Here is a 144,179-nt window from a genome sequence, read left to right on the forward strand (position 1 = left end):
ACCCATTTCCAAAAATTATCATGGTATTCAGGGGCAATTTAATGAATGTTTTGTTTTTTTAGATTTAACAGCATGGCAGAACTTAAATTTGGCATTATGATGTTCCCTCTAAACTATTTATGGAATAATGGGGGTTTTATGCTGGATTAAATTACTGATGATGCACTATAGCACCTTTTGGTTGAAGTTTTGGCAGTTTGTATTCAATAATTGTGCTGAATCTATTATCAGTAAATGAGTCAAGTTGGATTAACATTGAACTCCAATAACGAATGACAACCATTAAGCCTTACTTGGCAAGTATTGAACTATCAATTGTACTGTAACATTGTTATGTTTTTTATTAATTTAATAAATAAAGTATTGGATAGTAAAAACAATACTTTAAAATAAGTGGTTGTCTTCAGATTTTTATGAAATAATTTTCTTTTCTGACTGGTCAAAGTGCCTGGAACCACCTCCAAGGTTTCAACATTTACAGTTAAGAAACAGATAATAACAAAGTCTCAGCTCTCCTTACCACCCCATCCAATTGACATACGTACACTACCCTCCAGGGTGCCTTTAACCTCCCAGACATCACACACTTGAAAAGACAAGAGACACCCTCCTTAACCTCATCAATACGTTCACTGTGATACAGTAAGTCAACCAAACACATTTCAAAGGTCACATTGTTGACCTTCTGTTCTCAACATTACCAGCAATTTGATGCTCATACCCATCTTTCTTGAGTGGACAGATTATCACAGTAAACCTATGTCCCTGCTCAGTGTGTAACCAATAACAGAGGTATACACAAACAAGAACACCTAACCTTCCGATACTTCAAAGACTTCTACATAGACAACCTAAAGCTTTGACAGTTTTCTGGAAAACTATGAGAGCATCCATGCTCTAACTAAAACAGAAGGGCAAGCCTAAACCTTTAGGGCCCTGGTGCTTCAATTACCTCACTGTTTCATTCAGAGAGAGGAAGTGGAGTTCTGGACTTTTTGGTTCCGTCTAGAGGTGTCAGGGAACAACACCCAAAGACCCCGGAGTTCCACCTGCCGTGGTGCGCAAATGAACAGAAACACGGGCTTCTCGATGGTGGCGTCAAAGACCAAAGGTTTATTACTGCAGGGACACAGAAGTCACAGAAACTACGCATGGGCAGTATCTAGGACCCTGTTCAAATTGTACAAAGAGGGTTGCTCCTTATATACTAAATTTTGGCCTTCAGGCGAATTCTTCACATGTTGGTACATTCCAAAAACCCTTGTGTCCTAAACAATAAATATTTGGCGTTACACAGGAACCGTCGATAAAATCTGATACCAAACATCTACGAAGAGGGGTTCCCACTAGTTCATCACAATCCCTTGTCAATATTGCATTCAGGAGCCGGACCGCCTCATCGTAAATTTCGTTACCTCCCCCTAATAAAGATTCAGAAAGAAAGGAACGGAGCCAGGTGTGGAAGATAGGAAAGCGGGATAAGAGATGTTTGTGGGTTGTAAATGGGCAAGGCTACCGGCTTCGGCCGCCTAATCATGATCGGGACAATGGACACGAGAACCAGTTCAGTTGGGCTGGCCTCGGGCAGAGGAGGCAGCCTTTGTCGAGTCATGTAGCTACAGCGTGATCTGGTTTAAGGTGCACGTGTCATGAAAGAGGTGAATCCCCGGCTAAGGCTACGTGTCCTTAATCGAAATGAAGTGATCAGAGGTTATTGCGTATGTGAGGGCAAGAAAAACAAAATGGCTGCCATGATCTAAGATGGATGCCGTGGGTAGATCAGAAATGTGTTCATAACAGGAGTACTCTTGCTCGTATCGTAGCGAGAACACCAGGATATGCTAAATGGATCATTTGCGGTTCGCTGATACCAATATTATGTATTTCCGACAACATTAAAAACACGGGTTCAAATCGTCACGGAACCTCAGAAGGCTAATGGAAGATAAACAGAATACCCAACTACCTCATACTACAGAAGACCATCTGTGCCACATGCTACTCATCACATGAATCAAAGCAAATGTATATACTTACACATTCAATGAATCTACCAAAATAAGCAGAAATCTCTTCAAGAAATTCATGCACTGCATAAACCCCCTACCTGACCTTCCTATGCCACACTCCACAGACACGTGCAATGCTATCAACCTGTCTTCAGAGCAAAAATACAAACAATCTAAAAGCACATTCACAACATCAGGCATTTTTCTCCCCTTAGATGCACTGGTTCTCGTAGCAAGCCACAATAGTCATCCTTCAAAAGCCCCATCTGTCGCAGAGCTCAACAACATACTCTACTCTTTCAAAGCCACCTATTATGAAGAGGATGTCTTACCCTTGTAATTCCGCAAAGCTTTCTCAGCAGAAGCTCTCTCACACCTACTTAAGATTGCCAATGCCTCTCCCACTCAAGCAATATTCCCTGAATCCCTCAAGACAGGTCAGATCCTCCGATTCCTAAAGAAACATACACTTGACAATGATGACCTTGTGAGCTATGGGCCCATCACTCACCTATCCATCGTTTACAATAAAATAGAAAAAACAGTATATGCTCAACTCCAATATCACATCAATTGCAACCATCTCTTGCACAGCTACCAATCTGGCTTCAGCTAATACTGCAATACAGAAATAGTTAACTAATATATCTTAGACAACACCTTTATTTTATGTTATGTTATATTGATTTGAATAGCGTGTTAATCACCCAAGAGGGTATACAGGTGCTTGGGCAGGTCCCAAAGGTGCTTATCCAAAGAGCCAGGTTTTCAGCTTCTTATGAAACTCAAGAAGTGAGGAGGCTCTGAAGTGTTGGGAGAGGTTGTTCCATGTCTTGGGTGCAATGTAGGAGAATGAACAACCTTCCGCTTTGCTTTTACAGATGCAAGAAATGTGTATGAGTGAAAATGAAAGTGAGGCAGAGCATAGGTGGCAGGTGGGTTTGTGAAAGTGTATGTGGCTATTTAGATATTCTGGTCCTGTGTTGTGCAGGGCTATTTGTGTGTGCATGAATAGTTTGAATTATCTGTGTTTGTGAATGGTGAGCCAGTGAAGCTTCTTTAGGTATGGTGTGATGTGGGTGTGGAGTGGGAGATTTGAGTATGAGTCTTGCACCAGTGTTCTGGATGGTGTAGAGCTGTATATGAGATTCTGGCATAGAGATTTGTCCCAGCGTCCAGCCAGATGGATGTGATGGTCATTTTGATATTCTGAGGCAACCGCTTGAAAATCTTTCATAGCATGTTGTGGATGTAGCAGCAGGAGGTGCACACTGCATTGACTTGAGATTGTCATCTAGGAGGGTCATTAGGTTTCTTGCATGATCAGTGGTTGTGGATCTTGGTCCTAGGTCCCATGGCTACCAAATGGAGGCCCATTGGAGGTATTTTTGTCAGACTCCAGTAGTTCTCTCTAGTCAGAGTTGAACTGCAGGCAGATGGTTCATATCCAAACTGCTATCATGGTCATGCAGTTGGTGAAGTTGGTCCTGGTGGTGGTTGTATTGTCCATTCTGGAGATGATGAGTTCGCTTTCATTAGTGTAGTAAATGACGGTTATGTCTTGTGATTGAATGATGGGGCAAGCAGCGTCATGTATATGTTGAAAAGGGTGGGGCAAAGGGACGATCCTTCAGGGACTCCTAATATCAATCTCTTGGTCTGATGTGAAGGGTGATAGGCCGACTCTATGGGTTCTTTCCATGATGAAGTAACAGATACATTTGAGAGCAGATTCATTTATGGCAATCTTGTGGAATCCCCTGTTGAGGGTGTTAGAGAAGACAGTGTTGAAGGCCACGGAGAGGTTGAGCAGGATGAGGTTGCCATTTTGCCTCAGTCAAGGACAAAACAAATGTCATCAGTGGCTACGATGAGTTGGCCCCTGCCTCCTGATACTGCTGGACCCATATCCTTAAGTCTTGAATGGGATTGCCTGGCAACATCCTCTAGTGGTTCTGTTCAGTCCATTTGTGATACCAGTTCATGCACAGGGACACATCCAGTTCCGGAAGATCCATATCACTTACATATCAGGTTATCTTCAGTGACTTAACGGAGCTCATTGGACTGCTACTCACTGATACCAGCATCAAATTGCCCAGTACACCAACAACACCTCAAACAGTTACTGCACCTCATCCACTTGGATGGCCAGCAAATACTTGAAGTTCAAAACTCTAAGACAGCATGTTTGGATAAGAGAGAGTTGGCCAATAGGTGGGTAGAGGAAATTTCGCACTTGCAGGGCACTCGTCATCATGATAGATTGCGGAAGCATTTGCTAGACATTTTAAAACTATTTATGTACCCTCGCCCACATTAACCCAAGACGTGGCAGCAGAATTACTTTCCACACGACCTTTGCCACAACTGGACGCCAAAGATGTGACAGATCTTGACCCTGATCTGACTCCTGAGGTGTCAAGGGCGATAGGCGCGTTACAATCCTGGAAAGTTATGGGCCCGAGTGGCCTCCCAATCTACGGCCTCAATTATGTCACCATTTGTAGTGCCCATGTATGACAAGAGTGTGACCCGGGGTACTCTGCCTGAAACGCAGAGATTAGCCAATATTGTTGTCATACAGAAAAAGGGCAAACCCCTGCATTCTTGTTCCTTGTACAGACCTATCTCCCTCTTAGACCCAGAGGTCAAGATATTAGCTAAACTATTGGCCCTTCGACTCTCACCCGGTCTCCATAAATTGATTCACCCAGATCAATCCGGCTTCATGCGAGCTAGAAACACTGCGCTTAATCTTTGACACCTGTTTGGAGTGCTGGGCCAGGCTGGACCTCCTCTATTCAGGAGAACTCAGTGATCATGTCTTTAGATGCAAAGATCGCCTTTGATATGATTGAGTGGCCTTTCTTGTTTGCTGCTTTGGAGAGATATGGTTTTGGCAAATGGTACTTATCTTGGGTACATCTACTCTACTCATAACCCCTATCCCGGATCATGGTAAATGACATTAGATCAGCAATATTTGAGTCGGTTAAAGGCACAAGGCAGGGTTGCCCCTTGTCACCTCTTCTTTTTACCCTAGCCCTTGAGCCTCTGGCCATATGGATTAGAAAAGACCCCTCGATCCATGGACTCAACTGGTCTTTGGACCGGACGGATAAAATCTCCCTCTATGCCGATGACATTTTACTTTATCAGGCCTGACCTTGGTTTTCGATTCACAGATTACTTCATATTTTTGCTCTTTTTCAGAAATATTCTGGTTACATTATCAACTGGGACAAATCACTGGTCTACATCCTGAGTGGAGAGCACCCGATCCTTCCCTTAGATTGTATAGCCCACATAGTCACAGATGGCTTTCGATACCTTGGCCTATATGTTACCACCATTTCCGTACTGATGTCCAGCATTAGAAATCATTATCTCTTACACTCCTGGGAAGAGTTGCCCTTTATAAAATGATGATGATGGCACTTCCCCGTTTTCTCTATGTCCTGCAAAACTCACCTTTTTTGGTCCCATCTTAGTATTTTCTCTCTATTGATTCCCAGATACACTCCCTCCTGTGGAACAATGGTACACCCCGAATCGCCCTGGCCATACTCACCAAAAGTTGGTATGACAGTGGAATTGCTTTGCCAGTTATTAGAACCTATTACTGGGCTTCACAGCTGGCGGTTCTCAATCACTGGATGCATCGACCCATCACTGACCCAGCATATAGAAAGGATAGGTACATTATGTGTTCTGGTAACTACCTCAGGGCACTGTATGGGGGATAAATATACACCTAAACACACCCTGATTCCAATACGGTTTCTATTTGGCACACAGCAACTGCTGCGTTCTTCTGAAAGGAGAAGATTACACAAGCCGCACTACTGCTTGAGGCTAGTCAGCTAGGTATGCTCCCACAACAGCCAGGGTTTGATAAATGGGATCTAGTTGGCCTTTCAAAAATGGGAGACCTATGGATGTGTGGGGGTTGTTCTGTTTGGAGACCTGCAAACTCAATATCAACTTCAGGTGGGGGAAACTTTCCGATATCTTCAGGCACGAAATGCACTACATAAGGCAATACCCATAGGTTGTGATTTGCCAGCCTCCTCCCCTTTAGAAGATAGACTACTAGATCACTATCACCCAGAAAAAGCGATTTTATTAATGTATTGGAAAATTCTTACCAACTTACCGAGGCCCATGATAAAATACGAATAAAATGGGCTGAGGAGGTTGAAGATCTTGGCATCACCTCAGGAGGTGGCTATCCGCTCCCGCTTCAAGCATATACAACTCAAAATACTCCACAGAGCTTATTACACCAGCACCACACTCGTTAAGATGGGTCTTCTAGTGTCCCCTGCCTGCCTTCGTGGCTGTGGGTACTTTTTTACATCAATGGTGGGAATGCCTCAGCCTTCAGAAATATTGGGAGAGGGTGGTTTCAGCCATGTTTCAGATATATCACCAAACATTTGAAGGCTCCCCTCGCCTGTGCCTCTTAAACATCTGGGACGCCATGGATTTGACAAGATCTGGGAAGCTTTGGGTCACGCTGGGTTGCATGGTGGCAAAACACAACATTGCCAATACGTGGAAGGGAGGGGTCGAACTGCAACATACTGTTTGGGAATCCAACATGGATTGGTGTATGCAAGTGGAGAGAGCGGTGTATGAAAGCAGGGGATGCCCCAGCAAATGGACTAAAATATGGGGCCCCTGGAACTAGAGAAGAGATTTTATTTGTACTCTATTTGAGGATGCTTCCTCTGCTATGGTGGAGAATTAGAGACATTGTAAACTTTTCTTTGTTGCATGAGATGATGATACAACTGACTTGCTTTTGACCCAAGGTATTGATTTACTTTGAATGTACTTTTTATTTTTCAGTAATTATTCTACGGTTTGAGACTGCGCCTGTTTTGTTTGAGATTGATTTATGTTTATTTTTTCTTTTGGTTAATAAATGATGTAATAAAAAAAATTCTAAGAAAAAATTCATGTTACTTCCTGTGAAAAAGTGGCTTGTTGATTGGGATGGGATCAGCCTCTGGTAGCTATGGTGCAGCGCAGGCAGACTTAACCTAAGAAAATGTGTAAAGCATTTAGAAGTATCAATACAGTTAAGGTCAAAAACACCAACAACAAAACACCCCATCTAGTTTATTTAACCCCTTCACTGCGGCGGCTATTCCGCCGCAGTGCTAAGGGGGCGGGGCGGCCGCGCGGCGGCCGCATGCTGGTGACGGAACCGCTCCGTCACCAGCGTCGGTTGACCTGTGCTTGTGACGGAGCAGTTCCGTCAGGGCCCGCCCCGCTCAATAGAACGTCAGCGCAGGTGCAAAATTCGCGCCGCACAGGCACGCCGAGCGGGCCATGACGGAACCGCTCCGTCATCAGCACAGGTCACCCGTAGCTGATGATGGAGCGGTTCCGTCATCAGCATTCAACGGGTTAATGAACAAACAGAATGATACTAAAATGACCAAAATACAATAAGAGGAACAAGAGAAATTATTTTTTAAAGCACCAACCATGGGAAACTGGTCATGCTACACTGGGACAAAGACAGACCACGATGGAGCACTAGTCAGATACAAGAACCATGTTGGTCCTAGTCAAAGAGTTACCTTTGGTGTGAGAAACCTTTCTGTAGAGATGGTGGTCATTGACAAATCATCGGCAGGACATTCTGCCAGCTGGATCCATGCCAGAGTTTAATGGCGATGGGTTGCTGAAGAGCGGGCACCAGCGACAAAGGCGGGAAAGCTTCAAGTAGGCAAAGACTGGTGTCCAAGCCCAGGAATGTATCAGCAGTATTTTGGGTTAAGGACTCACTGCAGCAGAAGCTACCAGCAGGGTACAGGGCAGGTCAAGTTGTAAATAACTAGCTGGGCTATTCAGGAAATGGAGCTTCTTGCCTCTTTTGTCTTCAAATAGCTTAACAGGAGGTAAGCCAACCGATCCTTAGACCTCCTTGGTCCTGGGTACAAGTGAAAGCTGGTGCAGCCCTTAGGGTTCTGTCACAGCAGCAGGTGCAGTGCTTATTTTGTCTCCCACAGGTTCAGTATAGTTCAGAGAGGCATTCTAAGAGTCCCACATTTATGCCCACTGTCAGCCTATGGGTAGAGGAAAACAATGGCTACTTCCTAAATAATGCGGTAGAAGTTCCCTAGGGGGACACTACCAACTTTTGCAGTCCTTCCTGTGTGTTTTAATAATAATAAAATAATAATATTAATAAGGCATTTATTAACTGTGCAGCAACCCCAACGGGGTGTCCCGGCGCTGTCCCAGACAAAGAGGGCAACTGACCACACATAGACTAGTCCTGGCGACTAAATAGGCAAGTTTTAAAGGATTTACAAAACAAGGGTTCCAACTGGATAAGTCGCAGGTTCAGGGGAAGCTTGTTCCAACATTGAGTGGCACCCACCTCAAATGATTTCCCTCCAGATCTAGCTTTTTGAAATCTGGGGGTAACCAGCCGGCATTGAGTGTTGGACTGTAGAGTTCTGGTATGAGTATTTGGGCAAAGTCTCCTTCTGAGATAGACCGGCCCCAGCCCTTTGCGAGCACGAAAGGCTAGAGTCAATGCCTTGAATTCGATTCGCTTAGCAATAGGGATCCAGGGAAGTTGTCGCAAAAAGGGAGAAATATGTTGTTTGAGTGGAACGCCACAGACAAGGTGGGCCACTGCGTTTTGTACTATCTGCAGTCTGCGGATCAGACCAAGAGAGAGACCCAGATATAGCCCATTTGCATAGTCTAAATGAGAGGTTATTAGTGCATGGACTACCGTTTTACGTGTAGGGTTCAGCAGGTAAATAATACATCTTCTAATGATTTTGATTTTTCCAAAACAGGCGACTGCGACTGTTTGCACCTGGGCTCCAAGTGATAGCTATTTGTCCCATCTAATACCCAGATTCCTGACTGAATCTTTAAGAAGTGGAGCAGTACCCAGTTCCACGGGCCACCACAGATTGTGAGAAAGAGGGGAGGGTTGATTAAAAATAAGATCTCGGTCTTATCTGCGTTCAGTTTCAGGAAGTTGCGGTCCATCCAGGCCGCAATGTTCTTAAGACACTCCTTGAGGGGATCAAAGGTGGTGACAGATACTGCCTTAAAAGTGAATAAAAGCTGAAAGAGAGAAAAGAGGTATACGTAAGTGCCACACTCACGTACTGAAAATTTCAAAACACAAAACACCTTGACTGCTGAGCAACATGTAGCCCCCATCCTGCACAAGAACCACCCCTACCATACATCTTTATGTCAAAGAACCGGGGGTGCCTGTGAAACATGTACTTCTAACTAGCAGGGCAAGTGCATGCCGACCACCACACATGTGTCGCCATGAGAACACAGACCTCAAGGGCTTGTCCTGTGACCATGCACTACAATGCAACTAGTGTGTCCACCTGGCTGACATGGGTGCCAACGCACACTCTGACAATGGCACCAACATGCTATTGCAGCATGACATACACACCACGGATGTCACTACTGCATCTGGCATCAATACATGCATGCACTCACAAGTCACAGACACATTCAGTGTGCTTACCGCTAGTTTGCTGCTGATCCCCGCTCAAACGGGCGGACAGGTCAGAATGCGTCACTGCAATTATACGGAGCATCAGAGGGGTCATGGTGCGTCGTGTAAGCCGGGATTTACGTGGAATCTGCCCCAGTGTCATCTCCGCCACATTCTTGCTGAGCCTGGAGATGTCGTCCCAGTGCTTGTGCGAGTGTGTATGTCGCCTATTGCACACCCCCACTGCCCGTACATCACGTGCTATGGTCCTTCACACGGCCTTGCTAAGGTGCAGCTTGACCTACCATGATGGGAGACAAAATGGGAAAGTCAGTGGACATATGGACAGCCACACAGATAGGAGCAACACATATCCTGCAGTAGCCATGCACAGCTCACCACAGGCACATTCCAGAGACAGGACACATCCTACAGGCAAGGCACCTCCGAGGGACAAGGGTTCTCCAATGGACACGAGCACCATCAAGGACAGGCATACATCACCCCTGGATGCCCTGAGGCTGATGTTGGAGAAGGAACGTAGAAACACATGTGTCAGCGGTGGAGTCCCCCCATTCTTCTACTCCCATCCACACCCCGCAGAAGCAGAGGAAGGACCACATCAAACAACGACCGTGGCGGACGGATAACATGAAAGACTGCCACAGGCGGATGGTACTACATAAATTCCCACCACCGCGGACCCAAACACAGCGGAAACAGGGCCAACCGCTGCACGACCTGCGGAGGGTCCGGCCGCACGATTAGGATACACCCGCAACCCCAACGGAACTCACCAGCTCCCACGACCGCTGTGGAATGATCGGAAAATGGAGCATGACTGCGGAAGGACCAAACGAACATCATCACAGCCGTCAAACTGATTCTAAAATAGCGGAGGAAGTAAATACAAAACATACAAAACAGGACACCCACCCACCTGAAACACCCACCACCAACAACTATACGCCCCAAGGCCCCCCAACAGAAACAAGAGCACCCAAGTCACCACACCCACAGAACACCTGACTGCCAACAACCATTGGGACACAAGAACTACACAGAATATAAAAGGAATCCCTCCCATACCACAATCCATTGCATCATAGCACACCTGTAAGAAAAAGGCAGAATACCATAAACAGCAGAGACACACACACACACACACATAGAACCTGCAAACCAGCACACCCACCACACAAACCTCCACAACACCATCCCTACATATGGCAGTTCACCACCGCCCGCACCAGGCACAAAGGGCATTTTGTGTCACAGGGGCAGGGGCAGCGGTGCCTGCACCGAAGGCCACTCTGCTCCCATTACTGTGGCGAGCACGAGCAGTACTTGTAGCAGTTGTTGGAAGTGTTGGCCCTGTGTGCTGTGTACCGACTGAAGGTGTAGATTGCCCACTCCCTGTGTCTACCAACAGTGCTGACTCACCAACACCGTCTGAAGATGAGGACGATGGAGTCTCCACATGTGAGTTCGCAGGAACAGTCTTGTCCCCCTCTCCGGGGCTGCTCTCTTCAGTCTCAGTCTGCGTGTGTCTGTTTCCGGATTCTGATGCATTGCCACCACTGAGCTCTGTCGTTTTTTGGTCAGTGCCCTCGGCGATCACCCACCGCCTGCACCCGGCGGTGGGTGTGCGGCCAGGGGCAACCATGCCAGGCTGATATCTGTACGCATGGCAGTTCACCACCACCCGCACCCGGCGGTCAGCCACCGCCTGCACCCGGCGGTCACCCACTGCTTGCACCCAAGGCCAGGGACACTCCCAAGGACAAGTACACTACAATGGACCGGGACACTACTAAGGATAAGCCAACTCCCAGGGACAGGGCACCTCCTACGGTTTAGGCACATTCCAGAGACAGGGCACATCCTACAGGCAAGGCACCTCCCAGGGACAATGGTTCTCCCATGGACACGAGCACCATCAAGGACAGGCATACTCACCCCTGGATGCCCTGAGGCTAATGTTGGAGAAGGAACGTAGAAACACATGTGTCAGCGGTGGAGTCCCCCCATAACTCTACTCCCATCCACACCCCGCAGAAGCAGAGGAAGGAGTACACTGTTGTTGCATCCCCCATTACACATGATGCAGAGGGCAGAAGGCAAGGCCAGAGCAAACGTCAAGCAGGGTCCAGCACATCCCCAGAGAGCAGACCCACACCAGCACATGATCCACCTTTGTTGGGTGATGTTCATGATGTGGCCACACCACTTACCAGTTCAGTCATGTCCAGGGTGCCCTTCCATATCCCAAAGAAACGGAGACACACACCTGTGGGACCTGCCCACCCCAATGTCGCTCAAGTACAGCTGTCCCCAGCTGCCAGAGCCACCTTGCCTCCTGGCCCATACAGCCCTGTGGCTCATAATTTCCGTGGTCCTAGTGGGTCAGCTGCAGTTCTCTCTTATGTGTCAGATAGTGGCACTGTGTCTGTTGTTCGCTGTCATGCCTCATGTAGTAGCACTGTGTCAGTTGTGCCCTCTCCTGTTTCAGGTACTACCAATGTGTGTGTCCGCCACTCTCATGTCTCAGATGCTGGCATGGTATTTGTTGGTCACTGTGCACGGTCATGTCCTGGCAGTGTGTATGGGTCTATGGCTCATGTGTCAGTCACTAGAGCTGTGGCTGTGTCTCACACTCCTGTTTCTGGGCTGGCAGTGTGTCTGGGTCTATGGCTCCTGTGTCGGTCACTAGAGCTGTGGCTGTGACTCACACTCCTGTTTCTGGGGCTGGCAGTGTGTCTGGGTCTATGACTCATGTTTCAGTCACTAGAACTGTGGCTGTGCCCCACACTCCTGTTTCTGGGGCTGGCAGTGTGTCTGGGTCTATGGCTCATGTGTCAGTCACTATAGCTGTGGCTGTGTCCCACACTCCTGTTTCTGGGGCTGGCAGTGTGTCTGGATCTATGGCTCATGTGTCAGTCACTACATCTATGGCTGTGTATCACACTCCTGTTTGTGGTGCTGCCAGTGTGTCTGGGCCTATGGCTCATGTGTCAGTCACTAGTGCTATGGCTTTGTCTCACAATCTGGTATCAGACCCTGCCACTGTGTCCGAGGCTACTAGGTCGAGCACTCCACCAGATTCAGTGCTTTGAGGTGTAGTTCACATCACTTGCATGGCATTTTACTGGGTGCGTAGATAGTCCATTGTAAACACCCTTGCATTATTTATGTCCATGGAACTGGCCGCTTGGCACACGTCCTTGTGCTGCCTCAGATGTACCTGTTATTTTCCATGGACTGTTGATGCTCTGTGTCCCTCTCATGTGCTGCCTCTGATGTACCTGCTCTGTTATGAACAGTGCCCTGTTGCTGTTAGGATGCTGCATTGTGGCCTCTCATGCGCTGCCTCTGATGTACCTGCTCTGTTACGAATAGTGCCCTGCTCTGTGCCTTGCCATGGACTGTTGATGCACTTCACCCCTCTCATGTGCTGCCACTGATGCCCCTGCTCTGTGCCATGGACTGTTGATGCTCTGTGCCCCTCTCATGTGCTGCCTCTGATGTACCTGCTCTGTGCCTTGCCATGGACTGTCGATGCACTTCACCCCTCTCATGTGCTGCCACTGATGTCCCTGTACTGTGCCATTGGCTGTTGATGCACTTGGCCCCTCTCATGTGCTGCCTCTGATGTCCCTGTTCTGTGCCATTGGCTTTTGATGCACTTGGCCCCTCTCATGTGCTGCCTCAGATGTACCTGCTCGGTTATGAACACTGCCCTGTTGCTGTTAGGATGCTGCATTGTGCCCTCTCATGTGCTGCCTCTGATGTACCTGCTCTGTTACGAACAGTGCCCTGTTGCTGTTAGGATGCTGCATTGTGCCCTCTCATGTGCTGGCTCTGATGTACCTGCTCTGTGCCATGGACTGTTGTTGCACTTGGCCCCTCTCATGTGCTGCCTCTGATGTCCCTGTTCTGTGCCATTGGCTGTTGATGCACTTGGCCCCTCTCATGTGCTGCCTCAGATGTACCTGCTCTGTTATGAACACTGCCCTGTTGCTGTTAGGATGCTGCATTGTGCCCTCTCATGTGCTGCCTCTGATGTACCTGCTCTGTTACGAACAGTGCCCTGTTGCTGTTAGGATGCTGCATTGTGCCCTCTCATGTGCTGGCTCTGATGTACCTGCTCTGTGCCTTGCCATGGAATGGTGATGCACTTCACCCCTCTCATGTGCTGCCACTGATGTTCCTGCTCTGTGCCATGGACTTTTGATGCTCTGTGCCCCTCTCATGTGCTGCCTCTGATGTACCTGCTCTGTTGTTGCACTTGGCCCCTCTCATGTGCTGCCTCTGTTGTCCCTGCTCTGTGCCATGGACAGTTGATGCACTTGGCCCCTCTCATGTGCTGCCTCAGATGTACCTGCTCTGTTACGAACACTGCCCTGTTGCTGTTAGGATGCTGCATTGTGCCCTCTCATGTGCTGCCACTGATGTCCCTGCTCTGTGCCATGGACTGTTGATGCTCTGTGCCCCTCTCATGTGCTGCCTCTGATGTACCGGCTCTGTGCCATGGACAGTTGTTGCACTTGGCCCCTCTCATGTGCTGCCTCTGATGTCCCAGCTCTGAGCCATGGACTGTTGATGCACTTGGCCCCTCTCATGTGCTGCCTCAGATGTACCTGCTCTGTTACGAACACTGCCCTGTTACTGTTAGGATGATGCATTGTGCCCTCTCATGTGCTGCCTCTGATGTACCTGCTCTGTGCCTTGCCATGGACTGTTGATGCACTTCACCCCTCTCATGTGCTGCCTCTGATGTCCCTGCTCAGTGCCATAGACTGTTGATGCAATTGGCCCCTCTCATTAGCTGCCTCAGATGTACCTGCTCTGTTACGAACACTGCCCTGTTGCTGTTAGGATGCTGCATTGCGCCCTCTCATGTGCTGCCACTGATGTCCCTGCTCTGTGCCATGGACTGTTGATGCTCTGTGCCCCTCTCATGTGCTGCCTCTGATGTACCGGCTCTTTGCCATGGACAATTGTTGCACTTGGCCCCTCTCATGTGCTGCCTCAGATGTACCTGCTCTGTTACGAACAGTGCCCTGTTGCTGTTAGGATGCTGCATTGTGCCCTCTCATGTGCTGCCTCAGATGTACCTGCTGTGGTATGAACACTGCCCTGTTGCTGTAATGATACTGCATTGTGCCCTCTCATGTGCGACCTCAGATGTACCTTTTCTGTTGTATCCAGTGCCCATGCTCCTGCCTACTTCAGGAAGTATTTCGTAATATGTGCAATAAACAATGTAATTGTGTGTAGTGGTTTCTGTGTTTCATTCCTGGTTGCCTACTTGCATTGTTGATATATTGGTGGTATCGTAAATGCTGTTTACCCAACATGCACCTCCCCCCTCCCCACGTGACGGCCCTGGCAGGTACTCCCCTTCTAGCATTGTTTGTTGTGTTTGCGTACCTGCGGCGGCGACGGCGACAGTCCAGGACTTGTTGGTGGAGGAGCACGAAGAGGATCGGAAATGCGTTCAGAGCTGGGTCCATGACGAAGATCTGCCTGTGGTGGGTATCTCTGCAATGTCTTGGCTCTCCGCTGTGGTGAATCCGCCATGTTCAGGCTGGTGGTTATTCCGCTGCAATTTTCTGTGTCTTATCCGCTATCGTAATTACGTGGACGTCGGAGATGCATTCCATACAGCGGTTTCTCTGGTTGGTTACGTCTGCCGCAGGGTCGGGTGTATTTCCGCTGCGGTGCTTGTTCTTCCGCGGCGTACGTACTTTTGACAGTGATTCCCATCCTAATGTGGCGGACGGACAGACCGCGGCTGGCGGACTGAAAAAAGGTATTTTCTGCCTACTTCATGCCGGCGGACGTCCTTCCGTCCGCCATCCTAATGACCCCCTATGTGAGTGAGCTAAAGAATGGTGATGGATTAAACCCGGATCAGTTGACTGGGGGTGAGTGTTTGGTTTGCTCAAACGCTCCGACCATCATCCCCTTTTGTATCGCTTTGTTCGCTCTAAGTTGGCAGGGTATGCTCGGACATGAGTCCCTTGCTCACTTGGCCACTGGATTCAAGATAGCCTGGCTGATGAGGATTATGAATCCAACACCGGTCCCAAGATGCTTGTTTTCGGTCCAGGGAAGACATGGCTTGGCAGTTTGGGCTGGACTGTTGCCATGAGGCACAGGGTCAGACAGATTTGCATATGGACATGTCTGAACTGGGGTGGCTGAGTGAGTCAAAGAATGGTGATGGATTAAACCCAGATCAGTTGACTGGGGTGAGTGTTTGATTTGCTCAAACGCTTCGTCCATCATCCCCTTTTGTATCACTTTGTCAGCCCTAAGTTGGCAGGGTATGCTGAGACGTGAGTCCCTTGCTCACTTGGCCACTGGATTCAAGATAGCCTGGCTGATGAGGATTATGAATCCGAAACCGGTCCCAGGATGCTTGTTTCCGGTCCAGGGAAGACATGGCTTGGCAGTTCGGGCTGGACTGTTCCCATGAGGCACAGGGTCAGACTGATTTGCATATGACTGAGGGAGCTAAAGAATGGTGATGGATTAAACACAGATCAGTTGACTGGGGTTGAGTGTTTGATTTGCTCAAATGCTCCGTCCATCATCCCTTTTTGTATCGCAGGATACATCAACAGACACTTGATCTTCCACCAACTGACCCGACACCAATGATTGCCACCTTCTTCCTCACAGACAAAGCTTGAATCAGCAGAGCCAACAGCGTTGGGTGCTCTTTCTCACATCTGGCGGCCAAAGCTTGGAACAACATTCTGCTGCATCTCAGGACTGCCTCACCACTCGAGCAATTCAGGAAAGGACTCAAACACGGCTGGTCCAATGAACAGCTCACCATGCAGCAGCTAGCAACTCCAGTGCCTTGAGACCCTCACAGGTGATTTGTCGCGCTTTATAAATGACTGATTTACTCACAGATTGATACGGAAAGATTTGAATAGCTCTACTACCTATGATCGGGTAAGGTGGGGATATCCTCATTACTGACGACTGAATTGGTACAAAAGACAGACAAATGGAAAGCAGAAGCAGAAAGAAATATAGAAAAGCATCGTGTTCATAATCTAAGCGCAGATTTGAGGGGGCAGAAGTGTTGCACGTTCCATCGCGTATGCATTTTTTCATGGAAAACCATACTGTATGCATTCTATTTTATGGATGTGCAATATCTCGTCGATATGAGTGTTCATCAAGTTTGCACTTTTCAAAATGACCAAATGTTTGTATGCAATGGATGCGACTTCAGGAAAGGTATTCTGCCTTCGCGTCAAGCATCGGAGCACGCACTGTGCGTTACAGCAACTGCCACTGCTGTACTAAAATCGAAGGTCTTTTTATTTCAGAATGACGTCACAGAGAGCACTAGTAACTTCTCACTTACAAAAATACATACAATGGAAGCATGCAGAAGAGTATTAGCGTTATTGATACATTACACAGCTCTATTTATTGAGGTAACGAATAATACCGCTGTACGGTTCTGAGAACTCTTTCCACCATGTTTTTACAATACAATACAATTAAGAAGACACTGGGCAGCATCTCCTGAAACATCAAAGAGCATACTTTATTGTTTAAGCAGTTCTCGCTCAATGAAAGGATTCTGTGTATACCCAAGGCTCTCTAGCTCCCTCCAGACTAAAACCCCGGCATGAAGTACGCCACCAAGTTCATAAGAAATGTTGCCTTAGAAACCACCTCACCTGGTTTGCCGGACATAAACAATTAAACAGTTTGAACATGTTAAACTTTTTTCTCCATCTTACCTGGACTGCGTAACTTACCGCTCTTTGGAGACTGATTTCAGCAGACCTTGACTTTGTACTTGGTGAAAGACAATTTAGATTTATGTTACACTACACAAGGCTTTTGTTAATAACTACTTCAAAATACATAATCTTTCAAATACAAAAAAATGAAGCACCTTGTCTCCTACAATAAATGAAGAATGTTCTGTGTGGATAATTCTTTGCGCTCTCAGAATTTACCAAAATGTTTCCTAAGAGGTTCCGATTGTTTTGTTATTCAGGCCACTGTGATTTACGAGAACAGTTGTAACAATAGTGCAATGAAGTCTTAGGCTATTCATTGAAAAGCAAAGAAGATTTTCGGAAAACAATTGTAGAAATCCGAAGTGTAGCAGGAGGATGCTTTACACTGCCATAGCTATGGACAATGATAATTATCGCACACAAGCATTTTTCTTGCTGAGGCCATTAACACTGTAGCACACCAAGATTGTATACAAGTTGTATGTCAAAATACATTGTTGCTGAAGTTTCCCTGAGAGCCAAGACACAGGCAGTGAATCTGCGGGTAAATGACATGGACATTTACAAAGAGAATCATGTTAGGACCAGCGTATAGGTATTACCTGCCAACCTAGAATATCCGCCTAGTTTTTACATAACTAACAACTACTAACATTAACATTCAAACATTAAGGGCCATATGTATCATGCACAAATGCGTTCGCAAACGTCGAAATTCTCAGAATTTCGGTGTTTGCAAACGCATTTTCGCAAAATGGTATATATCACCTAAATCTGCATGCAAAATAAGGAATCGCACAATTTGCGATTCTTTATTTTGCGATTGCATTTAAGGAATCGCAAATTTGCCGATTCCTTAAATGCAATGTATGTAGCCAAAAAAATTAGCAAAATTCCCTTAAGGAATCGCAAATTACTACCAAGTTCTAGTTGGTGGTAAGTTGTGAATTCCTTGAAAAATGCAAATTTTTGAATTTTTTCAACGTGCCGTGTGACGCACATACATGCCCTTAGAGCATGTATGTGCGCCACATGTGCACCCATGCATATTTCAGGGGTGCAACAGGGTGTCCTTCGGGCACCCCTGCACCCTTGAAATTATTCTCAATTTGCGATTAGCAAATTGCGAATCGCAAATTAAGAATAACTTTCCATTCATTCCTATGGGCCTCCTGGCCCATAGAAATGAATGGGAAAGTATTCCTTAATTGCGAATTCACAATTTGCGAATTCGCAATGAAGGAATATCAAGAAATCGATAAAAAAAAATTGAATTTCTTGATACATACCAATTTGCGATTCGGAAATAGCGATTTCTTAAAAATCACTATTAAAGAATCGCAAATTGGTACCTTGATACATATGGCCCTTACTACCCTAAACCTGAGTTATGCGGAAGGTCTGAAAAACCAAAAAGCCACTATTACACATCCCCAAACAAAACACATTCACAAGGTGATTGTTTGCAGCCCTGGGCTGACATTAGCCTGCATCATGCGTTCCCCCGGTGGGCTGGCAGGGTTGGACTGGCCTTTAGGCAATCAGGTAGTGCCCGATGGGTTGGTCAGGCAGATCAGCATAAGGGGTCGTTTTTAGGTCTCAGCTAGACAGCACATGTGCTGTCTCGATTAGACGTGTTGTGTTCTATCTGTAGGCTTACAGGCTGTCCATCTCCCACCACTGGTAAACTTCAGAATAACTCTAATTTTCTATAATGCCATTTGTCATGGCATGCAGGCGTCATGTCCTCTTCTTCTGATTGGCCCTCCAATAGCACAAGGACCAAGTACATGTCTCCTTACACTACTCCCAGTTTGTGGAGCTATTTTTTTCTTTGTTTTCAAGAACTCCATAGGAGTACTTGTGCATTCAGGCCATCTCCCTTGTACATATACACATATACCACTAAAATACATGCACATGAATATAAATTAATGCATTTCTTAATTAAAACACAAACAGCACATGTCTAATTTTTTTACCACAATCTAATGGTATTGGAGCAGTCACTTCATTGTCCATCTTTCCATAGCGCAAACACAAGCCAATGGTATTGGAACACCTTAAGTGATCACCAGTTACATTACACAATGACACCTTCATTTTTGTCTCTGATCCTGCTTCAATAAGCTTTTTTTCCCGCTGTTGTTTGCCCATACCCCCATCCCCTCCTGCTTCCCTGCTTCACCCTTCCCCCCTCTACCTTCCTCGTGGGTGCTGTTTTTTTTTTTTTTTGCATGATCTGATGGTATCACTTGTTCCATCCTTCATCTTACCATAGTGCTAACACCAACCAATGGTATTGGAGCACTTTCAGTTCTCACAAGTTACAAAACACCTAGACACATTCATTGTCCTAGGCAGGGGAAGCGTAACTGATTTGCCCAGAATCACAAATTGTTCAGCCGAACTCAAGATTTGAATATGGTTCCCCAGTTCCCTTGTTAGCAACTCTGGCCAATATGCCACACCCTTACTTCACTTAAATCAATCAATCAATCAAGGACATTTATAGAGCGCACTACTTACCCGGAGGGTCTCAAGGCGCTTGCGGGAGGGGGGGTGCTGCTACTGCTCGAACAGCCAGGTTTTGAGCTTCTTCCTGAAGGAGAGGTGGTCTTGGGTCAGGCGCAGGTCGGTCGGGAGGGAGTTCCAGGTCTTGGCGGCCAGGTAGGAGAAGGACCTTCCTCCTGTTGTCGTTCTTCGGATGCGGGGGACGGCGGCGAGGGCGTCACTGGCTGATCGGAGATGGCGTTTGGGAGCGTAGAAGTTGATGCGGTTGTTGAGGTAGCTCAGGCCTTGATCGTGTAGGGCTTTGTGTGCGTGGGTGAGGAGCCGGAAGGTGATTCTTTTGTTGACGGGGAGCCAATGCAGGTCTCTCAGATGTCCGGAGATGTGGCTGTGTCGTGGGATGTCGAGGATGAGTCTGGCTGAGGTGTTCTGGATCCGCTGGAGTCTCTTCTGGAGCTTGGCGGTGGTTCCGGCGTAGAGGGCGTTGCCGTAGTCCAGTCGGCTGGTGATGAGGGCCTGGGTGACCGTCTTCCTGGTCTCGGTGGGGATCCACCGGAAGATCTTCCGTAGCATGCGCAGGATGTTGAAGCACGACGAGGAGACGGCGTTGACTTGTCTCGTCATGGAGAGGGAGGAGTCCAGGATGAAGCCCAGGTTGCGTGCGTGGTCTGTCGGTTTGGGTGCGGTGCCCAGGGCGGGGGGCCACCAGGAGTCATCCCAGGCGGAGGGCGAGGAACCCAGGATGAGGACTTCCGTCTTGTCTGAGTTCAGTTTCAGGCGGCTGGTCGTCATCCACTCGGCTACATCTTTCATCCCTTCGTGAAGGTTGGCTCTGGCGGCGGCAGGGTTGTTGGTCAGGGAGAGGATCAGCTGGGTGTCGTCAGCATAGGAGATGATGTTGAGGTTGTGTTGGCGTGCGATGGCCGCGAGGGGGCTCATGTAGACGTTGAAGAGGGTGGGGCTCAGCGAGGATCCTTGAGGGACGCCGCAGATGACTTCGGTGGCCTCTGACTTGTACGGTGGTAGACGGACTCTCTGTGTTCTTCCATTGAGGAAGGAGATGATCCATTCCAGTGCCTTCTCCTGGATTCCAACGTTGCTGAGGCGCTGCACTAGGGTGCGGTGGCAGACAGTGTCGAATGCCGCGGAGAGGTCTAGGAGGATGAGGGCCGCTGTTTCTCCATTGTCCATCAGGGCTCGGATGTCATCGGTGGCAACGATGAGGGCGGTCTCGGTGCTGTGGTTGGCTCGGAAGCCAGACTGTGAGGGGTCGAGGGATCCATTCGTCTCGAGGAAGGCGGCCAGCTGTTTGTTGACGGTCTTCTCGATGACTTTGGCTGGAAACGGGAGGAGCGAGATGGGGCGGTAATTCTTGAGTTCGGTGGGGCCCGCTGTTGGTTTCTTTAGTAGAGCGCTGAGTTCGGCGTGCTTCCAGCTCTCCGGGAAGGTGGCGGTGTCGAAGGAGGTGTTGATAATGTCCCGCAGGTGGGGTGCGATGACAGCGTCGGCCTTGTTGAAGACGTGGTGAGGGCAGGGGTCGGTCGGAGATCCGGAGTGGATGGAGTTCATCATGCGGACGGTGTCTTAGGTGCTGATCGGAGTCCAGGCGCGGAGGGTGGTGGTGGGGGGCGGTGGTTCGGTCGTGGCGTGCGTCGGTTGAGTGCTGAAGCTGTTGTGTATGTCCGCGATCTTGTTGTGGAAGTAGGAGGTGAGGGAGTTGCAGAGGTCTTGCGATGGGGTGATGTCGTTGTTTCCGGCGTTGGGGTTGGAGAGCTCTTTCACGATGTTGAAGAGTTCCTTGCAGTTGTGTGCGTTGTTGTCCAGCCGGTCCTTGAAAGATCTTCAACTGTTTCTCACTACCACATTTGTTCAGCAAGACCCCAGTCAACCCCGAACAATCATTGGCAAAGCTTATAGATCTCGGCATTGTCTGAGCTATTGTCCTTGTCAATGTCTTTTAGCCATGTTGTCTAGCAGAATATCTGCTGTTCAGCATGGCTAAAAGTTAATGAAATCTATGATGTGGCCAGCGCAGGCCATGTCATTGTGCTTTATGTGTTATGGGGGCAGAACAACAAACACAGCATGGGGGAAGAGACTTGGGGGCCCTTTAGGATGTAGCGCAGAACGCCACAGCCTACATGGCGGTGGCGATCCGCCCTACATCCTAGCCCACCTGCCACCCATTTCCCCCCGCCACATTACTATGGCGGGTGGACCGCGGTGGACAGGAAGACCGTCCGCCGCTTTCCCGCCCGCTCAATGAGTTGACCGGGCATAAAAGGGTTTCATATGGTGGCGGTGTCTGCTAGACGTGGTGAGGGCACAAGTGCACAACATGCCTTCCTGGCATTGTGGCGGGCGGTGCTAAGTGCACCGCCTGCCACAATGCCAGGAATGCAGGATGCGCCTGCCACTGTGGCGGGTGCATCCTAATTGCCCACACGGGACCCCCGCCCTTATGGCGGGCGGTCCCAATCCCCGAAAGGATGGCGAATGCACAGGAAAAACAGAATACAAGCAGCTGTTGTTTGGGGTGCTTTCGGTAAATGAATTCCTGTGCCAAAAACTGTCACGAGGACATATTTTACACTAATATTTAGTGCTGAATGACAGACGTGCACTTTGTGTGATTACATGCATTTGTGATTAATTTTGTATAATTTTCCTAGGTTTTGTGTAATTATGCTAAAGCAAACTACACAAATTTCACACAGCCCTACTCTAGAGGGCTGGCCTCATTCCTTTGTTTCCACTGGGTTGAACTTTTCAGACCTGCAGTGCAAAAGTAGATTCTTGTCCCACCATTTCCTTTACCAGGAAGAGACCTAATCACTATCAAATGGCCCTATACTACGGGAAATGCTTAGTTCTTGCAGCTGGCCAGCACAGTAATTAACTTGTCCCAGCAGGGTGATTGAATGAAAGACAGATTCTCATTAGGAGTGATTCTGAAAATGATGATTAATCTTGAAGTGCCAGAAGGAGTTCAGATGTGAGGAATCTAGGGGCAGATGTATGATGGCCCATTTGCAACCGCAAAACAGGTAAGCCCTTTGTACAAACCATATTTTGTGAATTGCTAACCTATTCTCATGCACTTTATGTGGCTTTCAAGCCACTTATTCCCATATTATAGTTGGGCGCCCCAGTGAAAATCCTGATTCTCCTACAGGTTGGAAAAGTTTTCTACTAAATGTAAGGTCCCTCCCTAAACATCATGTACAACTCTGGGATACCATACACAGCATTAAACCAGAGATTTGTTTCATTACTGAAACCTGGCTTAAACCCCACACTATCCCTACCATCACCTTAGGAATACCTATGGGATACAAAATTCTTCGCCAGGATCGGCTCGAGAAAGTAGGAGGCGGGATCGCCATTATATACAAAGACACTCTGCATATTAGGGTCTAGAACAAATTATGCTACCTACTATGGAAGTAATAATCTTCCATTTAAAAGCCAGCACTAAGGTACACTGGAAAGGGGCACTAGTATACCGCCCACCCGGACCTAATGCTGGGTTCTCCCTAGCCCTGACTGAACTTTTAGCTCCTTACATTAAAACTAATGAAAATTTTATTTTACTTGGAGACTTCAATTTTCACATTGACACTGCAGACCACCCTGATACAATAGCACTTCTGACAGATCTCGCTCTACTGGGCCTTCATCTTCGTAACAACGGTCCCACCCACACAGGTGGCCACACCTTGGACTTAATTTTTACTTCCCTTCCTAAAGTTTACTGTCATCCCCCTAAGTACATCTACTGGTCTGATCATAAAATGCTAGATTTTTCTTTCCTGCATCTTCCTGAACCCATTAATCACCCTACTACACAGCCCATTAAACGCAGACCATGGCATAAAGTCACTCCTACCAGATTTGCACAAGTCTGGAAGCAGCCAGCACTTTTAAACTCAGATGACGTTGAGACATCCCTCTCCAAACTTAACTCCACTTTGGTGACAGCCATTAACACACTGGCTCCTCAGAAAACTGTTAAACAGCCAATTATGGCTAAGAGGGAAATATGGTACACTGAGGCCCTCAAAGTAGAAAAACAGGGATATAGGAAATTAGAGAAGCGTTGGAGACGGACACGTAAGGGGGAAGACAAGGAACGATACCTGGTAGCTATGACTACTTACTACAAAAATATCAAAAAGGCGAGGAAATTCAGTCTTACCTTCCAAATAACAGAGGCAGGCAATTCTACTCGAGAGCTATTTAAGGTTATACAGGCCTTCACCAACCCAGTAATATGTGAGAGCCCGGATATTTTTACCCAAGATCTCTTTGATAAAATCTCCCAGTTTTTCGAAAATAAAATTGAGGGGATATATAAGAAAATCATTAAAGTCTCAGGTCCTTTAGAGACTGTGGCCTCTCGAGTCTCCCCAACGGTGACCCTTGGGAATACCCTCCATGTAATCCCTGAAATTACCCTACAACAACTTACCACACTTATTAACAAAATAAAGACTGGTTCCCCCAATGACCTGATTCCTGCTAAAATGATTTCCTCCCTGTCGGAATCTCTAGGCCCCACTATTCTAAAACTAATGAATCTCTCCTTTGCCGAAGGACAACTTCCACAACCCTGGAAAGAAGCGGTTGTGAACCCCATACGTGAAAATGCAACCCTACCTTGGTCAGAGCTCTCCAACCTCCGCCCCATTTCCCTCCTCCCTTTTATTAGCAAATTGGCTGAGAAACACGTTAATACCATCATCTCCAACTTTATCGAGGTGACAGGGGGCCTGGACCAATCACAATCTGGGTTCAGGCCCAACCACAGCACTGAATCGGCCCTCCTCTTGGTGACTGACAAGATCAAAATGTCACAGGACAGAGGGGGCTCCATGATTCTAGTGCTGTTGGACCTGTCAGCGGCCTTTGATACCGTGTCCCATAACATCCTTCTCAGCCGATTGCAGGGAGTGGGAATCGGAGGCTCAGCATTGTCCTGGCTGGAGAGCTTCCTTTCCGGGAGGTCGCAATCTATTAGCCTGGGCCCCTACCGTTCCACCTCGAGGGCGCTCACGAAGGGGGTGCCACAGGGCTCATGCCTTAGCCCTACATTGTTTAATGTATATGTGGCCCCCCCTTGCTGAGATTGTGCGGAAGTACGGGTTCACACCGGTCTCCTACGCTGATGACACCCAGCTCCTCTACCCTTTCAGCTCCCTTGGCCCCAAAGTCAAGGAAAATTTTGCTGAGGGTATGAGGGCAGTGTCACATTGGATGGCCGCAAACTGCCTCCAATGTAACGTTGCAAAAACAGAGGTTATGCTCTTCGGCAAAGCAAGTCCTCTGTGGTCTCCAGATTGGTGGCCGCTGGATCTGGGTCCAGTTCCAACATCAAAGCCACACGTTAAAAATCTAGGGGTAAAAATTGATCAAAAACTGACCCATAAGGAGCATACCAACCACATTGCAGGACTGTGCTTCCATACCATTGGCCTCCTAAGACGAGTCTTCCCGTATCTTCCGGACATCTACAGGAAGACACTCGTACAGGCCCTGGTCACTAGCCGCCTGGACTACTGCAACGGCCTGCTGACACTAGCAAACGCAGATGCAGTAGGCTGTTTGCAGGTAGTCCAGAATACTGCGGCAAGACTGGTCATGAGTGCACCGGCTAGGACTCCCTCTAAGCCTTTGCTGGAGGAGCTGCACTGGCTCCCTATATGGCAGCGCATCAGCTTTAAGATATGCTGTACGGTCCACAAGTGCTTATATGGGGATAGTCCTAAATACCTCTCTCAGGCACTGAAGCTGTATCAACCTAGCCGGTCACTCCGCTCAAGCAACCAAGCTCTTCTGAAACCCCCTGCAACAAAAAAATCCAGACAGGGAGACCGAGCATTCTCATCAGTCGGCCCTGCTCTATGGAATAAGCTCCCAACAGATTTGAGAATGACCACCAACCATCTGTCCTTTAGAAAGACATTAAAAACTCACCTTTTCCGGGAAGCATTCCAGTTCCACTAAAAACTCTCACTGACCCTATTATTTAATGTCCTGGCTGGCAAAGCGCGGAGATACCCTTACGGGATTGATTCCTGCGCGATATAAGAAATTAAAATAAATAAAATAAATTAGTGACTTGCAAGATATGGTTTGTGACTCGCTATTAGGAAGGGGCGTGCCAAGGGCGTCCCTTCTTAATAGCGAGTCTCACACCAATGTATGATTGTTTTGCAACCAAATTTGCAGTCGAATAACACTCGCAGCTTACCCCCCTTTTCAAAAGGGACCCCTGCCTGCCCCTAAAAAATGAAACTGAAGTTTTTCAATTTTCTTTTTAAAATGCATCCTGTTTTCCTTAAAGGGAATGGCCTGCATTTAAAAAAAAACATATTTATTTCAAGAGCAGTCCCAGGCATTGTGGTCTTCTGGACCCACCAGGCCACCATGCCTGGGAGTCCTAGCCATTCCGAATGGGGTCGCAAACTGCGATAGTAAACTCGGACATACGATGGAACTGAGGAACGTAATAATTACTTTCCTCCGTTCTGTCGTATGTCTGAGTTTACTACCTCTCCACCCTGCCCCCCCCCGACTCACCCCACAGCACGCCCTATGCGAGCCGCCACTGGGTTCAAGGACATACTGAATGCCTACCTGAAGTCCTTCCAGATCAACACTGCCACCTGGGAAACCTTTGCATTGAATCATCCAGCATGGTGCAGCCTAATTCACAAAGGCTGCAAAATCCTCTGAGGCAAGACGTACTGCTAAGGCTCAAAGAAAGAGTGAGTTGTACAAGTCCAGAGCTGCCCACACATCACCACCAATGTCATCACATTTGTACCCGACGTGTGACAGAACATTCTATGCCCAATTTGGACTACTTATTCATCTTTGGAAGCACAGATCCTCGTCAACCAATCAATGAGATGTTGACGTTTTTTTCGACAATCATGGAAAAACATCACAATTCAGTGTAGCACAACAAACTCAAGCAAGCACTCCTGACTTACACTGGTAATGACCACTAATATTAGTAGGCTGTCGGGATTCAGTTTCTGCCAGTTAGGACATCATTACACAGGGGTCCTGACAATTTCCAACATTGACACAAACATACACAGCATTTGAGTCTCTGAAGAGCTGGGATATGGAAACTTGGCGTGGTCTTCATAGCTCAGGCCTGAATGGCTTAGTTCCCGGGTTATGAGAGGCAATGCAGTTAAATGGTCAACATATCCTCAGTTGTGATACTTGTCACACCGACAATGCTCTGTCTTTGGGAGAGGGGTGATTTCCTCAGCTACTGAGAAACTGATAAATCCCTGTACAGATCATCATCAATCCACAAAAGATCACCTCCTTGACAGCCTACCTGTGCACAGATACTGGGTTGAGCAAGCTATTAGTCTCACTTTCTTAGCATACATCTGTGTGTAAATATTTTCATATGCAACCATCCCAGAGCTTTTTATCCAGCTGTGCAACTATGGACTTTGTTGAAAACCCGAAACCGGTCCTAGGATGCTTGTTTCCAGTCCAGGGAGGACCTGGCCTGGCAATTTGGGCTGGACTGTTTCCTTTGGGCGCAGGGTCAAGACTGATTTGCATATGGCAGGGTCCAAACTGGAATGGCATGGTGACCAAAAAAACGATGGATGTAGGCCCAGATGTCTGTACTGGGGTGAATGTATGACATTGCTCTGCATCCTGTTCATCAATTGTTCTTTTTGCATTTGTTCTAAAGGTGGGCACTGGTAGCTAGCAGTCCCAAACCATTTTTACAGAGCATAGAGTAAGTGAGACACAGTGATCAGAGGTCCGGAAAGCAGGAAATCCAAAAAGTAAATACATAATTACATTAAAAAAGGAGTTATTGGGTAAGGACCAATTTCCTCACTCCATGTTATCCATCTGGCTAATTTAAAAGAAGATACCAGAGAGCAGGGTTTATTTGATTTATGTGAGTATGTGACCAGATGACCCTCTATGAGAAGAGGTACACAACTCTTATTCCATACAACGTAGAAGATAAAGATTTGAATGGTGGGTAGTCTGGAAAAGTAGGACACTACTGCTAACATACGGTTTTGTAATCCCTGAGTGAGTAAGTCGCTTAGCTGAGAAAGCCATGGCTTTGAAATCTGACAATGTTCTGATAGAGAATGGGTATAACAACACTGTCATTTTTGTAGATATTACTTTCAATGATAAATCTAAACTACCAGGCCATGAAATTAAGAAATTCATAACTAACTTAACATGCAATAAACAGCTTTATTTAGAAACTGGGTGCTTATTAATCATAATGTCAGATTTAGGTTTCAAATAAGTGGATTTTCCCCAATAAATTCTCAGCAATGCAACAATGGTGTAAAAGTGATGTCTAATCTGTACATATTGTTTGTCATGGTAGACTTCCCTGAATGGGATTTGTGTATGATTTGACACACCAGTGAAACCAAGTTGTCCAAGTGGGTTTGTACACTCTGGCTGTTCTGAGGGCCCAGCCTTTATGGTTAAACTGAAAGACACTGAAGAAAGTCTTGGGGTGGGCGAGAGAGTCTTAGCACCTTCCGTGTCATCAACTGTGGTTTATTCATACTGTGACATTGATCCAACAGGTCCTTTAGAAGCTGAGACATTTTTGGCATATCAACTGGTATGCCTGTTGACATCTGTATTAGGTCCAAGAACCAGATGTGGAGGTTTCCCAAAAGTAATTATTATGGCTGAGGTAATTTATTTCAGATTTTTTGTAGAGAATGTGAAATCATTAGAAACAGGAGAAATGTATAGGGGAGACCCAGGTTCCGGGGTGGGGGCGGCATCTGTTTTAATAACTAATGGATCTGGGGAACTTGGGTGGGTGTTCATTTTAGAGGCAAGTAGATCAATTGAGCATGAATGTATTGAAATATTGGAATGTAAAGTTTCCAATCACTGAAGTCTCTGAGATGCAGAAACGAATCCCTTCTTGTGAATTTCGAGAATAGTTCTAATGACCTCTGAGCTAGCTGGCACTCACTATTAAGTTTAATATATTCGATAGAGACCTAGTCCACCTGAGTCTTACGTCTAGACTATAGGATATACTATTCCAATGCGCAGAGCCTATAGGGAATATCGGAACTACACTACAAGATCAATTGAGGATGAAAGCATTGAAATATTGGAATGTAAAGATTCCAATCACTGAAGTCTGTGAGATGCAGGCATACCAATCTGCTGTAAAATTTAGATGAACAAACTAAATACAATCCAATAGCTAACCAAAAAATACTTTAAATAAATCCATACAGACAAAAAAGTCAGTTTATAAAGTATAGTAACCAATTATTTTTCTTTTACTTATTCAACTTTTTCCATTTTGTACATATATACACATTAATATACATTTGACATATGTCTTCTCACAATATTTACAATATGACAACAAATATAACTGTGAACCAAACAAAAACACTTTCTCATGAACCCTTAATATGGTGCAAATGCCCAACAATCTAAACTAGGAAATCTTGGTATATTTCTTCTATAACCCAAATTCCTTTATCTAGATCACCATATTCAAACATGAAACCTCAGAAGCTAAAATCATTTTACGCTTCATTTTTTCAAGGTCCACATAAAAAACATTTTTTAGAACAGTATTACAACATTTCTTTGGTGTGAGAATGCAAGAAAGTCGACGCGTTTCAGCCTGTCAATAATTTAATACCTCTTCAGGACTATGGGCAAGAGATTACACATATGGTTACTATACTTTATAAACCGACTTTTTTTGTCTGTATGGATTTATTTAAAGTATTTTTTGGTTAGCTATTAGATAAATGAATTTGAAGTAGTACTGATGATTTAATCAATAAGTATTGGAAAATACATAGGATAGATAATTTTTCGGTATCAGTCCTATAACTAGAAAGATTATATAAAGGAATACCATAGGCATCATTGTATTTAGTTTGTTTAATGTCCCAGATGCCTTGTTGGTTTAATGGGTTTCCCCTGAGATAAAGGTGTTAAATTTAGATGACCAGAAGGAATTCCACTGTTACTGAAATGTGGAGCTGAAGGTGCTGCTCCCAATAGGGTTGAATAGCTAGTTTCCTTGATTGGGTGTTTGCATGACAAAGGAGCCTTTAAGAAGCTTTAAATATTGTATATGCAAAGAAGACTCCTTCAGGGATGCACCCTCATCGAGAACGGGCTGCAACGAAAACGCTATCCCACTGAACTCAAGCCCGAATCTTATTGAAAATCTGGTGAAGTATTGAAAATTGGTGTTCCCTTTCAGTTGTGCAGGTGGTCTACCCATATTTTTGCCTCTTCTTTCTTTGAAGGACCCAATAATGGTGGGGACCTGGAAATATAGCTTTGATTCATGAGTCCAAGATACTACTTTTCAAGCTAAATGTCGAAGAAATACATCAGAACTAGGTATGGGCGGAAAATCCGTTCCGCTCGCGGATTTTGCGGATTTTCGGGAAATTCACAATCCGCGAGATTCGCGAATCTCCCGCAAAATCCGCAAATCCGCGAGCAGCGGATTTTGCTCGCACTGCTCGCACTGTTCGCGTGAGTTCGCGCCCCGCGAATAAGTGCAAAATTGCAGAAATACGATCTTAGCAAAACTGAAAGTAACTACTTACCAGGTTCAAAAGTTCAGGCTCATCATTAGTAGCCATTTCCTGTAGTGCTTCCTGAGGGGCCCCTCCAGAGTTCAGTTGCCAGTTGAAACTATTATGTGACCCTGCTCTGAACCTCAGAATAGTTACACATATGCCACAAAGGTCCTGAATTACAGCTAAGGGAGACAAGCAGGAGCCAGGCTGGAAGTTAAAATCCATTAATCAGCCCCTAATTCATTATTGTCAGTTGGGGCAGGGCAGGTGTTGTAACTAATTTTGCAACAATGAAAGCACTTAGCAAGTGCAAAAGATCACTAATCAGGGCGCACTAAGGAAGCAGGTGCCAGCTAAAAAAATATTCTGTGACACATTAATCAGCCCCAAATTAATTCAGGTCACTTGAGGCAGGGAAGGTGTGCTTTGCTTTGCCGAAAATAATGTACACTGGACAACCAGAGGGTGTGGTGATGAAACAGAGGGTGGCATGGGTGGGCCAGAGGGTGGCATGAGTAGTCAGAGAGTGGCAGTGGTGACAGAGAGTGGCAGTGATGAAGAAGAGTGTCCCAAACAGGCTGGACACGTAGAAACAACAAGTTCGCAAAACTTGCGACCCGACAGGTAAGTTCGCAAATTGCGAAATTGTAAAAACCCTCGCGAACTGGCAGAAACACGGGCGAACACAAAAAAAAAAAATCCGCAAATTCGCGGGAATTCGCGGATTTTGCGGATTGCGAGTTCGCAAATCCGCAAAATTCGCGAACGCGAGATCCGCAAAATTCGCCCATGATTAATCAGAACAAGTTATTAATTTAGATCATTCTTTGCTCATAATAGGAATAACTATTTAAGGAATATGGATAATACAAAATGTTGAATTCAGCAGAAATCCCAGATATTCTACAGCCTGAGTGATAAGAAGTAAAAATTGCAGTTGATTTATGACAAAACCCTAACTCTTGTCACAAAGAACTGTAACTGAGCCATAGAATGTGTTTTTACTAGGCCATTATTAAAATGCTGTGCGAGTAGACTACCAGTCATGTTGCTTGTTATGTCAGATGTGCTATTACTAGGTTTAGGAGCTTTGTAAAACAGTAAAGAGCAAATGAAAGATCGAAAGGAAGTTCAGTACACTAGAAGAACTTGTTCTCTCAGTGCAATTAGATGTACTTTTGATGAGTAAAAAGATGGGAACTGATCGACATGCAGCTTTATAGCCAATCAACCCATCCAATTGGAAGGCTGCCTCCGAGATGCAAAATTGTTTACCTCTTACAGTGGCTGTATAATACAAACTAGTTGAATTGATGTATCTTTATGACATGAAAGACATTTTGAAATGAACAGTTCTATCTGTTAACCTCTTTCAAAAATAAAAACAACCCATTTGTCTATGCAAACTAGGTATTAAAGTATCAACCTACAAAAAGTGTTCACATGGAACTCATTTTAAAAACAATTTCATATTATCACCATTTTATTCTGTGTGGATTTAATCAAGAAGAAAAAAGATGATAATGAGACAGAATATATTTGTCAAAGTTATTTCGAGCACAAATTAAGTAGCCAATTATTGCCTTTGTCCAATTCAAATCAGCTGATGTGAGTTATTTTGATTAGGATGAAAAAGAAATTATACACAAATATTATGGGCCAGATGTATTAAGAAATCTTTTAGAGATTCGGTAATTGTGAATCCTTGCGATTCGCAATTTGTAAATTGCAAAACGGAATATATGAAAGTGTGCTGAGCACTTTCTGTGATTCCCAGTGAGTCACAAATGACCGATCTCATGAATATTAGTGAGTTAGGTAACAATTTGCGACCTATTAGGAATCATAAAGATCACACGGATGGTGGCTTGCTGAGGTCAGCAAACCGCCATGTCTGTGATTGCTTTTAAATAAGACAATCTTTTGTTTTATCCTTAAAGGAAATCGGGATGCTTTAAAAATGTTTTTGCATACATTCACAAAAGGGAAGGGGTCCCTTGGGGACACCTTCCCATTTGCGATTGGGTAACCACCAACTTGAAGTTGCTGGTAAAATGCAAATGGTTTCCAACCGCATTCATGGTCACAAAACATTCTTACATACCATTACGATTTGGTATTTGGAAGGGACGCCCTAAGCACGCCCCTTCCAAATGTATTCCAAATGTGTTCAATGTAAAGATAAACATACCATTATCAGTATCACTGTTGATAATAAATAATTTAATTTCAAACATATATGTGTTAGGATATTTCCTTTACAGCATTATACTGCCATTGCAGTCATAGGAGCACTCCAGAGGCAAAAGGCAAAGTTTCCGGAAATGCTTAAAAGTAAGGTAAACCTCTTCTGGAGTCCTAGTTCTAAGGTACTTGGAGACTTAGAGTTATTTTCTCAACACACTTGAAGTGGCTGCTGCACATCATTCAGCCCCCACAATACCTGTACATAATATTGGTGGTGGGCTGGCCCCTCCTTGTGGCACTACAAAATGAGTTAATCAAATGTATAGACACTTGTGAAGGACAATCGGGTACAGCAGGCTGGGAAAATGAATGTGTGGGCATGTGTGTGCGTCACATGCCACCTTAAAAAATGCCAAATTTTGCATTTTTAGAAGAATTCGCAAATTACCATCAACTACAAGTTGGTGGTAATTTGTGATTTCTTAACCAAAATTCGCAAATGAAAAATGCTACATACATAGAATTTAATTTTTGCGATTCCTTATTTTGCGAATTTTTGATGCATGCAAATTTCGTCCTTTGCGATTCGCAAAAGGCTTGAAACATATAGGCCTTGGTCTTGCGACTCAACCGAAAGCAGTTTTTAGGTTAATAAAGACATGGTATAGTGGTGACTCTTTCAATATAGCATATTAGGAGCTGATCAAGTTGAACCATATATCTTTGTCAATGGTGTTCTGCCCTTTTCAAAAGCCTGTTTGTAAATGCATTATGATCTGATCTGTGCCTGTCCTTGTTTCCAGCTATGATAAACGTAATTTGCCAAAGATTTTTTGGGGAAGTCATTATGGGGTTGATTCTTTGCCTCTTACTATGGATAGGTACAAAGAGGATAATCCTTCATGAAGCATGTCCTTCCTCATGGAGCAAGATTGAGCTTAATGCAGATTTTTGAAAAGGAGAAAACTGGACTTGGTTGTTGCATTATGAGCCTGAGTGTGCTTTATCAAGGTGTGTAACTTTCAAAGATTTTTCACTATGAATGACATATAGACCTCATCTTGCCTCATCCTCATTGAGTGTTGCAGGGATTCTGCTCATGCACAGAACTATGCGCAGAAAACAGGGACCTCAGTGTATTGTGGTGTACCAAAAACCCACTTCAGTGCCTGCCCAGAACCCCAATCCGACTAGCATCAGTGTCTCATTTGTTTTCCGTGCTACAGCGAAGCTACAAATGATTAGACAACCCAGAACAAGCAACTTAGTGAACTCTCAGGAATAGTGGGAATCAAGAACACTCTTTCGTCCACAACGTGAGTAATAAGACACACAGCATAGTTTATTTTAACCTCGTGCTCTAGGATACAGAAGTTTGGATAACATTAGCAAACAAATGCATAGAAATAAAACAATCAGCATTGTTACAATTCCATAAAATACAAAGGGAGAAGTCATATTATAATGATAGTGGAACCAGGTTTATAGCTCCTTGTCTACCAACCTCCCCTTGCTAGGAGCTAGCTTTTATAATAATAGATCTCTAGGTTAAAACAGGGAACCCCATACCTCAAGGATCAGGTGAAGTGAATCACATCCTAGGACAATCACAGCTCTCTGTAGATGGGAAGTTTTTCTCCAGGTGCTTCTGTCATGCATGCAATGCAATATTAAAGGCACTCAAGTTTCAGTTATTTGCAGCTGTGTGCGTGTTATGTCTAGAGCGTGGGCCGATCAACCTGAATTAACAGCATACATTGTTATTTGACCGTGAACACTCTGTACAAGGTCACGGTGTAAGTCTAGAGATGTGAAAAACAGACCATTCTCATGTGAAGAAAAGCAAGTAGTTTGACTTACAAGAACAGAGGCATGTAGCTTTGTGTGCAAATGCGTCAAAATGGCGTTTCAGTATCTAATTCACTTATGCTAACATAGCAATGTCTGCAAGCAGACTCGTGTCCTCACTAAATGTGTTCTTGGTGCTTGCGGTCAAGGAACCTGGTCAAGATTATCGATGGAAGCAGGTGTGTGTTGGTAGGCACGTTAGACTGAAGTGAATTCATTGAATCCAGCTCCAGCAAATCATAGTTAGGAAACATCTGATATAAAGTAGTAAAGTGCTGTATCCAGGTCTCAAGAGGTACCTTCGGGTCTAGGTTTATTGGAGGGTCCTCACAGTCCCATCTCACTAGGTCCCAGAATGAGCGTCCTTTCATCTAACTGGGACTTGGGGGGTTTCCCATGCATTGTAGTTGCCGTTTTCTGAACAGCATTACATGGTAATTTTGCATCTTCATTTTCTCTGGCATATCTGTTCTTGATTGCAATGAATAGGGCTCCCTTGAGTGTTGGCATTTGTCATCGAACCATGCAAGATAAAATGATTTAAAATCATTGTAGCAGCCATTGCTCCTATTCCTGCCCAAGATTCGCTGTTGCATGCAAGAGAAGTTCAAGACTGTAAATCACTGTTTCTCCTTTTGCAATTGTTGTCTGTAGGAGGGATGAGAATAGGTAATCCCATTGTTGGCTGACTAAAGTATTCAATGATTTTTAGGGAATAATTGTCTCAAGTGTATTTTTTTCTGTTCTTCCACAAGGTGACATTGAAAAGCTGAAAACTGCTACTGTTTGGTTGACAGATCAGGATATGATAGCAGCAGTTGGAGTGGGTTGTGATCACTTTCCAATCTGTGTTCCAGCTACAAGTCTGTAACTGAATGCCAAACTTCTAGATTCAGTATGATGTAATTGATTAGGCTTTTGCGAATTACCAAGCTAAAAGTCCTTTTTGCAGGTGCGGCTGATAAAGTGTGAACATTTAGAAGAAAGGAGGGCTGTTGAAATCAGTAGAGTACTCAGTTTTCCCCCTTTCTTTAGTTGTCTTGAAACTTGAATGGGGATGCCTCAGGCAAGGTCTTCTTCCAATGCACTGTGCTCAGATAGCATCAGGTGAAATTTGATGTTTAGGTCACCACAGGCTAGGATGATATTTTTACAGGTTTCAACCTCCAGGAGTCTTGGGAATCTCGAAATGTGGCTTCTTGTTTATGTAATATCTTGCAAATAGGCAGCTTGAGAGTGCGGAGGATGAGAGAAATGTTCTTCACAGTACAAGTTCAAAATGTCCAGCACTCATTCGGCCTTTGTTTGCTTAAGATCTTTTGATGTTGGATGGTGTTGCTTGTAGTTGAAAAGGTTATTTCTGTGTTGGTTCATAATCTAGTAAAAAACAATGCAGTAAGGCCTCCTTTCTTTCTTCCGTTTGTTTGTTTGTTTGTTTTAGAACTAGAGTATTGCAAGATATAAACCCACCTAGATCAGTTCTCAATGTTGCCAATCTTTCATGGAGTCAGCAAAGATAACTTTTTTAATGAATAAGTTCCAATGTTTATCCTCTAGCTTCTTCCAAAGACCTGCAATGTTACAGCTTAGAATTCAAACATTTTAATTTTGGCAGGCCTTGGGAATATGGCTGATTCCTATGAGAGTTGACTAACTAGCCCTGTGGGAGAAAGCGTAGTCAGCCGGGGGCTACTGGTTATAGCCAGATCCATCTTTGCTGTCTTTTATTAAGTAAAGCGAAGATAACTGCCTAGCTTCAGGGTTGCTTTCTTGGTGTTATGCTATGTTATATTCCTCGCACTTGGTATAGCAGAGGACTACCCCCAAAGGAGTATCTCAGCGTTTAACTATTCAGGACAAAGTGTACTTTAGAACATCCACATCAGTAAACACCTTGGGGCAGATTTGTAAGCCCATTGCGCCACTTTTGTTTCACTTTAAAAATGGGAAAAGTGACGCAAAAGTGGCGCAAGGGGCTTGTAAATCTGTCCCCTTGACCTTTGTAAAATTAGAACAAGTGCAAGTATTAAAAGGAAGTTTGTTCCAATGTAATGTGGCCTAGTAGGTGAAAGATCTGCCTCCAATTCTAACAGTGTGTATTTGTGGAATAATTTGAAGGGCATTATTTGTGGACCAAAGCAGTCTAATAGTTGCAAAGTATAGAATGTAGATAGGCAGGAAGATACTTGTTTAATGCCTTGTGGGTCAGGCAGCCTGGCTTTGATGGGAAATCAATGCAAGGTTTTTAAAATACGGGAAGAAAAAATAGATGGGGGAAGGTTACAAACTAACAGTGCAGCTGTATTCTACACAACTTGCAGTTTGAACATCAGGGTGTCATTAGCTACCCTCAACAGTGCATTCCCATAGTCTCACCAATTTTTATTAGTGCTTGGACTAAGGTCTGTCTCAAGGTGGATGGAAGGCAAGGAAAAACGTTTCTTAAAAGTTGAGCTGGGAGGTGAACTTTGCTCCGTTTGCGGAGTTTTCTGCACTCCGCACTCTGAGAAGCTAATTGAGTGCAGAAAACTCTGCTCCGCGTTGTTCAGTGGAGATTTCGCCTGCTCCCGAACAGTAAGTTTGCAAGCACTAGCTGCCGCTCAGGTAGAATTTCTACCGGAGTGCAGGAAGACCGGCGTGAATGGCAGTTCGCACTGCACTCCACCACTTGCGGAAATCCAAAGAGTTTTTTAGTCACTTCGCAGAGTTCCGCGTAGCGAAACACCGCGTACTACGCCCATGCCTGCTTAAAAGCTGCATTGTGGCAAAGCAAATGCCACAGGTTGCGTTGAACTAGCATAACCTTTGGTCAATCTTTAAACCAAGATATTTCACCAAGTTGCTTAGGGGAAGGGGCTGGACCAAATTAAAATCCATATTGGGAAAAAAAAGTACAAGTTCATAAGGAACACTGGATTATAGACATATTAGTAATAAAAACCACCGTAGGGAGGAGGGAATGCAAAATCATCATTATGGAAAATTCGAACAATTAAAACATACATTAAGAATATAATTTAAACTAAAATATATAAAAAGAAATTGATTCACATCCAATACTTTTATAAAGCCCAGGATCAAGATGCCAGCCAGTTAGCAGGTATTTCTATCTCTCACGTAGATTTAGCACAAAATACCTGCCCTTACAGGCTAAATTATTACAGAGTAGATAATCGCAACAAGTGACAAGTAGGAGCTGTTATTACTTGTTATTAGGTCAACTTTTTTGTAAGTACCTTCGTTTACACCAAATAGCAAGAAGGAATTTCAAAATTGCAACAACATAAACCGGGTTAGTATCAGATTTTAGGATCCTAAAGAATGCAAGATAGTTCCTAATGCCTAGGTTTCTACAAAGTTGTATGACCCACTTAGACCTAGCCTGTTTGTATGCCGAGCTAAAAAACATTACATGGATTACTGTTTCATCCTCCACTAGGCATCCAGGGCATAGGGGGCGGGTTACACCCGCCCAGTTGTTAGTTGGAGTCAAGCTAGCCGGGCTGATGAGAGGTGTTACCTCGAAACCGGTCCGGTCCTCGGATGCTTGATTCCGGTCTGGGAAAGATATGGCTGTTGTAGTTCGGACTGGACTGTTCCCATGGGGCACAGGGTCAGAGCTGATTTGCATAAAGCCATTATCTGACCCAGGGTGGTGTGGAGTGCAAAAAACGATGGATTTAGGCCCAGATCCTTGTACTGGGGTGAATGTAAGACATTGATCTACATTCTGTCCATCAAATTGTTTTTTGTAATTTTCTCCCTGAGTGTACTGGGGTAGCTCAGACGTGGGTCCCAGAGCCTCCACACCACTGGAGTCAAGCTAGCCGGGCTGATGAGAGGTGTTACCTCGAAACCGGTCCGGTCCTCGGATGCTTGATTCCGGTCAGGGAAAGATATGGCTGTTGTAGTTCGGACTGGACTGTTCCCATGGGGCACAGGGTCAGAGCTGATTTGCATAAAGCCATTATCTGACCCAGGGTGGTGTGGAGTGCAAAAAACGATGGATTTAGGCCCAGATCCTTGTACTGGGGTGAATGTAAGACATTGATCTACATTCTGTCCATCAAATTGTTTTTTGTAATTTTCTCCCTGAGTGTACTGGGGTAGCTCAGACGTGGGTCCCAGAGCCTCCACACCACTGGAGTCAAGCTAGCCGGGCTGATGAGAGGTGTTACCTCGAAACCGGTCCGGTCCTCGGATGCTTGATTCCGGTCAGGGAAAGATATGGCTGTTGTAGTTCGGACTGGACTGTTCCCATGGGGCACAGGGTCAGAGCTGATTTGCATAAAGCCATTATCTGACCCAGGGTGGTGTGGAGTGCAAAAAACGATGGATTTAGGCCCAGATCCTTGTACTGGGGTGAATGTAAGACATTGATCTACATTCTGTGCATCAAATAGTTTTTTGTAATTTTCTCCCTGAGTGTACTGGGGTAGCTCAGACGTGGGTCCCAGAGCCTCCACACCACTGGAGTCAAGCTAGCCGGGCTGATGAGAGGTGTTACCTCGAAACCGGTCCGGTCCTCGGATGCTTGATTCCGGTCTGGGAAAGATATGGCTGTTGTAGTTCGGACTGGACTGTTCCCATGGGGCACAGGGTCAGAGCTGATTTGCATAAAGCCATTATCTGACCCAGGGTGGTGTGGAGTGCAAAAAACGATGGATTTAGGCCCAGATCCTTGTACTGGGGTGAATGTAAGACATTGATCTACATTCTGTCCATCAAATTGTTTTTTGTAATTTTCTCCCAGTTGTTAGTTAAGGCATGAAGCTGGAGCGTCCCATATCTAAATTGCAAATACAACTTCTTGGCTAATGGCGGTTGTATTGAGTCCAACACCAGCTCAAATTTGTATTGGGATTTGAAGTCCAAAAACCCGTAAGTTAAGCTCGAAGGGTTGACTGCCTGTAAAATGCTTATCAATTAATACTCTTTCACTGCACTAGCTAAAGATTTTTTAGAGATAGCTAAGCAAGATTCTTCTGGTTTGGTCCAAAGATCCTCCCTACAATTGCACGAAAAGATTCCCTCACAAAGGACAGCCAGGGTATACTACCAGCCCCCAGAGATGGCATTACTACTTTTAATTCCTCCCTGTAGTGACTTAACTCTGGGGTACTCCACAGCCGTCGCCAATATAGCAATTGACGTGAGGAGATTAGGTTTGCAATTGGGAGGATATCCAGATCCATCCTCAGAGGTACTAGGGGTGTATTTTTCGGCAGGGTCAGAATTTGTCTAATTAAATTATTTTCAGTTATGGTAAGGGCATTGGATGGACTATGCCCCACAGTTCTGTCCCATATAAGGTGGCTGCCCTAGCTTGGACTTTTGTAAATTTCTAGCGGCGGGCTTATAACCTTCAAAACAAAAATCTTATGGACTTTTAAAATCCCCCCAACAGCCTGGGTTAACTTTAGGTTAGCCTTATTGATTTGGGGTCCCAACCCATTTTGTCATTTAAAGTGAGACCCAAGTAATCGAAGATAGGACACCCTCTCCAAGGGTCTGTTATCCATCATTGGGAGACCATATATTTTGTCTTTTTGATGTCTACCACCAGGTTCCTCTTTTTGCAAAACTGGCTAAATTCCTTTAACACACGCTGCATCCCCATTGGTGATTTCAAGAGGAGCAGGGTGTCATCTGCAAACATTAATGCGTGGAATTAGCGGTGTGATGGTGTTTTGGGAGTATATATCCTTAACGGCAAGTAAATCTTCAATTAACCCATTGAGGAAGAGGGAAAAGAGGGTCGGCGCGAGCATACAGTCCTGCCTTACCCCCTTACCAATGGGAAAAGGAGCCGTTAATTGTCCATTCTTTCCAAACCTTACTCTAGCTTTACCAAATAGAATAATCTCAGTTTTCTCACCATTTAGTTGGAAGCAGTTGTTAGTTCATCTAATCAGCGATTTCCCTCATGCAACTTGCAAACTGAGATTTCACTTTTACTGGATCTGGCCCGAAGGAGATGAGAAGATGGGTGTCGCCGGTATATGATACGATCTCAAATCCGTATGATCTCACCATTTTTGCTAGAGGCGTTACATAGATGTTAAATATCACTGCATTCAGGCAGAAACCTTGATGGACTTCTTTGTTGATCAAGATCATTCTAGATTTGAAGGAGTCAAGACAGATGGTTTGGGTTAAATTCTGAAGGAAGTCTATGAGTCAATGTAGCATTCCACCATATTTGCTTGCCTCATGTAGTCTGCAGACTTACATTGAGTGTGAGACCATATTAAAGGCCGCGGATAGCTCCATAAGTGCCAACATGGACAGCGTAACTGCAGCTAATGATAGTCTGATGATATGGGGGACTAGGCTATGCAATGCTCTGAAACCCCATTGCGAGGGGTCTAGGATCTTATGTTCTTCTATGAAGGTTACCAGATGATTGCTGATGTGACTTTCTAGAATTTGTGCAAGCAGAGGAAGCAACAAGATCAGTATGCAGTTGGAAAGGATCTCGGGGTTAACAGAGGGCTTTTTGACAATAGAAGATACTTGGGTGCACTTCCACTCCATCATACGTTTGGCTGAGGCTAGGGAGAGATTGGTGAGCACTATTACTGATGGTGCAATAGAGTTGGCTAGGCAGGAGATTATCCTAGGGGGGCATAGGTCCAGAGGGGAGTCTGATTTAGCTAGGGCCAACATCTTCTGCACCTACTCTAGGGAGCATGGGTCAAATTTATCGAGGACATTGATGGTAATCAGGGTAGGCTGGCTAAGGTCAGGTTCCATCTCTTATAGTTCCTGGTTGATTGGATACATTTTATAAATGATGTTACATTTTTTCTTGAGAAAAGTCAGCCAGGGAATCACATACATTTTGAAAGGCTGGAATAGTAAGAGTACAGCCTCGAAGTTTTACAAAATTGTTCAAGGCTTTGTGAAGTTCCTTTGTAGAAATTTCAGCTTGGTCGATTGTTGAGGTTATGTAAGACTTACGAGCTGCTTAGATCTTATAGTGTTAACTGTTTAGCTGAAAGCTACAGGAGCTTTAGTGGAGCGCCACCTTTGTTTGAGCTGTTTCTCAGAAAAAGAAGCAGGTGAAACTGTTTTCCATGGACGCCTTGGTCTGCTAGCCTCTTTATTACATGGGTATGAAATCTGACCAATAACGGTCTGAATGATAGGAAGTGGGAGTTCACGTGTTACTTCCATTAAATTAGTAAAATAGCATCTAGAGTATGCCCTGCCTTATGTGTAGGTCCTGTCACTATTTGTTTGAGCCCCAATGTCACAATGACTGCTGGGAGTTGGGTCACACCTGAGTCCTCATTGTTCTCTGGTTGGAAATTAAAATCACCCGAGACAGACAGGATGTGTGGAGGGAAATAGTCGGTTGATGCCTGCTAAAAAAAATGTTCCTACCAGTTGGGCAGTAAACCAGCGCCCCTCCAGCAATCTGTGGCAGAGAATGAGATTTTGTAAATGCACATTTCAACACAGTCTGTGAGTAAGGTACCATCTCTACTTTTAGAGAATTATGGAAGGCGAGGGCCACACCCCCTACATGTCTTTCCTCCCTATCAAGTTTAATCGGAGAATAGTGCTTTGGTAAAGCTAGTGGAATGCAAGGGAGATGTCTCTGTGAAAAAGCATATCTTGGGGGAAAGAGTTGTAATCATATCCCGTATTACTATTGAATGTGTGACATTGCAATATAGTCCATTAATTTCCTGGGAAAAGACAGTTATGGGTGGAGGACATTGTGCTAGTACCCTACTTAGGGGGCTCCAAAGGTTTTATCTTAGCTAAATCAGAGGTGATGGGCAGGAAAGCAGATGTCTCCTTTGGTCCTAGTACAGACAAAGTGTCAGAACACGTGAATCTACATTTCTTGAAGGAAGTCAGACCCTCTAAAGTGGGGAAATGCTGACTACAGCACCAAAAAGGGATGTTAGTAGTATGAGGTATGCATGTATTTGAAAAAGAGAACTTCAGTGACGTATAGCTTACCATGGTGCTGGGATCTTTGGTATAAAGGGCTGGGGTCCTGGCGTCTGGGGTTATCTGTGCGTGGACAGGTTCAGGCAGGCTAGCCAATGGAGCGCCGGTGGCACGCCCGCTGCGCCCATCCACTCTGCATTCTCACTGCTTTTGCAGAAGCCTACTGCGACTGGTCCCTGGAACTCCTAATTTCTTTATGCTTGAACAATTGAATCTAGCTTATGTGGAAGATAAAATGAGATTTGCCACTTCGCTTCTATGGTTGGTGGTATGGAGCAATCAACATATTGCTTTTAATCGCAATGTGAACCAGGATTGCTTACACACTGTGTACAGCCATAAGATCCAGTGACTTGTCCACGTAGGATGAATAGCTGATCTATTGGGCAGACCTGAATTGTATTCCTCCCCTCAAGTGATGAGCAAGGGAGAGCACACTAACATTAAGGAGGTATTTTTTTTGCATGCCATTGAAGCAAGAGAGAGTGAGGCCCTGGGAAAAGTTACATTGAGAGGTTACCTAGTTATTTCAACCAGTTGACATTTTTTTGAAACCCTTGGCGGAGGCAACCCCCACCTACTTGAGGGATACAATGCAGGTCATCAACCTTATGGATCAACGACCTTTTGATAAGAACACCCAACTCCTTGTAACAATGGACATCGTGTCACTTTACACGAGTATCCCCCAGTTACCAGCTTTGACTACTATACAAAGAGCATTGTCTACTAGGCCCCAACCAGCGGAGGTACCCACAGAATTCTTGATCGATCTTTTGGAGATCGTGATGACTAAAAATTTCTTTATATTCCAGGACAAATATTTCATGCAATGTAAGGGAGTGGCGATGGGGGCAGCATTCGCCCCGGACCTAGCAATCATATATATGAGTGAATTTGAGCAGAACTACATCCTCTCACCTCATAATCCGTTTGCCAACAAAATCATGGAATACCGCAGATACATAGATGATATCCTGATGATCTGGAGTGGACAGGAGGAGGACCTTGATGAATTCATCCGATGGTTGAATACCCAATCACAAGATATCCAATTTACCAGTAGTAGCAGCAATCACTCAATTGATTTCTTGGACATTAGCATCAAGGAACATGAAGGACTATTGTATACTACACTCTACAGGAAGCAGTCAGAACGTAACACATTACTAAGATACTCTAGCCACCACACCAGGGCCCTAAGGGACAACCTTCCCTTCGGACAGTTCCTCCGTATCCGGAGGAACTGCACCATGAAAGACGACTACTTTGCTGAGTCTGATGAACTTATCTCTCGACTAATTGATAGAGGCTATCCCAAGAGATTGGTCAAAAGAGCCCGCAAGAGAGCTTGGTTCAGTGACAGAGCTACCCTATTGACACCCAAAGAACGTACACCGCCTAAAGATAAGACGATCTGTGTCACTACATACTGTAGTAAGAGTAATGAGATTCCTAAAGCAATTAATAAACATTGGCACATCGTAGCAGAGACAATAGAAACACCTAACCCCCCGATGCATGCATTCGAAAGAGCTAAATGCCTCAGGGACTACGTTGTCCGTTCATTACTTGACACCCCTCCGGCACCAAGTATCCAAACCATGTGGAATCTACCTACCATAGTGGGTAACTACAAATGCACCAAATGCAAAGCCTGTGCAATGTGCATAGAAACTAAGGCGATCACGCACAATAATCTAACTATCAGTCTGAAGACATTGACCAACTGCAACAGTCAGGGAGTGATTTATGCCATTTTCTGCCCGTGTGGGCAGATCTAGATAGGCCAGACTAAACAAAGGGTAAAAAACCGGATACTGCAACACTGCAGCAGGATTAGGTGTCAAACTACAGGAGCACCCTTAGTTGAACATTTCATGACAATGGCTCATACACCTGAATCTCTCAAATGGGTGGTCATTGAGAAGATCACACTGGGTGCCCGGGGTGGAGACCTAGATTCAATCATGAATTTACGTGAATGCAAGTGGATGCAGTCGTTTGACTCTGTCCAAAATGGCCTTAATGAACAGGATGCAACTTTTTCCCAAATGGCACTACTCAACCAATAGGCACAATATATGCAGAGATGTGGACTTTAGCTGGTTGTGGGAACGTTTGGATTTCCTATGTTCAATAGCTTGAGTTACCTCTTAACTTTTTCCTTAGAGATAAGCTGTACAATGTTACCTGTCATTTATTGCTTAAGACTGTTACAACGTTAAATATGTGATAATATCAATTTCACAAGCATTTAATTGTATGCATTCAACTAGGTATTGGTATTATACAAAGTATGTGATACTCCTACTAGCATTAGGCTGTATGCATAAGAACGTGTTAAGCCTTATCTGCCTTTACCTAATACTATTACAACATAACTACTAGAAGATTGTGTTTATTTAGACATATGCATTTTATTTTCCAGTAAATAGCAAACATTCTACGCACTGCGCAGACCCATAACCGACATTCTGTCCAGTGCAATACAATACAATCATTCCTTCATATAGTCCCTAAACTTGTTCAGCCAACAACGGTTCTTCTTACACGCTCCCTAAGGATAATGCACTCGGATTGGCTAGACTCAGTCGAGCCCCTGAGAAGTATCCGGCGGCTGCACCTCGCGGCTCATACACGGCCGGCCAAGCGAGCACAAAGCATCTTGCGGACAGCCACTGCTGTCAAATCCAAACGGTGAGCTATTTTTAGACCTGGGTTAAATAATCAACCCCCGAGGCTGTTTCTATGGCCACCGAGACATGACGTGCGCTGCTCGGTAGCGCTCGCATTTTTTGACTAACCCATTTCCATGTACAACGCTGGATGTTAGCGCCCACTATATCGATCTATTCATTTTCATGACCAGCGCTGAGTGTTAGCGCCCATATTTTAAACATGGGGTCCCGCATTGGTCTTTTACAAACGGGCTCTAACTGTATACTTAACATCATTTTTATAAATATGCATCCCATTTATCTAGGGAATTGCCATTAATACCTGGCTATTTCATTTCATCCCCCTCCAGAACGGTGTGGGGTGCGTGAATGAATACCGCACACACGTCGGTTTAGCTGTGAATTTTTGAAAAAAGAACCAACCGTTTGGATGGAAAGCTTCTCATCCCAGTAAGTACCCCCTCAGGATCTTTTAGATAATTAATGCGTACAAACGCTAAAAACAATTTCTGTAACTAATTAATGCTCCCCTTTTAGATGAATGCGGGATAATCACTTCAAAAGAATATGAACCCTTGATGGTCCCACCACAATGGCCACGTAAGGGCCTCTGCTAAAGTAAGCCATTTTTTACCTCAATATGTTCCTTTAGTGTGCTTTTCAGCCTCCTTTAAACATGATACACCCATTCAGAATTATTATCAATAGGCGCTCCTGTTTTTCCTGTCCTGATAAAGACCCCAGTATGAGGATCAAACCTACCCTTTAACCAGGGGGTCGAAACGTAGACCGATTACAACCAATCTCCAATCATAGGATTAATTAACAGAGTGATACGAATCCTATGTATATGTGTATATTGGAACTACAGATCGAACTACAGACTGTAAAAGGCCTATTTTATTCCACTGTGATTGTTCCTAGTCACAACCACCTTTACCCAGTCCTCACGTGTTCCCCATCACACCTATCCCACTTAACTGTTTCCCCATTTCTGTCACTTTGAGCGCGTCGTAAATGTCAATAATTGGCGTAAAATGTTTGTCTTGTTCCTCTATATGAAGCTCATGAGTGATATATATACATGAGACTAATGCCCACAGGCATATATATGATTCAATGACGTAATTGAATAATGTATTTCCTATGTTCGCATGGAATGATATCTTGTAAATCCAGGTACCCATGGAATTGAACCAGGTACTTGATTGATATTGTGCTGAAGTAATGAATAAATAGCATAAGCACACTTTGGATGTAACATTGGTGTGTTCCATACCTGATCAATTGTTTGTTTAACATTTGTTGTTCTAATGAATCGATAGACTCTGACCATTTTCATTGTAACTACCATTACTGACCCGGGTCAGAGAGTTCTTAGGGTGTACCCCATTGTAACGCACAGCAGAAAGGGGCAGGTATATGCTGGTGGTGCTACTGAGGTACCACCAAGGATATCCCAAGTTGGCTTTCCACCACCGATTTTATGGCGGTGAGCTCACCATGAAAAGGGCGGCAGAGACGCAACTAAGGGGACCCTAACAGGGCACCCTGCCACCTCTAGGCCTGGGGGTGCATGCGGGGGCACATGTTGTGCCCCCCTTGAATTGCACCCACCGTTCCTTCGTAGTGTGTCATGCATACCACACCATGCAGGAACATGGTAAAGGCACCGTCAAAGTGGTGGTTTGCTGTTAAGTCTCTCCTATGAGCCTTGCGCAGCCTGCCGCTGCGAGACCTCTGCAGCATCGCCTGCCACCCTGGTTTACACTCATAATCCAGTGGGCAGGTGGGCGCACAATGAGCTTGGCTGTCCTCTTGTCAGTTCAGCAGTGGCGGGCCAACAGGAGGACCACCAAACTCATAATATGGCCTTTAATGTTTGACACTGGTCCATCACCCTGATATTGTTGTGCAAAGAAAAAGAGTTAGATTGTATCCCTAGTGCTCTATTTTAACTCAGGATTATTTTATATTGTTCTGAAATGTTTATTTTCTTCTTGGGGCATTGTTACATGGCTGCTAGCTTAAAACTCCTAGGTGTTCAAATCCCACATTCATTCTTACTCAAACTATATTGTTTTTACCAATATTTATTGTATTTTTGCCTAATCTAGTTGTGGTAATGTCAATTGTGTATTAGAAAATTCTGGAAACAGTGGCTAATCAATGCTCTTGATGTGAGAAAATATGTCCACACGCCACTCTTGCTCTTTTGTAATTTCACTATTTTGCCCAAACTTAATGATTCTTAAATGACTCATTCCATCAGAGGTGCAAAAAAGTACGGAGCTACATGACTGACAAAGGGGGACTTTCCCAGCATGTGGAAAATAGCCCAACTTGGTCAAATTTCTAAGAACCTGGACAAGAGGATGAATCTTGCCCACAAAGTCACAATCAAAGCAAATAACAGACAGGTGTATCCTCCTCAGAACCTTGGCCACTGGGAAAACGGGTTCAGTGGGATGTTGCTCTAAAAGGTTTCCATCCTTGTGGTGCACCACTTCAGTGCTTCCTTGCTGAAGGTATCTGTGTTTCAAAACCGTGAAGAAGACCAAAGATAAAAGTCTACACAGGGATGAGACTGCAAATCGCTTTGACCCTTAACTTAGCGGGAGCAAACAGCTTAATTGGGAACAGAATAATAATCTATTTAGTTTTGTGGAACCCTTCCTGGCCACAACCTTGAATCTTGCTCTGCTAAACATTCAATTTAAGAGACTAAGGGCCTATTTATAATTTGGCCGATGGCCCCTTGTTCTACCATGGGAATGGAGTAAAGTATGCCATCCCCATGGCAGAGGGACCACCGATATAATTTATAAATAACTTCTTAGCAGGTGATCATTGTTAATGCATTAACAGGAACCTCTATAACAGCGGTTTCTTCAACTGAAGTAGGCTGTTTGGTGCTGGGTTGCATAAGCATAACACAGCCATGAACCAAACAGTTTTCTTTTTGAAAATAAAAATGTAATGCTTCCCTCGCCATGGGAGTCCTTTCCCATGGCTGGCAGAGCATTATTTGTACTTTACTATACTTCACCGCTAGGGTTTGCTTGGTGGTGACGACAGTAAAAAAAATACTAAATGTCCGCCCATCCTAATTAAGGACTGTCAGAGAGGGTTGGTTATGGCGATGACTGAGTAGTGACCGCCATTGCCAAACCTTGGGTCTATCTGCATTTAAATCATCCAGGCAGACCATGATTTTGATGGCAAGAATACTCTGTTGACTTTGCCATTTCGATTGAGTATCCATACTGCCAACATATAATTCTGGCCAATAGTCTGAAGGCAAAAACTTTGACCCGAACAACCCACAGGGTGTAACCGCATTCCAGTCCATTGAGGTCATCCTGAAATTGGGCCTAGGTCCTAGTAAGCCACAAATTGCTGTTTTACCGTGACACATAATGTTTTTCAGGGACTTTGGCTTTGAAAAATTTAACATTCATATCAGTTTTTTCATATCAATTGTTATTTATTTGGGTGTTTTTATGCTCATTAAATTATCTCAAATTTTCTAAATTTGTTTGTAAATGTTACTGAGTTGTGTTCTTTACTTTCAAATTTTTGGTACGGCTTGAACTTAATACATACTTCTCTGATGGTTGCCTTCTTCTTGTGCTATAGCTACCAGGGATAGCTTAGTGATTTTCTAAGAACTATATTTTGGCCTAACTAGGGTGTGTTTTGAGTTGGTTGGGGTTATCCACTCCCAAATATTAACCAATTAATGAAAATCATGTCTTGTCTGGATTCAGGGGTACAGATCTGCAACTCAAGTCCAAAACTAGGTATCCAATTGTCCGGAATAAGCAGAAATTTTAGAATCAACCTCCAGACTGGATCTGCAAATCAGTAGTTAGAATTGTGGATCTGATAAAACAGTTTGTTAAGAGCAAAATCAACAATGACTGTGCTCAAGCGGAGACTGGGATTAAAACTCACAAGCGTGTGCCTAAGGCATTGCACAAGATGGCCACCTAGACTCAATGCTCAGCGGCAGATGTTCTGAAACCTTCCTGACCGCTAATATCAATGTTACACTGACAGAAAGGCATTCCCTTGTAAATGGAATATCTCCTGACTTGGATGATTGTTTTGGTTACCCGTCATAAGCAATTTTGCCAACTTTGGAGTTATGCTTCTTTCATCTCATTTAGCGGCTGCCATTTTTGTTTTTTTCCTTAGAGATTCACAGAAATATAAGTTATGACCTGCTGCTTTCTTTGCTTCCTCATATTTACTACTGTAATTGGGGTACGTTCTTTAATGCCGTATACGTCAATTTTGTTTCGTGCAAAATATAGACACCTCCTCATAATATTTCTGTGACTTCAACACTTTAAGAACATCCTTTGGCAGGAGCATTTATTATGTTTATATGCTGAAGTGCTTCTGCTTGATTTTTCTACATACATTCCTGTTTGTCTTTTGACCAAGCAATATATGGGAAGAATTAAGAAACCACTATCTTCTAGCAAAAGTCATTCTAGCACCATTTTGTTTCTCATGCACCTTCTTCTGTGCCCTTCATGGAAGGTTCTTGTGTGTCTTTGGATATAGCACAATCTGGTGCTTCTCGCTCGACAGCCTCTACATCTTTCTTGTCAAAAATACATTTGCCCTCTTCTGCAAATAAAAGGCTCAAACAGGATCCTCCTTCTCTACCTAAGTAATCATCATCTGTTCCTTTAGACACTGTGTTGGAGTACATATGTGCCTAATGACTGTTTATTGAGGAAACAAATAGTCGCAATCAAACCCTTGATGACAAGTGGTCAAATGTGTAGACTAGAATGTCATTGGTTGAACAGCAGGTCAGTGGCTTACAAATTGCGTCGCAAAAAAATTGCAACTCTTGAGAAGAATGTTCTTCTGTTGAAGAGTCATGCAGAAGATTTAGAAAATTGAAATGGGGACAATAATTTACACTTATTTGGACTTTTGAAAGGAATTGAAGATGACCATCTTTCCCTCTTCACTTTGTTTCTGACTAAACTACTAGACTCACCTTCACCAACTAAATTGAAAATTCATGTTCACATCGACTGGATCCTCGTCTGTCTTCATCTGTTGCTCCAACCAAACCACATGGAGTGATCATATTATTTTTGGAATTTATAGACCTATTGAACATTTTAAATGCAGCTAATTCAAACAAACAAATTCTGTGGTTGTTGCAAAGCTTTTTCTCTTGCAGGAAGTCTCCACAGCTATGTCTAATTGCAGGAAGGAGTTCCTCGAAATTCGTCCTGAACTGCAAGCCTCAGGGGCTCATTATGGTCTGTTCCATCCTTGTACATTTAAAGTTACACTTCAGAATCATACTACTATCTTTATTGATCCAAGGGAGCTGTAGTCTCACATGAGGACCTTGATGAATACTGCTGGTCCAAGTTCACGTTGAAAGACGGCAATTACTTTTTAAAATGGTTTATAGTATTATTAACTATCGTCTCTCTCTAGGCTATTGTTATTGTTATTGTATTGTAATTGGATAGTTTGCCAAGGACTCAGATACATCTTTTTTCTACTTTATTTCCATTTATTTTACAGATAACATTGTTTTATGTGCTTGTATTCTGGCCATTTTCTTTTGTTCTCTGGTGTGGTGCTTTGCCCTTGTTTATTGAGCTATCTTCACATGTGTGTCACCATTCAGATGTTCATTCTAGTTTCTTTATAAGGTACATATTTCAGTCATCATATATTTTTTACATGCACTGTGTTTTATGGTTCTTTTTGCTGTTTCTCCTTTTCTATTTTATGTTCCTGTTCCTATCCTTCTTTCACTTTCAGGTTGTTATTTTGCTTTTCTTTCCCTGTTCTTTTCTCTCCCTCTACTCTATTTCTTCTCTTTTTGTATATTGGTGATCAAATAGTTGAATATATGTTTGTTGGTTGCTCCATTGAGAGTTTTGTCCTAGAATGTGAAAGGTTAATACCATTAAAAGGCAGATCATTTTATTTAATTTAGCTTCCGGTAACCCCGATCATGATCTTCTACAATTGACTTATCTTACGGAATCGGAAGTCTTAAAATTTCAACGTACTTGTGTGGGTTTGTTTTTTGTGTCTCCTACACCTACAAGAAGAATGGAGTTATTATTTTATGTCATGAAAAGTGAAAATATTCTTTAGAAATAGACTCTGAAGGTCATTGGGTAATTGTTAAATTGTTAATTAATATTTCGCTAAAAGTTTATAATGTTTATGTATATGTTTCTACCTTGCCAGATTATCACTGTTGGCCAGCCAATGTTTCCTGAGAAGTTTCTTCAATATAAGGATGATTTTTTTTCCTTTTAGGAGGTGATTATAACTCATTATAGATCTCGTTATAGATCGTCAATCCTAAGTTTGTTTTATTCCCCACAAAACACATAAGCAATGTTAAGCTGTTATCTCTAAAACTCACTTATAAGATTTTGGTGGTTATGTAATCCTTCTGCAGCGGAGTTTCCTTTTTATTCTCCACCACATGACTCCATTACTCACTTAGATCACATTTTCCTTAGTCAATCTCCAGCACAAAATCTTATTGCTTCCACTATTGAACCTATTGTTATCTCCAATCATGCCCAGGTGTTGTGGGATTGGATTTACTCCGGGCACATCCAAAATCGAATAGATGATGGTTTATTAATTCTCTTTAATTGGATCCTATTTTCTCTACCTTATTTACAAATTTCGCAAAGGAATATGTCACTCTCCATGCCGGCCTTGATGCATCTCCCCAAATATTATGGAATCATTTTAAAGCAGCTGCCCCTGGCTTTGTTATTGATTTTGTTGCCAAAATAAAAGAAATCCCTTGCTAATCAGAAGAAATCTTTAGTAACTACTATTAAACATCTATAGCATCAATTCTATACTTCAGCCTCTGATTCTAATTGACAGAAACTGGGTTGACATAAATAAAATTTGAATAAGCTAACTACGGATAATGCTGCTTCCATTTTACTCCAAAGCAGTGCACGTTATTATGGGGACATAGTAAAGTTGGGAAACTTCTTGCTAAATATTTAAAAATTCAGAAACAAAGTTTTTCAATTGAATCTATTCACTCTTCTGATGGGAGCTGTTTATTTAAAGATCAAGATATTCTGGAGGAATCTTTACATGTTTATGCAACGTTCTATACTCCCAACTCCCCTGTTAATTCATCTCTGATTGATGCATACTCAATGTCACCCCCCTTCTCATGAGAAGCTTAATTTTATTTCCCTGGAAAGAGATCTCTCTATTTCAGAGACTCTTAAGGAACTTCCTTCCTTAAGAAGGGTAAAATTGCTGGTCCTGATGGATTTACAGTAGAGTTTTATTTACACTTTTTCAAATCTGATACTTCCTAGACTTTTGCATCCTTTTCAGATTATTCATAATACCAGTACAGCTGGGAGTACTTTTCAAGAAGCGAACATATGTCTCATTCACCAACACACGTGTGATCCCTTCCCATTCTAAAAATTATCACCCGATAACTCTTGTCAATGTAGATGATAACATTTTTGCTAAATTACTTGCTCTCTGTCTTGAACCACTCACCTAAGTTGGTAAAGTACAATCTGGATTTATTAAGGGATGAATGACCTCTCATAATTCTAGGCAATTTTTTAAACATTTTAAACAAATTCTTTTCTCTGCCCTCTTCTCTAGCAGCTATTGCTATTGATGCTGAGAAAGGGTTGACTGGTCCTTTTTGTTTAAATCTGTTACTTGCCATGGTTTTGCTACAAAAATGATATTGCGATTTTTTTAATTCATACAGCCCTGATGGCTTCTGTGCTGGTCAACAGACATATATCCCATTCCTTCCTGTTAAAACAACGTGCTAGTCAAGTTTGCCCTTTATCTCCTCTTTTATTTGTCCTAGCCCTTGTACCCATTTTATCTTGCATTCAAGGATCACCACCCCCTTTTCTGAATCATTTTTCTCCACCATAAGCGTGGAAGGGTATACTCAGATGTGAGTCCCTAGCTCATTGCACCATCAGGATTCAAGCAAGCCGGGCCGAAGACGGCTGAAATGCCAGAAACCGGTCCCCGGTAGCTTGTTTCCTTCCCAGTATAAGAATTGGCTTGGCAGTTTGGTCTGCCCTGTTCCCATGATGCACTGGGGCAGGGTCAGACTAATTTGCATATAGCCAAGTTCTGAGCTGAGATGGTGCAGTGAGCTAAAAAACGGTGATGGATCAAGCCCTGATCTTTGGACTGGGTAAGAGTGGTCTGCTTAATTCAGACACTCTGTTCATCACCACCCCCTTTTCTGAAGCAATCTACAAGTGACATTTAACTTCCAATGACATTGGTGGATTTTCTTACTGATAATCTTACTAATTAGGGTGGATGTCCACCACATGAGATAATACTAGAAACCTGTCAGGATAAAACACAGTTTCAAGAGCTTAAACTGAACTCAGCTCCTAGAAGATATGGCACAGAGCAGACAGGCTTAACTTAAGAAAATGTGTAAAGTATTTAGCGGTAACAAACAGTATTAAGTCAAATCAAAATAAATTAAAAAAATTAGAGCCAACTTCCAAATATAGCTAAAAATGTAATGAGAAAAATGCCACCAAAACTTCAAAAAATGTAACAAGAAAAACTTGGAGATATGGATTTTTTAAATTTAAGGCAAAAAACACCAAGAAAAAGGATATCACCAAAAAGTAGTTTCTGCTCACAGTTGACCAGGACCTAGAAGCCTGGGTCAGTTACACAAAATGGGTTTGTCACTGTCAATTATTATACCTCCTGACTTAGGCCCGATTTAGAAATTGGAGTGCAGTGCGCAGAGTACCCTGCCCACCAAACTAGGTATGGCCATTGGGTACCAGAGGAGTCCTAGCATACGATCTAATGAAGTGTTTAGCCTAGGGTTTTGGTAAGTAGATCATACTGCATGCAGTTTGTTATTTGTATGACAAAAAGGTGGAGGATTTATTTATCCACTGCAACTGCTGACATGAATGCTAATAATATAGCTGTTAGAAGATAGGGTTTGATTTAGATTTCAGCTGATGGGTTACTCCACCTGAACGGTGACGGATATCCCATCGGCCGAAATATAAATCCCGTAATATGCTTGGCGGCCATATTTCAGCGGACGGGATATCCATCCACCAAAATCTAGATCAGGTCTGTGTTTGTCTGGGAATGCTCTCCTATAGGGCGGGACGCAGGTAACAACAAATAATGCTTTTGAGCAAAACGCTTCTAGAAGATTTTCAGATGAATGTTAGTGATCCGGTCACTGATAAAAAGAATGAGGTGGATCACATACGGAAGCCGCTGTAATTCTTGCAAAACGTGTGGTTTCCAGACTTTTAGCAAGGTTTCTTCTTAATTATTGTCTGAATTTCGCATAAAGTCTGCTTCATCAACTGGATAAATATTTGACTGCTGTTCAGTAAATTGCATTAGTTTACTTTAACTGTATGCTCAGCCCTATTCAGGCATCATACATTAGGCAATGTAGTGTGTAATGCATCTCTGCAGGTGACCAGAGCTACTCTCCGTATGAGGTAAATTAAAACTCATATTTTAAAAATTAAACATTCTTGCACTTCATGATTTCAATATTTAATTATAACCTATGTCAGGGCCTAATCTCTGACTGAGTCAGGCATGAAATTAATCAAAAAAGAGGCGAATGACTAGTAATGCTTGTACACTGTAAAAATAATGTGATTTCCTCAACACCCCCACTCTGATTCTCACCTCGCATCCATTTTGAGAATGAAGTCTGTAACGACAAGTATGTTAAAAAACCGGAACCATGGATAAGGTCTTTGCAGCCTCTACAAATCAATTAACTTCTGCTTGTTGCACAGTAAATCCCTTGTGTCTTTTTACTGACTAACTGTCCCTAAGCAATCGAAGCGCTCGAAGGAAGGATTCTTGTACTACAAATTGAAAACATCACTGTTATTGGTTACTTGGCTTTGACACGAAGTGTGCCTTTCAATGTATGACTTGCAAAGCTTCCTTGTCATTTACTAAGATAGTTACAAATAAGCACCTTCAATAGTTTGTCCTTCATATATGACTGCATTTCAAAATTAAATCTAAAATAATTTGTTTGTTAATGTGTCATGTACATTGGTGAACGTTAACAAATAGGTCATTTTTATTTGTTCGCATTTTTGTCTACATAGTTAAAAATGACAGATGTTCATAATAGCCTCATTACAATTCTTTAACACATGATTTACAGAAATCGGCTTTCTGTTACAATTGCGCACATGTATGCTGGCAGAAGTGGAAAACTGACCACATTGCACAACATGACAAACCATTATTGGAACTTATTTTTGCCCATCTACCTATGCATCTCTATTTATAAGCTCCCACATTTGTAGTCCTGACTGAAAGATCATCTGTAGGCAGACCTGAAAAAGAACGTCCAGGAGTACTACATTGAGGAGTTTTAACTCCGCCCATAAATTGGTGGCCCAGAGTAATTTTTTATGGGGAATACATTTGTACGTTCCAAAGAAAAAGTCCTTCCTCTCTACCTAGCTGTGATTATTATGTGAATTTACCCTGCTGACTAAGCCATCAGCAGTATGGCTGCCTAAAGAAGTATCAGTGGCAAGCATAACGTACCAAAACTACAGAGGGATGACGCATGAACTTTCAAGGGTAATCACATGACACTGTAATGCTGTTACATTGTTGTAGATAAGTGATGCTTGTTTTTCTCTGGCAGCAGCACGGTAATCTTTCCTTTATTCATTTTAGACTTCAGAATGCAGTTGTACATTCAAAAGCCGTATGAGATACCCTGGCTACAGTAATCCACATGCATTTTAAAATGTACCTTGACAGCACAGTTGGTTTTCCTGAACAGAGGATTTATTTGGACCGGAGTTGTGTGCTTCCAGTAAAAAGACTCCTTCTTTTGCACTTTTTGTTTTGTGGAAACGCTTATATTCCATACAGCACAAATGAGTGTGCAATGGGCCAATGATGATGGCTATAAGCATGATCTGTTTATTATGAAATGTTATGAAAAATGCTGTAGGATTAATATATTATTTTTGAAATCACGTTAAATTCAAATGCATTTAAGGGTTGATTGTTATTACTGTGTAAGAAAACATACAGAAAGGTATTTGCTTTACATGTAACATCTAGATTGCCATATTAGGCAAGGGTTTTGGGGTTGGTTATACCCTCTGACAAACTCTAGGTATAGAGGACTTGCATTGAGAGATTTCTTGTTAAGCCAATGTAGGAGAGACAGTTCTTTGCTTTGCCAACTTTAATTATGTATACATTTGTAATTTTATGTCTGTATGCCTGATGGTTGCCTGGTAGGAAAGCTTATGCTCAGTAGAGTAGACCTAAGCTGTTTTTGGTTAGAAGCTAATCATAATACCTATTGGCCTGATTAGAGCGCAGGAAAAAGTTAAGCCAGATGCCATAGGTCTGATATTTTTATTATAGAAAGTTATTATAAGGACAGTAGAAAAACTTGTTTGTTGTCCTAAGTATTTGTTAAAACCAATAAACCTCCAGCAATGGATTTCTATCACACAATGTTACCGGCTGTAAAAAGGTTTTTGGTTCCATGCAATATTACAGATTACTGTAGTAGGTAATTGATTTGGGGCCAGATGTACGACCATTTTTTGTGGTCGAAAAGGGGTTTTAGGCCTGTTTGCGACTGCAAAAAATGTGTGGCCCAAGTACAAACCCTATTTTGCGAGTCGCAAACAATTTGCGACTAACAAAATAGGTTTAGTGCCTCGCTATTAGGACAGCCACAGCAAAGTGCGATGCAGTGCACGCTACGAAATTTGTTTTATTAATGTAATTGTTTACTTACCTCCAATTATCCATATTCCGTTTTTTAACAACCCCCACCCTGCCCCTTCCCCGCCCAGCCTTTCTGCCCTACCACAACTCCCTCCACGGGCCGCAGCTGTATTAGGAAGGGGCATTCCAAGTGCTTCCCTTCATAATTGCGATTCTAAAAGCAATGTCTGAATGTTTTGCGACCGCAATTGTGGTCACAAAATGCTCACAGTTTACCACCCTTCTCAGAAGGGTGGTAAAGCACTCGCTAATGGGAAGTTGTCCCCAGGGGACCCCTTACCCTTTGTGAATGCATGTGCAAATATTTATTAAGGGCAGCAGTGATCCCAGGGACCACTGCCTGCCTTTAAAAAATAAAACTGAAAAGTTCCATTTTTATTTTTTAATTGCAAGGAAAACGGGCTGCGTTTGGAAATGCTTTATTGAAGACATGGTGGTCTGCTGACCCCAGGAGACCACCATCCCTGGGAGTGCCAGCCATTCCCAAAGGGGTCATAAATTGCGACAGCCTCATTAATATTCATGAGACATGCAATTTGCGACCTCATTGGGATTCGCAAACAGTGTCTCAGACACTGTTGTACATTGAATTTTGCGACTCGCAAATTGTGACGTGCAATTTGTCACAATTTGCGTGTCACAAAATTCATTTGTCGTACATCTGGCCCTTGGTGTTAGCCAGTCATACTGACAAACCCTGGCAGTAAAATATTTCCCCTGTTAAGATTCTTGTTAGGCCGTTTTGAGAAGGGCTGTATTTTGTTTTACCAACTGCGATTATGTACATATTGGTAATTATATAACTGCATAATGATTGCCAGTTTATGTGCACTTTAGTATGCCTGTATTCGTTATAGTGTCAAGCCAATGATAAAAGATATAAGCCCTATCAGTTCACTCAGAAAAAGATATGCCAGATGCCATGAATCTGTTCTGTTTATACATACATAATGAAATGCTTTGACAAAGTAAGTAGGCCTGAATTACTGTCAAAATCATGTGCTTAAAAGCATTGACTTTTAGGGGTCAATTTTTATTCAACTGAGCTAAACCCCGATGGCAGGTATTTTGTAGGGATGTGTGAAATATGTGTAATTTACTTTCGTGTAACTATTTGAGGTTTTGGTAAAATTAGACAAAATGTATATCTGTAATTTTGTATTAAATATTTGTGTTTCAAAATAAATAAAATAAAACCAAAAACACAAGTGCTGTGAACAAGAGCCAATTGTGTTCTAATTGTTCATGTAGTTCCAGCGCTTCAATGCTACAATTTTATCATACACAGTGGTGTAATTACATGACGTGTTATAATGGCATCATTTTGAGAACATCATATAACAAACATTAAGTAAAATTCCTAAAATTACAGAAACTGTAATGGCATAATTTAGATTTTACACAAGCATTAGGCCAAATTCACAAAACACATGTTGTAGTATGTGAAGGAGTCCTGTAGTAGTACTACTTTCTACTTACATACATACAAAATGTAGTTCAATACACAACACTAAAGATACTTTTGAACATTCTACTTTCAGAAACCTTTCATATGGGGATATAATGACATGTTCCCGGGTGCTTGCCCTAGATTGTCTTGATAATACCATGTATATATGTAGTTTTATGATGGATCAACAGTCTCATTTCGGAATGATCAATGATCCGTTCCTGATGTCAGTCCCATAATGCATGATTCCATTTACTCAATAAATGAGAATGATTACTTAAACCCTGATGCGCAGTATGTTTTCTCTTATGTGTCACGTGGTGATTTTAATTTTGGTTTATTTAATGCTGTAGCACTTACTAGTCACGAGTTAGGTGCCACATCCTAGTACAGTGCCATGCAGTGCCATGAGACTATGTTATTCTACAACAATAACTGTATTTTAAACAATTTTGAAGAATGTCTTTTTTTATGGAACTATATTTATCCATATCTTCCCATGTTATCACCATCCAATATGGATCCGTTCAGTTAATAGATTCTGCTGATGGTTTTCATTAGCATAATGGCATTGTTCACTAGTATGTTTTCAATGTTCATTAATTACGAACATGTCAGAGAAAACATATTTTTGTTCAATAAGTATTTCCTCATCATTATATGGGAATAAGCTGCAGCTTATTCATTATTATCTTGCAATATACATTTTAGATGTGTTAATGTTTTTAACCTGCACAACATGGTTAATTTCAGGTACGTTGTTGTCACATGGAGGTATTAGGCCCAGTTAAGGAACACCATCTTTACATACTCGAGTTGCCTTCTTTCCCTAAACACAATGGCATTTGATACACATAGGGCGAACAAAGCGATGGTAGTTCGGGCTGGACTGTTCCCATGAGGAACAGGGTCAGACTGATTTGCATATGGCCATGTCTGAACTGGGGTGGCGGAGTGAGCTAAAGAATGGTGATGGATTAAACCCAGATCAGTTGACTGGGGGTGAGTGTTTGATTTGCTCAAGCGCTCCGTCCATCATCCCCTTTTGTATCACTTAGTGTAGAGTTGGACAGCATCCTTCGCATAAGTTGACAGGAAGCAGATGAGCAGGAATTCCTGACTGGACCAACTTCTCCTTCCAAGTAAAATGCCCCTCCGAATTTTCAGACGCTTAATGTCATATATATAATAACATCCTCTATGTTGCCATGCTAAAGTCATAGTCAGGCTGCTATTATTTATGCTATTGTGAAAGCTCTGCCACCAAGCTGCCAAAAGCTAATAACAATATATTGTGTGCTGATCGTAGCCCTTGTACAGAATGTTCAATGTATTCTGATAGAGTGTCTACGAAGTGGTTTTATAAGAAAATTGAGTTCGAGGAATGCTATCCTGTGTATGCATGCAAATCAATTTATGTCAAATGTCATTGTGCTTAAAAAGGGAGGGCAACTTAAGAGCGTGACCATGTAAAGATCACATTTCTTAACTGGACCTAATACCTCCATGGGTCACTTTGAACTGAAATTGGGGTAACTGACACAAACCCAACACACAGGATCAACTACACACTCTTCAAGAGGCCTAATTGACGCATTTTGCACACCCAGTGCACACAGTCTATGCAATACAGAGGCTCACTGTATATACTCATACTCATAACACATACTCCAGACACACTCCAGACACACTCCAATACTATCCTCTAGTACATAGGCATGCCCCATGATAAAGACACCCACTCTATATATGGATAACATAAACTACTGATTCCATACACCTTACTCTGCACATGGTGTCCCAACACCTACACTCATGTATTGGTTTGTACATACTCGTGAAATAAACACACTCCTGACTTACCAGACAAACACTCATATTATTACAACCTAAGTATTTACATATTCGCAGAAGCAATGCTCACTACAGATCCCTCAATAAACCTAAATATATAAGCGCTCTATAATCCCAGAGTTTAGTACCAAAAGTCACAGGCAAGACACATGTAAATACACGCCTAATTACAACCATGCATTCCACTGTGCACTTCAGAATACATCACTTTATCATATAGAAACACACATACTCCCAACTATGCACTATAAAATACATAATGGCAACTACACTGCCTCCTCAAACCCAGAATATCTTATCAATCAATTCACACACAATTATTACACACATGTATATCTACATTTATACACTCCTATATGCAATAAGCAGTGTGCATCACTGTGTAATACGTGCACAGTCCAAACTATATAAAATGCAGTCTCCAAAATAAATACTTCTAAATATGCATTCATCACTATGTACGTTTAAGCACTCCCCAATAGCGGACATGCACTCCCAATAGACAATCTGGATTGCTCACACACACATACGCACACACATAACAATCCGCACTAGCAATTACATATTGCCCTAAACAATATTTTGTATATCCACTGTAAATATATACATTCAACTACACTAAACAGACAAGAAAAAATGCATATTACCAATTCCGTACCCTTGAATATGCTTTTCAACATATTAAAGGGATTCTCAGTTCATTACAAACACACTCTAAATCATAGAACATTACACCACTAATACAACAAACCACAATAAATAGTTAGTTCACAAAAAAAACTACTAAGAATAGATTATAGTCTAGTATGAGAAAACATTGTATTTTTTTCGAAAATCAAATGCCATTAATTTCTAATAAATATGACTTTGACCATAATTATTTAAATTCCATGTATGTTTGAGGAAATAAAGACTAATAACACAACACTCCTTGAAAAGAAATCTGTACCATTCTCCAACCAAAAAAGTGAAGTAGCATCAACCCTATCAAAAATTGATAATAGTCTGGATGCCGTGGGCATCGAAAAGACTGAAACTAGTTTGCATTCTGCAGTACGTGCTTGTGCTGGAACATGTGGAAAAGGACCAACTCATGGCTGATGGGACACCAGGAAAACATATAGCATGTAGGCAGGTCCACAGGGTTGCCACAGAGAAATGCCTAAGGAACGGTTGCCATGCTTTCCTCAAGAATGTACTTTTTGCTAAGTTAAGTTTCAGCTTTTAGGTCCACTGTAAATTATGTCTAAAGTGCACCAATGGCATAGAACAATAAATCGTATATGTGGCCTGCAATGGACACTCACAGCACCCATGCATGTGACAAAAATATATCTCTGCCAGTACCACCACAGTGCTAACCTGTGGTTTAAATACAGCAGTGACGCATGGCATGGAAAAATGCCTTTGGCATGGAAGAAAAACCTATTTTTATACAATCATAAGTCACCCTTAAGCAAACCTTGTAACCCCACAGGACAAGGTGCTAAAATACAAGATTATAGCACATAACATAGGGTAGTGTGCTCACAGAGAGAAATGGCAAAAGCTATTTCATTCACTGGCTAGATTTTCTTTCTCTAATTAAGCTTAGATGGGGGTGAATTCTTAATTTCCTTTCTCCACTCAGTGAAAGGCCACAAAAAACTTCAAAGTTATTTCCTGCTTAGATTAAAAAATTTGATTTGATAAGAAGCTGAAAAGTAAGTTGATCTTTTTCTACTTAAAGCTGTCTAAGCTAGTTCTGCCGATCATCACACTTTCAGATCTGGAAATGGGATTAATAGAGGTCAGGAGCAATTGCTTAAAAAAAGGGCAGCTTTAGAACTAAGGTGACCTGACCTGACCTGGTCAGTCAGGTCGCTTCTCCTGCCGCGTGGCCACCCCGAGTGTGCCCGATCTTCTCCCGTTGCCACACCGCTGCTGAGTCAAGACTGCTCCTGTCTTGGTTTGGCCCCTGTCCCTGACTGTCCCTGTGCCTGCTTGTTTTTCTCGTTGTAAGCTGTATTATTTTGCTGACGTTTTCTCGTTTTTCTCGTGTTTGCCCTGTAATTTTTTGTACCATTGTCCATCGTTGTTCTGCCACACCCCGCTCCCTGCCTCTGCTCCCCCAAGGCCCTACCCCGCTCCCTCCAGCATCTCCGCACGCTCCCACCCACTCGCCACCCCGCTCCCGCCTCCCAGCTGCTCCTTCCTCCCACAAAGGTACATAAGGAGAGGCTCACAGGGCAAGGAGCTGTGACCTGACCTGGCCAGGTCAGTCTGGTCGCTCCTCCTGCCGGGTGGCCACCCCGAGTGTGCCCGATCTCTTCCCGCTGCCACCGCCGCTACCGAGTCAAGACTGCCCATGTTTTGGTTTGGCCCCTGTCCCTGACTGTCCCTGTGCCTGCTTGTTTTTCTTGTTGTAAGCTGTATTATTTTGCTGCCGTTTTCTTGTTTTTCTCGTGTTTGCCCTGTAAGTTTTTGTCCAATTGTCCATCGTTGTTCCCTGCCCCACCCCGCTCCCTTCCGCTGTTCCCCCGCGGCCCCACCCCTGCTCCCTCCAGCATCCCAGCACGCTTCCCCACACTTGCCACCCCACTCCCACCTCCCAGCTGATCCTCCCTCCCACAAAGGTACATAAGGAGAGGCTCACGGGGCAAGGAGCTGTGACCTGACCTGACCTGGTCAGTCCGGTCGCTCCTCCTGCCGCGTGGCCACCCCGAGTGTGCCCGATCTCCTCCCGCTGCCGCTGCCGCTGCTGAGTCAAGACTGCCCCTGTCTTGGTTTGGCCCCTGTCCCTGACTGTCCCTGTGCCTGCTTGTTTTTCTCGTTGTAAGCTGTATTATTTTGCTGCAGTTTTCTCGCGTTTGCCCTATAAGTTTTTGTCCCACTGTCCATCGTTGTTCCCTGCCCCAGCCCGCTCCCCCCACTTGCCACCCCGCTTCCGCCTCCCAGCTGCTCCCCCCCACTCTCCATTTATGGCACAGGGCATGCTTACGCGCAGTGTTGACACGCAGCGGGTGCGCCGATTGTGCGCCAAAGGCGCGCCAAAGGTAAGCCCCTCTGCGCCCGTCCACGCCTGGACCGAGCCCAGCGCCAGAACCCCTGGCCCCCGCAGATGCCAGCCCACCCGCCGGACCTACGACGCAGCCACCCTCAATGCACTCAACACCGGCCGGACCCCGGCTGCCACCAAGCCACCCCAGGACACACCCATGGACCCTTCACCTGCCAATCCTGCAAGTTCTCCTGCATCCGACCTGCACCGCACCCGCCAAGCCGAGCAACAGCAGCAACCACCTGAAGTGCATCCTGCTCAACACCCGCTGCATCCACAGACACGCCTTCGAACTCTGGAACCTCCTCGACTCCACATCCCCAGACGTTGCCTTCCTCACGGAAACCTGGATGAACGCCTCCTCAGCACCCGACATCACCATCGCCATCCCGGATGGATACAAGATCACCCGGAGGGACCGCGTCAACCAGACAGGAGGAGGCATCGCCATCGTCCACAAGAACACCATCTGTATCACGACCAGCTCCAACGACATCTTCGCCGCCGCCGAACACCTGCACTTCCAGATACACACCGATCCCAAGACCACCCTCAGAGGCACCCTCATCTACAGACCCCCGGACCAAGCATAAAATTCAGCGAAGACATCGCCGACTTCATCAGCCCGCACGCCCTCCCCTCCGCTGACTACATCCTCCTAGGGGACCTCAACTTCCACCTGGAGAACAACAGCGACCGCAACACCACCACCTTGCTGGACAACCTTGCCAACCTCGGACTCAAGCAACTGGTGACCACCCCCACCCACTACGCCGGCCAGACGCTTGACCCCGTCTTCTCCTCCAGCAAGGACATCTCCTTCAGCCACGCCACCGGACTCCACTGGACAGACCACAGCTGCGTCCACTTCAGCATCAGAAGGACCACGCTCCTCCACCCCCACAACAGGTTCCCCGCAGAAGCTGGAACAAGATCACAGCCGACCAGCTCGCCACATCCCTGAGCCAGAACCCTCCCGCCAGCTCAGCAAACCCCAACCAAGCCGCCAACAACCTCACAAGGTGGATCACCAACTGCACAGACGACCTCGCTCCACTGAAGACCCCCCCCCGTCAGACCCGGCAACAAGAAAGCATCCTGGTTCACCGATGAACTCAAGAGCTCTAAGAAGAACTGCCGAGCCCTCGAGAAGGCCTGGCGCAGAGCCCCGACACCAGACAACATGACCACCCTCAAGCTCGCCACTCGAAAACACCACCAGCTGATCCACACCTCCAAGAAAACCGCATTCAAGGAACGACTAGACAACAACGCCCACAACTGCAAGGAACTCTTCAACATCGTCAAAGAGCTCTCGAACCCTAGCGCCGGAAACAACAACATCACCCCATCGCAAGACCTCTGCAACTCGCTCGCCTCGTTCTTCCACAGCAAGATCGCAGATATACACAACATTTTCAGCACACAGCCGACGCACCCTACGACCAAACCAACGCCCCCCACCACAACTCTCAGCACCTGGACCCCAATCAACACCGAAGACACCATCCGCACAATGAACTCCATCCACGCCGGATCACCAACCGACCCCTGCCCTCACCACTTCTTCAACAAAGCCGACCTCATCGTCGCACCCCATCTCCGGGACATCATCAACGCCTCCTTCGACACCGCCACCTTCCCAGAGAGCTGGAAGCACGCCGAACTCAATGCCCTACTGAAGAAACCATCAGCGGACCCCACCGACCTCAAAAACTACCACCCCATCTTGCTCCTTCTTTTTCCTGCCAAAGTCATCGAGAAGACCGTCAACAGACAGCTGGCTGCCTTCCTCGAGATGAATGGATCCCTCGACCGCTTGCGGTCCAGTTTCAGAGCCAACCACAGCACCGAGACCGCCCTCATTGCAGCCACAGACGACATCCGAGCCCTGCTCAACAACGGGGAAACAGCGGCACTCATCCTCATGGACCTCTCCGCTGCGTTCGACAGGGTCTGCCACCGCACCCTAGTGCAGCGCCTCAGCAACATCGGAATCCAGGAGAAGGCACTGGAGTGGATCATCTCCTTCCTCGCCGGAAGAACCCAGAGAGTCCGCCTCCCCCCGTTCAAATCAGAGGCCCCCGAAGTCATCTGCGGCGTACCACAAGGATCATTGCTCAGTCCCACGCTGTTCAACATCTACATGAGCCCCCTTGCGGCCATCGCACGCCATAACAACCTCAACATCATCTCCTACGCCGCCGACACCCAGCTGATCCTCTCCCTCACCAACGACCCAGCAACCGCCAGAACCAACCTACACGAAGGGATGAAAGACATAGCCGAGTGGATGATGAACAGCCGCCTGAAACTGAGCTCAGATAAGACGGAAGTCCTCATCCTGGGATCATCACCCTCCGCCTGGGACGACTCCTGGTGGCCCCTGCCCGGGGCAGCGCACCCAAACCAATGGACCATGCACGCAACCTGGGCTTCATCCTGGACTCCTCCCTCTCGATGACCAGACAAGTCAACGCCTTCTCCTTGTCTTGCTTCAACATCCTACGCATGCTACAGATGGTCTTCCGGTGGATCAACACCGAAACCAGGAAGACGGTCACCCAGGCGCTCGCCACCAGCCGACTGGACTACGGGAACTCCCTCTACGCCGGAACCACAGCCAAACTTCAGAAAAGACTCCAGCACATTCAGAACGCCTCAGCACGACTCATCCTAGACATCCCCCGACACAGCCACATCTCCAGACACCTGAGAGACCTGCACTGGCTCCCCGTCGGCAAGAGAATCACGTTCCGACTCCTCACCCACGCACACAAATCTCTCCACAACCAAGGCCCCAGATACCTCAACGACCGCCTGACCTTCTACACTCCAACCCGCCAGCTACGATCGACCAGTCACGCCCTCGCCGCGGTTCCCCGCATCCGAAGAGCCACAACGGGAGGAAGATCCTTCTCCTACCTGGCGGCCAAGACGTGGAACTCCCTCCCCATCCACCTCTGCCTGACCCAATGGCTTCTCCTATAAATTCTCAGGAAACTCAAAGACAGCCAAGTTTCAATGACAGTATGAAGGAAAACCAATGTTTCCCTTTCAGGTCGAAAAAGAGTTGATCTAAATATAGGAGTGGCTTAAGAGCTTAAGATAGGCCTACTTAGAGGCAACTAGGTTTTACCATCTTGAAACAGGGATTCTTCAGTAATTTTACAGTAAGGAAAAGAAAAAGTACTGCAAATGGAGGTGGGGGGATTGCAAGACAAAAGTTGTGATTGGGTGGTAGGATTTGTCCACTCACGGCTGGTGCATAGGATAAATCTGGCACCTTCAGCTCCACCATCTTATACCATTCCTGCACCTGGGAAGACTCCACCTTGGAATAAGAAAACTCCTAAATTAAATGTTTGGCCCCCTGCTTTCCTATTTCTGGTACACAAAAGTAGAAGAATCTCTGATTTCAAGTACAAGCGACTGACCATTACGTAGTTGGCCCTGATGGAGACCACAAAGGAGAGAGACCGGTTTCCTAGCTGTCTGCCCTGAGGAGATGGGGGCTAGAAGACAAAGCAGGATGAACATTCCCAGAACTTAGAAAAAGTTGGGGTTTAGTCATTTTGTTTCCACTTCTAAAGGACGAGGACAAGGTACTGAAGTGTTCCCCTGTATTACTCACCTAATAAAGGCAAGAAATCCAGGTTTGTGCTACTTTGTGCTTTTTGCCATACTGAAAACTTGATCAGTGGACCTGGGGAAAAAGGTATAAGGCCTTGTGGTGCTCTGTCTGGCTATGGCTTCCAGCCTTTTATCCACCAGAGGAGTTCGACTTACAAAAAAGTCACTAAGTCCTAAGGTAACACTTTTAACCAGGGCAATGGGGTGCTAATCCATCTCAGGCAGAAAGCAATCTAATTGGCTAAGAAATCCAGGTATTGGCACCAAAACCAATGGCGTAAGCGTGAGATTGACAATGATGTTTTCAACTTTGAGAGAACTTCGCTGGTCACAGACTTGACTTTGCCCCGCTCAAAGATTTTGACTTCCAAAGAAAAGAATAAGGGCCTGATTTAGAGTTCCTCAGATGGGTTCCTCCATCACAGATGTGTTAGAAGTGCATTATATCTAATAACACTTGTAATAGGTGGACATGATATCTGTCACATTTTTGATAGTGTAACCCGGCCACCGTACTCTAAATCAGGCCCTAAATCATAAGGTAAAAACGTTAACGTCTTCCGTGCTGGCTGACGGGAGCACTCCCTCCCGGGTGCTGCGAACGGCCGGCCGTCGCAGCCCCGCCCAATCATTTGAACGCCCGCACCTCAGCGGATTTGCCGCCTCAGTTAAGGCGTTAATCAGGGCAACTCTCTTGGTGTGTCTGACTTCCTCTCCTTCACGGTCAACCTGAAATCCAGTCTAGGCCTTCAACAACCGTAATCAGTGGCCTCTGAATTGCATTTTACTTTTTAATAGCAATTGTTGTATTAAATGTTACAAATCCCCAACTTTAGTTTCCCTTGTTGGATTTTAACCATGTTGATATTTTTTAAAAATTTCTTTTAATTGGTTGATGGATTGTATTTTTACTTTTAGTTGTTTTGGTATTGCTAAACACTTTACATGCTTTCCTTAAGTTAATCCTGTTTGCTCCGTGCCATAACTACCAAAGGTAGAGCCCAGGTTTCTGTTATTTATTTTGTATGTTGGACCTGAAAAGATTTTGGAGTTTTTATTTGGGAAGGACTTCCATCCTCCCCAAATAATATCACATTTTGTTACAACTATGTTCTCTTGTTGGAAGAGATCTGAAACATAATGTAAGTGTGCATGCCATCACAGAGGAAATACACATGGTGAAATGGTGGCCCTCATCCTCGTGGAACTTTTTGCCGAATTTGACATGTTATCCCACCCCATTTTCATCCAATGTCTATGCAAGGATCCTCCATGATCCCAATCCTCTTCAATTCATTAATGATCCGGGTCATCTGCACTCATGACGCCAACACCCTCTCCTACCCAGTGGGCACACAACACATTGTCTTGCTCATGAAAAAGATGCCTATACCCAGGTCAAGTTCAATGCCCGCATAAATGAAATAACCCACTGGAGGAGCACCACCTGTCTGAAGTTGAACAATTACAAGAACAAAATCATGATTTTCGGGATCAGCACTCACCCTGGTTTCTTACCCGATGGCCAACAGAGCTAGGACTGACACCCCCCCCATGAACACAAACAACTTTGGTAGCATCATCAACAGTAAACTTGACATGACTGCCCAAGTCAAGGCCATCACCACCTCATGTAGATATACCCTGATGATTCTCAAGAAGATTTTCAAATTACTTCCAAAAATAAAATGGAAAAGTGTCATGCACACCCTTGTTATCACCAGGCTGGATTACGGGAAACCCTCAAAGTGTGGATCAACAAAAATCTCACCAGAAGGCTGCAAAACATTCAGAACTCTGCGACCAGAATCACTCTCAACTTCCCATACCTCACGCACACCACACCTGAGGGACTACCTCTAGCTCATATTAGCTGAGTGTATATCTGAGAGAAAGCCCTCATGGATGAAGATACCCATCAGTCACCACTAGATACCGCCCTGGTCATCATCTGGGCTTCTTCTCAGAGCTTCCATCGTGAAACATGAATGGTGAGCCACAGGACCTGATGGTTATGTCCCCCACCTAACTATGAGTCACCAGGATAGCACCTGAGTGTCAACTAGTTGTATTTTCGGATGGGTGTGGAAAATTATTATATTGTATTATATCCTGTTTTTAAATATCACTCAAATGCCCAAGACGGCTTGGAAGACAATCTGGAGTACTGACGGACAGAGCAGTGCTTCGTCTACCTGAGCTGCAGCCAGGTGTGTTGGGGTGTAATTCTCCTGCTAAATAGTGGCGAGACAGCCCATATGCAGAGGAATTTACTATACACCTAGGATTTCAGGTGATATGGTTTTTTGTTGTACACTTTGACTCTTTATGTTGAACATTGCAGTAGCAATTTCACTGGGGTCCTGAGGAAGGCAGAGGATAGTAGTGTCCTTTTTACTGCTGAAACATGTCGACCGATTAATCTTGTGGGCAGATATTTGTTGAAAACTGCCTCTTTTTTGCAGTGTTTTTAATCTTGGGCATTTGAGTGATATTAATAAACATAGGTTTTCTCATTTACCCAATTTTAAGTCACTTTCACATACACTTTTGCACTGCAATATAATAATTCACGATGGAAGCCTTGAGAAGAAGCTCAGATGGCGACCAGGGCGGTATCGAGTGGTGACTGGTGGGTATCTTCATCAGTGTGGGCTTTCTCTCACATAATACACTCAGCTAATATGAATAGGTGGTTTTATTTCTGAGGTATTTCTCATCAGACCCATGGGCATTTATGTTGTAGTATAGTCAGTATTCGGGGTGGTGTCCATGCCAGGTCTCTAAATAATCCCTTGGACCCTCTCCTAACGGTGTGTTTGTTTTAGTACCTCTAGCTCCCCATTCACAAATTAACACAATTCAAATTTCTCACCCACACTTTCAAGACGCTGCATAATACCAGCCCAGAATACCTCAACAATAGCATCTGCTTGCATAAACCTTCCAGTCACCTCCGCTCGTCCGTTCTCCTGCTTGCACACATCCAGCTCATATGGAAAGAGCCTCACCTAACTTCTTGAATTCTATAAAAACTTGAAGGCCTGGCTTTTTGAGTAGTCTCACTAGGCTCTAGGTTTGGTCACAGATGGTCAGAGCCAGGATACTATCCCAGGTTATAGCGCTCTCTAAAATTATCATGGCATAACATAACATACAATTGATCAATAGGGGGGATTAGGGATTTGAATGTCTGTTTCATTCCCCAGGGTAAGTAGGTAATTTATCAAAAAGGAGAAACAGACACTTGTAACACATCAGACCAATGGTAAGGAAAGTTTTTAGAGTAACCTCAAAAACCCTATGCCAATGTGGTTTGTGCGGTATATCTGGTTCATCCGCCCCGCATATGGGTTGTTGGCAGTTATCATTGGTTGCTCCAAAATAGTGATGTTGCCAGCCTCAGCTCGAGGCACCTCTGGTCTATAGTGCAGTGTCCAGAGAAGTGAAAAAAGTGTGTCAAAATTAAATTCTCAGAAAAAGGAAAAAAGGTTTAAAAACTGGAAAATCACCCTGAGTGATTTTTATTATTGGTGTGATTTCCAGGTTGGTTAAAATAATTCCGGTACTACTAGATTGATCGAGTTACTGGATCAAAGTAGTTTAAACATTTTACACAAACGTCGACATGTTTCAGCTCTGTCGGCCCTAGGGGTCTATAGAGCTTTCGTCAGGACTAACACATAAACAAACAATGAACTTCTTACTCACACCATTTGTGTTGTTTTTAGTAGTAACCTGTATAAATTCCAGGGATAAAGACTCCTCCAGTTTCTGAAATAGAATAGGGAGAGTACATAGAGAAATACACACTTGTTTGAAACATCCTGATTCAGGTTTGCGCATTCAGTTGAATAAAATTATTATTCAATCGTTCCAGAGACTTTTCTCGATGGAAGGAGGGGTAACGGGGTTGAGTTTATTTACACTAGTGACATAGTTGTAAAGCTGGGGATTCTGTTGATTTGACACACTGGCACATGAAAGCGCTGATTTTCAATTATGTTAGCAAACATTAAGAGCTGTAGAGACAAGTCCCTAACTTTTACGCGCTAGCGTATAGAGGGGCGCAAGGGTAGGTATTAATTTCCCTATTGAGCGAGGGAGAAGGACTGATCGTAAACGCAGCGCGTTGTCCTACCTTGTAACCGGAAGGCACTCGCTTGCATCGGGGGGAAACCCACTGGACACAGAGCTGTATTTGAAATGTGTTGCATTAGTAGATGTTACTCGCGGTCACCTTACTGGGATTCAGTAGTTTTTACAGCCTCGCTCCGCCATTACCCGCGTGTGGTAGCAACCTCGTCTGGTGCTGACTCTGCCCCCGGAAATGGGAAACTCAGGCTGAGTAATCATTTTTAAAGGGGCAGGCGCTCAGAGCAGCGTATTCTGGGTGTATCAAGCGGAGTTTCTTGTTTTTTATGTTTGGAAGCAAACTTTATTAGTGCATGGAGTTGTTGACATGGTTCATTAGTGTCCACTCAATGATATATTCTAGAAGTAGTCCGTAAAGTTTGATTTTGCAGTTTTTTGTGAGTCAGTGTGCTTATAGATATTTCGAAACAGCATCATTTGGCAAACTGGTGCCACGGAATTGAATCATTGAGTCCGTTTTCGTAGGTTTTAAGGCGTTCCACCCACCTCTGTTCCTTCTCATATAATATTCTTTCACATCTCTGAGATTTTTCGTTAAGCATTTCAATTACTGTCCAGTGGATGTCATCACAGGAGTGACCTGCTTGCACGAAATGGGAGCACAATTTGGTGGTATTCTTTTTTAATCTAATATTGCTCCGATGTTCACCAATTCTTGTTTTTATTTTACGACATGTCATTCCGATATAACGCTTGTCACAAGGACAGCTTACCATATAAATGACGTGTGTCGAATTGCAGTTCGTGTGTTGACGCTGCTGCCAGAGGAGTGTGTCAGAAAGTTGTAATGTTTTGGAAGCTGTTGTTGTTTTACATGCTACGCATGACCCACACGGATAGTGTCCAGTTACAGGTGACATGGTTATATCTCTGGTTGGGACCGTTTTTGCTTTTCTTATCGGTCGGGTATGTACTAAGACATCCTTGATGTTTTTCGATCTTCGATTTGCGAACCTTGGTCTTGGCCAATTGAAAGATCCTGTGTGCAGGATGTGCCAGTTCTTATTTATCAGTTTCTTTACTTCATAAGAAGCCTGGCTAAATGTTGTGACGCAGGTAGTCAAATCTGGTGGTGATTCTTTTTGGAATGTTTGTAGAAGACACTCTCTCGGTTGATTACTTGCTCTTTTCTTACAGAGTCTAATTGTTTTCTCTGTGTAATCTCTCTGCCTCAGTCTGTCGCTTAGTTCATTAGCTTGCATTCTGTAGTCTGCGTTGTTACTGCAGTTTCTCTTTAGGCGCAGGAACTGACTGTAGGGAAGATTATCCCTCAATGGTTTTGGATGGAAACTTTTATAAGATAGGATACTGTTTTTGGCCGTTGGTTTTCTGAAGGTCTTTGTATGCAGCACATTGTCTTTTGCAAATATGGTTATATCCAAGAAGTCAAGGTTGTTACTTGTAGCTGTGTGTGTAAACTTTAACCATGGGTCAAGATTGTTGAGCCAGTTCATAAAAGTCTGTAGGTCCAGCTTTTTGTCCCAAATCATTATGATATCATCAATGTATCTCTTCCAGTATAATATACTGGAAGAGAACATGTTGGTATTACTTGTTATGTGTTGTTCCTCAAAGTGGCTAACGTAAAGCCCTGCCACCGAGGGAGCGAAGGCGCTCCCCATGGAGGTTCCATGGATTTGGAGGTACAAGTCCTCACCATAGGCAAAAAAGTTCTCTTTTAGTGCTAGTTTACAGCACTCGAGGATGAAATGTCTCGGTGTTTTAAATTGCCATTCTCTCGTGAATAATACATCCTCCAGGACTTGTATGGTGTCATCTTGGGGGAGACTCGTAAATAGAGCTTCCACATCTAGGCCCACAAGGAGCATCGTGTTTGAGTTAAAGGGCATTTTCTCAATTTGTACTAGAAGGTCACGCGTATCCTTTAAGTATGCTGGTGTTTGTTGGACAAGCGGTTTGAGATATTCATCCGCGAATTTAGAAAGCGGTTCTAGTATTGATCCGATGCCCGAAACTATCGGACGGCCTGGTGGTGGGGTTCTGTTCTTATGCGTTTTAGGCAGAGAGTAGAAATAGGGAGTGATGGGCTTTTTTGTCATCAGGTAGTCTGCCTCCCTAGGTGTAATCCAGCCTTTGGTCTCTGCTTCATTTACCATGATCGAAATGGTATTCCTGAGTCTTTCAGTTGGGTCTGAATCAATCTTTTGATAAAACCTCGTATCAGATAGAAGGGCTAGGCATTGTAAGTTGTATCCATCTTTGCTCAAGATGACTGTTCCTCCCCCCTTATCCGCTGGCTTGATCACTATTTCATCATTAGTTTTTAAAGCCTCAAGGGCTAAGCGTTCTTTCTTACTCAGATTTTGGTAGGCTTTTTTATTTTTCATTTTGTCCACTCCATTTAGAAGTGCCTGCTCAAAGGTCTGTAATTCTGGGTGTACAGTCGAAGTCGGAGGGTTAAAGGTGGATTTCTTCCTCAAAGTGGTATCACCCTGTTCAATCATCCCAATATTGGTATTCTGATTGGAAAAGAAGGCCTTCAGCTTTAGTGTCCTACAGAATTCTGCTAGTTCGCTCTTCAATTTGAATGTGTCAAGTCGGGGGGGTAGGCACAAATCCTAATCCTTTGTTGAGGATTTCCATCTGTTCATTTGGTAATTCAAAACCTGAGAGGTTTTGAATTACCAAAACTACGAGAGATTGGTTTTGCTGGTGGAGGGGTGGGATGCTGCCATACTGCGTGTCTGCACATTCCATCTGTTTCCTCTCCTTGGGCGTTGGTCGCCCAAGGAGAAGAAACAGATGGCAGAGACCATTCTTTCATGGCTATAATATGCCATACTACCAGCCATTCGTCCCCTCATATGGAGGATGGATGGATCCATTCAATCCTGGTATGCAACAAATGCCACCAATGGGAGACCAACAGATGGGGCAGAACATGCACACTACCCAAAAAGAACCTCATTTTTTATCGAGAGGCCAAAACCAACCAAGAGGAAAGAAAAAATCACTCAGATGGCAAGACCAACAGAGGAATGTGCAGACACGCAGTATGGCAGCATCCCACCCCTCCACCAGCAAAACCAATCTCTCGTAGTCAACCTCTCAGGTTTTGAATTACCAAATGAACAGATGGATATCCTCAACAAAGGATTAGGATTTGTGCCTACCCCCCCGACTTGACACATTCAAATTGAAGAGCGAACTAGCAGAATTCTGTAGGACACTAAAGCTGAAGGCCTTCTTTTCCAATCAGAATACCAATATTGGGATGATTGAACAGGGTGATACCACTTTGAGGAAGAAATCCACCTTTAACCCTCCGACTTCGACTGTACACCCAGAATTACAGACCTTTGAGCAGGCACTTCTAAATGGAGTGGACAAAATGAAAAATAAAAAAGCCTACCAAAATCTGAGTAAGAAAGAACGCTTAGCCCTTGAGGCTTTAAAAACTAATGATGAAATAGTGATCAAGCCAGCGGATAAGGGGGGAGGAACAGTCATCTTGAGCAAAGATGGATACAACTTACAATGCCTAGCCCTTCTATCTGATACGAGGTTTTATCAAAAGATTGATTCAGACCCAACTGAAAGACTCAGGAATACCATTTCGATCATGGTAAATGAAGCAGAGACCAAAGGCTGGATTACACCTAGGGAGGCAGACTACCTGATGACAAAAGAGCCCGTCACTCCCTATTTCTACTCTCTGCCTAAAACGCATAAGAACAGAACCCCACCACCAGGCCGTCCGATAGTTTCGGGCATCGGATCAATACTAGAACCGCTTTCTAAATTCGCGGATGAATATCTCAAACCGCTTGTCCAACAAACACCAGCATACTTAAAGGATACGCGTGACCTTCTAGTACAAATTGAGAAAATGCCCTTTAACTCAAACACGATGCTCCTTGTGGGCCTAGATGTGGAAGCTCTATTTACGAGTCTCCCCCAAGATGACACCATACAAGTCCTGGAGGATGTATTATTCACGAGAGAATGGCAATTTAAAACACCGAGACATTTCATCCTCGAGTGCTGTAAACTAGCACTAAAAGAGAACTTTTTTGCCTATGGTGAGGACTTGTACCTCCAAATCCATGGAACCTCCATGGGGAGCGCCTTCGCTCCCTCGGTGGCAGGGCTTTACGTTAGCCACTTTGAGGAACAACACATAACAAGTAATACCAACATGTTCTCTTCCAGTATATTATACTGGAAGAGATACATTGATGATATCATAATGATTTGGGACAAAAAGCTGGACCTACAGACTTTTATGAACTGGCTCAACAATCTTGACCCATGGTTAAAGTTTACACACACAGCTACAAGTAACAACCTTGACTTCTTGGATATAACCATATTTGCAAAAGACAATGTGCTGCATACAAAGACCTTCAGAAAACCAACGGCCAAAAACAGTATCCTATCTTATAAAAGTTTCCATCCAAAACCATTGAGGGATAATCTTCCCTACAGTCAGTTCCTGCGCCTAAAGAGAAACTGCAGTAACAACGCAGACTACAGAATGCAAGCTAATGAACTAAGCGACAGACTGAGGCAGAGAGATTACACAGAGAAAACAATTAGACTCTGTAAGAAAAGAGCAAGTAATCAACCGAGAGAGTGTCTTCTACAAACATTCCAAAAAGAATCACCACCAGATTTGACTACCTGCGTCACAACATTTAGCCAGGCTTCTTATGAAGTAAAGAAACTGATAAATAAGAACTGGCACATCCTGCACACAGGATCTTTCAATTGGCCAAGACCAAGGTTCGCAAATCGAAGATCGAAAAACATCAAGGATGTCTTAGTACATACCCGACCGATAAGAAAAGCAAAAACGGTCCCAACCAGAGATATAACCATGTCACCTGTAACTGGACACTATCCGTGTGGGTCATGCGTAGCATGTAAAACAACAACAGCTTCCAAAACATTACAACTTTCTGACACACTCCTCTGGCAGCAGCGTCAACACACGAACTGCAATTCGACACACGTCATTTATATGGTAAGCTGTCCTTGTGACAAGCGTTATATCGGAATGACATGTCGTAAAATAAAAACAAGAATTGGTGAACATCGGAGCAATATTAGATTAAAAAAGAATACCACCAAATTGTGCTCCTATTTCGTGCAAGCAGGTCACTCCTGTGATGACATCCACTGGACAGTAATCGAAATGCTTAACGAAAAATCTCAGAGATGTGAAAGAATATTATATGAGAAGGAACAGAGGTGGGTGGAACGCCTTAAAACCTACGAAAACGGACTCAATGATTCAATTCCGTGGCACCAGTTTGCCAAATGATGCTGTTTCGAAATATCTATAAGCACACTGACTCACAAAAAACTGCAAAATCAAACTTTACGGACTACTTCTAGAATATATCATTGAGTGGACACTAATGAACCATGTCAACAACTCCATGCACTAATAAAGTTTGCTTCCAAACATAAAAAACAAGAAACTCCGCTTGATACACCCAGAATACGCTGCTCTGAGCGCCTGCCCCTTTAAAAATGATTACTCAGCCTGAGTTTCCCATTTCCGGGGGCAGAGTCCGCACCAGACGAGGTTGCTACCACACGCGGGTAATGGCGGAGCGAGGCTGTAAAAACTACTGAATCCCGGTAAGGTGACCGCGAGTAACATCTACTAATGCAACACATTTCAAATACAGCTCTGTGTCCAGTGGGTTTCCCCCCGATGCAAGCGAGTGCCTTCCGGTTACAAGGTAGGACAACGCGCTGCGTTTACGATCAGTCCTTCTCCCTCGCTCAATAGGGAAATTAATACCTACCCTTGCGCCCCTCTATACGCTAGCGCGTAAAAGTTAGGGACTTGTCTCTACAGCTCTTAATGTTTGCTAACATAATTGAAAATCAGCGCTTTCATGTGCCAGTGTGTCAAATCAACAGAATCCCCAGCTTTACAACTATGTCACTAGTGTAAATAAACTCAACCCCGTTACCCCTCCTTCCATCGAGAAAAGTCTCTGGAACGATTGAATAATAATTTTATTCAACTGAATGCGCAAACCTGAATCAGGATGTTTCAAACAAGTGTGTATTTCTCTATGTACTCTCCCTATTCTATTTCAGAAACTGGAGGAGTCTTTATCCCTGGAATTTATACAGGTTACTACTAAAAACAACACAAATGGTGTGAGTAAGAAGTTCATTGTTTGTTTATGTGTTAGTCCTGACGAAAGCTCTATAGACCCCTAGGGCCGACAGAGCTGAAACATGTCGACATTTGTGTAAAATGTTTAAACTACTTTGATCCAGTAACTCGATCAATCTAGTAGTACCGGAATTATTTTAACCAACCTGGAAATCACACCAATAATAAAAATCACTCAGGGTGATTTTCCAGTTTTTAAACCTTTTTTCCTTTTTCTGAGAATTTAATTTTGACACACTTTTTTCACTTCACTGGACACTGCACTACAGACCAGAGGTGCCTCGGGCTGAGGCTGGCAACATCACTATTTTGGAGCAACCAATGATAACTGCCAACAACCCAAATGCGGGGCGGATGAACCAGATATACCGCACAAACCACATTGGCATAGGGTTTTTGAGGTTACTCTAAAAACTTTCCTTACCATTGGTCTGATGTGTTACAAGTGTCTGTTTCTCCTTTTTGATAAATTACCCATAACATAACATACTACAAAACATGTTGGGACGTCTCCTTAGCAAGATTGATATGTGCATACCTTGCCCTAAGTGCAAGACTGGAATTGAAATTGGTAATATGATTTTTATTTTGCCCTGTTGCCATGTAAAATAGCTGGACGTAGAGTGCTAGGGCTGTTCCTTACCGCATGAGGCCCAGGACCTATAGGAATGTGCATGTATTGTGAATGTGTATCACACGTGGGGTAGGTGATCTCTGTGCATTTTGTGAATGTAGTTACAGAAGCCATTGGGATCCATTGCATGCAGCGGGTTTATCATCATGCAAGATGAAGGAGGGGTACTGCTTCCCAAAGGTAGCAGAAGGGTATTGCTTGTTTTCCTGAGCTAGATGGTGGAGACTCAGATACTGAAGTGATGAATGTAGAAAATTGGCTACCTTTAGAAATTTCATGAGGTCCTTCTTCGCAAAGAAGTATTGTGAGGTAGGTTCTAGGCTTTTGTCTGTCTCTAATTATTGCTGGAGGAAGGTTGATGACAACCAGGTGTGGAGAACTCACCTTTAGTTTGTCAATTTTTCGGGTAGTCCTGCTTGGATCCAGTCCCACTTTTATAAGGAAGATTGTTCCTTGGCCTGCAGAAAGAGAGAATGTCAGGGAGGAGTAGCCCAGCATGTTCCCTGTATAAGGCAAGAGGATGTGGTATAAAGGTCACAGCTGCTGCCTTCAGAACTGGGAAACCAGCATCAACTCAACAGCCTGTGATTCTGGGGAAATCATTTAATATCCCTGTACCACCAAAACATAAATATGTTCTTGTGTAATGTAACTGGTGCTCATGCAAAACACGTCAATACCTCTAGTTTGAGCAATATAAAGCTGCAAAAATAAAGAATTAGCAACAGTAGCATAGAGCTGGCTACCCAAGTGAGCTAGCTAGGATGAGAAGGTCAACCCAGTCCTTCTGAGCAGTTCATGAGTGTGCTGTAGAAAGATTGCCTTGAGAGACTGGTGCTGCTACTGCCAATGAGGAGAGGAAAGCTGCATTGCTGACTAAGTTGAGAGCCCTGAACAGCACAGCGGTCACAACTGCTTCAGTGATATTAAAGCAAGGCATCTGGCCTGTAGACAGCAGCTACTGCTGCAGAGAACTGTTCTGTTGCCAATGGTACCGAGGACTAGTACTGATACATAATTCTACTTCACAGAGCTCTATCCAGCATATAGTGCTCCAATTAAGGCTGCCCATGTGGTCCATGCAAAATACAAGTCACCCTTTGAGTCTGGGAGAGCAATCCAAATCCACTGGACTACCTGGACCCAATGAACATCTAGCATTTAAAGCATGGGGCTTAACCTGTGCCTACAAAGAGGAGTCTGAGGCATGCAGGTGAGTGTGCCATGCCCACTTGGGAGTATTTGCTAAAAATAATGACATCCATACTGAATGGAGTGAAATAATTTGAGCCATCTCTACCTATGCCTAATTGCTACCTAAACCCATTGTGTATTGGGGACAGTAATAGTGGGATCTCAACCATAATGGAAAGGAAAACAGTTAGCAGGAGGGAGGGGTGTAGCACCTCAGTGTTTAAATGCAAGTAATGACAACCCACTATAACCTACCTATCAGACTGAGTGGAATATAGTTCTGATGCAAGGATAGGATAAGATAGTATTTATAAAGTGCACTAAAACCAAAAGGTGTCAAGGTGCTAGGCAAGTGGAAGAGAGACTAGCAACAGCCAGCTAAAAGGCAAAGAGCTAGGTCTTCAGATGTTTCCTGAAGACCGGAAGTGAGTCAGTTGTGGTAATAGAAGAGGGCAGATAGTTTCAAAGTTTAGCGGCTACCACAGAGATTGAGCAGCCACCCTATTTGACCTGCGAGACAAGTTTTTTGTGATTGGAGGACATCAAGTCTCTCCCTGAAGTGTACCATTGAAACATGGTTTTAAGGTGTGGTGAGCCTTTGCTATGCATAGCTTTGAAAACCAAGTTCAGAGCCTTGAAGGAGATGCTCTTCCTGATGGGAATCCAGTGCAAGGCACAGATTCCTTCCCTGGCAGACTGGTGTTTCGGGATGTTAAGGATCATCCTTGCCGGAGCGTTTTGCACCACCTGGAGCTTGTTCAGGGAACATGTGCTGATATTAAGGTACAACGCATTGCAGTAGGCTAACTGGGAGGTGACTAGTGCAATAGTGGTGTGTCCGAAGGGCGATACAGCAAAACTTTCTTCAAAGTTTTAAGGATGTAACAGCAAGTCTTGAGTGTTCTGCTCACCTGGGCGTCAAAAGACAGACAGACCCTCTTCAAAGAGGACCTCCAGAATTTAGCCATTTTGACCGGAACAGGAAGCGGACCATAGTCTGTGGGCCACCAGGTAGCAAACCAAAAAGGGGTCTAAGGGCCAAAGACCTGAACCTCGGTTTTGTCCGTATTAATTTTAAGTGAGTTGTCCTTCATCCAGCATATAATGCTAAACATACATTGATTGGACTTTGGGGTAATCAATTGCAAATCATTAGAGACAAACATTATGATTTGTGTATTATCCGCGTTTGAGGGCCCCTGAAAACTGAATGGTCTTACTAATGTAGTCAGGGGGGTCACATAAAGATTAAAAAGAGTGGGGCTGAGCGAATAGTCCTGGAGGACCCCCACTGAAGGTCAAAGGCCTTGACTTTGAAATCGCCACTACTGATGACATAGGTTCTGCCATTCATAAATGAGTGAAGAAGCTGCAGTGCCCTCCCGTTCACTCCTGCTACCTGCAGTCACTGAAGCATGCTAGCTGTGGAGATGGTATTTAACGTCTCCGAGAGGTCAAGCAGAATCAACACCGCAGATCCGCCTTGGTCAACCTGCATGCGGATACAATGAGAGGCTGCTAGCAAGGCCGATTCTGTGCTATGACTTGCCCGAAAACAGTTCTGGGAGCTGTCCAGTACGTTGTGAGATTCAATATGTTTCAATAGCTGGACATTAATACATTTTTTCAGAATCTTGGCAGGTAGAATGGAGATAGGCCAAAAGTTCTTCAGCTCTAAGGGATCAGCGTTGGGCTTCGTTAGGAGCGGTGAGACAATGGCTTCCTTCCAGGTGATCAGATATTGCCCGAACAAAAGAATGTTATTAAAAACCTTGCACAGGAAGTTAGCTATTGGGTCAGGAGCAAGTCTGAGCATGGACAGCATGCAGGGATCAGTGGGAGCTTCAGACTTAAGGCCAAGTAAAAGTTCCTTGATACAAGGAACTGTGATAGGAGGAAAGAACAACAGAGCAAGCCTCCCAGAGGCCTGGCTGGGCTTTCCCTTAGGTAGGGCTCCATTTTCCCCTTCAGCTGCCTCTCTGACAAGGACAACTTCCTCAGTCGAGGAGAACTCGTGGAAGATTTTAAGAACATTCTCCTGGAAGAAGAGAGCTAGTTTGTCACAGAAGACTTGAGAGGGTCTCAGGAGCTGCGATCCTGGGGGCTCAGCAATCTCCTTAATGACTTTGAGGAGCAGGCTGGAGGAATTATTAGCTGACACTATCTTATCAGTGAAATACTGGGATTTGGCCTGGAAGATGGTGAGTTTATAGTTCCACAAGAGATATTTCTGCTTGCCTTTTTCCCGAAGGCAAGGATCCGCACTCCATCTCCGTTCTTGCCTGCGGCATAGGCGTATGAGAGCCATGAGCTGTTCTGAGAACCACAGAGCTGAGGGTTTAGCTCTTTTTATGGCACAACTTTTGACTGGAGCTACAATGTCCAGGGCCTTGGTAATCCAATTGTGGAAGCCCTCTGCCTTTGGGGAGTGAGTGTTGGGGTTACCAGTCGAGACTGAAACCAAGGCAACCTTCCAGTTCATGGCCGTTCAATCTTCTACAATGTATCTTTTGGGGGGAGACCTGTGATGGTTATTATGGGAGGAGGGAAAGTATTATTGAACTCGATCAGCCAGTGGTCAACCCAACTGAGAGGCTGAACTGCCTCAATCTTAAGACTGCTTTGGTTGGCAAAGATGCCATTCAGGGTATGACCAACCCTATGGGTGGGAAAATGAACAAGTTGTTAAAATCCCATGGAGGTCATAAGGTCAAGTAGGTGAACAGAGTTATAGTCCTGATTGCATTCAAGATGGAAATTAAAATCCCCAATGATTGTGTAGTGTGCCATGGTGACGAAGGGTTCAAAAGTCTGGCCCCATGACTCAAGAATGTGGCCCTGGTGGATGGTATGCCAAAAGACCAGAGAAGTTTCGGGTTTCAGGTAATTTGATTCCAAAAGGGGCTGCTTCCAGAAGAGTGCTGGGGCACCATTCAGAAGGATAAGGGTGCAGCTGAGGGAATCCCTAGCCACCAGGGCTAGGCCGCCACCTCTTCTACCAGGGCAATCGCATATCAATATAGTATAGCCTGGGGGCACGGCATCTGTCTGGTCAGGAACCGAGTGCTCCATTGCCCAGGTCGCAGTAATAAAAAGGCAGTCCAAATTAAGAGTTGTGATGGTGAGTTTGATTTCAGTCTTGTGCTTAATCATGGAGCGAGTGTTAACCAGTACTCCCTTAAAAGTGGGTGGTCCACAAGTGCCCAGGGATTTATATTCGTACATCTTTCTTTCTCCTATCCCCTGGGGCCTTTCCATGGGACCCGACCATTCATGGGGCAGAAGTTACATTCCCGGCAATGGTCTGCCTCCCCTGTAACAAGATTAATCCCAACTGCACACCCCCTGTGCAGAGATGTGGGACGCAGATCGAGATGGTGCGACCTAGAGTAGGCTATGTTCTGTGATTATTGTTGTAAGAGACAGAACGGGCAGCATGCCTGGCACCTGGAGCTATCCAGGCATGGACGGGCGCAGGCGGGCTTGCCTTTGGCGTACCATTGGTGTGCCAGCGGTGCACTCGCTATGCGCTGGGGATGCATCTGCTAAATATGCCCCCCATGACCGGAGCTGGGAGTGCAGATCGGAAATGTGAGAATGAACTGGACCGATAACTGCAGTAAAGGTGGCAGGCTCAAAGAACAGGAAAGAGAGGAAAAAGAGAACTCTTTCCACTCAAATGGGGAGCCCCGTGGCGGATCGAAGAGTCAGAGAGAGGAGATGAGGATAAGCATAGACTGCTCACCAAAACACTCTCACAAGGTCAAATAGAATAAAACTGCCGAAAGGGTAAAATTATGCAATATTAAAGCACTTTCATTTTCCCTTAATGAATAGCACTGGCCAAAACATTATGTTATGTTGTGTTGGTGGCTGTTGAGTTCTGTTGATTTTATCAATATTTTCCAATATAGGTATGAAAATATAATCTCTGATATCATTAAAATGAGAATAAGGGTAACGAAAAGGAAGGGAGGAAGCATGGGTAGAGGAAAATGTTATTCTCTGATATCATTAAAATGAGAATAACGGCAAAGAAAAGGAAGAGAGGCAGTGTGGGTAGATGAAAATATGTCAGCAATTTGTGCATGCAAAATATCAGACTCAGGGTGTCTTCAATATGCAGATCTCTCACTGTGATCTGCAAACTAAAGGCCCCCAGGTGTCATTGAACACCTGTAACTGACCATTCAGTGTGTAAAACATTTTCCTATATGTGGCCAATGTGGATAGTGTTCCTAAACATGTTTTGAGTGTCAGCACAACGGTACATTTCCAGCTTCAAAGTGTATACATTTTTGCAGTTACATGAAGGAAATGATCCATTTAATTTTGTGATTGCAGACACCCACCATGCCCCCTGAGGATCATGAACTCCATCAATAGCATTATTTAAAATTCTGAATATTCTTGCAGGGATTGCCAGATGTCTCTCCAGAATTGGATAAAGAAGAGCATGTTCACAGAATATGAATCATATCACTTGGTAGGTTGACTACATCTTCAGCAGTTCAGTAGCTTGGCTCTGTGGAGTTTTCTTGGGGACCAATGACAATCATGTAGTACATTAAAATAACTGATCTTCAGTCATTCTTCTCATAGGCATGTATCACAGGTCTTTGGGTCTTTCTGAGGTCCTCCTGTTGATTTTCTGAATAGACATTTTGACTTCTTGTTGACTACAATGTCCTAACAAGGTGCTTGGTGGAGTTTGAGTAGAGATTGTCGATGACTGTCGATGAACAAACTATACAGGCTCTATATAAATTTTTTAAGTGTACTCCTCTTGTCTAATTAGTCATGGATCATGGATGTGGAAAGTAAGCAGGCAGAAGTTATAAACTTCTTATGAAGACATGCTATTAGTTGAATATATTTCCAGTTTTGCTCCATTTTGCTCATCAAAAGGTTAAATTTCCGTTTTTTAAATCACTTAAGCTTTTGAAAATTTCATGAGTAAGCTTTTGTTGTATGTGGGTTATTCCTATTGTGGATCATGCAGTCCAATTGAAACGGGTTGATTCCTATAAGTAATTTGACATTATTCTAAATAGGTGTCACTATCTGCCAAAATCCATTTAATGCTAGAGATCTATGAATTGAAGATAATATGGATATAGAGTTGAATAAAATAAGATTCTGCAGGTCTCAGGGGCGTTTGTGGACAGATGTGTAATTTTGAAAATGTCTCTCAATAAGAAACCAATCTGGCATTTATCAATCCTCACTAAAATTATACATGGACCAGGATATCTGATGAGCTGTATTATAAAGTCTGATTCATGTTCACCGAAGACCCTCAGACTGAGTATCTGTAAGACGTTTTGTTCTTTGAAATCGAGGGGTCATGTGTAGGAGAGTAGGATCTGCTTTTTATGTTGACCCCCACTTTTTGCTGATGTCTCACTGTTTTCTACTTAGTCTGGCTGGGATCCTGTTATCCAGTAAAACGGCTTTCTCCTCTAAACTGATTGCATGTACTTTAAGTACACTCCAGAGTGGATACTGGGGTAGCCTTATCAGTCCCTAGTATATGGTACACCATGTACCCAGGGCTTAGGTAGCCCAGAGGCCTCTCAGGGGCTGTAGCATGTATTATGCCACCCCTGAGATACCATTCAAACTGACACCACAGGTCTGCTACTCGTGTGGGAGTTATGATTCCTCCCTTGTGAAACCACGAATGTGGGGCACCAATGTAGCCGGTACCAGCTTTCTCAACCTGGACATCACAAAATAGATGCTGCCAGCCTCAGACAGGAGTCTGCCCACCTGCTGCTGAGCCAAGCTCAAGCAGGGCAAGGCTTGACAATAGGTTTCCTGTCACAGGGAGGTGTGACCACCTCACAGACAGGATTTAGTGTATTGGGGCTGTGTGGGTGCACTCTCAGAGTGTTTGAAGCTCTGCACTCGGGCACATTTGGCGACCCTGTGCATAGTCCAGTTCAAACCGGTTGCAGGAGCCATTGGCTCCTGCTCTGGTGTGGAACTGGACAAAGAACATGGATGTAACCACCCCTCTGTCCTGTTCCTCCCCTAGAAGGGCCCCCCGAGTTTGTCCAACCCCTTCCTTGGGTATAAAGTGGGAAACCTGACTGCAGGACTTTAGATTTTACCTAGACTAAACTCCGCAAGCATAAACCAAGTACTTTGATGATCTACACTATGCTTGATGACTGGAGAATCTCCTTTGGAGTAAGGAGTTACTCCCCTGTTGTAGTGTAGTTCCTATATTCCCAATAGGCTCTGCGCATTGGAATAATATATTCAGCAGTGTAGAAGTAGGACTGAGGTCGACTAGGTCTCTACTGACTATATTAGACTTAAGGTTTGCCAGCTAGCTCAGAGGTCACTAGAAAGTTTCTCGAATAAACAAGGAGGAGTTTAATCTCCCTGGATAGACAAGAAGGGATTAGCTTCCGACAACCATATAACATTACAACTTTGCTCCCTCAGAATAAGAGTAAATCTCTAGAGTTGTGTGAAAACAATAGACAGCTATTTCACTCAGTCAATTGTGCGTTCTTAGTTTCACCAGAGTGCAGAGAAGAGAGAGACGGGCTTTTTCAATAAAAGGTATCATTTATTGAGCAGTCTTCCTTCTCATGCTAGAGAAATGAATTGCCACATTTGCAATACTTAATGTAAAGTAAAGTGCGTACAGTAAAAGGAGTATTATAAAATAATACTGTAAAAGCATTGATATGGTTTCTTAGCCATAAGATACTTTAAAATGGATAAAATATATACATACATATATACATTGACTAACGTGCTCAACTGGTGCTTCTAAAATACACCTACCCCGGTGTACCTGACCTAGGCCTAATACGTGGAAAGGAGTAAGTAAGTAGCAGTTTAAGTTAAGTTGGTTTTGCCAAGAATCTGATTCAAGAATTCTCTTTAAGGGCTTAGTCAGCACCGTACCTTGGGAATAGAATGTAGGAGGTCTGGTATCTCTTTCCTCAGGACTTGATAACCCAGCAACCCACAAGGGTAGGCTGGAAACGCCGGAGTAGGATTTTCTCGGCAGGAGAAAAGACATCGTCTTTCTCAGCACGTCAAAGAGGAGGGGCAGCATCCGTGGGCTCTCGGGCAAGTAGATAGCTGCTCTGCTCCAAAACCACCACCGTGTGTTTGCCTAAGGCAACGTTGGTATATTTATACCTGAAAGGTGCCGAGTTTGACGTAAGGTTTGGACATAAGACGTCAATAAAGATGTCACTGTTCGCAGGAGTTCTATTACAAATCAAAACAAAGCAAATGGGGATTTCCCAGGTTGCTGGAGGTTTGGTGTGTCGAAAGAACTCGTTGTGCTTTCTAGGAATCCAAGGAAGTAGCTTTTGCCGTGCCTTGGACTGCAAGGGCGATTTACTATGGATCTGATTCTTATGCCATTATAGGGATATTATTGATTATAGCCGAACAAGGGCATAAAATAGCAATATTGATTCTGGTTCCTAGATAAAAACACAATGCTGCAAGGCAGGCACCTTTAATGCATCTGACTGGTTTGCATCTCCCGAGCCCCTGAGGACTCCAAAGATTTCTTCAACACAGGACATGGTTTCCCCAGTGTTCTTGAGGTTGATCTGACCTCTCAGCAATTCTGAGACCAGTATGCCACGTGGGGACCGTGTAACCTGAACCCCTATGCAACATGTACTTTTGCAGCAGCATATGCTTTTTGGCAATCTCTGAGGCTGTACTTCGTGCTACATATAGTCCTGATCCCAAGCAGTAATTGCAATGAGGAATTCCGACCTACACTCCACAAGTGTTCTGTGGGCTGGTATTTCGTGATTCAGCTCAAGGTCCCTTTGCGATCCCTGGTCCATTGTCCAGTGGGTCCCCATGAAGATAACTTTGATTTCCAGTGGGCTTTCCTGGTTGCTCCAGATGTACCCTGAGTCTCCATAGCTTGGAGAGTCTCCAGGACATTGCTGGTCCATACAGGGCCTGCTTTCCTTGGTCCACCTTGGTTACATTTGCTAAGGCTTGTTGGTGTTAAATCCAGACACTGACCCCTCAGCACTCGACATCCTTTGGGTAACAGCTCACCTCTGGACTTTTGTCATCGTCGACATCTTCTGGTCCCCGTGACTGCAGAGTCAAGCACCCCGTCATCTCACCTGAAGCACCTGACATCGGTCTACCAAGCCCCTGGTCACCCTGAAGTGAGATACATCCTCAGTCCCCTCTGCTTTCAGGTTCTTCTCACCTTGAATCCAGGCTTCGATTCTACCAGACACTTTTCATCTTCCCGGCAAGGGCCCTTCTTTGAGTCACGCCATTGAAAACAATAAAGATTTCCGACACCACTTGTCCCCTATGCACTCGGCTCCTCTGGGATAGGAAACATGGGTATCTCATTACTCACAAGGGTGCTGGCCTTAGAACCTTCTATGTTCCAAAGGGTTTGCTTGAAGTCCTCTCCGAAGTATCCGTAAATTCCAAACTTGACTTTCCCATAGAGTTGTATGGAACTCGTGTCTGTGTTCCTCTACTGCACCCGTCCTCCGTGGGTCCCCTGTGTCACTACCTTGGGTGGTTCCTTGGGGTCCCAGCGATTCTACGTGCTTTAGGCACTGTGTCTTCTTAAGTCATGGTTGTTATACCATTTCTTAGTGTATGGTTCAGTCTCCCCCTGGAGCCCGCTGTGTATCGTGCTTTTTACTGTTCTATTGATTAATAATTGTGTGCTTTGTGCTCTACTCTCTCATAGAGGTTAGTAGAGAGTGTTGAGTAATAAATACATATATTTTATATATCTCTTGTGTGGTTTTCCTTTCATTTGGTTATTCAGGAGGTTATAGACTGGTAAAACAAGCTGCTTTACATTCCTTCAAGACTAAGCCTGAAGGGTGCTCTCCATAGCTACCACTAGGATAGCTTTCATAAAGGTTATCTTTGACCTAACCATCAATAAGGGTTGTTTGGACTGGTACAAGGCGCCCACTTTAATTAGTGGACAGCATATACCAGGCCACCTTCTCACATCATGTCCTTCCATACTTAGGGGCCGATTCAAAGAACTAATCTGAGACAAAATCCCAAACATACTACTTCAGACTAACCCAGATGGGGAATAACTCTAGCAAACCAATGTTGCTCGTCAAGCCACTTGTTTCCCACCATGCTGGCCATTTCTGGGCCAACCATAGGTTACCAAGGATCGCGCCGAACCCCACACTGCCCGCAGAGTCGGTCCATAAACCTTACTCTGCTGACGAGGCCGGGGCTTTGCTCCAGACTACCCGGCCGTTGAAATCCGCTAGGAATGCCAGCCAAATGAGCATGTCCTGGCGAACCTCCGCCGACAGCCTCGTACGATGGTGCCCCTCCTTGAGGCCAACCATGGCCTGGGCAACGGATCAGGAGAGAGGGCGAGCCATCGGTATAACCCTTAGTGCATAATTCAGCTGTCCAACTGTTTGCTGTAGTTGATGCAGTGTCACCTTGTCGTTCCAAAGGCATTGCAATATGGAGGCCCTGAATTTGACCATCTTCTCCGCCGGCAGACGGAAGCAACCCTCCACAGAGTCTAGTTCAATACCCAGAAACTCCAGGGAGGTAGTTGGACCCACTGTCTTACTTTGCGCCAACGGGACCCCAAAACCCAGCATGAGCACGCAGAATTCCTGAAATGCCCGTGCACAGTCCCGAGAGCCCGCCGGGCCGAGAAACAGGAAATCATCGAGATAATGCATCACATGTTGGTGCCCTGAGGCCTTCGCGAATGCCCACTCCAGAAATGAGCTAAACATTTCAAAATAGGCGCACGAAATTGAACAACCCATCGGCATGCACATATCTGTGTAGTACTTCCCCTGAAATGCGAAACCCAACAAGTGCTGATCCTGGGGATGCACCGGTAGTAACCTAAATGTGGATTCAATATCCGATTTTGCTAACAATGCACCGGGGCCTAGGCGATTCAACATTACCACGGCGTCATCAAATGATGCATACCTTACACTGCAAATGCCTGCATCAATTGCCTCATTCAAGGAAGCCCCCCTTGGTGCAGATAGATTATGAATGAGCCTGAATTCTCCCGGCTCCTTCTTGGGAACTACCCCTAATGGGGAACACACAAAATTGGCCGTTGGTGGTTCACCGAATGGTCCTGCAACCCGCCCCAAGCGAACCTCTTTTGCAATTTTTGTGGCGACCACCGTCGGGTTGTGCGTAACGGACAGTTGGTTTTTGCATAAGGGGGCCCCATGAGAATCACCCGCCGGGATCCTGAAGCCATATGAGAAGCCATCTCGCAGGATCCCGGCGGACACATGATCAGGGTATTTGTTCATCCAGGGAGTCAAAGCCAGAATATCCACAGGCGATTGTTTGGACATCCGAGGCACCGTGTCAATCCTGCTTGGTACCCCCTTTTCCTCCAGTATTATTGCCTCTGGATCGGCAGCTAGTTTCGGGGTGGGAGGTGTTACCACAACCTGCACAGGCATGCCTGAACCTGCATGTTCCCTGCGGCCTGCTACACCTTCCCTTGTTAAAACCCCAACATACTCCTCGCTTATTCCCTTTCCCGCCCGATCTAGACTGAGCATCTCCCCCTTGGGCTGCTCGAAAGGGCTGTGGATGTTTCTGCTGAAAAGCCCTGAAGCCATTTGCACTCGACCGTGATCCACCCGCCGAGCCCGGCGTGAACTGCGCATGCCAAGATACAGTGTCCAAACAATCCCAAGTCAGTGATTCATTAAACTCTTTCGCTTTTCTAAATGACACGTCATACCCTTTCCATGCGTCCCCTCCATACTTCTCATGGAAGCCCGTGATCCTGCTCTGGTAGCAAGCAAGGTCTCCCAATAGTTCTGATGTTCGCTCACCCATAATTGCTACTAAAACAGAAAAAGCCCTGATCCAGTTCATCATAGACGCTTCGACCCTGAATTCTGCCATTTTTGCCCTCCATTCACGGGGGTGCCACAAATCTTTCTGGGTCTTGGCATATTCTAACTCACGATTGTCCGTCAACAATGAAAACATATTAATGTATTTATTCACCCACACCATCTCTTTTGTGGCCATAGGAACATGTTGTGCCAAGCATTCCCACCTTGAAGGTACAGTACCCTCCCCCATTATTGGGAGCGACATCTTACCGTCTTCTGTCGTTCCTCCAGTCGTGTCAGTCGACTTGTTCCGATCCTCTACCGCGGCCGGGTTCGCCACCTCCAGAGCAGTAGAAGGTACGTTCGCTGCTCCAGAGCCCCATGCCTGCCTGAGCTGGTCGATAATTTGCCTAGCCTCTTCAGCTGGATTTTCCGCAGCCGAGGATCCCCCACTCCCTTCTTCAACCAAAGCAACACCGCCGCTAGATGCATCGCCAGTTCGGGGAGTACTTGATCCTTATCCAGCGGTGTGATAATCACAGAGATTGGCAATCCCCCATCCGGTGCGGGTACCGGGCTGGCCGCTGGTGTTACTGGGACCAGCGGGACCTCAATCGGGACCGGGGCCTCACTAGGACCCCCTTTCTATTTCTATTTGGGGGTTTTGTAAAGCACTTGGTGACGAACAGCGGCGTGTCCCCACGCTGAGGAGCTGATATTTACTGGAAATTGCACATGCGAAACACCTTACTGTGAGAATAGTACAGTTTTGAGCTTGGCTCTAAAGAGTGGTTCTGATGGTTCTAATCGCAACGCCAAGGGTAGCTTATTCCATCTGGAAGCAGCAAGGTGCCTAAAGGATCTTCCGCCCATCCGAGCTCTGGACACCCTAGGAATAACTAGGAGTCCTGAGCCGGAAGATCTCAGGGAGCGGAACGGCTCGTAGGATGTCAGTAGTCCTTTCAACGGGAGAGGAGACCTCCCATTGATAATCCGGTGGCACGTACATAGTGCCTTGAATTCTACCCTGCTTCTGATCGGAAGCCAGTGCAAAGACCGGAGGGCCGCTTTGGATGCAGCTCTTCTGGGTAATCTGAGCACTAGTCGGGCAGCGGCATTCTGTAGAACCTGTAGGCGGCTCAGATTCTTCTCCAGGGTCCCTAAGTAGAGAAGATTGCCATAGTCAATTTTTGACGTGACCAGTGCATGCACCAGTGTTTGACGGGCTCTGATAGGTAAGAACTTCAGTACCTTTCTAAGACTTTTGAGAGTCCCGAAACAAGATCCAACCACCTGATTGATCTGGGGGCCAAAGGTAAGGTCGGAATCGAACCAGATACCCAAGTTCTTTGCTTTCTGGCAAGGAGTGGGTGTTGGACCTAAGCACGGCGGCCACCATGCCGACGTCCACGCCGATTGGCCTCCCCCCACTACCAGCACCTCGGTCTTGCCTCCGTTGAGCTTGAGGCAATTGGCGGACATCCAGGCAGCAAGATCTTGCATGCAAGCTCTGAAAATGTCCGCCGAGGGACCGGGCGCACGCGACAGGGAGATGACCAACTGCGTGTCGTCGGCATAAGACACCATTCGAAGGCCGTAACTCTCTACTAAGGTGGCAATCGGGGCAACATAAAGATTAAAAAGCGTCGGGCTCAGGGACGAGCCCTCCGGCACCCCCTGATCCAAAGAAATTCCCTCCGAGTAATGATCACCTTGTCTCACTTGGAAGCCACGGCCTATAAGAAATGAATAAATCCACTTCAGCGCTGCCCCTCTCAGCCCGCCTTTGTTCAGACACTGTAGCAAGATGGAATGTGCTACAGTGTCGAACGCCACGCTGAGGTCTAAGAGGATTAGGGCCATGGTTTGTCCCTCATCAGCACCTTGCCTAAGGGTTTCGGTAGCCCTAAGAAGGGCAGACTCCGTGGAATGACGGGGCCGAAACCCAAATTGGGTGGGATGAAGAAGGCTGTTTTCCTCCACAAATTTCATTAGCTGTTTATTTACCACCTTCTTCGCTACCTTAGAGAAATAAGGCAGCAAGGAGATGGGGCGAAGGTTGTCTAGCTTCTCACAGCTGATGTTGGGCTTTTTGCGGAGGGGAAGCACCACAGCCTGTTTCCAGTCCTCTGGTATGGAGCTGGAGCCAAAGGAGATATCCAGCAGGTGTCTAATGTAAGGTTTGAGTGTTTCCAGACTGTCTCCCAACCTTTTTGGGGAGGCAGGATCTCGAGGAGAGCCAGATTTGACAGATCTGCATATTTTAACTAAATCCACTGATGAAGTGGTGGTGAAGTCAAGCAACAGATTTTGATCGGCTACCTCTCTTGAAGAGTCTGCCGGCACTTCCGCTGCTGGTGGTATATCAGGAAAAGCAGAGTAAATCTTGGACACTTTATCCCCGAAGTAGTTGGCAATGCGATTGCATGCTGCTTTTGAGTGATCTTCGTCTTGAGTGGAGGTTTTTGGGGTGGCCAGGGATTTGTATATGCTGAACAGTTCCCTGGCAGAGTTCTCTGCCTCTTGGATTCTGTCAGCATAGTATGTGGCCTTCTCTGTCCGGATCTTATTGTGATAGGTACGTCTCTTTACGAGATAGGCCTCTTTCATCCGGTCATCATGTGCCACTCTCCACTGTCTTTCTGCACGTTTGCAGTCTCTTTTGGCGCAACGCAGCGCCTCGCTAAACCAGGGAGCTGTTCTTTGTCTGTGGACATCTTTTGTTGGCCGGCCCAGTGGGGCTGTGCAGTCCAGAGCAGCCGTGATGCGGTCATTGAGCAATTTATTTGCTGTCGCCACGTCATCGCCTCCTGGGGGTCCTTCCGCAGTAGGAGCCTTATTAAACTCTTGCAGGGAGAATCTTGCCCACCTACGACGAGGATAGTTGGGTGGGGTAAGGGCAAAAGCTTTATGTTTGGGCAGATAGATAACAAATGGAACATAAAAGTGATCTGTCCAGGGCAGGGGTACTGGAGGAGCAACTGAGACATCCTCCCAGTTAGCAAATATTGGGTCTAGCAAGTGCCCATGATTATGTGTTGGAAGCTGCCCCTTTAGCTCTAACTGTAGGGTGTGAAGGTCTTCACGGAACTCCACTGCTCCTTTATCTAATACGTCTTCCAGGTGTGTGTTTAAGTCTCCTAGCAGCAAAAACGTATCCCTCCTGATCGCTGTTTCTGTGACTCACTCTAAGAGACTGCCTTTGAATCTGGACATAGGTCCTGGTGGGCGATAGACTAGTAAACCCTTTATAGTCTTGCTCCCGTCAATCTTTATGGTGAAAACACCCGCCTCACATCCTGCCAGATTGGTCGGTTCAAGTTTGCAAGCCCATTGCTGTTTAAAGGCTATTGCAATTCCTCCTCCTCTGCCTATAGGTCTATCCAGTCGCACCATCTGGTAGTCGTCTGGTAAGGCCTGAATAATATCAGGGTCGGAGTTTGCCTCCAACCAAGTTTCAGTGATAAACAGCAGATCAAGATGTTTATCAATGAGGACGTCATATACATCGTTCTTATGGCAGCTAAGCAACCTCGCATTAATCAGGCCGCAGGACAGCGAAGGGCAACTAGCTCTAGAGTCTACCAACACTGTGCGGAAGCGGAATTGGCAGTGTTTACACCCTTCATTCTCCCCGACCCTTGTGCTATGTTGGCATGGAGAGCCTGAATAAGGGGAAAAACTACCTAATTCACTCCTGCTCCAGGTAATTCTGCCGTCAGTGCCAGGGGTTGGGGCCCTGGGCCGCGTCCGGTCGCGGACGGGCGCAGACGGACCTGGCTTCGGCGCGCGTCCGGCGTGCCCGCTGCGCTAGCCCGCTGCGCCAGCCCGCTGCGCCAGCCCGCTGCGCCGTCTGGCCGGGACGCACATTATATAGGGTGTGAGGAGGGCGTGGGGCCAGCGCGACTAGAGCGCACCCCCAGCCACACCAGCAGGCCCCACGATCCTCTTAAGACTCCCTGAGGGCCCCGCCTGAGCTTCCACTTTTTTCTGGAGCGCCGCTAAGCCGCGACCCAGTCGGTCTACTTTACCAAATTTCCTGTCCATCGCCGACACTTGGTTTACCAGTGTGCGAAGCATCCGGTCCATATCAGAGCTCTTTCCACTCTTCTTTCCAGGCATATCTGACGTTCTGTTTTATCGCTGACTGTTTTCCAGCAGCTCCTCGGATCCCTGATACGCCTCGACGACTGAAACAGAAAAAACAACGATTACCACGTTCAAAAAACTGCAGCTTGTTCACTTGGGGGCTCACGAGTGCCGAGTGGTGCAGCCTTCAGAGCGCAGGAACAAGAGGACGCCTGCCTGGATTCCCGCGCCTTTTATCTTGCAGCGGGAAGGCGGGGCAGCATCCCCATCCCGCCCAAAAGTGCACGGACTTCCGGGCGGGTGTTAGGAGAACCCTCTTAGGCGGCGGGGGCGTGCTCCAACCATGCCACTTTGGGCATACCGGCCGGGGACACGCCCCCCGCCTGCAAAGGTTTCCCGGGTGATCGGGGCACCCAGCCATACGTTTGGGGTGACCGAGAGGTCTCCCCTTTCCAGATGTGGCTTTCGGGGGCCTAATAGAAATTCCCTGAGATCCACCTCATCTGTGAGTAAGTATAAGTGCTGTTTCACCTCGGACAGCGTTGCGGTTTTTAGCCAATCAAGGCACAACTTCCCAACTCTGTATGATGTCACCACCCCCAGATGTTCTCTTTGTACATAGCATTGGTCCAGCCTAAGGATAAATAAACCCTTCGGTTGTACCCTTGAATCTTGATTGATATGTGTTTGTGTCTGTGGGCCAAACTAACCATCCCTTCCAATTAGAGTCTGAAGTATTGTACTGCATGATGTCTTCTATTGTATCCCCTCCACATGATGTAAAAGTGATGTGTGACGGTGTGGGAATCCGAGGTGTGTTCAAATCCTTGTTCTTGGCTTGTCCAGAGCAGGAATTCTGTTGTACAGTTTCATTCAGAAATATTAACCGCTGTGGAATAAGGCTTGTTCATAATTCTTCTGTTCCCTGAATTTGCCATTCCTTTGAACATTAGACTGATTTTATGTCTATAGTGTCTTTCCATAAGTTGAAACCCTGTTCAGACAGTTGGGAAATAAAGGATGCAGAGTAAATCTATGTGGTGTTAGTTAGCATATTGTTATGTGCAGTTGTAGGTGCAACAATATAGTCATATGAGTTTGGGTCAGAAGTGTTAAACCCTGAAAAATAAGAACATTTCTGTGCAAACTTTTTTTAACTACCTTTTGGTGGTGTTGGGCAATTTTCCCATTGGTGGTATGTGAAAGGGTGCCATTATAGTATTTTAATATCAAAATAATTCTGCAAAGAGCTGCAGTTCAACTAGTCGTTACTAGATGTCGCTCATGAGTCAAATGCAAATGCTTGATGAAAGGGTTTCAATGCTTTTGCATTTGAGTTGTGAGGGACTTCTAGTAATGACTAGTGGAACTGCAGCTCTTTGTAGAATTATTTTGATATTGGATACTATAATGTACACTGCCCACTGCTAATCTCATCCCATAATGCTTTGCAGGGCCTTTGGTTGGGATTGTTTTTTTGCCAATAACTGTGCTTAGGGTGGTCCTAAGAGGATGGGACCACCACCGAAGTTCAACAAGATGTGCGTTTTGTTTATGCTCTTTGTGTTCAAGCCCTCTGCTTGGTCCTTCCCCTAGGTTAGGGGGGACCCCAAAATCATCACATCTCTCATTGCCTAATGTTTTCATCGAAAAAGTTCACTTTTGTGAATTGGTTATATGTTTTTTAGTATGTAAAATTGATTTATCAAAACATCTGAGGATGGTGCGCTCTGTTAGCATAGTGTAGTACTATGCCCAGGGTTAGCAAAAATACAAAGGCAATAAGCTGCAGGAATGCAAATAATGTTAAAAACGGCAATACACTGACAAAATGCATAATTAGAAAAACTGTACAGCAAGCCTTGATGACTCTCCCGCATTCACTCAGTGAACTGATGCACCCACTGATACAGCTTTCACAAATCTGCTTTGGGGGATCGGGTGGTTTGCAAAAGAGCCTTAGTATGCTATCAAATAAGCAAGATGAATACTTAGATGAATAGATGGGCGGGATATCAATCTAGAAGAGACGTAGTTCTACTTACAAATGTATCTCACGGACCACAGAGATTTATTTATATCACGTTCTTGAAACTTATCTTCGAGTAATTTAACTTTGAACCTTTCAGTTGTATACGACATCCACTTGCTAAAAATATAACTTTTTTAGCAAGAAATCTACGTTAAGTGTTATTTTAAAAGCATTTTCCGACGCTTTAAAGTGGGCTGTTCGCAACTTTAAAAAAAAGGCACTCAAAGAAGGCAACAATTTTCAGGGAATTGCCTGGTATCACCGATCCGGAGAACTTGCTTTGAGGCTCACTTTTGTGTGAAACTTTGTAAAACTGCTCAAAATTAATCAAAAATGAAGATATTTCTTCCGATCTATCTGCTTTGCATCTTTTATACTGTTTCATGGTTAAAGGGCAGAGAAGAGGGAAGTCCCCAAAGGAATCTTCCTCCACTGCCAAATTGGCTTCTTCAAAACAAGAAACAAGCCTGCCAGTTACTCTCGGGACAGGCAACGCTCATCATCCCGACTACATCAAAGCTACCAGCAAGAAGAGCTTGGAGCTGCGCTCCTCCGATGAAAAAAACACTGTTTTGACTCTCTCCATCTAATGTGAAATAAAAAAAAACAAGCTGAATAGTCAAATGGCAAACAAAGAAATAGAGGCGCGGGCTGCCTGCACCGAGAACCCCGCATCCGCTGACAGCACAATCCGGAGCGCTGTGACAAATGAGAGAAATCCACTCAAAATAGAGAACAGGTGATTGGGGTCAGGAAATGAGCGCGACATATGGCCTGCTCCAGCTCTAATCACAATATGACTAGACTATATAGTAGTCGCTGTTCGAGGTGGGTGATTGACCACATGCCACCAACTGAACGATCGTATCGTTATTTATTTCAGTCTGAAAGCAATCGTTAGACATTTACAGTGAACATTCATAATTAACTTTTACATTTGCAATGCGTTTGTGCTTCTATAAGTTGATTTGTACTAATGGTTAAATTGTGAAAACTGACAGCTTGTGCTTAGTGGTGAAACACGTGCTGCTCTCTCTGACCCTCCTTAATTTGTCTATTCCTGCTCCTACTCTGCAGAAGCTATTCCCCCCAAAAGAGAGCCAGAACCTGACATATCTGCAAAACAGCAACACAAAACGATGATGGACGGAATGGTGAACATTGTCAAACATTCACCCCCAGTCACAGATCTAGGTTTAATCCATTTTTATTTTTCTCACTATGCCAGCCCAGTTTGGACCCAGCCAGATGCAAGTCAGTCTTGACCCTGTTCCCCATGGGAATAGTACAGCGCAAACTATCAGACCAGGTCCTCCCTGTGCCAAAAATAAGCATCTTGGGACTGGTTTTAGGGTATCTGCAAAGCATTCACCAGTAATGCCAATAAGCCTAGCCTTGGCGGGCAGTCATTTGGCTTCTTCCTTGCTTGTTCCATCATTTTTTTTCAAAACTTTTTTGTTGCGAAAGTTGCTGGACTTTCCCGATATAAACCCAAAAAATAATAGCTAAGAACAACAATGTGTTTTGTTCGAATCTCTAATAGGAACAACTTTGTGTGCAGATGAGCTCCTTGTAAAAGAGCAGAATGCACTCGCCAATATGAAGTTTGCCAATAAACAAAGAGGGATGGCTGAAATAGGATGACCAGATTCTCAAAACAACAAGCATTTACAATGCAATGGTTTTGCCTTTGTTAAAGTTTGAGCTATTGGCAATGCTCTTGACATTATTTTTATTTATGTTTTTTTTAACATAAATAAATGGCATTGTCTTTGCAATGCCACTAGCTTTATCTTTCGCAAATGACACCCACAAACACCTACAGAGAGCCCCCCCAACACACACCCACACAGAGCCCCCCCCACACACTGCAAGCCCCCCACACACTGTGGGAAAACATAGCTCCAGGACAGCACAACCCCGGGCCATAAACATGCAAAGCAAAAAACAGCTGTTAAAGCATGGAAATCAGGAAATTGCATATTCTACAGCAACACATTCTGTTGCAGGTCATGTGATCACTCATTAATCCACATGTCCCATGTCCTTTGCGTGTATCTTGCCACTTATATTTTGCAAAGGAGGGACGGATTCAAAGTGGACAGGAGTGACAGATATTCCCGAGAGGAAAAGAAAGCGATCCCTGTAGGGAAGCTCAAAGGGTCATTGATCGTGGTGGGTCAGTAATCCAGGGGAGGAAAGGAGAGCATGGGGATGAGGCAACGTCTCCTAAAATGCGGGAGGTGGCAAGGTAGGGGTATCGGCGCGTAAATGGTGCCAGGGGGATAGCTTCTAAAACGGAGAGAGATACACAGTGTGAAGGAGTGCACCAATTCTTTATTCCCATTGAGAGGGGCCTCGTGATTGCCAAGGGGGGCGGGTATGGGAGCAGCAATAGCTGAGGTCGATTGAAACATATAGCGCAATAGTCGACACCTCTTCTTGTAAATTTTAAATCCTCACTTTAATCAAATAAAAAAAACATCCTTTACAAAATGATGATCCCCCCACCCCGCTCCATGAGGCCTTTGTTCACACCAACAGCTGTGAAAGGAATACATTGAATTGTGGCTGGTTAATGCACTGTCATGCAACAACAAGTAAACATTTTAAAATATTTAAGTATTTCAAGACATTCTCTGTGGACGTAAGCACACTAGTTTATGCTTTAAGGAAATTCATTCAAGAATGGACTCCACAGATGCATGCACACCCATGTTGGTGTTTTTTAATAGATTTCCTTAAACCGTAAAAACATCCATCCAAACGTACACAGCAAGCAGACTTTTGGGGCGCTGGGGTGGGCAGGGAAAAGCATTGCCATTTCCAACTGGTTTCACAGGCAATGCCTACTTGTTTTGTCAATGTGTGTTATTTACTTTCTTCATTATGTGACGTTGAGACTAACGTACCTGCCGCCACCGCTGAGAGTCATTTCTTGGCACTTACCTGAACCTACCTGCGCTCACATTCCAGCCGCCACCGCCGAGAGTCATTCCTGGGCATTTACAACTTACCTGAGCTGACGCCCTAGCCGCCACCGCCGAGAGTCATTCCTGGGCATTCGAAACCGCGCCGCTGCTCCGGGGGACTACAACTCCCGGCAGGCCTCGCGGCGGCGCGTGGAGATGACGCGACACGCGCCAGCGAGCGCACCCAGGCAGCATAAAGGGTGAAGGAGCCCGGCAGAGCGGGGGAGACTAACGTACCTGCTGCCACCGCTGAGAGTCATTTCTTGGCACTTACCTGAACCTACCTGCGCTCACATTCCAGCCACCACAGCCGAAAGTCATTCCTGGGCATTTACAACTTACCTGAGCTGACGCCCTAGCCGCCACCGCCGAGAGTCATTCCTGGGCATTCGAAACCGCGCCGCCGCTCCGGGGGACTACAACTCCCGGCAGGCCTCGCGGCGGCACGTGGAGGTGACACGACACGCGCCAGCGAGCGCTCCCAGGCAGCATAAAGGGTGAAGGAGCCCGGCAGAGCGGGGGAGACTAACGTACCTGCCGCCACCGCTGAGAGTCATTTCTTGGCACTTACCTGAACCTACCTGCGCTCACATTCCAGCCGCCACCTCCGAGAGTCATTCCTGGGCATTTACAACTTACCTGAGCTGACGCCCTAGCCTCCACCGCCGAGTCATTCCTGGGCATTCGAAACCGCGCCGCCGCTCCGGGGGACTGCCGCCACCGCTGAGAGTCATTTCTTGGCACTTACCTGAACCTACCTGCGCTCACATTCCAGCCGCCACCGCCGAGAGTCATTCCTGGGCATTTACAACTTACCTGAGCTGACACCCTAGCCGCCACCGCCGAGAGTCATTCCTGGGCATTCGAAACCGCGACGCCGCTCCGGGGGACTACCACTCCCGGCAGGCCTAGCGGCGGCGCGTGGAGGTGACGTGACACGCGCCAGCGAGCGCTCCCAGGCAGCATAAAGGGTGAAGGAGCCCCGCGTCGCGGGACGCGAGCGGGACGCCCGGGGCTAAGCCCGGGCAAAGGGCGGGCCCTCTACGGCCCTCATCGGCACGAAGAGACAGGGACAGGGCTAGATACCCTGTTCAAAGCCCGAGAGATATTCTACTACCCAAGTAAGTCAGAGCTGTGTATGAACTATACCCCTTTGTGAGTCTGAGGAGCTGCGATCTTTGTTGTTAGTAACAGGATGTCCAAAAAAGGCACTGCTCCACCAGTAAATACAATGGAAAATTATATGGTTCAAACAGTGAAAAAAATTAATTTACAAAGGAGAGAATCCCTGGGACTGAGTCAATCACCTGACTTACGCTGTCTGACTCCTACTTTATCCCCCTCACCTGATGACATAGTACCCCTGCAGACTCATCCTGAAGCTTCTTCTAACTGCCCTACTCAGGTTACAGGCACTTTAAATGATAATACGTCGTCTGGACCGGAGGTTCTTATTGTGGACCGCGTGAATAATATAGACAGTGATTTGGATCAGGAAAATCATGTTGGTCCCTCAGAAGAAGACTTGTCTATTTCTGATCAAGCATCTCGGTCAGACTTTGGTAAAGTTAAAACTCAGCCAAAACGGGGAGGATTAAGGTCGGGGACAAGGAGAAAGAGGGTAAACACCCCAAAAGTTAACCTGAAGGAAAATGGTGAGGGAAGAACTAAGCCTAACGTTATTGTTGATGATGATCTGCTTGCTAGAATTGCTGATTTAATAGAAAGTAAAATTAAAGTTATTGTTAAACCTCTAATTACTAAAATGGACAAATTACAATCTGAGGTTAAAAAGTTAGGTGGGCAGTTGAATAAAATAACTGAGGGTGTTGATGACGTTACAATGCTGGTAACAAACTTGGACAATAATATTGGAGAACATGATGATCAGGAGGTTGAGGACACAGATGAAGTATTACATAATAATCCTCCAACCCAGATACCAGTCTTAAAAACCAATGAAACAAACAGTAGAGGGGACGGTCCTTTAACAGTTGAGATACCCCCTGCACAAGCTCAGCTAACTGACCCTCTTCAATTTATAGTTGAAGCCTCACCTGTTGTTCTAGTACTAGCTAATGTACCGCCCTTAGAAGCTGGTATAGAAGAATCCCCTTCCTCTTTGTCTAATAAGGCATTGCAGTGGCTCACAAATAACATGAGGCTAGCCCCAGGGGGCGGCCAACAGTTGGCTCAAGAGATTAAGACTGCTAAAAGGGTTTCATGGTTAGGAAATCGCCCAAAAAAATTTAAGGGGGATTGTGTGGCAGTAAGTTTATCACACTCTGGTGTGTTGCCAAACATCCTTACTAACATACTCCCACCCCAACGTAGGCAGGGTTCTGTTGTACCATTAACATTCAAATTCTTTTATGGAGAACAGCAGAACGTTACCTACCCTAAGACACCAGCTTTTGGATGGGACAATAACTGGGATGTAAATAATAGATGGGGCCGCGAACAACATCGAAATATTGTAAACCATCCTGCCCCTTTAGTATACCAGAATCCTTTTGCACAACCTCTTCTGTAGTCCAACCGATTTGCCCCCTTATCTTTTTTGGATCAAAACGACTGACTTTCATCGGAACATACAAATCAAGAAGAGAATATTATGTCAGTACTCAGTATGCTTACCTGGAACATAGCAGGTATCAGGGCTAAAGTAGGTAACGTAACATGGACAGATTTTATGACTAAGTATGATATTATTGCATTGCAGGAAACCTGGGATACAAATAACAGTTTCTCCTTAGATGGCTATAGCAATTTCTGTATACCTGCAGTGGCTAGCGCAGCAGGAAGAGCCAAGGGAGGATTGCTAAGCCTCTTTAAAATAGACATCAAAGGTAGTCTTAAGAAATGTGACTCAGGATCCGAGCAATGTTTAATTGTTGAACTGTCTCGTGTAGATTCTCCCAATATTTTGTTTATAAACTTTTATAACTCCAACGCATCAGACTGTACATCATATAGTCTAGATAGATTGGATTATTTTCTGTCAGTCTATAGTCAAGACGTTAATGCTTTTGAAATCATATTTTTGGGTGATTTTAATATACACCCTTGTTCACTTATGTGTGTCTGCGATGACTCAGAATCCCCTCCAAATTGTGCGCTTGTCCATCTTGAACATAATAAACAGGGGGGTTGTCTAGAGACCTTCCTAGCAAGATGGAACCTATACGAATCCAGTTGCGGGGAGGGGGGGGGGGGGGGGGGGGGGGTGGAAGGGCCCCTACTTTTAAGGGAACAGACAATGGCTCTATTATTGATTACATTTTTATTTCAGCATGTTTTTTATCTAAAGTTTTAATGTATAGAACTGTGGTCTCTGCCATCAGTGATCATAATCCAGTCTCCCTGGACCTAGTAGCTTCTAAGCTTATAGGGCGTAATCATGGCCCTTGTTATGATAAACGAGCACTTAAAGTAAAGGACCAGGGTCGCAGACTGAAATGGGATAATATAATCCCAGAGCCCTTTGTACAAGAGGTACTTTCGGAGGCTAAGGAGGAGGTCGGCGTGTGTTTATCCAGTGTGTCCAATGATAGGGAGGTGATTCTTGCATTTAGTAGCATATGTAGCAAGATAAATTGTAGGCTTTCTGTGACCACCAAACCCAAGTTGAAGCCCATTAAAAGATGGTTTGATCACAAATGCTCAAAAACACATTCTGCATTGCTTAATGCTTTAAAAACTGTTCCGAAAAATCGTGATCTTATTACTACCAGTAGAGCCCTATATAAAAAGGCTATCGCAGAAAGAAAAAAACAGATCAAAGACGAAGCCTGGACACAACTCACTGATCCAGCAATACTAAAAAATAGTGGGGAATTCTGGAGAATTGTCAACCAACCCTTACTTACTGGGGAGGAAAATTCCCCCCTTGAAACTAACATCCCTGATGAGGGTTGGATCAAATATTTTAGTGACATCTACTCAGGGCATACTAATGTTGAATCCAGGGAGCAGGAGGTTAATATCACCCCCACTGGGAACCAATTGCACTTTGAAGTAAAAGAAGTATTATTTGCTATAGACTGTACCCTGAAAAAAAGGCACCAGGACCAGATGGTGTTCCTGCAGATGCCTTTAAATGCTTCCCCAACTTTTGGCCAAGACTACTTTGCAGGGTCTTTAATTCCCTAAACCATGATAACATTCCAGAGTCATGGAAAACATCTATAATCATTCCTGTATTTAAAAAGGGAAATAGGCAGGATCCTGCATGTTATAGACCAATCTCACTGATAGATTCTTCAGTTAAGATTTTAGGGAGAGTTATATTAGCTAAATTGAACGAATGGGTTACAGAGAATAGCATCTTGAGCAATGTGCAATATGGGTTTAGACCCAAAAGAAGCACCCTGGATCAATGCCTTAATCTCCACCTGCTGATCGAGAAATATACCAGGGTCAAGGAGGGGTCCATGTACCGAGGTTTCATGGATCTCTCCTCTGCGTTTGATATGGTAAACAGATCAAAGCTATGGTCAAAACTGCTTGATATGGGCCTGGGCAGGACTATAGTTAATTTATTGGCCGACCTGCACTCTAGCCTTACTGCAAAGATTAGAGTCTCCTCGAGTGGAAGGTGTACCGACGTTTCTGCCTCTGAAAAAGGAGTTAGACAGGGATGCATACTGGCACCACTGTTGTTCACATTATATGTGAACGCTCTGGAACCTGCTCTTAGGGGCGTGACCATCGATATTCCGCGTGCAGGGGATCAGGGGATTCCTGTTCTCCTTTACGCTGATGGCGGGGTTCTTCTAGCACGTACCGGGGTGGGGCTTCAACGACTCCTGGATGCCTTTGAATCTTTCATGGGCTCACTTGACCTGAAAATAAATGCTAAAAAATCTCAGGTTATGCTTATGGGTAGGGCATCTAGGAGACCTTTTCACAAAATCTTTCTTTGCGGGCAGGAAAAGCTTGCTCGCGTACCCTCCTTTCCCTATTTAGGGATCACCTTTGATGAGAAGGGTAGCTGGGGTCCCCATGTTAATAATAGAGCAACCATGTTGGCAAGGACATCCGCAGGCCTTCACGGGTTCTCTAAAAAACTTGGGGGCAGGCCAATTGCAGCTATTAGTAAAATCTATAAGGCCAAATGTATCTCAGTTGCATCATATGGTGCCTCATTGTGGGGATATAGGGGAGTGGAATCTTTACAGATAGTGGAAAACAAATTCTTTAGATCCGTTCTTGGCGTCCCACAGTCAACCCCGTCCTATACTGTCGATATGGAATTAGGGGAAGGCTACATCTCAGACCTGATAAAAACAGCTCCTTTAGTTGCCTGGCTCAGGATGTGGCTTAATAAAGATATTCCTCTAAATCACATTATATTGAGAGACTGTCTGTCTCTGGACAAAGTGTATAACATTAGGTGGCTGACTTATATTAAGGAAACCTTTTTGAGGTTGGGGAGGCCTGAGCTTTATACTGTAATTGATTCTATAACATCTAAAGATATTGTGTACACAAAACATGCAATGAAGGAGCTTCTATCCTTGGAGAGGGAAGAACTTGAACTGAAAAAACCCTGTGTCAGGGCCAGTATAATATTGTCTATACCTAATGGCCCTGATAGCTATCTGAACATGGTGACTCATCCTTACCACAGGTTTATTTTAACTCGTTTTCGTCTTAATTTGATCCATTTTAACCTTGGTTTTTATCCTGTATGGAGTACACCAGAAAAGGCGCCACCCTGTTCCTGTGATCATTTCTCTGAGCAAAATACCATGCACTTTATAATGTTTTGTAGTTACTACATTGATGCTCGGCGAATGTTCCTTGTACCTATACTTAAGGAAGCTGGATTCATTTTAGTTAAACCTGCTCTTATTTATCTACAACTGTTACAAACTCCCAGGATTATGTTTCATGTGGCTAGTTTTCTGGTGAGAGCTATTAGGAGCAGGAATATCAGATTAAAAAATGTGTCTACCTCCCTTTGTAGTACAGACTGTGCACTTTAGTTAGATTGTTTGTAACCTTTCTGGGACTGTAATTATAGAAACCACTGTAACAGAGACATTAGATGCTAGTAATGATTATTTAGCTGGGGATTTCCTTAGTATTTTTTAAGCTCTTTGCACACTAGCACCTTGCACTTTATATTTTTCTTGTCGATATAAACTGTGTTATGGTGTATGATGATTTTTAACTTGTTACATTTTAACTGTTTTTTAATTGTTCTTAATGTATGTATTGCTTGTATTATTATTAATGTAACATATATTTTGCCATTGACTTTGTATGATATTAAGTTATCGCAATAAAGTATTTTGACTGACTGACAATTACAAGGATTAATTTTTTATGTTTATTTCAAGTAAGTGTCTGTAGCAGGAAAATGAAGCAGATGGTACAGTTGGCAGATGTGTCAGTGGTCAGGAGCAGGTTTACCTAACGTCAATACTCGCAAACTAGCAAGGCTGTTAACTGTGCTATCTAGCCAGGCTTCTTATTGCATATTGGACGTTAACCCGGGCTTTATTGTCGGTACATACCTCCTCGATGTTTAGGTTTTAACCATATGGAAATTAATGTGCACTAGAAGGTAACGCCCACGACCAGCTTTGGGCATGGACCAGTTGGACCCAGGCCAAGGGCGCCAAATATTCATAGGGCGCAACAGGGAGCTACTTGACTTAACCTCATTCAAATAGCAGTTTGTCCATTCCACTTCATCAAACGGAATTGCCAAATATAACCCACGCACGCCGAATCAGTGATCATTCAAAAAGTGAAAAAGCAAAACTGATTAACGCCTAAACTTCCTGAAACAAGTTCATTAAAATGTAGGAAATGCAAGTGTGTTTCATTCCAATGCCCATTTACGCGCCCTTTAGCCGTGTGTATATCTAACCGTGTGTGTTTGTTTTCTAGACAGCTTAGACCTTCATACAGAAACCTACCGGAGATGTTGAAATCCCATGCTGCCCTCTTGTGTACGCTCTCGGATCAGCCGCCTGTGCTCACTTTGAAACTACTTAAAGTTTCTTAGGAGGCAGTTTATCTCTCCCTGCCTGCAGAGTTGCCTTTGTCCCCCACGCACCCTGTTGGGGACTTTTAAGACCTACTTCGCCTGCACCCGCCACGCTCATGTCAGGATTGTGTTTACTTGTCACTAAGTGAGCAACGAGAGAGTGAGTGTGCGTGTTCTTGTGGCGGGGTATTGAAAACGTAGCCCTTGTATCAGGCCCTTCAAGAGTCGCGTGCCGTTTTTAGTGTGCTATCTTAAAAAAATTCCTGAGTGTCAGCGCACAGCTCATCGGCGAACACTAGAGACTGGCTAAAAACGGCCATAAATACCCCCTCACCCATCCCCACACACAAAATACTATCCACCGCTAAAGCTAGTCGCAATGTCTACTGATGCCAAGTTTCAAGCGTGACTAGTTGAGCCGGTCCCGTTTTTTTTCTTAGAATTCCGGAACGTGTAGTCTTATTTAACCTAGTATAAACAAAAATATTTTAAAGGAGATAAGGCGTCCATTGACTGATAGCAAGAATAGCTTTATGAGTCTATGTTCCAACCTGCTAAGTCGCGTGGTTTTCATTTAAAGGTGCTGTGCATTCTGGGATATGTCATCCTTGTTTGCTATAACTGGACTGCATTACAGCCTATAACGGGTGGTACTATAAAAGCCGGTGGTGGACAGGTGGTGTACTGCCAACCTAGCAAACTTTGGTACCTAATGTGCTTCAGGCTACCCATACATATAGTGTGAGGAGTGGCCTGAAATGTGTTCTAATGGCATTGTTGCCGACGTTGATTTTTGTAAACCACGTTTCACATTTGACTATTAATCGTGCGATTCTTGGGCAATCGTTCAACCCGCATTGCCTAGAAAAGCAGATATGCACCCAAAAATATGAAATTCAAATATGCGTGGCGCCGCTTGACCGTAAAGCGCTCCGTTGCTCTCAAAATTCCGCCAATAGTCCCGAGCAGGAAGGCAGGTGCCGGCAATGCCGGACCAGATTCAGGAGCCTTCCCGATAATTGGCTTTCGGCTGACGTAGCGTGACGTAGCCAAAAGCCAAAAATTCTCGGGAACGCCCCCGAATCTGGTCCGCCATTGACGGACAGGCCCGTCTTCCAATGGCTAGCCTCCATTTATGGAGCTAGCCAATGGAAGACGGGGGCCGTTCCTGTCTCCCCTACTATAGTCATTAGGTTTTCGCCTGCGCGAAAAAGATGCGCAGAGCGCATCTTTTGCCAGGCAAAACCTAAAAAACCGGGAGAGGTGATAGACATAGAAGTAGGACTGCCAGAAATACTCAGGGCTTTAAGTGTGATGAAAAAACGGGGTGGGGGAAGGTCTCTCAAGGGCCATGGCCGCAGTAATTAAGGACGTAGCTTAAAACAAATAACATAAAAAAATCTGTGCCTAGCATAGCGCCCTGCCAGAAAAATTTGCTTCTTCTGTCATTATGTCTAGATAAATAATACAGCAAGTAACAATACACATACCACAACCCAGGACTATTGGCTTTGTCAATTGGAGTTAGCTGCATAAGCTAAAAGAGAAACAACTTTGGCTTAGTTGTAAATAACATTGAAAATGCTTCTGTTCTGGAATGATGAGACTGTGAAAGAACTCTAACGGGTGTCTTTGAAGGCACTGAAGTGTGGTACTGCTGCAGCAGTAGGATTTTTTTGTCACCGAGAGGGCAAAAATGGAGAGAGCCCAATAGAGACCCGTCGCATTTGCCAGTCTCGGAAGCAAACCCATCCTGCTGGTCTGTGAACAGGTGGCCTTCATGTTTGATAGAGATGCCCGCTGTTGGTGCATTAATACACTGAGCTGCTAGACTGGCTGGCTTTCCACTGCTCAATGTGAGGCCTCCTGGGCAACTGCACCTTCTCACTGCGCCTGGCACACATTGACTGCTCACACTGACTTCAGAAGTACAGCAGGTGCACCAAGACACTATTTAAAAAACGGGACATTTATTTGTTTATCCTGGGCGCTGAGCAAAAAACAGGACATTTCTTTAATTTGAAGCAAAGTGTCGGGACACTGCTCTAAAAACTGGGACACAGCTCCAAAAATCGTGACCATCTGGGGAAAACCGGGACGTCTGGTCACACTAGCGTTGAAAGCCTCTAACAGTAACTATATATCGTATGCATACATTTTAGTAAAATGAAAAGGTTTGGTAACATGCACAGCCTAAAAATGGATATCGTACCGTGGCCCTCCATTTTAGTTGCCGACTGAAGAAACAAGCATTTGCAATGCAATATGCCTCGCATTTATGCGAGTTTAAGCTATTAGTATTGTAAATGACAATACCTTTTGTTTATGTTTCAAAAATGAAAACTAAAATAAAAGATATTGTCATTTGCAAAGTCAATAGCTCAAACTTGCGTAAATCCGAGACCTATTGCATTGCAAATGTTTGCTCTATGTAGCCTATAGTCCCATGACAAAATGTAGAAGGAGATACCCTTTTACTTGGAAAAGGAATGGGTGACAATCATTCAAAATAACAAATTTCCTATTCCAAACTGTTTAGGCCGGAATCCTTAGGAATCACTATATAATGTATATAAGAATTCATCCAAGCAGTTTTGTAAATTTGGTAACCTGCGCAAATACTCATTACACACTAGCCTATCGTCCCATTACTCATGTAAGTATATATATGGTATTTCTATAGCGATGACGCAGTCTTAAGACACCAGGTCTGCACATGGTCAGAGATGAGCATTACGTCCTGTGCTGTATATCCCAGCTAAGATCATGATGATGCAACAAATCCCTCTGCAGGAACCACCCCCATCCTGCCAAAGTCGCGCCTGGAGTCTGTACAGAGTTCAGAAACATTCAGCTGTGTGTTTCTAGTACTTCTCTGTATCAGGCGCTATTGTTTTCTAGCGGATGGTGTTTGAAATACATGTTTATTGTTCTAATTTACAGATTCCTCCAGCTTTGCTGAGGGCCCCGTGAACCGGAGCTGAGGTTAATCCTTGTCGGCAAAAGCTGATCCGGTAAATGCGCCCCTGCAAACACCATACTGAGGGAGAGATGTGTGTGAGTCCTGGCCCTCACCAGGTTCAGTGACACAGGAATATCAGAAACGTTCCGTTGACTTCTATGGGAGATGCGTCTCTGTTGTGGATACCCCCAGCTTCTTCCACACCACCCACTGTAATACTATTATCGAAGAGATCTTCCAGTGCTCGGTGCTCAGCATCCCTAGGCCACACGCCATAGTTGTGGTCCTGCAGATGGGGAGAATTCTGGAGGAAAAAGAGAGGGCTGTGGGAATTATTCAACATTTATTTGGGAGAAGGCCGTGCTGTTTACATGGAAAGATGACTTGGACGATGGATCCATAGAGCCTTTAGTTAGAAGGGCAGAGATTAAACTTAAAAGGGTTAATCACCGCCTCTGGGAAGCAGTACCTGGCTTTTAACATCAGAGCCACCAGAAGAGAAAAGGAGGAGCAGCAGGTGCATTTGATCGGCATGATTGACAAGATGGAGGCTGGTACTACCGGCAACCCATGTACGAGGAAGCTGAGGAGGTCTTCTCAAAAACAAAGGGACTGATAGTCCGCAGCCTCCAACAACAGGGGAAAAATGCCAGACAGGACAATCCTCAAACCTTGTTTGAGGAAGCCTTGCTAGTGGGGGCGAAAAACGCTTTCCAAGGGGAGCTGTGGTGAGGGTACATTTGGGGGTCATTTATCAGGTGTGGTGGAGGCTGCTCTTAAATCAGTCATTGGAGGAGGCACGGGGGTAGTCACCATCGCTTTTTGGCCACGGATTCAGCGTGTATTTAAGAAGTGAGATTTGTGATTAGGGTTTCGCTGAGCAGCAAGTCTCAGCTGATGAAAAAGAGTCTCCATGGGTGAGGAGGAGGTTGTGCTGACATCAATCAGTGATAAGACATGCTCTCTACAAGATTAAAAGTGTTGTTGAGATGTCCTGACTGCTGTAAAATGAGTCCTTGAAACCCTCCACTTTTAACAGAAGTGATGTCCTGATAGCTGTAGCTAAACTATGCATCCAAATTAATTATGTATTACAAATTGATTAGGAGTGCTGAAAAGATAGGTAAGAAGCACTGGCAAAGCCAAAATGTCAGACATTCACTGCCAGCTTTTTGCACTGCCAAGTCTTGTTCTGCCCTTCTACCAAAAAACACGCCCAATCCTCTGTAAAACAAAGCCCAAACCCAAACTAATATCCTACTCAAAAGAAGCCCAAATGACGGTCAAAAGCGAAAATTGTTTAAAAGCCTAAAAAATATAATCACGAAGAGGGAGGCACGGCGAAAAAAGTACCCCCAATAAAACTGTGGAATTAGGAGGAGGTGGGAGGGAGGACAACTATATTTAAATGTAATCAGTTATGGTGCAGAAATTACACACAGGAAAATAGAAACAAAACAGGAAACAAAGAAATAAAGTAGTCCCCCAGAGAACAGACAAAGAACTGTAGTGTGATGAGACAGTACATAGTCCCTGCTGCATGGGAGGAACGGAAGAGAGAAAGTAGGGACAAAGAGGCAGGATGGACAACTGGCAAGTAAGGATTTTTGAGGGACACTGATACAAACAAATCAAAAGCTGGGGGTGGCATTAACCCAATATAAGAAATTACAATAGGTCTCAAATGCTCGACCTAAAAACAAACACTTGCCTAACTGTCGCAAGCCCGAGTTGCAAAGCAACATCATGGAAGGCTCGTCTGTGCCAAAGGAGTAAAGCGAAACAGTGCACACTGTCCTTCACTATTGATCTCAAAGGGAGAGAATACTATTTATTACCAAATGAAGGACCTTTTTTATCCCACGCTGTTGTGGATCAAACGATTAGGAACACCAGAGCTGGGGTTGAATGGGCATAGCACTGGTTGCGCTGGAAGCATAACTGACCCGGATCGTCACATGTTTGCACAAATCATTTCGGAAATGTGATATAAAAAATTAAATAGCATCTATTTGAGGAAAAAAAAAGTAAGATGAAGAAATATTCCCATGTGGTAATTTCTCAATTGTTTGTGGCATACATTTTGACACCATTTGCTGCCCTCTTCACACAAGAATACAAAGTAATTATCGCAAGCTAGGCGAGTCACACCAAAATGAAATTGAATTTGCAGAAGGCCTATCTACCATGTACATAGATGCACTTTGTGCTATGAAAATTATATTCTTTGCACCCCGGGCAGTTTTGAGACCACCTCGGTATATTTGTCCCCACTCAAGTCTGATCAGGAGCACATTCTGGAACAGGAAGTCAGTTTTTAAAGCCATGATAGTACACATCTTGGGCTCTTCGAGTGCTGGTAAATGAGAGAACGAGCTCAAAGGATTAGTTGCATTTGGGGATTAGCTTCCATTTGTGCAGCAGGTGAAGTGATACTGGGGCCTGAAGCAAGAAGTTCATAATTCAAGCATCCGCCAGGGGCCCATTTCCTTCTTTGCAGTTGCCTATGACACACTGGATATACTAATGGCGTAATCCCCTTGTAGAATTTTACCTGTCAGATAGATAGAAAAAACAAAAGAATTGGAATGAGAGGCATTCCAGCATGGTACTAGCCAATGAGGAGAGCCATGGGCGTAATGGATGTCCCTACAGCACCCACAGTGCAAGGGGCTTAGGATTCCTTGTTTTGGAGAGGGATCCCCCAACCCCATTAGCCATGCTAATGCATGTCTAGCAGAATGCGTCAGCGATTACCTGGTTAAAAAAAGTGCCAGGGCTCTCATCAGGAGGCCACTGCAGCATGCACCACACATTGCATCTGCTATGCTGCCAATGATAGTGACAGCACAACTACTAACCATCACACTTCTATAAGTGTGACAATTCAGACAATTTCAGGCCCCAAAAGCTATGAAAATGGCCAAGGTGGCAGGTAATAGTCATTGTAATAATAAACTGTTGTCTTGGTCATTTCTTAATTAGCAAGAGAGTGCCACCTTGTGGCAGACTGTCACAAGCGCCAGTGTTGACAATTAAGTGCCTGTGCTGAGCACCAGAAACCACTAGCTCATATTAAGCACTGAATGTGAGTAAGAAACAGTTAAACTCTCGGGAAAGCCCCTCACTTTCCTGAGCAGAAACAAATAGTAAAGCAACTCGTCATTCTATATCACTGCAGTCAGAGGTCCAAAAAAAAGGTACCCCATGTCACTTATTGTCCTTGGCAGGGGGCCCCATTGAGTCAAAGACCAGCCACTTATCACATTTTGCAGGGGGGCACCATCATTTTGTTTTACACTACTGATTACATTGGGATCTTTCTTCAAGTGTGCAATGTCTTTCAAAGTGAGATGCAATAGGCAAACAAGTATCACATAATAAGTTTTCCTGGACTTTACGTATTTGCTGGATACATATACCAAAACTATAAGTCAGTGAAAGGCAGCCCACAAAATATCTTACAAATCATCATCCCATAGAATCATTTCCACCACTTGGAAAGAATCCCAATTTCACCATGACACACACAATATACTAGTGGTGGATCTGAACAACTTCACCCACATCTCGGCAATATTTTTGTAACAGTACTGACCCCTCCTAGTTACCTATTGAGCATCATATAAGTTTCTTGCATTACTTAACCCCTTAGCTGTTGAGGCTTCCTTCACCTAACCTCCCCCCAGGCCCACACTGTGGTGAGCTGGGTATTTTTTGGGATGTTGGGGCACTTTGGGTTAAGCCTTCAAATCTTTTTTTCCACACAATGTATCCATGCACAATTTGATTCCTTGTTTCCCACTTGTTAAGGATTCTAAAAGCAAAAAGGGTATGTGGATTCCCCTGGAGGTACCCATAAAAATAGCTAAAACATAGGAAATAGTTTTTTTAGAACATGGGAAAAAGCGCTGTGCAGGAAAGCATATGGCTTTAAAAAATACATTAGAAATGGCATCAACAAATGGTTTCCTGTGCTGAAATCACCATCCTTTCAAGCTTTCAGGAAGAAGCAGCACTGTAAAACAAAAATATATTTAATCAATTATGCAGTTTCCTAAGTCCTAGTACATTTTCCTTATGTATGTAGTTTCAACCTACCTGTTGTGTGTGGTGGAAAACATGTAAAAACCATTGGTTAACGTAGCATACTATAGATTTCTGAAAACTAGCCAGCATTCTGAATCCAGCAAGGAGTCAGCTTTGTATATCACTCATTTACCTACAGAAACTAATTGTTGAAATAAAAAATTATGTAAATAAAATAGGAAAAAAATCTTAACAGCTGGCAAGATTTTCATCTGTAATTTTTTTCTCTGATTGGAAATTTACTAACTTAATGTACTAGTATGTCAATGAGACCCCTCTGGCTCGACGGGGGCGATCCGCCCGCCATCCGTGTAGAAATGACCGCCCGTCATATTACAATGGCTGGGGGGTCCGAGGGCGGATGGAAAGACCGTCCGCCGCTTTTACGCCCGGTCGACATGGCTACTGGGCGGAAAAGGGTTCAATATGGTGGCAGTGTCTGAAAGACACCCATATTAGAATGTGGGTGTTGAAATACCTTCCCGTGGCGGCATTGCCGTTGCTGGCCCCCAGGGACTCCGGGCGCTTTGGGGGTACACATACCCCACTGCAGTTCCATGCACAACATGGCAGGCACCGTGCTGTGCCTGCCATGTTGTGAATGGAACAGCACAACATGCCTTCATGGTATTGTGCCACAATGTTAGGAATGCAGGATGAGCCTGCCACTGTGGCGAACGCAGCCTAATGGCACCCACAGGACCCCCATCCTTATGGCGGGTGGTCCCTATTTACGAGGGGATGGCAGGAGGCAAAGTCCGCCTGCAATCCTAATGTGCCCCTTAGTGTTTGTTGGAAGCCTAAATACAACTGAGCTGCAGTTAGTAATTTATGCATTGAGTACAGACTAAGTGCCAATTCCTATGGTAAAAGGTAATGAATGAAAAATGGGTATGAAAGAAACATATACTCTTGATATGTGGCCATTCCGAATTTTAGAATTGTGGGTATTTCTACAACTTGGAAGTTGGGGTTATCTATACTGTCATGTGATTATGAGGGCATTTTGAAAAATGTGTTCTTTCTTGCAAACACTACCCTACATTTGGAAGCCAAAAATTTAGAAAAATACTGCTGATTTAAGAAAATGTTACACTATTCTGTGTCTCAAACAGCTTGCTATAAAAAGGTATCTCTTCTGGTCCAATCAATTGCAACAGCAAACGACCCAAAATATAGCATGGAGAAAAATGACCCATTTTGGTGATGTGCGTAGCTGATTTTGGAACGGTCCTCAGCTGTGTTCTGGAAAAGTGTTGCGATGGAACTTGTACCCTTCGAGAATGTATGGCTGAGAACATTCCAGGGAAGTCAGTTGACCCTGGCTCCTCTGAATGGCTCGATGCCAGGTTGTGTGGCCCATTAAAGCTTCAGTTCAAAATCCTACCAGTGTCTAGTCTTCCTCACAAAGTAGGCTTGCAACATTTTGGAGCTGACAAGGATCACTGGGATGAGAAAAAAATAAGAACCTCTGGGGCCCTCAGCATTGGCCAAATGAGATGGGTGCACTTCCTGTACCCACACATGCTGTACGTAACTTGGGCGTCCAAATTGACAACAAGTTAACAATGAAGCAGCAGGCCACTAAGGGCGCTGCAACCTGTTTTTCTACTCTTAGGTGGCTACAAAAGATCTTATGGATGCTTCCCATTCCCTCCCGTAGAACGGTTGTCCAGGCATTGATAACATCTCGCCTGGACTATGGCAACATACTATATTTGGGTGCTGATGTAGCCACTGTTAAAGTATTGCAGGTTGTACAAAATGCAGCCGCGTGACTCTTGAAGAATGTCCCTAGAAGAACTTCTGCATTATCTGCCTTGCATGATCTTCATTGGTTGAAGATCTCCAGCCGCATAAAGTTTAAGGCATTATGCTACATGTTTAGGATCAAGCAAGGCATTGCACCTACTTACTTACAAAAGCTCGTGCAACTTTACAGGCCCAAACGTACCTTACGATCCTCGAAAATTGGCAATTTCTCTATACCAAGATTTAAGCTGGCAAGGATGGGGGACGTTCCTTCTCCTATCTTGGTCCCAAATATTGGAATGCCCTGCCCACTGCCCTTAAATTAGAGACCAGTCTTCTTCGTTTTCGCAGAGCACTGAAAACGCTGTTGTTCACATAAGTAGTTGGTACCTGCATGCTGGCTATCTGATATCTTCTTCTCCAGTCTGTCCCTAGCGCCGGGAAACCCACTGTGGGTAGCTGTGCCCGGTAAAAGTTTAAATAAATAAATAATTAAATGAGGGGGTAAAACATAACCTGGCGATCCCTGTATGTGTTGTGTATTTTGAGAATCAGAGCTGTCTCAAGGCCATTTCACTCACTGAAGGACCCCCAGACAGTGTGTCCAGGTCAGGAAGATTCAAGGCACTGTTTTTAGGTCTCGCCTATGCAGTGCACATGCGCTGCTTAGGAAAAAGACCTGTAGCAATCGAATCGCCTTTTAAGCAAAAAACTTGTTGCTTTCAATGCAAAGCTTGCATGTATTACGATTCCCTTGCAGGAGTGAGCTCTGAAAATCATCTGTTAGTAATTAACAGATGGCTCCTGCTCTTTCCCGCAAGGGAAACAGTCACTGGCCCCCTCCTCTCCCCCCCCCTGCCGCCTCCTTTCAGCATGAATGAATGAAATGAAATTAGATTTCTTAAGCGCATGGCTGCCCAAGAGCGTCCCAGCGCTGATACACACAGCTAGCTTCCAAGATCCTCGGAGACGGAACTCATATGTCTCGTGGGAAAAGGTAGGTCTTTAAAGATTTCCGAAACTTCTGGAGACAGGGTTCCAGACGGAGAGCAGCAGGAAGATCATTCCAGATCTTGGCTACGTTCACAGAGAACCTCCTGCCTCCTGAGCGAGTTCTCTTTACTCTGGGGATGGTTAATAAATTGCTCCTGTCAGAGCGGAGGGAACGCGAGGACTTGTAGGGGGATATCAGGTCCCTGAGGATAGGGGGGCCAATTCCCTGGAGAGATTTAAAGGCGATGGAAAGGGCCTTAAATTTAACTCTCTCCCGGATGGGGAGCCAATGGAGAGCTTTAAGAACAGGCTTAGCCGAAGTTCTTTTTGAAGTGCCTGTCAAAACTCTGGCCGCCGCATTTTGTACTCGTTGAAGGGTGTTGGAGGCTGATTCAGAGGCACCAAGCAGCAAGGCATTGCTGTAGTCCAGCCTTGACAGTATTAGCCCCTGAATCAGGAGGTTCCTTGAGCTGAAGGGGAGAAGAGGCAACACCTTTCGGACTGAGCGTAACAGACCATAGCAGATCCCTGCCACTTTCTTCGTTTGTACTCTGAGCGTCAAGTCTGGCTCTAACCACACTCCCAAGCTCTTAATCTCATTCTTGGGTTGGGGCACTTCACCCAGACAAGGGGGCCACATGGCTTTGGGAAGGGAGGTGGAGAGGTTGCCCACCATCATAAGTTCCGTTTTGGAACCATTAAGTTTCAGCCGAGATTCTGTCATCCAGGCCATGATAGCTGTCAGACAGCACCCAAATCTTTCTGCCGCATTTTCATGGTGAGATAGCGAGACGACAAGCTGGGTGTCATCCGCATAGGTCACTATTTTCACCCCGAAAGGTGAGACCACATCCTCCAGTGGGGCCATATAGATATTAAAGAGCGTTGGGCTCAACGAGGAGCCCTGCGGGACTCCACACTGGAGGGGGATCGACTCAGACACGTTGGTGCCATCACAGACCTGGTAGGACCGACCAGTCAGAAAGGAAGTAATCCAGCTTAAAGCCTGGCCAGATATTCCCATCCTAGTAAGGCGCTGAATAAGGATACCGTGATTGACGGTATCAAAAGCCGCGCTGAGGTCTAAAAGGACCACAGCTGCGGATCCTCCTGCGTCAAGAATGCGTCGGGCTTCCTCCACTACTGCAATCAGGGCAGAGTCAGTCCCCTGGCCAGGGCGAAAGCCTGTTTGCGAGTGCTTGAGCAGGTTGTGGCCTTCTAGGAGTGTGGACAACTGTCGGTTAACAACCCTTTCTGCAATTTTGCCCAGGCCAGGCAATAAAGAAATAGGGCGGAAGTTTGCCAGATCGTCAGGGTCAAGTCCTGGCTTTTTAGGGAGAGCCTTAACCATCGCCTTCTTCCAGCTAGGGGGAACTTCCCCACATCCGAAGGAGGCGTTCAGAAGATCCGTGGCCCGCGAGGAGATGGTCTGTGCAATCCGCTTAAGAACATAAATGGGCATAGGGTCCGAGGGGGAACCACTTTTAAGATTGGATAATTCTTTGCGGAAGTCTTCCTCAGTTATGGGAGTGATAACTTCCCACAGAGGGCTCACACCACTCGCAACCTGCGTGGATGACTCAGAGGAAAGAGTACTAAGAGGAATATTTTGTAGAATTTTCCTGACCTTGTTATCAAAGAAATGTGCAAGCTCATTGCACCGAGCTGTGCTCGTAGCTTGTGGCAGTGAAGGAGAGGGGGTGTTCAGGAGTTCCTTAACTATAGTAAATGTCTCTCTAGATGAGCTGGAAGCAGTCCTGATTCTCTCTTCATGAGGCGCTTGCGCTTGCGCTTTTTTCAACATATAATTACCGTAACTACAGAAGTGTCTAACAAACTCAGCCAACCAACACCTGCCCGAAGGTGGAAACTTTGTATTAGTGGTGATAAAAGCATGCAACTATACTACTGGTCAATAGAAATATTTTTATTTGGTTGGCTGAACGACACCACAACAGCTATTCATTTGCTAGGAGTCCCCACACTTTGCGACCTTGACTAGGATTGGTGTATAAAAACTATTGAAGATGATCACTGGCCCAAAGCATTGCATGTGTCCATGATAGTGTGTTTCGAGCTTGAATAACAACGCAAGCGGAAGTAGTTTGACTTTGTACTGAGCGCCTTATTTATGATGGGAGGTCTGTTGCCAAAGCCAAATCGGTGACCTGAAGGAGCCTGAAGATGGAAGTGTCCGGCGTGCATGGGCTCAGTGACAGTAAGTAGAAACGTCACCCAAGTGCGCTCAGTCTGCCTGGACTCTTGTCACAGCGGAGTTTGTTGCGCGATTCTCCACCGAGATCCACCCGGGCTGTACGTCTGTTGTAGCTGTCATCTACAGCTACCTACTTTTCATTGTTGGTGACTTCCTCGTCCGGTCTCGAAGTGTCTTCTGCCCCGTCTCTTGCTGCTAATCTGAGTGCTTCTGTGGACCTGAATCTCCCTCTATGGACTCCTTCCTGGTGGACCCCCTTCTCCGGGCTCACCCATCTCAGGAAGTAATCTAGGTTTGGAAGTTGGTACCTAAGGGCGTGTTGAGCATGAGGGTGCGGGACTAGAAATGTAAAAACTTCAATGGGTGAGCGCCTGCTGCGACCATCCCCAACCCCCACCTCTTACTCGAACACCTTCACAACTTCTCTTCCATTATCTCTCCCTTCTAGCAGACTCTCTCCCCACCACAGGCAGTATGTGGCCCTGCTACAATGCCACCAACGCTGTGGAGCTTCATTGTTTGTCATGAACACCTGTTCCTTCCTTCTGACATCCCTTACTCCCTTCCAATATAAATTATTTATGCCTGCTCTAGTTTTATCATCTGAGCTAGACGGGTAGGCCAAGCTAAATACAATCGGTGCCTGCTCAGATGACACACAATTCTGCATAGAGGGCTCATTCACACCCTATGTATATGAGCACAACTATTTACATCCTTATTGTATATTCTGCAGACCTGGGTTGAGTTTATTTTCTTACTTAGCTGGATGCCAGGAGGTTGTGTGTAGTTTTCTTCTAATTGTTTGGGGGACACCTTTCTGATCTCGATATTCAAAAGCCACCATGTGGCACCCTCAAGTCATGTAATAGCTTCCAAAAAATGTCTGGTTCAGTACAAAAAAATAATACTTTTTCATGTTGAATGCATGTGTAAGATGTGACAGTGTGATAATTTGATTGTACTTTTTAGCTGTAAAATAGTCACTCATACATTGTAATGGAAACATTTCCTAGGACACATAATCATTACTCCTCTGATGCTCGCTCCTCTGATGCTCGCTGTGTGTATGTGCATAATTTGTTTAAAGACTAGTGACCGCAACTCCAGTAGACATCTGCACTATCAAGCCAGACCTACAGCAACCCATAATCCTTGGGTAGGGCAGTTGATGGGCTCTCTCCAGGATCGTTTCTCTGTTGTGATATTGCCTAATAGCTATTTCCCATTAGAACATATGAATTGGCAACAAATAGTTCCCTTCTGTAACCGAATTGAGCATTCCCTATGAAATATGATTAAGCATATTGTATGTAATACAAGACCCACCACTGGAGTCCCAGAAGGACTTTTCCCACTAAATGAAAACTAGTTTGTGCTTATTAAAAAAAATCTATTTCCAATTGGAGAGTGTGCCTGGCAAGTATCGGTCTCCTCCTTTAACCCCTTGTATGCTACCGACGGAACCGCTCTGTCATCAGCTGCGGTGGCGCTGTGCTGATGACGGAGCGGTTCCATCATGGCCCGCCCGCCGCTCATGCGCGGCACGAATTCCGCGCCTGCGCTGAGCATTCTATTGAGCGGGCGGGGCCATGACGGCATAAGCACAGCGCAACCGACGCTGGTGACGGAGCGGTTCCGTCACCAGCATGCGCCCTCCGCTCCTCCGCCCCGCCTCCTTAGCACAGCGGCGGAATAGCCGCCGCAGTGAAGGGATTAAGGGGGAACTTATATTAATCTGGGTAATCTGGTCTAGGTACTACAGATGTTTTCAAACGCCTCTTTTCAGCCTGTCTTTGAATTTCCCCTACCATCACTTACACATTGGGAGCAGGAAGGCTGTCTGCTTTGGAGAGTGACGGTGACGGGTATGCCCTAAAACAGCTCCTGCTTCACCCTTGAACTTTGAAAATAAAAAGACTTATCAAACAACTGTAACTGTATAATGTCAATAAAGAAGGTAAACCTCCCTAATTTAAGAGAAATAATTACTGTGCCCATCACCACACCTGCAAACTTGCTTCCATTTAAAAAAACATTTCTATGTAGAACCATCATTTTAACGACACCTGCAGCACTTTGATCTTGTAGCTACTTTGCTCCTCATAAAGTTGACAAATGCATGTTTTTAGAACTAGGTATTTTTCCTGGTGAATAAAACCCAAAATAAGGAAGTTGACCCATGGAATCATATTGACAACATGACGGAACAGACAACCCGGATGATACAGAGACAAAGTGGCTTTCAAATTTACAGCTAATACTTTAGTCTAACCAGTAAGGACTTTACATAATATTGGCAATTCAAAAGAAACTATTCAAATTAGTTTCAGAATGAGTACAGTCCCTTAAAATCCTTAAAATCGTAACCCTAAACATATACAAAAGCATAATCCCCCAAAAGATCGCTAGCTCGCAATGTCCACTATATTCTTTGTCAGATGTTATTTTTTTTTAATTCTAGTTTCTTTAAATGCTCCCTTAGTTGCTGGCTATGGAGCCACGGGTCATCATAGTTCAAGTAGATTTGTTGCTGACATTGTAAGAATTGTCTACAAACGATAACATCTACATTTTTTTTTCTGGCTTTGGTTTGCAGGTGCAAGCTGTTAAAGACAGTGCAGTGAGTCACTGTAAATTTGAAATATCGGCGGATTATGTTTGGGAACTTTGTGCAGGTCAGCTCCACAGGATTTACTTGAACTGGCTTCCTAATTTTTGTTTTGTACTTTTGTAGTAAGGGAGGAAAAGGGGACAATCATGTGTTCAACCTGAGAAGGCATATTAGTTGAGGCTACAGTCTTTGCTGATTGTGTGGTGGTTTAGAAATAGCTGCTGACAAAATATTCCGTAATTTCCCACTTCAGGCAGTGAGAAACCCCCTTGAATGAATACATTGTTTGTTATGCTTCTCTACCTTTACTTTCCATATGTGTATCCACCTAGTCAGATATTATCCTGTGTACCATTTTGTAGCTGTCTTGCAAAACGTTTCTTTTGGAAATGCTACTGTGCTCAAATAAAGACAAATGTATGTGGATTATTGAATCAGAGTGCCTGATTTGGTGATGGCGGACAGGGTACTCCATTGCAAAAGAGAGGGAGTACCCTTGTCCGACAAACTCTTGGTCTGACTGCTGAATTATTAGTTGGGTGGCCTGCCTGGTTTACACCAGCGTAGTAAAATTTGCATTGCGTACATCTTCTTCTTAGGAAATATGGGCTGTCTGAGGTAAGCAATGTGTCCCTCTACCCAATGTACAGAGGGCCGTCAGATTTAAAAAAGTATATATATTTTTATTTTTTTCACTGTCACTCTAAGAAATATCCTGGTGGCGAGTGACAGTAAAAATACAACTATCATTGACAGAGCCAATACATCTCATCTAAGTGAGAGCTATTGGCTTTGAGAATGTCGTTTAGCCATGTTGTTCAGCAGCTTGGCTGTTAAGCAGCATTGCTGAAAGTTAGAAAAAAACGCTATGGAATAGCCAGCACTGGCTGTGTCATAGTACTTTTTCCCCTTTATGGCGGGTGTGTGGGAATATGGACAGAGAGAGGGATGGTGGGAGGAAACAAGCAAATAATGGTAATGGGAGAGAGCAAGCAGACACGGACAACTGGAGGGTGGGCAAGTTAGGAAGCAGACTGAGGGAAGAAATATAGGAGGAACTCAGGTGCAAAAGACATACTCTGTAGAGCGCTTCAACAAATAGAGGGGGAAACACTGATGATGAAAGGATGGAGAGGAGTGTGGGGAGAAGGATAAAAAGCGATAGTGTTAAAAAGACATAACACCAGGTAAGTGCTGAAGAATTTTTATTCTGTCTTCCACCCCCAACAGGTTCCAGTCAGCTGAAGGCAGCTGTGGAATGTTGGTTCACAAACAGTAAGAACGTTCCAATGTCATGACAAAGGCAGGGGTGAGGGAAAGGACTAAACCAAGTGAGTTATAACAGATACGATGCAGCCTGCAGTGTCCACATCGTAGCACGTTTTTTTCCTAAGTGGGAAGGGTGTTAGCATGGACAAGGGCAGGGTAGGTGTTATGGAACAAGCAAACACAGATAATGGGAGGGAGGGTGGAAGGAAGCATACACATGGAAAAGACATACTGGAGGAAGCCACTTGCAGAAGACTGTAGAGTGCTTTAACAACCAGCACTGGTATAGCAACAGGTCTCCCCTTTGGGACCTTATAAGTGTTTAGCCATGCAACAGTTGATGTTGTTGAACCAAGGATATTGTGCTGGATAACTAAACACTTATAAGGTCCCAAAGGTGAGACCTATTGGCTATGCCAATGCTTGTTTGTTATGTCTGCATTTTCCGCTGCAAAAAGACAGGCGGAAAATGCCTCCGGGGGCCTGTTGTGGGGCCCCAGGGTTGTGGGGGTTGGAGTGCTGCATGTGGGGGGTAACTATTATACCCCCCTACATTTGCATGTACAAGGTGGCAGGCACCGCACGGTGCCTGCCACGTTGTACATGCAAATGTGAAACATGTATTTTTACATTATGGCGGGTGCTGCCACCCGCCTCAATGTAAACATACAGGATGCGCCCGCCAGTGTGGCGGGCACATCCTGATTGGTTTTGCGGGACCGCCGCACCTATGGCGGGCGGTCCCTTTTGCACCACGATGGCCATCGTAATCGGCGCCTATGTTTCCAAGTAACAGCGAGTGCAGTTCTGTATTTCGATGGTCTGCACACCTTTGTCTGAAAGAGCCTAAACTTCTACATTTTTCTGTTATGTGCAGTTTCCCTCACAGTGACCTGCACAACACAGTAGATTTCTGGGAGCATTTGCGTAGGTGGAGTAGGTAACAGCAGGGGCAGTTCCTCATTTCAGTGATCTGCATGGTGTTGAGACAGAATATTGAGGAGGAATTGTTGACTTACACAAATATCGAGTGGAAATATTGTGATTCAGAAATATTGACAGCAAGAATATTGTAGTAAAGAATATCGAATTTAAGGTAAGAAATATTGTTTAAAAAATATAAAAGTCAATAATATTGTTTGCAAAAATATAATTGTTTAAAATATCGATTTTATAATTAGTGTTATTTTTTTAGTTTAGATTTTAAATGTATGTGATGAATGTTTTTTTGTATAAATATTGTTTATGTTTTACAATATATGTGTTACATTTTTAGTAGCATGTTTTAGTTCCGTAACGGGTTGTGGGTTTTAGGTGAATAGGGTAGGAAGTAATTAAATTACAATAAATGATTATTTTTTATTTATTTTATTTACATTGTATGGTGTTTATTGTGGAAAGTAATTAATTTGTAATTTATTAATTAGTTGTTAATTAATATTAATTAATACATTGATAATTAATTATGGTAATTGTGTATTTCGTTTTAGGTAAGGGCTGTCCGGTTTATAGGGGTAAAGGGTGGCAAGTAATTTATTTTTGATTTATTAATAATGAGCTGTTAATTAATTTTAAATAATTGATTGAAAATAAATTATGGAAATTGTGTCATTCATTTTAGGTGTGGGTTGTGGGGTTATAGAGGTAAAGGGTGGGAAGTTCTTTTTAATTAATTAAACATAACTTAGTTGCTAATTTATAATAATTAATTAATTAATTGCTAAATATTTATGGTAAATGTGTGATTCTATTTAGGTGTGTGTTGTGGAGTTTATGGTGTAAAGGGTGGGAAGTAATTTATTTTTAATTAATTCATAATTCGTTCCTTTGAATTAAATGATTGAAAATTAATTATGGGAATTGTGTAATTCATTTTAGATGGGGTTGTGGCGTTTACAGGAGTAAAAGGGTGGGAAGTAATTTATGTTCACTTAATTAATAATTAGTTGTTAATTTATATTCACTTATTAATTGATAATTAATTATGGTTATTGTCTGATTTTGTTTAGATGTTGGTTTTGGGGTTTATGGGGTAAAGGGTGGGAAGTGATTTATTTTTAATTAATTAATATTGAGATTTTAATATTGATTAATTAATTGAAAATTAAATATGGAATTTGTGTAATTAATTTAAGGAGTGGGTTATGGGGTTTATCGGGGTAAAGTGTGGAAAGTAATTTATGTGTAAGTAATTAATAATTGGTTGACATTTATTGTTAATAAATTGATATTCAATTAGGGTAGTTGTTTATATTTACTGTGTGTGGGTTTTACTTTTTTAGGGGTAAAGGGTGGGGAGTAATTTAATTTTACTTACTTTATAATTAGGTTTGATATACTATTAGTTTTTTAATTGAAACTAAGTTACAATTGAGCCTTTTGTTTACAGTTTAATTCTACCAGTGGTTTGTGAGGTTTATAGGGGTAAAGTGTGGGAAGTGTATTCATTTTTATGAGTTTTAATTTGTTTTTTAATTAATAATATTTCTTTAATTGGTAATTAATTATGTTAATTATGTAAGCACTTAAAAATATATATATATAGATGTGGGTTGTGAATTGTGTGGTGTTATAGGGTAAGAAATACAAAAAAGTAAATGTATGTAAGAATGAATGTTTTTTATTCTAAATAATTCCAAATAAAAAATATGCATTTGTTTGATAAAAATATGCTTTTATTTAATATAATATTTGTATTTATTTGTCATATGCATTTAAAATTGTAATACATTTGTTACATTTGTAATATTGAATATATTTGTATTTTCATTTTTAATATATTTATAAATGTTTATATATTTTTTAAAACTTTAATATTTTATTTGTTTTTACTTTTGAACTGACTGGAGTGAGAATATTAATTGTAACCCCTTTGCAATCCCTACTGTTGCACTGATTGGAGTGGGAATAATAAATGTTATCTTGTCACTATCCAACACTCTCCCTACTGCTGCACTCACTGGAGTGGGAATAGTAAGTTTTACCCCTCCGCTATCCAACACTTTCCCTACAGTTGTACTCCTTGGAGTGGGAATAGTAAGTTTTACCCCTATGCAATCCAACACTTTCCCTACTGTGGCACTCACTGAAGTGGGAATAGTAATTTTCACCCCTCTGCTATCCAACAATTTTCTTACTGTTGCACTCACTGCAGTGGTTAATTTAATTTTAAAGATTTTTAAATAGTTTAATGTTTTGATTCATATTAGAATGGTTTTCTTTTATTAGATTTTATGTTACTGGTATATATATCCACACGATTCATATAGGAAGGAAGCACTCTCAGGCAGCAAATCAGAAAGGGTTTAATCTGACCTCATTGTCTCTACTAAATTTTAAACCACAATCTATTTTCTACCCCAACCTACCCCATGACAAACTTGACACTTTTCACGATGTTGTCACAAAATCACTTCTAATGCTGAAACACCAAAGATGCAAGAATATCACGTTTAATTTATCTGCCAAACAGATGACACTAATGTCATTATCTGCCTTTCTGATAAGGGACGTAACATTGAACTTTGGGACAAGGGCTTGTACATCAACGAGGCAACTAGACAACTGAACAATCACAAGTTCTACACGAGGGTCGATATGGACGCATACAAAAACAGTATTTTTGAAACTTGGAATAAACTCAAGGAATGGGAACAAAATGTTACAGTACCTGGGAACAATACTGTTTCCTCAAACGGCACTATCCCAAATTGTCTATACTGTACCTTCTACCTAAGATACATAAGGACCCTAATGTATCACCCAACAAACCTACAGTATCGTCTATTGGTAGTGCACTAGAGAATGTGTTGAAGTATATTGACAATTTTCTTCGGTAGTATTTTATTTCTCTCCCGTCGTATGTTAAAGATACTAAGGATTTTCTTTCAAAACTTAAAGGTGTTACATTGGATACTGATGACCTTATGATAACACTTAGGGGATGATTCCGTTCGGAAGGGCTCCGAACCATGTTCGAAGCCCTTCCGACCGAATCGGAACGTGTCGGCCGGATTCCTTTCCGACCAAGCCATTCTGATGGGCTCGGTCGAATGGAATCAGACTTGGATTTCCGGATGGCTTACGACGGGCTCAGAGAGCCCGTCTGTCATCCGGAAATCCTTCAGTACTCTCCCGGTCACCTCTTTACGACAGAGGGAGTACGATGGCAGTTTTTCACTGTCTTTTTGTGCCAGTGTTTCCAGCACAAAAAGGCAGTAATAAACTGTCTCTGGGGGCCCCTAGCAAGGCCCCCATGTGTGTGAGGCCGCCAAATGGCAGCCTGGGGGCACCTATGGTGCCCCTCCGTTGATCCCTGCACCAGGTGCAGGCACCTTGGGGTGCCCTCCACAGGGTGCAGAGATGAACTGCACCCCCGCATTTCATAATGGAGGCATGCATACTGCTCTGCATGCATGCTCCCTTTGTGAAGTATACGAGTGCGATGGAACAGGGTTCGGTCGCATCGTACTTGCAGTTCCGAAACTGACCACAACAGGTCGGTTGGTTACCGCTACTGACCAATGTCGGACGGACCTGAGTCCGTCTGACATCGGAATCAGCCCCTAGATGTCAACTCCCTATATACCATCATTGACCACACACAGGGCATTGCAGGTGCCGTCATTATCTACAAAACAGACCCATAGAATTTTTAGAACTCACAGAAATGATCTTAGAGATAATGTACAATTGCCTGACCAACAACATCTTTATGTTTAATGACACCATCTTTAAACAAATCCTTGGTACAGCTATGGGCATGTGTTTGCCCAAAGTTTTGCCAATCTATTCCTGGGCAAATGGGAGGAAGACATACAGTCTGACGTTACTTTGAACATTGTCTTAGCAAAGTCAAAATCTGGCTTCACTATATTGACAACCTTTACTTAATTTGGAAAGGAACTTAAGAAGAAGCCACTAGATTTACAAAAAGACTAAACATTAAGAACTACAAAATAAATCTTACCAGTAACATGAGCAGAAACAAAATTGAGTTCCTTGACCTACTGATAACAGCGCAAGACATCACCCTACATACCAGCCTATTTAGAAAAACTACAGCTGGTAATACTCTTCTTCACGCTCTCAGCAGTCACCCGGATACTCTTAACTGGAGTATCCCCTACAGAGAGCTGCTGAGAGCAAGGAGAAATTGTAGTACAGTATCTGCTTTCAGCAAAGAACAAGAAATCCTGGTCAAAAGATTCCTTGACAGAGGATACCGCATGTGGGTACTCAAACTGGCATTAAACAGGGTCAATAAAATTGACCGTGCCCAACACTCACGATCCATACAGAGGACAGCGAAGATAACAAAGGATCCAAACAGGAAGAAAATAGAGTCATCACGCCCTACAATGGCAACTATAAGCAAATACACAAAATCCTAGTTGATAAGTGAGATATACTTACTAGCGATCCATCATTGGCCATACCCTACATCACAGACCTAGAATCACATATAGGAAGGGTCACAGCCTCAGAGACATTTTCAAACATAACGATATCACCCAAGTGCCCTCCTTAAGTGAACACAGTCTTAGAGGTTTCTATCCCTGTAGACATTGCAAAGCCTGCCGTAACAGCTACATGATTAAGTCAATCAACATCCCAGGTTTGACTAAACCTAAGAACATAAACCAATTTCTAACTTGCAGTACTACCTACGGTGTACATTGTAATGTCCTTGCAAGTTATAGTATATAGGCAGCACTACATTTGTGGCCAAAAAGAGGGTGCTTGAGCACATGAGTGCCATAAACAAAAAAGACATCAACTACCCCACTGCCAGACATTTTGAAGAATTCCATTTTTCTAAAAGTTCCCTTTTAAGTTTATTCATTCTTGAACAAGTACATATGGGCCCTAGAGGTGGAAACAGAGTTCTGCAACTGCGCAAACGAGAATCCAAATGGATAGTTGAACTCAAATATAAGGGGCACATTAGGAGCCCACCATCCCGACGCAAAACGGGACCGCCCGCCATAAGGGCGGGGGTCCAGAGGGGGCCATTAGGATGCGCCCACCACACTGGCGGCGCATCCCGCACCGCCCGCCGCAATGCTAAAAATGCACATCATGCATTTCAATGCACAACGTGACAGGCACCGCCCGGTGCTTGCCACGTTGTATTTTGAAATGCAGGGGGGGTACCATAAATACCCCCCCATGTGCACCCCCAACCCCCAGAATCCCTGGGGCCCACAACGGGCCCCGCAAGTGATTTCTGCCTGCATTTCCCCGACATTATGCTAATATGGATGGCGGTGTCTGGGAGACACTGCCATCATGTTAGCAGATTTTCCTCCCGGTCGACTCTCCGACTGGGCAGAAAACTGGCGGGCGGTCTTTCCATCCGACGGGCTCCCCCACACCATGGTAATGTGGCGGGGAGATTACAGTGCAGGCGGAGGTTTTCTACGGGCGGATCGCCACCGCCATACGGGAGATCCGCCTGCATAATGGGGCCCTAAATATCCTAAGGGCCATAATCTGGACGATGAACTAAGTACACACTTACGAGATGAATGACACCTGCATTACATGTACATGTATATATGTTTTATCCCTTTGACGACCTCAGTTGCTGATTCTGATACATGCTAAATGTTAAATTTTAATATATCCGTCTTACTATGAGTACAATAGTAATTCAGATCTAATTTTACCATCACGTTTCCTGATTTTCTTTACACAGGAGGAAAGGAAGGGGCTCACCACCTGCGGACTGTCTCATCCGATCCGGCCCCCCTACCCTTTTCTTCTCCGCCCTCTGTGTCCATTCTACATTAAGTTAAGATCTTGTATATACGTTGATTTTTTCTATCTTTTCACTTTTTTCACCTTTTGTCACTTTGTTCTTCAGGAGGCTCTGACATAGTAAACCCCCATTTTGGTGAGGGTCCTTGTTTAATGTTCTCATTTCCACATTTTAATCATGCTTATGGACAGTACTTTTGCTGTGTGGACTTTCAATCAGGAAATGTATGCCCTTAGATTACCCTGCTACCTCAAGGTTAATCATCATGTTTGTCATTTTGGCTATGACAGTTTGCATTGTAAAATACTTTGTTCGGTTAGAATTACTGCGGTAATTCTACTCTATTTTGTCCACACATGGGTACCTATAGTGTTGTTTGCATATGTGCATTGTCTACGCTGCTGGTAACACTGTCAAACCACTATGGTAATGGTTATTGCACACACTGTTGATTTTATTCCAGCCGACAACTTACTGTGACAAAATTTATGTTACTCTTGCGGTAATTATTAAGTTACTCTTGCGCTTCTCTACTACTATGTTTTTAACCACATACTACATGTAGTTGTTCAATAATAAGAGCACGCAAACAAGCTAGACAATGCTTTTGTATAATACTTTTGCCCGCTTACAAATGGCCGGCGCAGTTGTATGATGTATTCACTGTATTGCCGTCTGGAGTCCATCATTACTTTTGCGTAATTGTCTGTGTATTGCCTCCTCACGTACATGCTCACTGTGTAAACAAGACAGCTTGCCTGACGAAACGCATTGCCGATTAAACCCTTTCTGGTTTAAAACAAATACTGATTAAACCCCTCCCGTTTTACTTCTGAGATATTTGCACAAGGGGAGCAAGTTTGTGTGGGGAAAAGAAGAAAAACAAATTGTTTTGAGAGTATGAAGAAAGAGATATGTGAAGCAGGGATTCTTGCTACATTTGTTATCAAGAGTTAATCTATTCGTAATGTAAATGCCAGTGCCACTGGTATTGGAGTAGTTCTGTCTCAAAAGCATGTTAAGATAGAAAGAACAGTGGCTTTCGCTTCACGTACCCTGACCTAAGCAGAGAGGATCATTTTGGTAATTAAACAAGAAGCCCTAGCAGCAAAATGGGGTGCCTAATATTTTCGGGTATATTTGTGGGCAGTGGGGTTTATATTAAGAACTGATCATAAGCCTATGATCAAGATTGTGTCTGCAGGTGGGGCTGGGAAAGGATCAGCAAGGTTTGCTAGGCTTGAAGATAGATTGCAAGAATATCTTTATGATGTAGAGTTTGTACATAGATGGAAGAATGTGCACCCTGATTGCCTGTCGAGGATGTAATTGGTTTGTGAAACGGTGGATGGGCAAGCTGTGAAAAGCTTGGATACCAAATGAGTAGTTGCTTCTGTTCAGAATGTGGTGCAGAGTGGTTTAGGTGCTCTCACTAGGTTGGAATGGGAGGAAGAGTTGAGTGTGAATAAAGTGTTAAAGGAGGTGATGATTATGATAAAACAGGGGCAGGCAGTGAGAGAGAATCCTGTTTCTATGTTCCTGTTCAGATTAGTTACTGTGTCTGTTGTCCGTATTTTGTTTTTCCTGCCTCTTTGTTCCTGGGTTTGCCTTGTTCCTCTTTTTGACTGCATATGTCTTGGCTGGTCTTCTATATGCTGATTCCTTGTCTTGTATTCCATGTTCCTGTTCTGTCTGCATATTTCTGTCCTTTCCTAGTTAGTGTGGATATTTGCTGTATTCACAGGTCTGTGTATTCTAGTCCAGTCCCTTATTCCAGTCCAACTTTTCCCTGAGCCCAATTCCTGTTTCTGTGTACCTTCTTGATTTCCTTTGTCTTCTTGTATGTTTTATTATTATCCTGATTTTAATTGCTTCCAAGAGTTCCAGTTAAACTCTCACTGAAGTCTGTGCGATAAATCTTCTCCTTGCCACCTGTTAAGATTTATTTCACCTCACAGATAGATCACTTCTTTGGAGTAAGCTATCATTTATGATAGTCTGTTAATCGTTTCCCTGCTCACCCTTCCCGTGGTTTGTATTAGAGTATATTCACAGTTTCTTCTGCACACTTCCCAATTCCCTGTTGGCGGCCTGTTCTAACCTGCTTCAGTCTTCAGCTTCTGTCCTGCTTCCCTCTCAGCCATTATGATAATCGTGATATGTTTACCCCTTCAGGGTAAATTCCTTATTTCTGCAATAACCAAGCACCCCTGTGACCTTGCCTTGTCCCAATCTGAGCTAGATGCCTGATACCAAACAGTGTTCCTACACTTCTCCTAATAAAAACCATACCCCACTTTTGTGCCTGGGCCTATTGTCCCATCAGGAAAGGCCTCAAAAACAAGATGTATAAACGTCAAATTTTCATCTTGATAAATGTGGGCAGCTGCGGAATTTGGGCCAGCACTTTGCTGCCACTCAGGGAAACGTACCAAACCAATCAATCCATCAATAAGGTTTCTTGTAAAGCGCGACTACTTACTTGTTAGGGTCTCAAGGCACTGAGGGAGGGATCTGTGGTTCAGTTGTGGAGCCAGGTCTTGATATCCTTCCTGAATTGAGGCAACAAGACATCTCTGGAAACCCAGTACCAGGATGAGTGCAAGGTGGTTAGATTTGAATGGTTCTCATTTAGCTTTCATACCCAGAATGTGCTGCAAACTTTAAACATTGACTAAAATCCTGCATATTTCTCACTTTTGATAGGGATGGAGATGGAGATGCTCTGCCCCCATTGGGGCAGAAAGACTGTTGTGCCTTAAGGAATGGGGGTGGGGCCTGATGTCAGGAATGGTCAGCCTCTAATTAATTTTTTTTAATCTCCTTGCACTCAGTATGATTCAGAAAAGGGGGTGGTGATGAACAGAGTGTCTGAATTAAGCAGACCACTCTTACCCAGTCCAAAGATCAGGGCTTGATCCATCACCATTTTTTAGCTCACTGCACCATCCCAGCTCAGAACTTGGCTATATGCAAATTAGTCTGACCCTGGCCCAGTGCATCATGGGAACAGGGCAGACCAAACTACCAAGCCAATTCTTATACTGGGAAGGAAACAAGCTACCGGGGACCGGTTTCTGGCATTTCAGCCGTCTTCGGCCCGGCTTGCTTGAATCCTGATGGTGCAATGAGCTAGGGACTCACATCTGAGTATACCCTTCCACGCTTATGGTGGACAAAAATGATTCAGAAAAGGGGGTGGTGATGAACAGAGTGTCTGAATTAAGCAGACCACTCTTACCCAGTCCAAAGATCAGGGCTTGATCCATCACCGTTTTTTAGCTCACTGCACCATCCTAGCTCAGAACTTGGCTATATGCAAATTAGTCTGACCCTGGCCCAGTGCATCATGGGAACAGGGCAGACTAAACTACCAAGCCAATTCTTATACTGGGAAGGAAACAAGCTACCGGGGACCGGTTTCTGGCATTTCAGCCGTCTTCGGCCCAGCTTGCTTGAATCCTGATGGTGCAATGAGCTAGGGACTCACATCTGGGTATACTCTTCCACGCTTATGGTGGACAAAAATGATTCAGAAAAGGGGTGGTGAAGCACTCAGTAGGCATTCTCCTCCCTCTGGAAGAAATCTTGCGGCAAGTCCTCCAGACGTCTCACTTTGGGAGGGTGAGGGCCTAGAGACTGTTGGAGCGCTAGGGATGGGAGTCAGGCCAGATGCCCACCCCCTTTTTCAGACCCTCAATATTTCCCATGGACAGACAAGCTCTCGGGCCTGTTGTGGGGGAGGGACTTAGCCAAATGCCTGGTGGTCACCTCCTTCCATTCATATTTTGCCAATTTTTATCTGTAAGATAGTTTAATGAAGAGAAGTGTGAAAATCTTGTAATTTGCTTTTACATAATTACGCAAAAATACAGCAGGATTACGGTAAATTATGCATAGTTACACAAAATGCTAATCCATCATTTTGCACTATATTTTAGTATGAAATGTATCCTCATGTCAATTTTTGGAGCAAGGTCGCATTTAACCCCTTTCATGCGTCGGACAGCCCCCGGCCGTCCTACATCGCGGTGGGCGTGTGCGGAGGATGGCGGGGGGCCGTCCAAACCCCGCCCACTCATTATTCCGCCAGCACCACGGCGTAATTTGCGCTGCAGTTAAGCGGTTAAAAGAAAGCACCATGAACAACACCTGCTTGCGTTCTGTTGATCCTGCATGTTTGCTGTAAATTTCTACTGTGAATGGCACGAAATTATGCACAATGGCTTAATGGCCTAATTTTGAATTTTCACTTAACTAACGACCCATGAAATTCTGAAATTACTCAAATTATGCCAGCATAATTTACATTTCACCCAAGGCTAGTTTATTGTTGTTTTTCAAATGCACCATATCGATACCGGAAAACTATCAGAAAAACGAGTCCTCTCTGAACTGAAACAATGTCCTCTTCAGTGAAATTGACAACTCCAATTAAAGACTGTGATTAATAACAGTAACTAACACATGCAGGTAATTGGATATTATGCCCATAATATGAAGAGAAGGGAGATACGTTGGATCTCATTTTTTTGGAAGTGAAGATGTTTTGGAATCTTCCATGCACGAATTTGCTCCAGGGTCAGAGAAGGACATCAGCAGATGACGAGATGTTTAAATAAATCAGGGTGTCATTAGAATACTAGTGATAACCTACGATAAAGCAGCGCTTTAAGATACTAGAAGGTTTGAAGAATAGATTTTGGATGCTTCGCAGGCGACTGAATGGAAAGAGGGAGTGTGCCATCTATCCCCATCTGCTGGAGGGGTCTGGTGCTACAGTGTGCCATCTATCCCCATCTGCTGGAGGGGTCTGGTGCTACACAGGAGGAGAACCAGTTGCTTCAAGCAAAATCTTGAGATTGACCTAATGAACAAATAAAGTGATGATATGAAGAAATCAATTAACTCCAGCCTCTGATAGTCATGGGGGTGTGCATTCCAATACACACATTTTCACCTTTATGCCTCTTTAGAAAGAGACAAGACATATGCTAAATAACCCTGGTCTTGCTCAAATGGGAACAGTCCCGCCCAAGCTTCCAAGTCAGGTCCACTCAGGACTGGCACAAGCACCCCCAGACCAGTTTCAGCCTATATATGCCTTTGCATTGAAGTGCAGTTTGTGTCCAGTTCAGAAGAAGCAACGAATCCCTATGTGAGCATACAGTTTGCACTAAGGACAGCAGGTGTAACAAACAGCAAATTAATGGAAGAAATGTTTGAGCTGTTCTCAGCCACTGGTGGAAGCACGGGTATACATTGCAATTAATTGTTTTCTCATCCGCTATGCCTCTCTAGCTAGAGACAAGCCACATACAAACTACTCTCACTCCGGCTCCAGCTAAAGTTGCCTGGCCAGTAACATTTCCAGAGGGGAACACAAGCAGCCACAGATCAACCTCAGACTACTTAGGCATACGTTCCATTTCACAACAAGACTGAGACCCAAATCTGAGCACACCTGTCACATTTAGAGCATCTGTTGAAAGAAACAAAGAAACAACGAAGTGATGGAAGGAATGCTCGAAATAATCTCAGCCCCTGCTGATAGCTCGGACTGCATTCCAGACAAGCCAATCACTTTGGTCCTGCGTCAATAGGAACACTCCTGCCCAAACTAAAAGGCCAAGTCACATGTAGCAAGCAACAGAAGACAAAAAAAAACTGGTTTATCTTTTTGCTCTTGTAAGTGAGTTGTAGCTTTGGTCTAATTGCACAGTCAGAGCAGGACCCATGTTTGCACATACCCATTATGCTTAGGGTAACTCAATTAGAAAGCAAAAACGAAATAGGTGGAATGCTTAAATAGATCTGAGCCTCTATTAATTACCTGGGCTGTAGTCCAACCAATTATTTTGTATTCACTGTGCCCACTTCAGACAGAGGCGAGTCATATGCAAATCAAACCTGACCTTATTCTAACAAGAACAGTCACAGCCCAAGCGAATATATGATAATACAACGCTAACGTTTTCCACGCATGGCATTACCACGCGACTTTTACTTCGCATGTGTCTTTACCATGCAGCATTTGAGCACGCACGATTATACACCGCCATATTTACGTTACGATACTTGTAACGTAACCAGCGTCAAAACACGTCTTTCAAAAAAGAGATAGGACTTCTATGTTGACGTACACGCCACGTCGTTGTTGAGGCTCTTTCCTTTCTCTCCTTTGGCACTGAATAGCGTTTTTTTTTTAAGTTTTCTCCTTTTTTTTTATTCCGCTTTTTGGGGGGGGAGACCCCCCCAGACCCCCTTTTTTATTGTCCCTTTCTCCTAATGATATACACGCAAGACGAAGGAACGAAGACTTGAAGGAATGAAGCTTGCGTTGCGTGGTAAAGACGTTCGTGGAATGCACCCGCGGTGAAAAGACGTTTGCGTGGTAAGTGACCCGTTGTAAACGTAACGCGTGGTAATGCATTCGTAGTAAATGATGTTTCCCAGCCCAAGCTACAATGTTGGGTCCTCTCCAGATGGAACCCAAGTGACCCCAAACTGGTTTTGATCTACATAGAGATCAAAAAGTTGCACACTGATGAGCCCTTTGGCACAGCAAGTATGGGACCCACATCTGGGCATACTCATCATATCTCCAGCACAATCCTTAATTGGTTGTCCATTTCCTCTTTAACCACCAACAACAGGTGCAACTTGTCTCCTCCAAATAACAATAATCTGTAATGCAAGCCCTTATCCTATTCCATATCGATGGAGGTAATACCATTTTAACTCTGCCTCCATTTCAAGGCTGCTTTCCAAGCAGTGGCTTGTCTACATACCTGTGAGCATTATCTGTTTACCTATGTGCTTTTGAATAGTCACTGGCTAACACTTGCAGCGTACATCCGACTTAAATCCTACTGCATGATTCACAAACCTTTACATGTTTACAAATCGTCCTTCTGAAGGCCTCCCAGAAAAAGCCTCTCTGGCTATTTGTTATCACAGGACACAAACCAACTGGTTCTCGAAATTTACAAATCAGATAAAGAGAAAACTAGAGAGCAAGCCTTGTCTTGCATAAACTGTATTTAGAACCTTTCGTCCACCCCTGGATGGCGCTCTCCTTCAATACTTTCAAATCCAACCATAAATATGTCCTTTTCAATGTATTTCTCTTACTGCTGATAATTCTCTGTATTGATTGTTCTTTTCCTAGTTACCAGAAACATTTAGCAATTGAACAAAAATCAAACTGTACATTTGTATGATTGCAAAAAAGATGTCTTTCTGTATTCTGCTGTATAATAAACATGTATTTCTCCTGTGTTGACGTTTATGGCCAATGATTCCCTAACCCTTATCCCTCTGGTTCAGACTCCTAATTCTCTTCCTCCCCCCAACTTTTCCCCGTATTTTACTACCCTTATGCAATGTCCTGTACTGGCTTCTCGGTTCAGGCTGGCTATTTTATTCTGTCGTTTTATATTAAGCTATTTGTTGCACTTCGCGGCCAGGTCAGGCCTGCAACAAAATACCCAACAGAACCAGAAAATAAAGCTGAGTTGTCAGGTCTGATAGATATGCAACTATAGCCTTCACCCATAAATTAGGGCTGTCTCCACCAAAAAGAAGTAAAATGAAACCAATCCCCCAGATGAAGGTAACCTTATTTTATTGATACAGACTCATTTTAATACTGGTATGCTGTTAGGGTGTCGAGGTATTGTAATGTGGTGATGTGATGAATGGTTGTGGTATTATGTTATTGTTGGAGAATGTCAACTATCGTAGGCATTCTTAACCATGCACACGCTCGCAACACAAGGCAGTTGCCTCAAACCAACGTTCATGATGTAGAGATGACAGGTGTCATACACTGTGTCAAGTACCACAAAAAACACACAATAGCGTTCGATAAGCGATAACATGGAATGTTTTGTTGGATCATAGAAAAGTGCAAATAGTGGAGGAGATTTGCCTTGAAAATACACATTGCGTGTAATCACAGCAATAGAATACTCAAATGAATTATACTATTAGTTTGTATATAAATATAGTAGGTTGGATTTTGCTGCAATCCCCATGGCATACTTTTTAGTAAGTCTGTTTTATGAAATGTTATCTACGTTTTTTGCATTCATGAATTCTTTCACTTTTACACCTGAGACAGTAAACACACATCTTTAAAACATAGCAAAGGCATAAAAAGCAATATCGGCTTTCATTTGATTTAAGATAATGCGCCATGTTTCAACAATGTATAGGGAATTAGACATCGAAAGCTAGTCTTGCTGACAGATCCGTCTCGGAGGAACCTGTGATTGTATAAAATGAAAAGACATGCTTCTTGTACTACATGGTTTATGACTGGAAAATGAAATGCCAGCTAATTTTCTAAGACTTAATCTCACAGAGCCCAATTTTCCGAAAAAAGGTCTCTGTTCGAGGAAGTAACAGGAACAGAAAATGCACATGGATCTGCCAAAACTCAGTGCAACCAGCAGCCTTAAATGATTCCACGGTGCACAATCATTGTAAGCAAACGTTGTGGGATTAAAAACAAGAGTAGTTAGCCAAACAAAAAAAATAGGGGATCGATTTACGGATAAAGTTACAATGCACAATAGTTTTAAATGACACCTGTTAATAAGGTATGTCTGTTAGGTGTACTTTTGTTCCCTCCCTAAAATGGGCTAATTTACAACGTTTGTCTGTGATATTTTCTACAAAAAGACACTTGTTGTCACAGATTGGAAAGGGGCGACCACTCGGTCCCCCCGAACGTATGGTCGGGTGCCCCGATCCTCCCGGGAAACCATTTTGGGCGGGAGGCGTGTCTCGGCTGGTATGCCCGAAGCGGCGTAGCCGGGGCGCGCCTTTTCCCGCCCAAGAGGGGTTGTCCTAGACACTTACACCGATGGCCACGCCCAGTAGGCGTACCTGGGGAGTGTAGACGCCCTCCCGAAGAAGAATAAAAGAGAGCGGGAATCCGAAGAAGCGTCCTCTTGTTCCTGTGCTTGGAAGGCTGCACCCACTCGTTGCTCGTGAGCCCTCGACGGAACAAGGAGCCATTTTTGAGAACTTGTAATTCTTGTCTTTCTCTTTCAGAGACTTTACTGCGAAGGATCCAGGACCGTGTTGATCGGCTAACAGTTGATAATCGAAACCATGTCTGGCAAGTCTGGCAAGAAGGCAGGAAAAGGTTCCGAGACAGACCAAATGCTTCGCATGTTGGTGACCAGAATGGCGAGAATGGAACGAAGCTTTGGAAAAGTCCCAGCGCTTGGTCGTGATTTGGCGGATGTTAAGAAGCAACTGGCCGCAATGAACAAGCCTGGTAACCCGAAGAAGGTAATAGGCCCGGCATTGCCGGGAGTCGTCCCCGAGGGTAGAGGGAAACGGGTCAAGAGGAGGGCGGCGGCAGGGGAGGTTCCGGTCCCTGAGGTGCCCCCGGTCATCCCTGCCATACCAGCTGATGACCTAGTACCAACCCCAGACGCGGGTCAACCGATTCCGGTTGTGATTACGCCCGCTAACGATGAGGATATGCCTCCTGAATTGGCCACCCAGTTGGCCGCATGGCTCAATAAGAAGGCAGGGGGTGCTACGGCGCCAGGAGACACGGCCGAAGAGGCCAAATTACTAATCCAGCAGTTGCGGCAGTCGCGAGATGCCGCGAAGAAGAATCTCCCTCTTGTCTCCCCACAGTCGACACCAGAAGGACCGGCAGCTGGTCTCGAGAAAACGGCGGGAACAACGACCGCACCAGGTAAGCTCGCCTTGCCAATGGCAGGGGAGGGCTCATTACCCTCAAGGCGGGAGAGGGTGGTTCAACATATCCCGATGGCCACAAAAGAATTGATATGGGCCGACAAGTATGTCAATATGTTTCCGTTGTTAACTGACCATCGCGAGATGGAGTATGCTAAAACACAGAAAGATTTGTGGCCCCCGAGCGTCTGGCGCGCCAAGATGGCGGAGTTCAGGGTTGAGGAGACGATAACGAATTGGGCTAAGGCCTTTGCAATCTTTACTGCGATTATTGGGGAACGTAAGCCCGGGGTATTGCCCGAACTGTCTTGTTATCAGGCACGTATAATGGATTTTTATGAAACGTATGAGGGGGTGAATGGAAAGGTTACGACATGAAGTTCCGTAAAGCAAAAGAGTATGATTCCTCTCTGACATGGGATTGCCTCGACTCAATTTCTTGGCATAAGCAGCTCCTGCCTGGGGCAGCAAGAACTTCCTCGCCAGGTGGGAATGGGTCGGGGGTTTCCCGCCAGAAGCCCGCTGTGCCCTTTCGAGCAGGCACCGGGGACGATCACCAGCCGAAAACCGGCAGGAATGGTGGAAAGCGGGGGGTCTGTTGGGGCTTCAATAGAGGCAACTGTAACAGACCACAAGGTACATGTAGGTTCAAACACGTGTGTGCGGGTTGTGGGAATTCCTCTCACACAGAGAGTTCATGCAGATCGAAAAATAGCGGGTCGGGAGGTAAAGGAGGGCCCAAGCAGGACTGAGGTGGATTGTTGTGTACAATTGCCTACTCCCGTTGATCTCATGGCTATGACTCCTTGGTTAAACAAATACCCTGATTATGTCTCCGCTGGGGTGTTGAGGAAGGGATTCTTATATGGCTTCCACATCCCGGCGGGGGATTTTCGTGGGGAACCTTTTTGCAAAAACCAGCTTTCGGCACAGCATAATCCAGGTGTGGTGGAGAGAAAAATCGCTAAAGAGGTGAGCCTAGGCCGAGTGGCTGGGCCTTTTCAGCTCCCGCCAGTGGCGAATTTCATCTGTTCCCCGTTAGGGGTGGTCCCCAAAAAGGACCCGGGGGAGTTTAGGCTGATCCATAATCTGTCTGCTCCAATGGGTTTCTCAGTAAACGATGCTATTGACCCAGAAGTCTGTTTGGTGCGGTACGCATCGTTCGATGATGCCGTCACCATGTTAAATCGCCTGGGCCCCGGGGCGCTGATGGCGAAATTAGATATCGAATCAGCGTTCCGGTTGCTCCCGGTACACCCACAGGATCAGCGTCTGCTAGGTTTTGCGTTCCAAGAACGTTATTACATGGATAAATACATGCCGATGGGTTGCTCCATTTCTTGTGCCTATTTTGAAAAATTCAGCTGTTTTTTAGAGTGGGCATTCACCGAGGCCACGGGGCATAGGCATGTTATTCATTACCTAGATGACTTTCTGTTCTTGGGAGCAGCCGGCGACACGAAATGTGCGCAGGCGCTACAGGACTTTTGCATCCTCATGAGGGAGTTTGGAGTGCCATTGGCACCAGGTAAGACGGTTGGACCATCTACTTCACTGGAGTTTCTTGGAATTGAGCTCAATTCTGTGGAGGGATGTTTCCGTTTGCCAGTGAGAAAGGTATCTAAATTTAGGGCTTCCCTGGAACTTTGCCTTGGAAAGGCGAAAGTGACCCTGCACCAGTTACAGCAAGCAGTGGGTCAGCTTAACTTTGCCTTGAGAGTGATACCAATGGCCCGCCCCCTTTTTCACGCTCTATTGCACAAGCTATGGTTGGTCTCAAAGAGGGACACCACCGCACGAGACTGTCTGCAGAGGTTCGCCGGGACATGCACATTTGGTTGGCATTCCTGGCGGACTTCAACGGTTGAGTGGTGTGGAACAAGCCGCCAGCGTCTTCGGACGAGCTGGGTTTGTGGACCGACTCGGCGGGGAGAGTGGGATTTTGCGCCATCTTTGGTAATCGATGGTCGGCCCAAACATGGCCGACGTGGTGGCACACCTGCGGTCTCACAGGTAACATAGGGTTCCTTGAGCTATTCCCTATTTTTGTTGCTCTAATGGCATGGCCGAACGAGTTCCGAGACCGCTCGGTGGTATTTTGGTCTGATAATATGACTGTTGTCGAATGCATTAACCAACAGGCAGCACGCTGCAAATGGATCTTGAGATTGTTGAAGGAAATTGTGCTGCTTTGCATGAGACTGAATGTACAGTTCAGGGCGAAACATGTGCCGGGTGTACTGAATCATGCGGCTGATGCACTCTCTCGTTCACATATGCAGGCATTCAGGGGTTATCTACCTACAGCGGACCTAGTGGCGGCACCATTCCCCGAAGCACTCTGGCTAATCGGTGCCCCGGATTACAAGACCTCGTGGCAGCAAGCTTAGCCCCCAGGACGAGGAAGGCATACGAAGGAGCGTTTCGTTCCTATTGTGCATTTTTGGGTCCGACAGGGAGTCAGAACTGGGGTCAGGAGGATTCCTTCCTTGGGTTCCTGGTAGCACTGCACAGAGAAGGCCGATCAGCGGCTACGGCCAATAGACATAGGGCGGCCATCTCATTCATGGCGCAGGTGCATGGCATCAAAGACCCAACAGGTTCCCTTTTGGCGAAAAAAGCCCTTCGCGGCTGGCAGCGCCTCGAGGGTCGCAAGCAAGACGAGAGGCGCCCGATTGGCTTAGAAAGGTTGTCCCTGCTCATGGCAAAACTAGGCACGACATGCTCCTCCCAATTCGAAGCAGTTCTGTTCCGGGCAGCTTTCGCATTAGCGTTCCATGGGGCTATGCGGGTGAGCGAACTGGTTGCAAGGAATAAGAAAGATGTGGAGGGTGGCTTGTGCAGGGATCACATCCTAATTAGGGGTGATTCGATGGTAGTCACGATAGCTAGGTCCAAAACTGACCAGGGAGCGATGGGAAACAGTGTTGTTGTCCAGTGCATGCGAGGGTCCCCCACGTGCCCGATAATGTGTATAGAGGAATACTTGGCACTGAGGGCGGATACATGGGGGGGGAGTTTGCTGAGGCACATCGATGCCACCCCACTGACGAGGTTTCAGTTCCAGAGGGTGCTAGCACTGACAATCGCTGCGGCGGGCATGGATCCGTGCGATTTCGGGACCCACTCCTTTAGGATAGGGGCTGCTACTGAGGCTACAGCCAGGGCTCAGAGTGCAGAAGAAGTGAAACAGTTAGGACGATGGTCCTCGAATTGTTTTAAAAGGTATGTGCGATTGCACATGTTGTGAAGTCAAGTTACATGCACTCACGCTTCTTGTCTTCTGTTTGATTTACAGTTTCGCCAGCATGTCATGCGGGGCGGAATTTGCAGTCAACCCAGTACCAGGGGACCAGCGGTCATGGATCACCGTCTGAGGAGAGAGTGGTTTGGGTCGTGGGCCACTCATACGTGAGGCGGGCCGGGGACGTATTCAAAGCAGGTGACGCAACTCGCGCAGCTGGGGAATACGGATACAGAGTGGCCTTCCATGGAAGGGGCGGGCTCTGTATTGACCAATTCGAATCGTTTGTTGAGAGTCTCTTAGGGCGGCAGAGGTCACAGCCATCTGTAGTCATAGTAAACCTGGGGGGCAATGACTTGGTGACACTGGGTAGACGAGTATTACTCGAGCAAGTTTTGTCGGCCGTTAGCTGGTTGGCAAAAAAAAACAATCCCGGGGTGCACGATTACCTGGTCCCACATGATTCCCAGAAAGGTGTGGCGGGGGGGCCTTTCAGTGTCAGCACTGAACCATTCGGTGAAGAAGGTTAACAACAAAATTGGTAGATTGTTTCGCTCGGCGCAGTTGCATAGCATTCCTCATGGGTGTATTCGGGGTGATCACATGTATCTGAATGATGGGGTTCTCCTGTCCCGGGAGGGGAATGTTTTACTCATAGGAGACTTCATAGCATGGCTAAGGGGTTTGAGGAAGCATGACCTTTAGGAGGAGTTTGAGGGGGGCCGGATAGCCGGTCAACTATCCGGCCTGTGGCGGTAAGGTCATGATCGGTGAGCAGTAATTTCAAGGTCCCTAGAGGGGGGGGGCGCCACCAACTATGGATGGGAGTGCCCGGGGGGAGGCGGCCATTGGCCCCTCCCACTGGGAGGCGGCACCCACTAAGGATGGGTCGCCTAAGGAGGAGACGGCTATATGCCCCTCCTACGAATTTCCCGGGGCCCGGATATCCGCGACGGCGGATGTGATAGAGAGTGTGGGGGTGGGGGGGGAGTCCACGCTGTCCTTCCTACAGATACCTCACACGGGTGCTCGGACGACCTTTAAGATGGCGTCGAGCGGAAAGAGGGGCCCCGACAAGACAAGGGAAATTACAGTTGGCAATGAGGGTACAGTCCTCTGCGCGGCCGCCACTCACACCGTGAGGGCGAGAGTTTTTGGTAGTAGGGATCTGACACCCGTTAAGACCTTGCCGTTGGCCCTTAATGCTAGGATGTACAATTTTAATTTAGAAAGTATGCATTTGCAGGATGTTAGACTCGGCTAGGAAACCTTTGTATTAGAGATTTGTTAAGGTTAGCCAAATAACATGTGTTCATCGAAATGTAATAAATGAAAATTGTACATGATTATGAAACTTTTATTTAATGTTTTAATTTTGTTTCATATTTTAATAAATACGGCCGGGAGGGTGACTCCCTCCCGCCTTCCAAAAGTTCAGAACTGCGTCCGTCTTCCCATCCTTGGGGATTGTGTTGGGAGGGGGTGACGGGCATCCCGGCCATATGGAAAGGGGCGACCACTCAGTCCCCCCGAACGTATGGTCGGGTGCCCCGATCCTCCCGGGAAACCATTTTGGGCGGGAGGCGTGTCTCGGCTGGTATGCCCGAAGCGGCGTAGCCGGGGCGCGCCTTTTCCCGCCCAAGAAGGGTTGTCCTAGACACTTACACCGATGGCCACGCCCAGTAGGCGTACCTGGGGAGTGTACATGCCCTCCCGAAGAAGAATAAAGAGAGCGGGAATCCGAAGAAGCGTCCTCTTGTTCCTGTGCTTGGAAGGCTGCACCCACTCGTTGCTCGTGAGCCCTGGAGGCCTGGACGGAACAAGGAGCCATTTTTGACCCACCCACCAGCCCCTTATGGCAATGTTGGTTTTGCAATAAAGTTTTGCTCTGATAACATCTTTTTCCCTCCGTATAGAAGGAGAATGAATGTCTAGATTGATGATTTGACTTCTGTCAGTAGGATACTGTTTTTTCTTTTTTAGGAGTAAACAGTTTGATACAATTAGGTAGGCTGATATTTTCTTCCTTAGTAGGTGAACAAATGTCATATTTATTTTTTGGTCGGGCGGTAAGGTCATGATCGGTGAGCAGTAATTTCAAGGTCCCTAGAGGGGGGGCGCCACCCACTATGGATGGGAGCGCCCGGGGGGAGGCGGCCATTGGCCCCTCCCACTGGGAGGCGGCACCCACTAAGGATGGGTCGCCTAAGGAGGAGGCCGCTATATGCCCCTCCTACGAATTTCCCGGTGCCCGGATATCCGCGACGGCGGATGTGATAGAGAGTGTGGGGGGGGGGGGGAGTCCACGCTGTCCTTCCTACAGATACCTCACACGGGTGCTCGGACGACCTTTAAGATGGCGTCGAGCGGAAAGGGGGGCCCCCGACAAGACAAGGGAAATTACAGTTGGCAATGAGGGTACAGTCCTCTGCCCGGCCGCCACTCACACCGTGAGGGCGAGAGTTTTTGGTAGTAGGGATCTGCCACCGGTTAAGACCTTGCCGTTGGCCCTTAATGCTAGGATGTACAATTTT

Source organism: Lissotriton vulgaris, chromosome 1_1 (genome assembly GCF_964263255.1).
Source record: "Lissotriton vulgaris chromosome 1_1, aLisVul1.2, whole genome shotgun sequence".
Lineage (NCBI taxonomy): Eukaryota > Metazoa > Chordata > Amphibia > Caudata > Salamandridae > Lissotriton > Lissotriton vulgaris.